General features: G+C 54.0%; 1 protein-coding gene across 1 annotated transcript; it reads right to left on the bottom strand.

Annotated features, from left to right (window-relative positions):
- Positions 1–28,010: 28,010 nt before the first annotated feature.
- On the bottom strand, positions 28,011–86,368 carry VDR (vitamin D receptor). Its single transcript, XM_075551818.1, has 12 exons — positions 86,303–86,368; positions 80,880–81,011; positions 66,124–66,199; positions 65,082–65,149; positions 62,463–62,616; positions 51,750–51,880; positions 45,303–45,487; positions 44,933–45,047; positions 41,337–41,508; positions 32,206–32,357; positions 32,009–32,125; positions 28,011–30,570 (listed from the first exon to the last, which is right to left on the bottom strand). Exons 5-12 carry the CDS (start codon positions 62,606–62,608, stop codon positions 30,311–30,313), a joined length of 1,278 nt encoding a protein of 425 aa, XP_075407933.1. The 5' UTR covers positions 62,609–62,616; positions 65,082–65,149; positions 66,124–66,199; positions 80,880–81,011; positions 86,303–86,368; the 3' UTR covers positions 28,011–30,310.
- Positions 86,369–106,506: the final 20,138 nt, after the last annotated feature.

The raw sequence follows: 106,506 nt of genomic DNA, 5'->3' as shown, positions 1-106,506 counted from the left end.
ATTTCTGCCAACTGCAAGGCTGGCTGCCTGACTCACCCTGTCCTCAGAGTGCCCCATTCCCTTGCCTTGCCTCGTGAGATTCCCACCAGAGCGAATGTGCGCCCCTGGACTTCCTTCCACCTGTTGAAATATTTCCATTTCTCATGATTCACAGCCTACCCTCCCCCGCCCCCACCTTCTCTGGGAAGCTTTCCCTGGCTCCCATGGCTTAAGAGCCCCCTCCCTTAAACGACACTCACCCCACCCCAGCTCCCTGCTGTCCTTTCCCAGTGCACTTCCCTTCTATCTAGCCTGTCTTTCCAGTCTCTTCTTTCTTCCCCACGAGGGTTCAGGGCCCGAGCCCGAGTGGAGTGGGGGTGTAGTGGTTACCCTTTGAGCTGCAAACTGCAAGGTCAGCAGTTTGAAACCACCAGCCACTCCTTGGGAGAAAGATGCGGCTTTCTACTCCCATCAAGAGTTCTAGTCTCAGAAACCCGCAGAGAGATTCTGACCCTACCTTATAGGGTTTCTGTGAGTCAGAATGGAGTCAATGGCAGTGAGTGGGATTTTTTGTTCAAGAATGGACATCCACCAAGCCTTGGTCAGTGATGCATTCCTCTGGTGTCTTCCGAGATGCCTTGCATGGGATTCAAGTTCCGAGGGAGTATTTGTTGAATTAGAACAAGTGCTCATGGCTCTCAAGGATCGCTCCCCGGCTGCCCCTGCCCCCTACACAAGTGCTCTGCGCCCTGCACCTCACAGAGATTCCTCCCAGTCCCCGCTGCCAAACTCATCTCCCGCCCACCTGCCCATCCTTCATTCCCCTGTATGCCCACCTTCCTGAGTCTGTTCCCCTCCTCTAGCCTCATAGCAAGGAGCCCTGGTGGCGGAATGGTGAAGTGCCTCACTACCAACAGAAAGAAAGGGAGGCGTGGCTCAAACCCACGGGCCACGGTGTAGGAGACAGACCTGAGGCTCTGCTCCCCCACGAATGACCCAGAAAGTCCTGTGGGGCAGTTGTACTCTATTGACAATGCCATCTACCCGCAGACGCTTCACGTGCTTCCTGCACTGAAGCCAGGCGTTTGCTCATTGCTGCGATGGGCATCACTAATATCTTTCTTTCTCCTTTTGATCCGATCACTGGACTGAGGGCGTCTCCTCCTATCTCTGTCCCTACCACATGGCTTGCTACAAATGCCAGGACTCACAGCCTCCAGAGTGTAGACAGAAAGGCAGCATGCGGGACCCGCATCTCCGAAACTGGACCGTGTCCTTCTCCCCTTGCCAGCTTACGTACTATCCCCCTAGTCAGTGTCTCTCCCTGCCAACCTCTACTGAGTCCTAAGCCAACGTCTAAGTCCTATGCCCCTGCTGGAAATGTTTGGGAGGCCCCTGGATGCCCTGCCAGGTGAAACAGAAAGCACCAGGTTAGCCCGCTCTCCTCTGCCCAGGTGGCCCTGGGAAGCTTCCGTTAGAAGACTTTTGAACCCAGGCCACCACCGGCAGCATGCTCAGCTCACACCCAGCAGGGCAGATCGGCCCCATGGACCTGCCTTGGCATTGTTGGGTCTTCCCTGGAGTCTCTGCCAGTCTGGACTCTGAGGACACTCCCTCCACTTTGGGACTAGCTTTGCTTGACCTTCTCTGTCTCCTTCACCACCTCCTTCTTGCCCTAGTTTTCTTTTCCTGCCTGTTGACCATGTCGAAATCCCAGGCTTTCCCCTTCACAAACATTCGGCTGTGTGTTCTCAGCAATCACCCTTGATTCCTCAGTGTACAGATGAGGACAATGGAGGCACATACAGGCGAAGAAACCTCACCAATTAAATAGGGAATGATGGCTCCATCCATCCAGCAAACCTCCCTGGGTTCCCCACCTTGCTCCAGCACCATAATCCAACGCACCACACCCATTTTTCTTGGGTCTTCCTTAGGCACCGTCCAACGTCCACTTGGATAGGAGGAGGCTGAAAATACCATGACTTGGTTCAGGCGCACCTCAGTCCTCCAAGTAACGTCCTTGCTTTTCGACACTAATCAACACAGTGGTCTCCACAATGGGCTCCAATATACGAACTATTGTGAAGATGGCTCAGGACTGGGGGGGGGGGTTCATTCCATGACATACGGGTCCCTGTCAGTCGGAACTGATTCAGTGGCACCTGACACAAGGACAGCACTTTGCACCAGGACTCCCAGCTCCAGAAAGTCACCTGGTCTAAATGACCCATGTGGTGGCCACAGCCACAGTGCCTTGGCCCTGCCCACACCTGCTCACATACACTTCCCCAGAACTGTCTGGTGGCAGCTAAGCCCATTCTTCAAGGCCTCCGTGAGCAGGGCCGAGAGTCACTGGGTTGGGATTGGCGTTTCACCCCACTTTCTGGACCTGAGATCAAGTGGCAATTGTGAGGAGTTTGAACTTGCAGATGTAGAGGTGAGGCAGGTCCCCAAACTTCTAAACAAAGCGTTTTTATGGGACCAAATAGAAGAAACGGAAGGCAGGCAGGCAGGGAGGATCTGTAGGTTTGAGTGAGCATCTCCTATGTAGCCTCTGCTCTTGACGGCCTTTCCCTTATATCTCATGATCCCCACTGTCTCCGTGACTACAGCGAAACTCAGAAAGACAGCATGATTTGCCCAAGGCCACCGGGCCAGTAAATGACGTAACCCTGAGATTCGGAATCAGAACCGGTACAGCCCAAACAGTGGAGAAGCCCTTGGTGCTGGGCTACTTGAGGTCCTGACTAATTTGTGCTCGACAGCTGAGATAGTTAAAGTTTATTGTGCCAACCTGGCCGATAAACACGTGGGGTTAATTGAAGGGCAGAGGGATAAATGGCTCAGTAAGCCTCGCCTTTTGAGTTCTTGGGCGTCTTGCTTTCTGATGGTCAGATCAGGGTGCAGCTGCTTGAGCCAGTTCCCTTTTTCAGCTGGCAAGGATCACTTCCTGCAAGACATCCCTGAGGAGAAGCCACATGGACCTACCCCGATGCAGCCCTGGGTGCTGGAGCAGCCGTGTGGAGACCCCTGACAGTGCTGAGATGCTTACATGTACACTGATTCAGCTTTCCTCCTGCAGTTGGCATGATCACGTGTGTTTTGTGAGATGGAGGAGGAGTTGTTGATTGGTGTCGGACATATGGGTTAATGTTGGACTTGTGGGCTTGGGCAGCACTGGGTTGGGATGTTTTCTTGAGGTGCACTTACCCTTTATATAAAACTCTCTTATGCATGAGTTTCTGTGGATTTGTTTCTCTGAAATACCCAGACTTAACAGCACAGGTACCAAGCTTGCTCCCCACAGAGACAGCCTCTGTTGCATCACCTAGGTGGGCTCGCAGGGGCTGTGTGAATACTCAGGCTAGGGGTATGATTTGGGCTGTAAGCAGCCGACCCCATACTTAGGGCCTGGGACAGGAGAGGCCACATCTTTCTGGGCCAGAATTGGATGGAAAAATCAAAAGAGGATGGGGCATTGCTCCAAGTCCAGATAGACTGAGGCGGGTGGGGGCTGGGGAACTAAGCAAGCCCCTTCCCCCACCCCTTTGCATCCCTTCAGTGTCAGCCAAGGTGATGCGGTTTCCCCTGTGGTCTGTTGCCCTAGACACCTGCAGCCCTGAGTACATGGCTGTGTGCTTGTGAGCCAGCAGTGTGGTGGGGGGCACACACAGTGCACAAGTGGGACAGGATAGGGAGGGACAGGAAGCCACCGACGAGGTCTTCTCAACCCCAAGGCCAAGAAGGTCCCATGGAGGTAGGGGATGGCAATAGACACCTCTTGGTTCCCAGCAGAGAGTGGAGTGTGAGGGAGAGCTGGAAGCGAGGCATTATGGGTATCAGAGCCCTGGACTGGAATGTGCAGTGAGCTTGGGTGATAGGCCCAGTCCTGTCATTAGTCTCCTGGCTCCCGTCTCTCGAAGTCTCAGTTTCCCGCTCGGTTCAATGGCAGTGCCTTGGTTACCTACCTTACAGGCCTAGCCTAAGATCACAGAAATAATGTCGGCAGAAGTTGGGGTCACTGTGAGATTTAGAATTATTGTCTAGATATCATAGAAAAGGTTGCAGTTATTTCCTCTAGCCCCTGAAAACACACACACACACACACACACACACACACCATGAACATTAAAGGCAAAATCAAACACATAACCTCTGTCTTCATGAGAAGGAGCCCCAGTGGCAGAGTGGGTTTGGTGTTGGGTTGCTAACCACAAGGCCAGCAGTTTGAAACCACCCCCCACTCTGAGAGAGGAAGGTGAGCATTTCTGCTCCCACAAATAGTTCTCACTACCACAGAGCCGATGCCAACTCTTCATGACTGCATAGGACAGGGTAGAACTGTTCAGGTAGGTTTCTGAGATTGTAATTTTTATAGGAGTAGAAAGCCTCATCTTTCACTGGGCAGCTGGTGACTCCGACCTGCTGACCTTGCAGGGAGTAGCCCCACGAACAGCCCACTACGCCACCAGGGCTTCTGCCCACGACGTGCAGCCTGGGAGACCCTCTCTGGGTGGCTGTAAGTGAGAATCGCCTCAACAGCAGCAGGTTTGGGTTCCAGTCCTCATATTGTTTGCCATGTGAGGAGGAAACAAAACAAACGCATAAAATATTTGGAAATCTCCTAAAGCCAATGATTAAAGCAATCTCGCTCAGGATCTCTGTGACCGCAGCCAAGTTCCCAACCTCTCTGGGCCTCAGCTTTCTTATTTATCAAATGAGGGGGCTGATTCGATCCTATCTCCTTTTTTTCAAAAGTCTAAAAGAGTCCCCTGATTCTGTTATTCCCCAGGTCAAGGGAGGCATGGCAGAGATCCAGAGCCTGAGCAGATCAGGGCAGAAAAGTTGGCCTGGAGGACAGTTAGGAACTGGGTTTTGAAGGAGCCCAGAAATGTGAATTGGTGTGTGTGTGGGGGGGGGGGGGGGCACATTCCAGGTGGAGAGAATGGCATGTGCAAGGGCGAGGCAAGGAAGCACGGGTGGCAAACAGCTCAATGCGGCTCAGGAAGGAGGTCGGCAAGGATTGGAAGGGCACCGGAGAAGGAGAGGTGAAAGGGGGCAGTCCCGAGGCCGAGGCAGCTAATACGGGAAAGTGGGGGAGGAATACGGGTGGGGAGAGACTCTCTCAGCCCCAGAGGTCCACGCCAAAGCCATCCAGCCAAACTCCACCCTGGAGAGAGGGAGAGGGAGCTGAGGACACCGCCAAGAGGCCACACCCACCAGAGAGAGCCTTTCTTTCCTTCCTCCCTCCTGGCCCCACTGCAGCCAGAACTTCCTTCTATCGGAACCTGGTGAAAGACAGAAGCGAGCAGAGAGGGCATCTCCATATCCCTCAGTAACCACCATCTCTCTCTCTCTCTCTCTCTCTCTCTCTCTCTCTCTCTCTCTCTCTCTCTCTCTCTCTCTCTCACACACACACACACACACACACACACACACACAGTTGCCCTTTGGTGGATTCCAGCTCACAGTGGGTGACCCCTGTGTGTCAGGAGCGAGCTATTCTCCCTACCGTTTCGCTGGGTCCTGGTGGCGCGCTGGGTTACACGTTGAGCTATCCCGCCAGCCTCTCAGAAGAACGATGAGGCTTTCTCTCCCGCACTGAGTTTATGGTCTTGGTTTATGCCCACAGGGGCAGCACTTCTCTGGCCTATTGGGTCACCATGAGTCAGAACCAACTTGGGGGCAGTGAATTTGGTTTGGGTTTGGTGTGAGCTTTCCAAAGTAGACTGCCTGGTCTTTCTTGCTGGGCACTTCTGAATTGAGTAACCATGTGTGCTCCCCAGTGACTCCTAGTAACAAAAGCAGCGATACAATCATAGTACTAGTAATGAAGATAAACAAGCTACTCCCTGTTGCTCACGGATACAACCCCACAGACCAAAGCCTCTTGATGTGGGCAGCTCCATTCACTAGACTCTCTGCTTCCTGACAGGCCAATGGTTTGTAATGGCTGGCTAGTTCACGTTGTGGTGGTGAGCTGCTAGCCACAGGGTCAGTGGTTCAAACCCACCAGCCACTCCTCCGGAAAAGGATGAGGCCACTTACTGCTGGAGACGATGTAAAGTCTCAGCAACCCAAGGGCGCTGCTCTTCTCCGTCCTCAAGGGTCACTGTGAACGGGAATCGACGGGACCCAGCGAGTGTGTGTTGTAGTAGAATCTGTTCTGACTCATCGCAACTCAATGTACAACAGAATAACATACTCCCCGACCTCCCGCCGCACCGTCCGCGCTACCGTGGTCATTGATTGAGCCACTGTGGCAGCCAACTGTGTCACCCACCTCATTGAGGGTCTTCGCCTCTCTTTCTCCCTGCAGACCCTCTGCTTTAGCAAGCCTGATGTCCTTCTCCAGGGACTGGTCCCTCCTGATAGCATGCCCAAAGTCTGTGTGTGAGATGACGTCTTGGCATCTTTGCTTCGGGGGAGACTGGTTGTATGCCTTTCCAGCCACTTTGGTTGTTCTCCCAGCACCGCGTGGTAGACTGAAGGTTTTTAGCAACACCACAATGCAGGGCCATCAGCTGTTCTTTGCCCAGGGGATAGGTTATTCCCAAGAAGCAGCATCACCACACCTACTTAGGTGTGGGGTGCCCCGATCGAATCTCAACCTCTGGAAACAGGAACGGAGTCTCAACTTCTGGAAACTGAGGAATGGAGGGGAACTACCTTGCTGGAGGTGACATGGTTAAGTGGTGACAGGACAGGCTCAGGACCCCGGCTTCCCTGCTTCTGGGTCAGCACTCCTTCCACACCCACGCTGCCCAGCCCGGGTGCCTGTGCCAGCAGAGATTACTGTCAGGGAGGCAGCCGGTGGGCCGAATGCTAATTCACAGTGAGGAGAAATTCATCTGAGTTGCAGAATGCCTTTCTGCAGCCATTTCCTGATTCCTCGCTCCAGTGGGCCCCTGCAGGGACACGGACGTCTACCCGCTAGGGGCTCCAGCCTGGCCACATGCTCCCACCAGGATTCTCTGAGGGCTCAGTGGCTGGCTGTATTGCCTGACAGCAAGGAAAACAAAACAAAACTGAAACCCACTGCTATTGAGTTGATCCTGACTCAGTGACCCTATTATAGGGTCCCAGATGCCATAAATCTTTATAGGAGCAGACAACCTCCTCTTTCTCCCGAGGAGCTGTCGGTGAGTCTGAACCATTGACTTTGTGGCCAGCAATCCAATGTTGACCTGACAGGGTCACTTAGGGCTTCATGCCCAGAGGGCCAAACTTCAAACCAAACTCGCTGTCATGGAGTCGATGCCAACACACAGAGACCCTGTAGGACAGGGCAGAACTGCCCCTGTGGGTTTCAGAGACTGTGACTCTTTATGGGAGTAGGAAGCCTCATATTTCTCCTGCAGAGCTGGTGGTGTAACCCACAATGCCACCAGGGCTCCACGCCTGATGCGCTCTCAAAAAACTCACAGCCAACGAGTCAGTTCTGACTCTTGGTGACCCTACAGGACCTGGTAGAACTGCCCCTGTGATTTTCTGAATCGGAATCCTTTAAGAGAGTAGGAAGCCCATCTTTCTCCCAAGGAGCAACTGGTGGTTTTGAACTGCTGGCCTCGCGGTTAGTAGTCCAACTCATAACCACTACACAACCAGGACTCCAAACCAGAAGTGCAGAATCCCATAAATCCTAATCCCCCTTCACAGGCCTGGGCCTTTGTTCCGGGATTTCTAAGAGCGAGCGAGAGAGAATTGGGGGTGTTCTGATGTACCCCTCCTTTTGAAATGTATTGAGACAGTCAGGTAGGATTTCCCTCCTGGGTGTCAGAGACGAGGAGGCAGAAAGGAGAGGGATGAGCTGAAGTGAGTCTATAGTGGGGGCGGGGCGGGGGATCCATGTCACGACCTGGGAATACCCAGCCTGAGGGGACCTCTACCCTGGGCCCTTTCATCAGCACATACTTAGGGAGCATTGGCTTGTGGCCGGCACTGTCCTGGTTCTCGGGCACAGAGGAGGCACTATACGGCACACTGGGGAGTCCGTCATCGCCTGGAGGACAAGGTGCAGGCTGAGCAAAGAGCTGTCCAACGGGGAGCTCCAACATGTGCCCCAAAGAGGATGTGGACTCACTGAGTCACTGAAGTCTTGAACGGGAAGGAAGGCCCTGACAGATCTTTGAGTCACTGTGGACTGGGGTGGGGGCTCTTGCCCTGACCTGCCTCCCTCAGTGCCCAGGTACCCGCAGGGTGTCCGCTCTTCCCCACCAGATCTGTCACTGCAGCTTAGCCTGTGGGGCAGGAAAAGTCACAAGACTGCTGTTCAGAGAATGCATCTTTCCTCTCCGTCAGCCCTGAATGTCTAAGTCCCGGTGTTCCCTAGTCTGAGATCGCAAGGGATCAGCTAAGAGCCAGCGGAGGGATGGATGGAGGAGATGAGGTTGCTCCTGCGTGGGGTCCTGTTGCTTGGTCCGTGAAGTCATCTCAGGCACATTGCTGGGCCTCTCTGAGGCTACATCTCCCCACCTGCGAGGCAGAGTATGAAGTAAGTGCCTGCCGCATTAGGGTCATTGTGAGCAGAAACGAGTTTGGGAGCCCTCGGCCTGCCACACTCGGGGGGGCTCTGTGGCTCCTGGAGCCCAAAGCTCTTACTAATGTCTGAGAAGAAAATGGTGTTTGCTCTCTTCCTGAGCCTCAGTTTCCCCTTGCAGATTCAGTCTCAGGATGAGCAGTAGCCTAGTTGTGTGCAAGTGAATCTGAGTCCGTCTATGGTCCGTGCTGATCTCCTGGGGTGGAAAGGCAGCTGGGCCAGGCCTTGGGAATTAAGGAGACAGGAACCCAGGAGACTCTCAGGTGTTGTCTCAGACAGAGCCCAGCGAAGCCTGGCGGAGCCTGTCCCGAGGAATGGCACGCTGGCTGGTGAAGGAAGGGGCCTGTCTCTGATGCTGGGCCCGCACAGCTGGAGAAGCTGCACATCTGGAGGCATCTCTGGGGCGATGACCACAGCTGCTGACATGTGAAGGAGGAGGGATCGGCTCCTCCGCCAGGGCCTGGGAGGGTATATAAATAACTAGGACCAAGGGGATGAGGCTGACCTTTGGGGGCGGGGAGGGGGGGCACAGGCGGGAGAGGCTGGTAAACTCCCCTCCCCTTGGCTCCTGAGCCAGAGTTTTAGCAAAACAGGAAGAGGCCACAGAGCAGCAGCTGGGAAAGTAGGAGTGGCTTCCCATCCTCCACTTGCCTGGGGCCTTCGGATCCCAGCCAGGACCTGGGAGAGGTGGAGTCATCTGGGCAGAGAGAAGGAGGGGCAGACCCACGCAGAGTGTTGTTCCAGAGCCGGTGCACTGTGATGGGGCACAGGAGAAGGGCGAGTGAGGCAGAAGGAGGGCAGCCTGAGGAAGGTGCCTGCCACCCCAGGATCTTGCCAGCTCGCTCTCTGCTCCTCCATCAGTGGACAACAGGCAGGACAGGCGTTCAGAATCGAGTGGGTCAAGCCTACAGCCTTCCCTCACTGCCCCAGGCCCCACTGGGCTCAGCCCGAGCCCCCTAGACCAGAGGAAGCAGGCCTGCAGTGCCTGGAGAGGGGTCCAGATCCTGACCCAGAGTGGTGATGGAAAACCTGTTCAGGAAGGACTGAGTGGAAGCTATGCAAACTTAGGGATGGCTTTGGGGGACTGTCTGCCCAGGATGAGTCCATCCTTGGGGGCAGCTTCAGGAGAGCCAAGCCCCAGAGCAGAGGGCCTCCTGGAGCCAAAGACTGGGGGAGGTATCCAGGATGCACTGCTTACCTGAGTGGCTGTCTGGAGACAGCAGGTGGAGCTTTGGGCCCACACCCCTGTCCTGGCTGCCTGTGCCCTGTCCTGGCTGCCTGTGTGCCTCTGGCCCTGGAGCTCTGAGTTTCCCCTATGGGGAGGGATCCGGACCAGCCCCCTCCAGTAGAAACAGAAGGCCAGCCATGTCTGGGGACTCGACGGCTTCTAGCAAGTCCTGTCAGAACAAGGACAGGTGGATGCCAGTGAATGTGTTTCTTAGCCCGGTAGATGGAAAGGAGTCTTGGGGAGCTATTTTACCTTCCTCTGCCTTTTCATGTCAAGTCTTTAGACTGTGGATTTGATACTTAGAGCACAGTTCCATCGGGAAGAGTCCACTTGCCAGCACCCCACAGTCCCGTGGCTGGTGAGGACCGTGCTGGGCAGTCCAGGTCAGGGACCCCTGTGGCCTCCCACGTATGGCTTCAGTCACCAGATGTAGAAGAAAGGGAGGGGCAGGAAGGGGGAAGGGAGGAAACGGGAAAGGGGAAGAGAGGGACAGGGGCGGGAAGCCAAGGGAACCGCGAAGAGAAGACGGCTAAATATAAAAACCTCAGCAGAGGGGCAGCCACCCCCAGAGAGGGAGGCCGACAGGGAACAGGCAGGGATTTAAACAGATCACGGGCCAGGGCCAGGGTCGAATCCACAGTGAGAGGGACTGGCCAAGACCCCCCCCCCCAGCAAGACCGGGAGCAGTTCAAAGGCAGAAACCGCCTCTGCGGAGAAAGGGGAAGCCCAGGCAGTAGGCCAGGTCCCGGGGTGTCCGGGCTAGCGTCGTCAGAGGGCGCCGTGCCGGGGAAGATGTTCACGTCCAGAATGCAGACCCGGCGCGAGGGGGGCGGGGCGAGGCCCCAGCGATGATGCTCCTCACCGCAGCGCTCGCCGCTGGTCGCACGGAAACTCCGACGCAGCGCTGCGAACACCTACCGCTGGAAAATTGTGCCAGAGCACGGTATTTCCACTCGGTGGGAAACGATGGTGTTAAAAACATGTTTGTGAACGCGAGGAGGCCCCCACAGGAGCATCGCGATGTGTGCGCCTGGGCTCCGACCCGACGCAAAAGAAGAAAAAAGACACGCCCGGAGGGAAAGCCCGAGAGGAAACGCCTGCCAGACGGCGGTGAGGGAAGGACAAGGGTGCAGGTCTTTTAATCGCTGTCAGAACTGCGCAGAGCCCTGGAGAGTCGGGGTGAGCAGGAGCAGGGGCACAAGCCAAAACCAGCCCATTGCCACCAAGGCATTGCCAATGCCGAGCCACCTGGTAGGACAGGGCAGAGCTGCCCCCGTGCCTTTCCGAGTCACACACTCTGGATGGGAGTAGAAAGCCTCATCTTCCTCAAGAGCATCGACCAGTGGTTTCAAGCTGCTGACCTGGCCGTTAGCAAGCCCGAGCGTCACCACTAGGCCACCCAGGCTCCCGAGGTTTGCACAGCCAGGTCATGGACTGGATTATAGGGAGGTCCCTAATCCCTGCTGAAACCCTGCCTGGCTTCCGCCAAACATGCTCCAGGGGCCTCCTCAGAGGCTGTGGGAACATCAGACTCTCTTTCCATTCAGCTGGTCTTTCTGGTGCTCCATGAGTTGGGCTGGGAGGCACAAGTTCAGCAGTTCGAAACCACCATTTGCTCCACGGGCTAAAGGCAGGGCTTTGTACTCCCGGAAAGAGTCACCATCTCGGAAATTCACGGTGGCCATTCCACCCTGTCCTGTGGGGTTGCTGAGCCCAAATCAGCTCGATGGCAGTGGACCGGGCCCACACGCCGAAAGATCCCTGGAGGTGTAGTGGTCACACGTTGGTCTGCTGAGCTCTCGGTCAGCAGCTGGAAACTACTGGCTGCGCTGAGGCAGAAAGGCTAAGCATTCTGCTCCCAGGAGTGACAGTCTGGAAACCCACAGGGGCAGTTCTCCTCTGTCCTCTCGGGTCACTGGAGTCGGCACCCACTCAAGTGTGGTTAGGGAGTTTGAGTCTTTTTGTCCACATGCTAAAGTCCTTGGGTGGCTTAATGGTTAAGATGCTTAGCTGCTGCCAGGAAGGATGGGGGTTCAAATCTACCCAGAGGCACCTTGAAAGAAAGTCCCTGCAGTCTGAAAAATCAGCCGCTGCAGACCACCGGGCCACAGCTCCCCACTTACCCACAAGGTTACCACGATTGGGAACAGACTGCCCGGTAATTGGCATTGGCTTCTCTTGTTTGCACGCTCGGTGCTGTCTGTCTCTGTGGGTACCAGCTCCGGGGAGGGAAGAGCCCTGTGAAGGGCTCTGGCCAGCTGCCACCCCCAGTTCCCTGTCTGGCCCCCAGAACCGCTGAGGCCCAGGTCTTGGCTGAGCCTGGAGCGGCAGCTTCATTGAAGGCACGACTGTGGGCGTCAGTCAGTAGCAGGCTGAAGGCAAGTGGGGAACCGTGGGATCTGGGGAATCGCCGAGGAGGCTGGGGGTTGCGGCTGCTGTGCAGGGGGTGGCAGACCATGGTGGGTCCAGCTGCTGCTTCCCATCACGGGGAAGGTGGCAGTGATAAGGGTGGGGTGGGCCATCACCCCACCACCTCCTACAGGAACCCTACCTGGCCCCACCCACGGGCAGCATCCCGCCAGGCAGCCTCCTGACACACCGACGCCTTGAAAGAACGTGTTATTTTTTTTAAGCCATCATTTCCACATAATTTGCCTATGATTCATTTGTTGTCAAAAGACATTAAAACTTCCAACCCCTGCTCCCAGGCACACGCTCACCCTGCCCACTTCCTCCCATGCCCACCCCACCCCCCAACCCCCCATCCACCATGTCTGCTCCAGCTCTGCCAGCATCCCGGTGGCCCTGACCCCTTGTCTCAGCAGTCATTCCTCCACTCCTACCCCAACTCACCCCTCCCGATTGACTCTTTTTTGGGGGGCAGGGGCTGTGAACTGGGCTTGGGAATGGCCCTGATTGCCTTCTTCCACTTCCCTGGGCCCTGGAGTGTGGGAGGCCCTGCTCATAGAAGCAGGAAGACTGGGAAGAGGCAAGAAACTTCTCTGCCTAGAAGCCAGAAACGGAACGCCCCCAGCCCCAGCCCCAGCCCCAGAGGCAGCTCTTTCTCCTACCCCCACCCCCTGACTTCCCCAGGCTGGACTTTCTTCAGGCTTGAGGTCTGGTCCCTGGGTCCGTCCTCTCAATCTGGAACCTACAGGGTACAGGGGTATAGGGTTTCCACTGACTGTGTGTGTGTGTGTGTGTGTGTGTGTATGTGTGTGTGTGTGTGTGTGTGTGTGTGTGTGAGCTGTCTACTCACACCTTCATTACCCAAGAAGGCCTTGGGGCCCCCCTACCCACCCTCCCCTGAGGAATCTAGGTGAGTCAGGAGCTACAAGGCGGGGGAGGCAGGGGAGGAAGAGGACTCGGGTGAGGAGGAGGGGACTGTCTGAGCTGCGTGGGGGTGAGGGGAACCGCTGTGGTTGGGTTATCTGATGTGAGGAACCAGGTGTGCAGCTCCGGGGCTCTGGCGGTGGGAAGGGAGCCTGAGAGGCAGAAACGGCAGAAGCAGCCCAAAGACATGAAAGACAGACCGAGGTGGGAGACAGTCTGAGGTACAAAAGGGAGGGGATAGTGAGGTCGCTCCCAGGCAGAGATCCGCTTTCAGTCACAAGCTACAGAGAGGACCCTGGGGAGAAGAGAAGACCCTGGGCAGCAGTGTCCAACTCCTGGTGACCCCAGGAGTCAAATCTAGCTAGGTCCCTGGCCCCTAGCCCCTGAGACACCCACCTCTCTAGCCCCCCAGCTCTGGAAGACTGGCAGGCATGCTAGAGGGGGTTGGCCTAGGAGGTGTGTGGCAGTGGGGTGGGGGGAGGCTCAGTGTTATCCCTGAATCGGAACAGTTAGAGACAGTTAAGGGTCTGTAATCTCTCTTGGAGTGGGTGGGTGGAGGAGGCTTTGCAGGAGGAGATAATGAGGCGGAGGAGCTCCCACCGCCGGCTACAGCAGGGTGCCTGGGGAAGATGCTTCTCAGCCATCTCTCCGGGGTCACCTCCCGCCTCTGACCTGTTGTGGCACAGGACAGTGGTACCCCTGGCCCAGAGCTCAAGAGTGAGCAGGGCTGTGGGTCCCTGGCCTGGACGAGGCACTGCTCAGCACCCGCAGAGCCCACTGGGGCACGCTCCGTCCTTCACCAGAGGGGTCCGACGATAAGTCCCTATCTCCACCTTCTCCGACCCCAGTTGGGGATGCACGTGTTTAGGGGGGCTACTCTTGTTCCCTTTGGTTGTAATGAAGGGATGCTTGATTAGACGTGAGTGTCCCCAGAAGATGGTGAAAATGATAATGGTAATAGAGGCTGACATTCATCCTGCTCTCCCAGCGTTTCCGGCATAGTTCTGACCACCCTACTCCTCACGCCGCCAGTGAGCTAGTGGGAAAGTCAACCCCAACTCAAGGCAGAGCTGAACTCCAGAGCATTTTTCCAGGACTGGTTTCTTCCAGAAGTAGATCACAGGTCTTTTTCCTGCGGCCCCTCCTCTCGATGGACTTCAACCTTCCACCTTCCCATGAGTGGCCAAACTCTCAATAATGTGAGCCACCCAGGGGCACCCCCTCCCCCAGCTGCCTGGCCAATGCTCTTACTCTGTTTCTCCTTCTTCTTCTTCATTTCATTTATTTTGTGATTCCCGTTGAGAATATATATATAGCAGTCTGTTAGCTGATCTACCCGTTTCTTCAGGTGCGATTCAGTGACACTGATGACAGTCTTCTAGTTGGTGACCGTCCTCACCCTCTTTGCTGAGTTGTTCCTCCATCTTTAACATAACTGCCTGCCTGCCGAGGTCCTTGCCGAATCGCCCATGTTGCTGCTGTCCCTGCGATCCCAACGCTCGCCACTGAAAGAGGCTAGTGCTCCCGCAGACATGAGGTACTCAGGAAGCTATGCGATTGCTTGGTTTTGAGAACAATTCAGGGTGATATTTTCTAGCTTAAGGTTTCAAGATGATCTCAGGACAATAGTTTTGGGGGTTTAAACAGCTTCTGTAGCTCCAGAAATTCTGGAATCCATGAGATTTTGAAATTCTGTGCTACACCCCACCCCCCTTTTGATCCAAAATTCTTCTATGGATTCCCTAGTCAAGATGTCCAGGGATAGTTGCTGAGCATCATCCAGTTCCTCCGGTCTCACATCCTAGCAGACCATCAGTCACGCATTCCTTCTACTTCCCCTGCCGCCCGCTCTCATCCTTCTTTTGCTGCTTCAGGTGACTTGTGTGGCTGCATACAGCTTGCAAGACCCTGCCCCCTCTCCAGGGAACTAGTAGGTGGAAGAGAAGCTATAAGCATGTTAGTAGGCTGATGAACTGAGATACCCCATGACATTGTGATCCTGACCCTCCAAACCTAGCAAGGTAACCCTACGAGGTATTTGGTTATACACAAGCAAACACAGCAGATATATATATATATATATATATATATATATATATATATATATATATATATATATATAGAGAGAGAGAGAGAGAGAGAGAGAGAGAGAGATTGCTGGGAACATAAAGGGTACAAAAAAAGGGAAAAATTCCACTGGAGTTTTCATACTACGTATTTTTCCTTGATAGCTAGGCCAGCACTGAGCAACTAACTCTGAGTTAGTAAACCCAGTGGCATCTCCTGGGAAGGTTCTCTCTGGTCACAGTGAGTTTTTTCATAAAAGCAGTTTCACTCGATTTACATTTTCTGTGATGGTCGATTTCAGAGAACAGCTTGTGGCTATGAAATTTTGTTTCCTGCTCTGGAAAAATGCCTCAGAAACTGTTGTGATGTTGAACACAGCTTACAAGGACAGCTATGGAAAAAAACTCAAGTGTACGAGTGGTTTTTTCATTTCAAAAAAAAGTTGCATTGTCAATTGATGACAAACCTCATTCTGGACGTCCATCAACTTCCCGAATGGAAGAAAATGTCAACAAAATTCATGTGCTTGTGCTCAAAGACCTGACAACAACAGACCATTGAAGAGATGAAGTTATCTGAACTATCTTGAAGGTCAATTCAGCAAATTTTAATGGAAGATTTGGGAATGAGAAAGGTCGCTGGGAAATGTATGCTTCGGGTTCTGACTGACCAGGAAAAAGAGTATTGAGTGGAAACATGCCGGGCTTTGAAAGAACAGCTCCAAGGTGACCCAGATTTTTATCCAAGGTCATTACTAGTGATGAGACATGGTGCTATTCTTACGACCCCAAAACAAATATCAGTTAAGTCCGTGGAAGACACCATTGTCCCCTCACCCCCCAAATATCTCGTCAGGTGAAATCAAAGATCAAGATGATGCTTTTTGTTGTTTGATGTGAGGGAGACAGTGCATTTGGAATTCATTCCACCAGGTCAGACTGTTAATCAAGCCTTCTATTTAGAGGTTCTGAGAAGATTGAATAGCAGTGTGGGACAAAAAGGCCTGATTTATGGCAGATGGGCACTGGTTTTGCCACCATGCCAATGCACCTGCTCACACAGCCATCTCAGTGTGCCAGGTTTTGGCAAAAAGAAACAGCATGCCTCCCTTGCCTTACACACCTGACCTCTTTCTCTGTGACTTCTTTTTGTTTCCAAGAATGCAGAGGGACATGAAAGGACAACAATTTGAAGACACAGAAAAAGTAAAGAGAAAAATGAGGGCGGTCCTGGCAGCCATCCAAACAGATGAGTTTGAAAAAAAATGTTTCCAAGAATGGAATGGCAGATTTGACAAATGTTTTAAGTGTCATGGAGAGCACTTTGAAGGTGATAAGATTGTTTTGTTAAAAAAAATTGATATACATAGGTTTGAAAAAATATTGTATACGAGTCGCACACTCGTAAGCATCACACAACTTTTACCAACTCAGCATGTGATGGTGTACACCTTGTCGACAGCAAGGACAGCAGTCAGCTCTGCACCCCTGCCCTCCCTGTTCCTTTGGAAGGGGTCCCGGGGTGGTGCCAATACGAACGCACAAAGGTCAGGGGCTCCAGGTCCCCACGTTCCTTAATGCTTCACACCACCCGGCAGCTGCACGATTCAGAACAGTGAGCATGAGCTCCTCCGGAACCATGGGGCTCTCCCCCTCTCCCCCAGCAAGTCTGTTCAGATGCATAGCGACCCTGTAGGGCAGAGTGGAGTAGGCCCTATGCGTTTCCAAGACTGTAACTCTTCCCAGGAGTAGGGAGACTCAGCTTTCTCCCTCAGACCGGCTGGTGGTTTTGAACTGCTGACGTTGAAGTTGCAGCCCGACTTGCAGCCACTGTGCCACCAGGGCTCCTTATAAACCCCCAAACCAAACTCACTGCCCCTGAGTCATTGCCGACTCACAGCGACCGAGACTACAGTCCTTTACGGGAGTAGCAAACCCCGCCTTTCTCAGGAGGAGCAGCTGGTTGTTTCGAACTGCTGACCCTGAAGGTCGCAGTCCAATGTGTAACCACTATGCCACAGGGGTTCCTTATAGCAGCTATGCAGCGTACCACGGTGGCTTTTCCTGTACAGGAGAAGGCCACAGAGGGGTCCTGTGAGTTCTCAGAGGCCTCACAGCTAGCAGTGGGAGAGCTAGGGTTGAAATCTTGCTCTCTACCCTGCTCCCTTCCCTGGTCCCCTAGACAAGGTGCCTCCCAACCAGCCTGACCTCCCGCTGTCTTCACCAGGCTCCTGAAGAAATTGAGCCTCGGAGCGCCCAAGTCACTTCTCAAGGCTACACTGCTAAGCAAGAGACAGAGCCGAAAAACCAAACGCACTGCCATCCGGTCAGTACTGACTCATAGCCACCCCTGTGCATTCCCAAGACTCGTCGTGTTTGCGGGACTAGAAAGCCCTGTCTTTCTCCCGCAGTCAGAGACAGTGAATTCCAGGCCGACCCATTCGCTCTCAAACTCCATGTTCTGGCTCTGGCCCCAGGCAGCTTCACTCAAGGCCGACAATGAAGCAGGGAGCTTCCTCTGCACCGTGACCTCCCAGCCTGGCACTGCCCTGGGCCAGCAGGAGGAGTAGCCGTGATAAGTCGTTGCGGAATGAGTGAACAATCTAACGCACGGACAGCAAACTGTCACCCTCCAAGGAGGAGGGCTGCAGAAACCGCTGATAGCCGCCCACCCCCACTCTCCCACCTCCTGTCCTTCCTGTAACCAGAGCAGAGGGCAGCAGCCCCTTGGGGTGGGGTCCCTATCTGGGAGGAAGTGGAGCGGGCTTCTCCCCCAGGCCCTCCTTTATCACTCAGCCACAGGGGCGCCCCGGGCGTTGGCCCCTCCCTGCCTGCTCCCCTGGGCTCCTGGGTGCCAAAGGAAGGCGTGTAAATCCGAGGAGCTGGGCCAGAAGTAGAAAGGGCACCAGACCTTTCCCTGGCGCTTTTAGCTCGGTGCTCACAGTCCTTGCCAGGAGCAGTGACCCTGGTGGCCAGGCCCCTTCTGTGGACTTCTTGACTGGCCAGTCCCGGGTCCCATTGCCGTTGGGGTCCCTGCCTTACCCTAGCCCCAGCCTCACACAGACTGCCACAGATGTTCACAGATGTCTGTGGGGTTTGTGATTCAGCGGGATGGAGTCAGGGTGGATGCTGCGTGTAAGTGAAACCAACAATGGGGAGGCTCGGTGGAGCTAAATGAAGGAGCCTCTGTAGCTTAGTACACTGGTTAGACGTTGGACTACTAACTGCAAGGTCAGCAGTTCGAATCCAGATGAGGTTCTCTGTCCTACAGGGTTGCTGTGAGTTGCGATAGACTGAATGGCAGTGCGTTTTTGGTTGGGTGGAACTAAATGAAGGCTCTCGGGTGGGTCTGCATGTGACTTTGCAAACCCCCGCACCCCCCAAGAAATGGATGTCTAAAGAGTGCTCCGCTCACCACCTCCAGAGCTGGCAGGACTATCTCACTGCCTCCCCCGTCCCCTGTCCTCCTAGCTCACGGTGCCTTTCTCCCCCGAGTGTGGCTCCGGCTGATTTTGCAGAACAAGCCAGCTTGGCTTTTGATACAAGATTCACCCTTCCCTTCACCCCCTGGATCAGATGTCTCTGATCCCCATCCCTGGCTTAGAAATGGCCTAATTCAGCGTGATGCTCTACCGACTTGGGGTGGGACTGCTAGGTCCGAGGAGAGAGGGATTCTGAAAGCATTGACCGTTTCCCCCTATTCCTGTGGACGGTCAGGCCTCTCCAACTCCATCCTTCCCCTGAGACACAGTCTCTTATGGCTCGCCTCCGTATTCTCTTCTAAGGACCTCGGTGTCTCTAGAGGATATGGTTGGCAGTTCAAACCCACCAACTGCTCCACAGGGAAAAGATGAGGCTATCTGTCCCATAAAGATGGAGTCTCAGAAACGCTGTATAGAGGGGCTATGAGTTGGAGCTACCACGGGATGGTAGTGTGTTTTACTCTCTCTCACCAGTTAGGTCTTGAGCAACCAAATCTAAACGATTCTGCTTAACTCACTGCGTCAGCCTGTCTGAGGGACACCTTTGGACTCTCTCCCTCAACATTCGCCAGTGAATTGATGAGCTCATATGTAGGTGATCTAGGGACCTGAGCTTTGGAAGATACAAGCCCAGAATCTTAAGAATCTTAAGTGACAAAATTAGGTAATATAAATTGAATCGTGTGCCTTTCCTCCCCCCCCCCAAATATGTGATGGAATCTTAACCCTCACACCTGTGGTTGTCACTCAATCTGACGTCCTGCAATCACTTCCCATAGTGCAACCTAAGGTAATCAACTGGCTGGGGTCATTCCAGGGGGGGCAGGGGGGCTTATCACTTCTGAGTTATATAAAAAACAACACCGTAGGCACAGAGATACTCGCTCTGACCCAGGGAGCAGGCACAAGCTGACACTCTCTGATGATAAGCCCAGAACGCCAAGGACTGCCAGCAACTGGGCATGAAATAGGTCTAGAAGGTCCGCTGCCCCCTCGAGCCACACCTTGAACTCAGACTTCCAGCGAGTTGAACTGTGAGAAAATAAGCGTCTGTTCTTGAGAGTCATCCCCCTGTGGTGTTTCTGCAACAGTAACCCTAGAAACAAAGGCTCAGCAGTCTAAATGTTTGAGCAGGCGAGGAGGGGGTAGGCAGGAGACCAAACACATCTGAATCGTGGTCAAAGCAAAGGTCTGTTTGCCTTTGGGCCCAAAGATGAACTGTCCAGAGGGAGAGGTAGGTGTGGTGTCGGGAGCGGTGGCAGAGGCAGGGCTGCAGTGAGCAGGTCAGAGGCTTGCAGGATGGTTAGCATGTGACATCCGGAGCCACAGGGATGTAGCATCTCAGTTTCCATAGTCCAAGGAAAGATGTCTAGATTTTCATAATGTCATCATTTTCTAGCAGGGACCCAAATGATGTTTTTGGTTTGTTTTGTAATTGAAGTTCATTGTGAAAAGCAGGTCTTGTTTATCTAACAGAAATGGACAGAACTGTTGCTCCCATGAAATAGAGGGAAGGCCTAGGAAGCAAAGACATTTATAGAGGTCTAAACATAGATATGTACATATGTAAATAGATTAATATCTAACAATAGGGATATAGGTCTATGTACACATATTTATAGGTTGAGTATTAAAGTAGCAGATGGACATTGGGCCTCTACTCAAGTCCTCCATCAACGCAAGAACAACACTGTTCTAGTAACCTGGCATTCTGTGCTGCTCACCTCCCCGACATGATCGCTGAAGGCAAAATGGGTGCACAAGCAAATGTGGTGAAGAAAGCTGATGTTGTCGGGCTATTACAAGAGATAGCGTCTAGGGTCTTGAAGGCTTGGAAATAAACAAGTGGCCATCTAGCCTGGAAACAACAGCGCCCACAGGGAGGAAGCACACCAACCTGCGTGATCACAAGGTGTTGACAGGATCAGGTATCAGGCACTGGAAGACCTCAAATAAACAATCATATCAATGTGAATGAGGGGGACCATAGTGGAGACCCAAAGCCCCTCTGTAGACAATAGGACATCCCCTCACAAAAGCGTCATAAGGAAGAAATGAGCCAGTCAGGGTGCAGGATAGCACCAATGAACACACACTATTCCTCTAGTTCTTTAATGCTTTCTCCCCGCCCCCCACTCCCAGCCAACTATCACGACCCCAGTCCTATCTTACAAATCTGGCTAGATCGGAGCACGCACATTGGTACAGATAAGAGCTCTTGCTTGACACACGGAACCCAGGACAGATAATCCCCTCAGGAACAGTAATAGAAGTAGCTATACCATGAGGGTAGAGGGGGGAGAAGGGTAGAAACGGGGAACCAATAGCAATGATAGACATATAACTGCCCCCCAGGGGGCGGGGACCAAAAACAGAAACATGGATGAAGGGAGATAGTGGATGGTGTAAGATATGAAAATAACAATTATAATGTATCAAGGGTTCATGAGGGCAGGAGGATGGGGAAGGGAGGGAGGGGAAAAAAGGAGCTGATATCAAGGGCTGAAGTAGAAAGAAAATGTTTTGGAAATGATGATGGCAACATATGTACAAATGTGCTTGATACAATTGATGTACAGATTGTTTTAAGAGCGGTAAGAGCCCCCAATAAAATGATTTATTTAAAAAACAAACCAAGAACTGTTGCTCCATCCATTCATCCATCCATCCATCCATCCATCCATCCATCCATCCATCCATCCATCCTCATTTGTAGAATGCCTGCTTTGCTCCAGGTTGTTCAGAAGACCCCAAAGCCACACAATGTCAATCTTGTTCTATACTCTCTCTCCCCGCAGAGCAGGCTCCAGGACAAAAAAGGCCAGAGAAGAATTTGTGGAAGGCGTGGACCCTGAGCTGGAGGCTGAAGGGGGAGGAGGGGGGCCTGGGAGCATGGTGGTGTGTGGGGGGGGGGGCAAGTGAAGGGACGGGGGAGAACATTGCAGACCAGGGAAGCACCATGTGCAGAAATGTGGGGTGGCGGACTCCCTCGTGGGTCTCTGGGAGCCTTTCAGGGAACCTGCAAGTCAAAACGGTGTTCCCAACGGAACTGAGCCACGATTCGCCATCTTTATTCCCCTTCTCTCCCACGGGTGCAGTGGAGTCTTCCAGAAGCTACATGACCTATGACATCATAGCAGATTAAATCCAGAAGCAGATACGAGAAGCTAGCTGCCTGACAGTAAACCCTCCTCTCTCAGAGTTTGTTTTGTTTGGGAGAGGAAGTTTCTTCTTCGTGGAAACGACGTTCTTTGTGGTCACTTGCAGTGGATTCATCAGTGCCCATATGAGAGATTTGATAAAGGTATTTTTAAGTGTTTATCATTTTCCATTTAGAATGGGAACCATCGATGGCGAGGGCCCACAGAAACCAAAACAGTCTGCGGGGGTTGGGGTGGGTGGGGTTCTTTCTAAGTCTCAAGGAGGCCTCAGACCCCAATGCTTGAGAACAGGCCGGCTACAGGCCCGCCCAGAGAGCTGCGTGCCGTTGGACACGGCAGTGGCTGGAGTCTCAGCCCCTGGGTCAGCAGGAGCACACAATTCCAGGGGTCAGAGGTGGGCAGCATACCTCAAGCTACGGAGCCTAATGAAGCACAGGGGCAGGGGGGGTGGGGGGTGAGGTGAACAAAAGATGCCGCGTGAGCAAATGCGTAGACTGAGCCGGGTCCTTGGAGCGTGTATTGATTTTCCTTCCTTGGGCTGTGAACCCTTCACCCTAACTTCAGAACTCGGGACGCCAGCACTACGTCTGTATGGTAGTTATATGAGCTGGTGTCAGTCTGGGACTTGAGAAGATTAAGAGTGTAGGAGTGGAGTCTAGTCTGTCAATCGGGTCATAGCCAATGAGGCCTCTGTGTGGACATGGCTTTCTCCTGAGGATTCTGAGTTTTCCTCCTTGGAGGTGGGAGACACACTCTCTCTGTTCACTCCCTGCGAGACATCCCTGAGGAAAAGTCACATGGACCTACCCTGATGCAGCCAGAGCCCTGGAGCTGGAGAAGCCACATGGAGACCCTTGCCAGTGCCGAGATGCTTACAACCGCACTGGATCTACCAGCCTTCCCACCCACTGGCCTGCGATCTTCCTGCATTTGACATCATTACACGTGTTTCATGAGTCTGAAGAGGGCTATGTAGACTGGTATCAGACCTATGGGCTAATATCTGACTTATGGACTTGATCTGGACTGGGATGGGCTGTTTTCTCAATATCCGGTTGCTCTTGTATATAAACCTCTTTCTCATACACATATGAGTGTCTGTGAATTTGTTTCTCTAGACCACCCAGACTGACACAGGCTGTGAGGCAGACTTAGTGAAGTCTGGGGCAGCAGTGACCGTGGGCCAAGGGAGACGGTGAGGGCAGTCATCGCTAGCCTTCTGTGTGTGTCAGACCGCTGTTCCCACCTTTCTTCCCCCTGTCTTTCCCACACTCCGGTTCTTTAGACAAACCCATTGCTAGGGAGTCCATTCTGACTCGTGGTGTCTATGGGACAGAGCTGTCCATCGGGTGTTCAAGGCTGTACATCTAGATGGAGGCAGAGTGCCACGACTTTATATTACAGAGCAGAGATGTTAATCCATCTCCCTGTGGTCTTCCTTTCGTTCGCTGCCCCTCTGTTTTACCAAACAGGACTTCTTTCTCCAGGGACTGGTCTCTCCCGACAACATGCTCAAATCTGTAAGATGATGTCTGGTCATCCCGGCCTCTAAGGAGCACTCTGGCCTTACTTCTTCCAGGACAGATCTGTTTGTTCTCTTGGAGGTTCACGGTATTTTCAATATTTTTTTTCCAGCTCTGCAATTCAAATGCATCAATTCTTCTTATTCGATGCCCAACTTTCACACACATACGAGGCAATTGAAAATACCATGGCTCAGGTCAGACACACCTAAGGCCTCAAAGTAACATCCTCACTTTTCAGTACGCTAAAGAAATCTTGTGCAGCAGATTTACCTAATGGAGCTTCTCTTTTGATCTCTTGACTGCTGCTTCCATGAGCACCGATTGTGGATCCAAGCAAGACAAAATCCTTGTCAACTTCAACATTTTCTCCCTCTATCATGATGTCATCCGTGGGTCCATTTGTGGGGAGTTTGGCCTTCGTGACATCGAGTTGTCATCCATATGAAGGCTGCGGTCCTTGATCTTCATCAGCAAGTGCTTCGAGTCCCCCTTACTTTCAGCCAGCATGGTTGTGTCATCTGCGTATTGCAGGTTGTTAACAACTCTTCCTCCAAACCTGACGTCATATTCTTCACGTAACCCAGCTTCTCAGATGATTTGCTCAGCATACAGAGTGAACAAATATGGCGAGAGGACACAACCCTACCAAACACCTTAAAACCATGCGAAAGATTCCCTTGTTCCATTTGTCAACTGCCTCATATCCACGTGCACGTTCTGTAAAAGCCCAATGCGATGTTCTGGAATTCCCATTCCCGTTCCCCAAGGTCGCCCACAGTTTATTACATGCCGCACAGCCAGATGCCTTGGTACGTCAGTCAAACACACGTAAACATCTCTCTGGCTTTAAAACAGCGAACCACACTCAAAAGGTTAAACCCACCAGAAGCGCTTTGGAAGAAAGATCTGATGGCCTGCTTCCGAAAGCCCTGGGCAGCCCAGTCCTCCTTGGACTTGACTCCAGAGTAATGGGCTTGTTTCTCACGACGTGCTGGATGCTCCAGCGATGCTTGTCTCTGATGCTGGCGCGGGGCATTCACACGCCCTGTGATGTAGGCACTGCTATTGTTGAAGACATGGCGCCTCTGAAGTGTTCGACAGCTTGCCCAAACCTACACAGATAGCAAGTGGCCCGAGCAGGATCGGAACCCCGATTTTTTTTTTCCGTTACCCATCTGAGTCTGTCTGCTCTACTTGTCTGCAACCATCTGTCTGTAGTCTGTCTTCTCCCCTTTGGCGGTGAGGCTTTGGGGTGGGGGTAGTGACTCGTTCATTGTCCTACCCCCACCCAGCACGGAGCTCGATTGCTCCGCAGGGGAAGGTTGAGGCTGTCTACAGCTCCTGTCAAGTTTAATGTCACTCCATCCGAATCCCGCGGGGCAGACCGATTGGTTTCAGGTTTATCCTTGTGGGGAAGTAGCACCACCTAGTGGTGGAGCCCAAGCTGATTAAAAAACAAAAACAACAAACGAACCAAACGTCCTGCCATCCTGTTCTGGAGAGGGTCCGACTGTACCTCTTTGCCGGTTTCAAGTTGCTGACCTGGCGGATCGCAGCCCCTCGCATCACTGCAGGCCTCCATTGCCCCTCCTGGTGGCTCCGTGTGTCCCAGAAAGAATTATGCTCCCGAGATTTTCAAGGGCTCATATTTGGTGGGCAGACCTTCCTTCCCAGAAGCCTCTTGGTGGGCTCGAGTCTCTCTCGGTGGACAACCAACCCTGGGACTGCACTTCACACACAGACGGTAGATCATCCAGAGCTGGGGAGGCTGGGGACACCTTCCCAGGGAGGCGGCTCTGTGACTACAGTACCTCTCCCTGCAGCCCAAGGGACAGCCTTCCAACCCACCCTCCCAGGGCAGAGCAGCCCACTCCCACCGGGTGGGCCTGGCCTCGCAATGCAAAGGGCCCCTAGCCCGGCCAGCTCTTGACTGAAGAGGCCCGCCTCGCTTCCTGGGGACAGCTCGGTCTTGGACTGAGTGGGACCTGTCAGCGCAGACATACGCAAACCCAATTCCTTGTTCGCAGCTGGGGAGGGGCGAGCTTTATTGAGACCTGCGCAGAGCCCAGCTGCCTCCCTCCACCCAAGCCCTTCATAGCGCCCTCTGCTCTGAGCTACATTCCAGAGGAGACACGGCTGTAACCTCACCCCGAACAGATCCCTGTACCTCACATAGGGTATGCCCCCCGGGTCCCCACGTCCCTCCTGGCCTGCTGTACTGCTGGCCCTCCCGGAGCCCAGCCACCTCCGGTACCTCACAGGTTTGTCCACACTGAGCGGCAGCTGCCCAAAGGATGCTGGTGTGGTCGTGGCCATGCTGGGGGTGCCAGGTGTCGCTCCCCGCTTGTCACCCTGCAGCACCAGCAGCCTCTAAGGATCCCCAGGAGAAGCTGCAGGAAATGGCCCCAAGGGCTGCAGCCGCTCCAGACAGGCCCCGGTTGCCCACAGGACGGAGCGAATCACTGTTTCCTGAAGTCGTGGTAGCTCGTTTATAGCACAGCAAGCTCTGCGCCTCTCCATCCCTGGGCCTGGGAGCTGATGTTCTTTTACGTCTCTTTTGAGAGGCAGATCTGTTCCCAGTAGCTCAGGGGCGGGCAGCATAACTTGGTGTTAGGGGGAGATGGTCCCAACATATCTTCATGTGGTGTCAAGCCTGTGTGCACTGGCTAGTCTGCCCAACAGATGCATCTTGTGTCAGAATCCTCAGGTGCCCTCTGCACGGACCACGCTGTCCAGTTGAACTTCCTGTGATGATGGACATGGTCTGTATCTGCCCTGTCCAGCACAGTGGCTGTGGGGTGATGGCACCTTTGAAATGCCATTAGTAGGACCAGGGAGCTAAGTGGTTACTTTCACTTCATTTTCATTCCTTTAAGTTTAAATAAGCAAGCACGGCTCCCCGGGTCCAGTCCAATCTGGCCAGGCTTGTGGCAGCTGCCTGGGTTTCTGAGCAGCTGTGTGCCGGAGGTCTTGAATGACCGTGGCCTTTCAGAAGGGCCCCCGGGTAATGTTTGCACTTTATTATTAGCAAGGGCAGCGGCTCGAATCCACCAGCGGCTCTGAGGGAGAAAGATGAGGCTGTCCACTCTCATAAGGACTGAGGCACCCCAGGGAGCTGTCCTACTCTGCTCTGTCATTGCAGTGGATTCTTTTTTATTTTTGTTCTTTCGATGAACCTAAAGAGGTGGAGGAAAGGTCTGGCGATGTCCATCTGTTAAAAGGACAGCCAAGGACGCACTGGGGAGCAGTTCTACTCTCGGATCCGGGAAGTTGCCTTCCTGGGTGATACACAGAGTCATCACAGGGCAGAGCTGAATGGCAGCAGGTTATTGGTGGTTGGTTTCTTAAAGCCTTTGAGAAGTTAATCACCAGGTCTGTCTTCTGAGGGGCAGCTAGGTGGATTTAAACCACCAACCTTTTGGTTATTAGCCGAGGATTTAACTGTCCGGGACACCCAGGGCCTCCACACATGTGCCTGGTGTCTACCGGATGGAGAAACACACCCGGAAATGTGATGGTTTGAAATCATCCCTTGCCAGCTGGAAGACCGTCTCAAGGTTCATTCCTCCCGGGAACAGTTGATCAGGAGACACGGGCCTGGAGACTCTGCGTTGCTCTAGAATGATCGATGTACGCGAGAGACTTCTGGCTGCTCTCGGCGCGCAAGCTTGGCAAGCTTGGCACATCCCCAGCAGAGCTGGCCCGGCCCATTTATCCAGGTGCTGCCTTCCTTTCTCTCAGTCCGTAAAAGTTTCAGAGTCAAACAGCACCCCGAGCCCCATCTCCAATCTCCACTCCCATGCCCTCCCAGCGCGATGAGCTTGCGCTTGTGGTTTGAGATCTTTTCTAATTACACTATGTTACACCGACAGGTTCTTGGCTCAACTTATTCTAAATAAATACCAAGGGCTTCAAAAAGCTCACGGGGGGTGGGGGGGCTCCATGATCTTTTCACCCAGTTTCCCATGAGCGTCTTGAAGGTCCCCTGTACACTGGTTGGGCCTGACTCGCCCTTTCAAAAGTGCTGAGGCATGTCCTTCGGTGGAGGAGTTTGGGTTGGGGTCAGCTGCCAAGGGTTCGAATCCCATCTCTGTGACTTACCACTAGTGCAGCTTTGGGCAAGTCATCCCCACTGCTGAATGGACAGCCCAGTACAGTGAAGGAGAAAGCGCGTTGGCTTGCACAAAGTATTTATTTACAGCTTGCCACAAAGCAAGTGGTCACGTAAGCAGGACCAAATCTTTCTTCACTGCTTGACAAACTTCGAGCCAAGGTGTTTTCAAATTTTGATTTGTCCCCTCCCCTCTGGAAATTGCCCAGGAGGCACTCTTGAGTCCCCTTGCCTTGCTTTCCCCAGGCTTCACTTGGAGGCCCCTACTCGCTTCTCGTCCGCTCGCAGGACGACTTCCACCGTGCCCGCTCTCCCAGGGCCTCGTGTCTTTGGCATTTGGGGGCGTGGATACATGCCCACCTCCCCACTCTCTCATTCTGAGAGAAGGGGTCATCGCTCCTCCCGATTCCGGCCCCAGGACACTGCACTGTCTCCGTTCTTCTTGCCCTCCCAGTCCCTCGACTTCCCTTGGGCAGTGGCCTGGGCTGCTGTGGACTCCCCGGCTGGGGAACCGACATTCCCAGTCTCCAGCTGATTCCCCGAGGACCCAGAGCCTGAGGGAGAGCTGGGAAGGTGGAGACATTACAAGCACAATGCATTTTATTGGTAAGGCAACAGCATGATACAGGGCAGAGGCAGAGGCCCCACCGGGCCAGGTCAACACCAACACTGGAGGTGGGGGCAGGGGGCGGGAATCTGATTCACATTGAGACGAAGGCTGAGGTGCCCCCCACCTCCTTTCTGATGGGCCAGCAGGGAAGGACAGAAGGGACCTAGGAACCTAGGATCCAGCCTCGACCTGTCTAGAACTAGGGCTGCCCCCCAGGGCCTGGCTCCGCCCCTCCACCCCAGTCACTGCCATTGAGTCCATTCGAATCAGTGCCGCCCTATGAGTGGGTGCCTAGGCTGGAGTCAGCCACTAGGGGGTGGGCAGAGGTGCTGAGCTCAGCGTGCTATGTGAAGAGAGCTCTGGGCGAATGCACAGGCAGTCCTGGAGCTACCTCCCTCTCACGGTTACACGAGCCACTCACTCTTCGTGAAGAAGAGCCAGCTACCCCGAACGAGGGGCTGAAGGACGTCAGCAATTTCCCAGCTTTCTCTCCTACTGAAAAGCAAGCTGGGCCAATGTGTCCTGCAGCTAGACGCACACAAGAAGGGGCTCTCCCTGCTTTGTACCAACACCAACAGTTAACGTATAGATTTGCCCCCACGTCAACATCCCTCGATCCGTGGGGTACTTGGGACCATGGATCTGATTCTGAAAACCCTCGCCCGGCCAGCCCGCAGGAAGGGTGTTCTGTAATACGCACTGTGCCGTCTGCTTTCCAAAGCGGGGTCGGATTCCTCCCAGGAGCCTCAGGGCTCCTCTAAGGGCTTGGGTGCCACGCTCCCACTGTGCCCCAGTGCTGACAGAGCAGGTGCAGCTGGGGGCCCCGAACCCCATGACTCCTGGTGGACGAGCCTCCTGCCACACAGGCCCCTCCCACCTACAGCTCACGCTCACCACGCTCTGGAGAAAGTGGCCGTGAGTTCCCACTTCCTGGACTGGCCTGGGAGTCACAAGGAAGGCACCTTTTCCTGTCCTGCCTCATGGGCCCCCTGAAGCTTTTGGGAGGTGGAGTGAGGGGAAGAAGGGGACCCGCGCTACATCACTGCACCCCTAAATGCTCTCTCTGACCTCACGTGGATGAGCATCACTCTTGCAATCTTAGGACTGCTGGGGTCGGGGAGCATGCCTTGGGGCGCTGGGGCCTGCTTGTCTTCATCATCCATCCTGCAAGGGGGAAAAGATGTCCCGTCCCCCCCACCCCCCGGGACCCAGCTGCTAAGCAGAGAGGGCCCTATGTCTCCAGGCTCCAGGCTGGTCAGGAGATGGGGTGGTGGTGGGGGGGGCAATTTCATGTCAGGGTGAGGCCCCACCACTGCAGGTGGTGGTGTCTGGGCCAGGGAGGCAGCTTCTCCGCTGGGGCAGGGGTGGGGTGGGAGTGGGGGTAAGGCACTGGTGGGGGGAAGGGTAAGGGTGGTGCTGGGTGCTTTCCTGCGTGGGGACAACTCAGGCCAGCCACAGGGATCGCTGGTGGCGGAGGTAGGGCTACTGTCACACCAGCCCCTCAGGCTCCAGGTAGAGGAGTCGTGACCTGGTGGCAGGGACAACCTGTGGCCACCATCCACTACTTTTCTGTGAGGCCAGGTGTGGCCACTCTCTGCTGTCCAAGCATGGCTTTCTTCCTTCCTAGGGCCCCAGGCTGAGTGGGGTCCTGGGCCGGTGGCCCCAAGAATGGGGGGAAAGAAGTCCATCTGGAAGAAGGTGAGGCTACCACAGGGTCACTGATGGGAAGACAGTGGCGCTGAAGAACCGCACAGGTGCCTTGGCCGGTGGAGGTAGGGGAGGGACAGGTGTGACCTCAGTCACCTTGTTTCGGTCATCCTTGACGGTGAGCATCCTTGGCTGGCAGGATGCTCTGGGACCCCACAGCAGGAGGGGGTGGGAGAGGGGTGGGTAGGAGGAGCAAAGAGCTCCCCAGGGCTCTGGGCAGTGGGAGGAGGAGGTACGGGTCTCTTGGTCCCTGAGGAATGGGCGCTTTCCTCCTGCCTGCCTGCTCCCTTGACATCAGCCGCTTCAGGTGTGTGTGGGCATCCCCGGGCGGAGTCCTGCCCTCTACCCTGCTTGAGTTTCTGGGCCAAAGAGCAACTCCGCTGGACTGAGGTCTGCGGTGATGGGGCGACCTGGGGCCTGCAGGAGAGGGCGGGCGGCCTTGGGCTGAGGAAGGGCCAGAAGAAGCAGGGCCTGGACAGGGAGGAGGGGGCGGACTCCAGGGGGTATGGGCAGGGCTGCTGGGCAGCCCGAGGCTCCCTGGGGGAGGGCCCAGCGGCCGCCCAGGTCAGGAGATCTCGTTTCCGAACACCTCGAGCAGCAGGGGCGTGAGCTGCATGCTGTTCTCCGGCTGGAGGGACAGGCAGCGGTACTGCTTGGAGTGCTGCTCGTTGAGGCTGCGCAGGTCGGCCAGCTTCTGGATCATCTTGGCGTAGAGCAGGTGGCTGCCCGGGGGCGGGTGGCGGCAGCGGATGTAGGTCTGCAGCGTGTTGGACAGGCGGTCCTGGATGGCTTCGATGAGCGCCGCGTCCTGTACCCCAGGCCGGTCTGCGGGCCCGTGGCGGAAGGGGCACAGGAGCTCAGAACTGGGGGTGGCACCTCTCACACTCCCCCCACACCCCTGCCCACAGACCCCTAGCCCCCAGCCCTGCACCCTCCTAGGGCACCCCACCCACTCCCCCCGTACAGCTGCCTACCTGTGACACCCCTGCCCTGCCCAAAGCTCCTCATCGACTTCCCTCTGTACCCAGTGCCTCCCTCCCACCTCGCCTGCCCCCTCACCCCTTGCGCCCAGCTCTCCCGTCAGCGCCCCACTGCCCCGTCCTCGCTAGCCACCAAGCTTCCCCCTGCCTAGCCTGGCCTGGGGTGAGGAGTCGGCTCTGACTCACATGGATCCCACGTGACGGCACAGAACTGCCCCCAGAATGGGGTCACCTTTACAGGGGTGGACGGTCGTCAGAGCTGCTGGCTTAGGTTTGCACCTCCAACTTGAGGTTAGCAACCATTGACTGCTAGAGCTTCCCCAGGGAGCAGCTTAAAGACCCTCTTGACCTGGCCATCTCCCCAAGCCTACTCTGCATTCCATCGATCGATCCTCTATCGCCTGGCCAGCCACGTGACCGGGCACTTCCGCACTGTTAGGAGCCTCAGCCTATCAGGAATGAGCTCTGAGCTAGCCGCCGTTTGTGGCTTTCTCATTTTTCTCACTGCTGTCCAGACGATGCTGATGCAGAGAGGCCCTTTGGGACAGGGCAGGGCTGTCCCTGCGGGCTTCTGAGACTGTGAATCTGGACGTGGATAGAAAGCCTCCTCTGTCTCCCACAGAGTGGCTTGTGGATTTGAACAGCTGACCTTGCGGTGAGCAACCAATGCATCACCACAATACTATCAGGGCTCCTGTTACAAGCTCCTCCTTAGCTTCCCGGGCGAGAGGCTGGGTCTTGCCTCTGCCCGGCACAGTGCCCAGCCCTTGGGAGGTTGCAGCTGGGAGCATGGGTAAGGTAGGGCCTGTGTGAGCGCTGGCTGGCTGCGGGCTCCTTCTCCGGGCAGACACCATGCTCTGGACACAGTGCAGACTGGGGCAAGCCCGCTGGCCCTGGGCCTCACCATCAACAGACCACCCTAGGGACCTCTGCCTTCTCTCCTGCTTCCTGCCCAAACAGGCATACGGGGTCAAGGATCCCAGGACCCTGGCTCCAAAGCCAGTCAGCAACACCTATCCAATACCAACAGGGCTTTGCACTCTGCCCCCTGAAGGGAATGTTCTATCCGGTTCACACGAGAGCAAAGGCTGCTGGGGACCAGAGGCATGGAGGGCGGCCTGTGGCCTGGTGGGGGAGTCTGTAACTCTGCAGCGAGGAGACCCTGCAACGGGGCTGTGCCAACCCAACCAGGCAGAGAGACCCTTCCCGGGCTGCCCCTCCTTCCTCTCCTGTCTCCCTGCAAATGCCCCCCCCCCCAAGATCCTCGCTGTGAGGTGCCCTACCTGGGGAGACGATGCAGATGGCCATGAGCAGGACATGCTCCTCCTCGTGCAGGTTCAGCTTCTTCAGCCCCACCTGGAACTTGATGAGGGGCTCGATCAGCTCCAGGCTGTGTCCGGCTGTGCGAGAGAGAGGCCCGGCGTTGTGGGCAGAGCCGAGTCCCCGGCCCCACCCGTCTGGGAGCTGGGCAGGGGCGCACCTTTGGTTACGTCGTTGACTCGGTAGGTGTAGTCCTCGCTGCCGCAGGCCCAGGACATGCTGTCCATGGTGAAGGACTGGTTGGAGCGTAGCATGATGACCTCGATGGCGCTGGACTTGAGCAGCACGATCTGGTCCTCCGAGGTGAGGTCCCTGTTGGAGGGGCAAGCAAGAAAGGGGACCTTCAAGTCACGCACCTCAGCCGGGCGTTTCGGCAGGTGCGGACACGCCAGGTGACCGGCCGGTGGGGCCTCCACTGAGCACCTGGCAGCCTGGCCAGACAGCACAAGACTGTCCTTTGAGGGAGAACAAGTGAAGGCTGGGATCGCGACAGGCCGACAACTATGGCGAGCCGCTTTCTGTGGCCTTGGAGCGGGCTCCGACCGAGCAGCCAGTTAGAGAAAGAGACAGACGCGAAGGAAGCCTTGGTATTCGGCCATGAATCTAACGTCCGCAAATAGCGAGGCTAGATTTGTTCATGATTTGTTCATGATTTCCTCTCCCTCGTCCCGTTCTGGACCCTCCAGCGTGGCTGACTCCAGCACATCTTCCAGGCCCTGGGCCTCCCTCTCTGCCTCACCAGCACTGTCCTGGGGCAGAGTGCCAACCTCTCTTAGGAGGGGCCTCCTGGCTGGCATCTGGGCCTCCGTGCCCTCCGGTCCCCCAGCACTCTCTGGGTGGTGCTAGGGGGCAACACGGTGCCTGTGGTCAGGACTCCTCACTGGTTCTCTTGTCTTCCCAGGATCGAGCCTGTACACCCTCCCTCGACTACACGCTGTCTTTCCACCCTCCTCTCCCACGGAAACTCCAGTCCAGCACCCACTGGGCTACTTCACCTTCAGATAGCAACGTGACTCAGAGTGTGCGGCAGCTCCGGTCCCTGACAACCAGCTCCCAGTGCTCTATCTCTCCCTGCGTGGTTGCCATGGAGGGCCCTCCCCTCGCCCTCCTGAGCAGAATGCTGGCCGATCCCTTAGAACTCACTGTCTACTGCCTACATGCTGCCCCTGGCCCTTCAGCTTTGTGAGGGCTTTGTTTCTGCCGTTGGCTGCCACACAGTCACCCTCTGACTCACAGAGTTTCCCAGGTGCATGCACATCCAGCTGATGAGAGGGTCTGCGCCATCGGGGCTGGTGGCAGAGAGAACCTCTGTCACCATGGGGTCTTTGGCGGCTGCCTTTCAGAAGTAGGTGGCCAGACACCTTTCTTCCTGAGTCTTCTTGGTCAGGAGGCTCGGCGTCATCGCCCTACACAAGCCTTCACCGACAGATGGGTGGAGGCTGTGTGCTCACGAAGTGCCCTGGCCAGGAATTGAACCCATACCATCCACCGCATGGAAGGTGAGGTCTCAGCCCCTGAGTCACCACGGGCCTCATTGATGCTCACTTCTTGATGGCCTTGGCCCAGTCACTGGGCTCTGGGCACAGGGAGTCGATCAAGTCAGAGGTGTAAGATTGAGTCACGGGGCCCAGGGCTTGCCCCCCTCTTGCGAATCATGAGCTGGGCTTGTCTGAACGAGGGCTAGGACAAAGCAGAGCCCAGCCACGCTGCCACCGAATCTCCTGCCTTTCTCCTTCTGACCCGACGTTTCTTCCTGGATCCCCTTAGGCAGACGGCCCTCCTCTCTGGCTGGACCTCGCACACACTGCCCGTGAGCCCATGTGGACGCACAGAGAGCCCATAGGGCAGAGAGGGCATGGAGAACTGTCCCCGCGGGTTTCTGAGACCGTAACTCTTTACAGGACTGGAGAGCCCCATCTTTCTCCCAGAGAGAGCACTGGGGGTGTTGAACTGCTGACCTTGCGGTTAGCAGCCCAACGCATAACCACGACGCCACGCCACCAGGGTTCCTCGCGGCTGCCCGAGGACGTGTTAAAAAATACTATTAATAAAAGATGGGATGGGAGCAGCATGCCCTGATGAGCATTCTGCACCAACCGGAGGTCGGTGATGGGCAAGGGGAAGACGTGTGTGATCAGAACCCACGAGGTGCAGCACGGGAGAGAGACAAGGCGTCCTGTGAAGTTACAGCCTCGGAAACCCACAGGGCAGCTCTACCCTGTCCTGTAAGGTTGCTGGGAGTCAGCACGGACTTGATGGCAGTGAGTTTGGTTTGGGTTTCACGACACAGCAGGCTGGATCCCTGGGGGCGCAGAGGTTACAGCGCTCAGCTGCTAACCCAGAGGCTGACAGTTTGAACCCTCCAGGCATCTGCGAGAGAAGAATGAGGCAGTTTGCTTCCATAATGATTGAGAGCCTTGGAACCCCTAGGAGGGAGTTCTGCTCTGCCCGGAGGGCTGCCGTGAGTGGAGACAGACTCAGGATGGGCGATGAGATTGTTTTCAGTGCTGGTACTGCAGCTGCTAATGACAGGGTGTCTGAGACACTGAACTTTTCCCCAGGAGCTCCATCCACATTGAAGAACACAAGGAACAGGGATCACTCCCGTGTGGTTTTAGCTCATTAAACATGTGCAGTGCGGCACATTTACTGTCAGGGTTTTTGTTGCTTTAAAAAAAAAAGACCAAAAATTTCACCAAGGGTAAATACAAATTATTCATCAGCACAGTTAGCATCGTGAAATGCGTTTCCTTCCTTTGTCCTCCTCTTCCTTTTTTTCCCCTCCAAAGGTGCCTCAGCCCAGTTCTCAGGGAGCTACATGGTTTCACATCCCATCCAAATACTCCACAAGAGTTCATGACTCCCACAGGCCTTTTGTGAGGGGGGGGGGGCATGACGGATGTTTCCAGCTTCGGCTGCACTAAATAAGTCCATGAGGACCATTGTACACAATGCCCCTTGCTCAAGGTCCCCCTCAACACAGGACCAGAAAACAGACACATGTCCCCTGGGTGTTTGAGCCAGAGGAGAGCTTAATGGGGTCTCTGCTTATTATTCCTATGAAAGCAAACAGGGCAGGAAACCTCCCCTGCCCGGGGGTGCAGGGGCTTCCTCCGCGCAGCTCCAGCGGGGCCTGGGGTGGGGAGGTGGATTTCAAGGGACATGGATGAGTCCGCTGTTGGTCCTGCTTTGGCGGCCCAGGCTTGGCCTCTGCGCCTGCTCCCTGGACCTGGGTCCAGCTATCACCTGAAGGGTCTTCACACTGAGGCTACTTCTGAGCACCCACAGTGTGCTCTGACATGGGCTGCTGTTTCCTCTTTCCTGCCCCCACCCCCACCCTCTCAAGGCTGCCGTCAGCCCCCCACCACCTGTGTTCCCAGGCTCCCACTCCTCCAGCAGGTGTCGAGTGGAGCGCCTCTCTCTTCCCAGAGATCGTTTGTTTATGTGTCTATCTCTGCTATCGCAGCAGACACTGAATCCCTGGAGGCCTTGTATGCTCACCAGTTTATACAAGGACGCTGTCTGCTGGAGAGATGAACAGATGGGCGAATGTGGAGGGCTGGGCCCCCATGAGCCTTTGGCTCAGGGAAGGGAAGTGGCAGGGATGCTGAAGGCATTTAGCTGGAAAGGCTGGGCTGCAGCCCATTGGGCCTGGTTCCTCACCCACCACCCTTGGCAATGAAGCCTCGGGCTTCTTGGTTCTTGTACCCAAGGCTGCTCCCAGGCATGAAGCTGCCACTCCTGATACCACCTTCTCCATGCATCTTTCTGCAGGTGGACCAGGCTCGAGTTCGAGGCCGCGGGAAGAGCGCTCAAGGGAGGAGCCGGCCAAGGGCACACCACACTGCTGGGTGGGTGGTTCACACCCGGGCCAGGTGGTCCCACCCCACTTTGGTTCCAAGCCTGCATTTGAGGCTCCTCCTGCTCTCTACCTCCCCCAGCTCACTCACCCACACAAAAGTCTCATCTTGCCCTCCCCACACCCTCCACCGCCCCCGCCTACGGGCAGCAAGATCAAAGCTGCCAGAACGCAGCACCTACTGTTCTTTCACTTCTTGGGAAAACAGAACCCCCGAGCACACGGAAACCGGTAGAACCAGGGAGCTCTTGGCCTGGCCCTGCCTGGACCCACTGGAGCCTGGGCTTGGGCTACTGGCCAGGCTCAACACCACCCCCGTCTAGTCACAGAAGAGTGTCCGTAGCCCCATCTCACTAGAAAGCTCTTGCCAAGACCTGCCCCATTTTTATGGGAGAACATTCCACTCAGACATATCAAATCATGCTCAAGAGAGAAGCGCCAACCCAAGCCTGCTCAGGATCAATTGAATGGATTTTACAACAAGAGCTAGGCATCTCTAGCTCCCGTGCAAGTCTCTTGGGCCACAGTGCAGGGCTGGACTAGAGAACTCGGGGAAAGGAGAGGGACGTAGCCCAGCTGCGCTTCGGGCCCACCTAGGTCTGGCCATCTAATTCCCCCTAAAGGCAGCTCTTGAAAACGTTATGGAGCATAATCCTACTCTAACACATGCAGGCTCCCTGTGAGTTGAAGTTGACTTGTTGGTAACTGGTTTAAGAGCTGGAGACCAAGGTCATGGAAGAAAAGTGGGGTCTCGAGTTACTCCGGGTAGATGGGCAGCACTGGGGCGGGGGTGGCGTGAGGGTGCGGTCCAGTCAGTCCTGGTGCACAGTGACCCTCTTATAATGGAAGGAAACACCACCATGTGTGGTGTGCACTCAACACCTGCCATGCCTGAAGCCACGTGGCGGTCAATGGGCTGTCCATTTCCTCGAGGGGCGTCCTCTTTTTGGATGACCCCAGCCTCGCGTCTTTTTACAAGGACTGGTCTCTCCTGACAACGTGCCCAAAGTAGATGGGACAAAGTCTAACCCTCTTCTCTTCTAAGGGACCGTGGTTCCATCTGCTCAATCCCAGCTACTTAGAATCACCAAACTTGAGCATCTGGAAGGGCCGAGGGTCCATCTCCTTCACCTCCCACTGGAGCGGGGAAGAAGGGAACCTGGCTGGGCTGAGGACTGCCTTCACGTGAAGATCGGAAGTTGGTTGCTAGAGTGAACACACAGCCCGTGCAATCTCACTGTTTTACCCCAAACAAGCTTTTGGAATAAATGGCCTTTGCAAACAGTAGCCCAGAGCAGGGTGGGGCGGGGTGGGGGCGGGGAGAAATCCATGTGGGTTCCAAGGAAACCTCTGGAGGGTAAATCCCAGGCAGAGAGTGAGCCAGGCTGGGCCCCGGTTCTTGTTCCGGTTCCTGTCTCGCTGCCAGAGCGGCCCTCCCTCCTTCCTCTGCCAGCGCAATGTGCAACTCAGGAACTCAAATTGGGCAACCGCTGCAGGGTTCTCTGTGCCGCACAGCTGCCGCTGTCATTTCCGCAGGAGGAATCCCTGGCAGTTGGGCTGGTGTGGGTTACGTTACGACGCACTACGAACCTCACGGACGCATTTAGGACCATCCGTTTTTTGGGAGGGGGTACATCTTATTATTGGTAATAGGCACCACACATGCTCTTGCAGGAACGATGCTCTCCTTCTCAGGCGGCTTAGTGGTTCGGTGCCACGCCGTTAACGGCAAGGTGAGCAGTTCGAAACCATCAGCAGTGAATTCCTCAGGAGACAGAGGAGACTTTCTACTCTCAAAAAGAGTTCCAGTCTCAGAAACCCACAAGGGCAGTTCACCTGTCCTGCAGGGTCACTCTGAGTCAGAACTGACTCGATGGCAGTGAATTGGAGTTTTCATCATTCTCAGATCCCCGCTTGCAGATGTTCAATGCTAGGATCTACTCTTTAAAGCCTGGTCTACAATGAAGTTGGTGTTAAAGGGAAATTGGACAGGTGTCACTCTAACAACCTCTGACGACTGGAGAGATACCCAGCGGCCCCGACTCCAGCTTCACCCTTAAGCCTATTGAGGCTGACGTCATTGTAGACACGTCTACTCTTAGTCTCAAAAGCCATTGCCATCAAGCCGATGCCGACTCCTAGCGACCCTATAGGACAGGGAAAACTGCCCCTGTGGGTTTCCGACACTGTAACTCTTTCTGGGAGTAGAAAGCCTCGTCTTTCTTCCCATGAGCAGCCGGTGGGTTTGAACTGCCGACCTTGCATTTCAATGTATCACTGCTTTGCTACCAGTGCTCCACAGGAAGGCCTACCGTGTGGGATGTCATGCAGCGTTTTGTACCTTAAGAAGCATCAGTTGTTAACAAGTAATGTCAGAACAGACTTACAGCAGAGTTTTGGGAACAGAGCCCCCAGCATCAGCCAGCCGGGGACTACGTGTAACAGAGGGCCAGCTGTCTCAAGGTTAGGAAGTACCGGCTTTAGTTCTGTGAATCACCATGTTCCAGAAGGAAGTTAAGGTCTTCGGTGGCACAAGGGAGCCCTGGGGGCATCGTGGGCTGCACATTGGACTGTTAACCAAGAAATCGGCAGTTCAAAGCCACCAGCTTTGCCACAGGAGAAAGATGAGGCTGCCTACTCTAGTAAATGTTCCCCACTTGGAAACCCACAGGGAAGTTCTACTCTGCCCAGCAGGGTTGCCAGGAGTCAGAATCGACTCGATGACATTGAGTCTGGTTTGCTGTCATTTGGGTAGTACAAGTGGCTAGCGATTAACTATGAACCTAGTCGTTTGCTGGTTTGAACCCATTCAGCGGTCCTATGAAAGACAGGCCTGGAGAACTGGCCCCGTTAAAGCTTCTCACTCACTCACTCACTCACTCACTCACTCACTCACTCACTCACTCACTCACTCTCGACTTGAGTCGGACTCACAGGGACCCTATAGGACAGGGCAGAACTGCCCCTATGGGTTTCTGAGACTGTCACGCTTTTCCTGGGAGTAGACTTGCCTTTCTCCCTCGGAGGGGCTGGTGGTTTCAAACAGCTGACCTTGCTAATCCACTATGTCCCAAGAAAAATCTCAGCGGGGTCAGCTCTTCTCTGTAACACAGAGATCACCATGAGAATGAATGGACTCAGTATCAGAGGGGTGTGTGTGTGTGTGTGTGTGTGTGAAATGTAGAAGTTTGGACAGCAACGCCCAGGTTCCCTGCACATCCGAGAGGCCTGTAAACAATAAACAGCATCTCATATTAGTCCCCACCCAAGCCTCCTCTCATTCCCGGGGTGCCACCGCCGAGCCTGAGCATCGGGAGCTAGTAGGCGGGGCCTGGGAGGTGTAGTTCTGTGCCTATACCAGCAGCTATGGCCACCACACGAGATGACGATAACATTGCTCATTTACTTCTATTTCCCAATCCTATTGTCTATGTATTTGTTGGCACCGGTGCAAACTAACTTCTGAAAGTAAAGAGAATGTAAACGTGCGAGACAAATAGCGAGACAACGATGGCTACTAAAAACATCAACCGGGTATGTCTCTGAGACCATTTAATAACCAGGAGGACTATGCCCGCCACGGAGATCTAAACAACCAAGTGTCTGTTGTAAGCCGCACCTCAGGCCGGGCCCGTGGACGGATCCCTCACAGGGGATGTTCACTTTCCACACAACTTCTGATGCCTCTCGACTCGGTCCAACAACAACAGTCACCGCACGGTCAGGAAATTGGCTTGTTGTGTGATTTTGGAAGAAGGACGCCCCAGCCATGCCGTGATGTCAGCAAACCTTTCCTCTGTGGGACTCAGATATGACCCACCTATGGACGTACTCACGTCACACCTTCTTCCTTTTCGTCTGAGCGGTGGCTGGTCATTGTCACATGTCGTCAAGTGGGTCCTGACTCGGGGCAGCAGAAGGGAACACTGCTCGGTCCTGTGGCTGCCCCATCAGCCTTCCTGTGTTTGGGCCCCTGGTCGCAGCCTCAATGTCCATCCCTGTCACTGAGGATCCCTGTCTGTTTCCCTGACACTCTGCTTTACCAAGCCTGACGTCCTTCCCTAGCGACCGACCCCTGTCATAACACGCCTGAAGTACATGAGGCAGCATCTCACCACCTTGCTTCTGGCTCTACTTTCTTCCAAGACAGATTTGTGCATGATATAGTCAATATTCTCCCCCCCCCACCAAGGATTTCATTTTATTTGGACCCTCAGTCAATGCTCATCAAAGCAGTATTCTAAACCACAAATGATGTATCACACGGGACAAATCTGTCACACATCACTTAAGGAATTAAAAAGCAAAGATGTCACTTTGAGAACTAGAGAGTACCTGCCCTGTTGAGAGCACCTGCCCTGCTGTGGTTAGGTGCCACCCGGTCAATGCCATCCCATAATGAACTGAGGCACAGCAGAGCCCCACACTGTGTGGTCCTATGCCATTCTGACAACTGTTCCTATGCTTGAGCCCATTGGTGCAGTAATCTCCTTTTTAAATTTTCATTTAAAAAATCATATGATATAGTCAATATTCTTCACCAACACCATAATTCAAGGGCATCAACTGTCCCTCACTTTCCCTTATCCACTCAGTCGTCCGAGCCACCTTCTTCAGGGTCCAACTTTGGCACACCTCGAGAGAGAGGTGCTGAACAGCCTCCGGCTTGGGCCAGGAGCAGCTTAGTTCTCAAAGTGACATATTCGATTTTTAATACTTTGAAGAGGTTCTTTGGCGACAGAACTGCCCGATGCCGTAAATTTCAGTGCTGAGTGCTGTGGGGAGGGGTTCATGCAGGTCTAATGCAAAGGGAGGTGGTACAAGCATTAGACTCCAGCCAGCCAGGGTGGACACGATCTGAACTCGAAGCTCTAGACCTGCTTCTGCTACCTTGGCTTCAACACCAGAAAACAACCCTGGCCTAGTCACTGAAGTCCCTGGACTTTTGTTCTGTCCACCAGAAGATGCTCAGGGTGGACGAGTATTCCCAACACTGGCTGAGCTGGGGAGCACCAAATGCACGCCCAGAAATAGAGATCCCGGGGCCTAACTCCCTAATGGAACACTGGTGGCACAATGGCTAGACGTTCAACTTCAACCAAAAGGTCAGAAAGGTTAACCAAAAGGTTCACCTTTGACCAGGAGGTTAGAGGTCACCAGCCACTCGGTGGGAGAATGATGGGGCTGTCTGCAACTTTGGAAGGCTTACAGCCTTGGGAATCTATGGGGCAGCTCTGCCACTCCCCTGAAAGGCCAACATGAATCAGAATCTACCTCACGGCTGGCAGCAGGCTTGCTTTTGGTTGGGGGCTGACCCCAGAGATTTGATGCAGGTGGTCTGGGAGAGCCATGGACAGGGGCGGCCTGCAAGGCTTCTGCTAGCTCGGCCCAGCATCCTGACTCTGTTTCTCCGATGTCACAGAGCGTCTTACCTGAACCCTGGTATCATCTTGGCAAAGCCGATGACCTTTTGGATGCTGTAACTGACCAGGTCAGCCAGGTGGGGCAGCATGGAGAGCTGGGACAGGCCTAGAGTCATCGAAGGGTCGTCAGGATCGTCTCTGCTCAGGTCCAAGCTGGAGAAGCTGGGCGGCCCCATCAGGTCTGAGAAGAGTGAGGGAAGACACGGAACCATGCACAGATATTCAAGGACTTAAGGATACACAGGTCTCCTGTCCGGCCCCATGAGGACCTCCTGGACTGTTTCTCTCCAGAGGGTCACTGCTCGGGCCCTGGCTTCCTCTGAGAGGCCTCTGTGCTCTTCTGTCAGCAGCACTGGGGCAATAAGCTCCCTTAGCCAGAGACCGTCAGAGAAAGAATAGTTCTGAAGGCCTCAACTGAAACTTGGCTGTCCCTGATGACTGCAAATCAGAAACAAATTTGGGACTCATGAGCTTGTGCGGGGGGAATGCTCCACCTTGCTAATGAGCAAGGACATGCCCACTAGTTCACCCACATGCTTCTCCTCCAAAACGAGACATAAGTTCCTACTCAAAGCAGGTCTAGAGGCCAGAGTGGACTGGAAAGACAGAGTGGACTGGAAAGGGCTTCCTTGTTGTGGTAGTGATACAATCATTTGTCAATATGAGGATTAAGAGTGAAGGAGTGGAGTCTAGCCTGTCAATCAAGATATAACCAATGAGGCCTCTGTGTGGGCATGGCCTTCTCCTGAGAATTCTGGGAACTCCTGTACTTCCTCCTTGGAGGCAGCAGACACCTCTCTCTCTCTCTCCTCACTCCCTGAGATGGCACTCTACTGACAAGACACATAGTGTTATGCCCTGCGAGATGGAGAAGCCACATGGACCTACCCTGATGCAACCAGACCTCTGGAGCTGGAGAAGCCACGTAGAGACCCCTGCCAGCACTGAGAGGTTTACAGCACCACTGGATCCACAAGACTTCCAACCCACTAGCCTGTGAACCTCCTGCAATCATGGTGTCATTGCATGTGATTTGTGAGTCTGAAGAGGACTTTATAGATTGGTATCAGACATATGGGCTAATATCAGACTTGATCTGAACTGGGTCAGGATGCTTTCTCAATGTGTAATTACCCTTTCTATAAAGCTCTTTCTTATAGACATATGAGTTTCTATGGATTTGTTTCTCTAGTCCAGCCTGACTGACACACTTATGGAAGCAGACTGCCACATCTTCCTGTTAGCAGGCAAGTGCTTAACCAGCGCATTAATAGGGGTCCTGGAACCGGAAACACATATGCTTAAACGGCGATGCCACTCAAGATGTGGGCAGGAGGCACCCTCTGTGGGCTGGCGTGCCGACAGAGATGCAAGCTGGGCCAGCCCTCTAGAAAACTATCTGACAACAGGACTCAAAAGCCCACAACAGGCTATTCTCTCTGACTGTTCTATAAAACTCGGCAGATGGGAAAAAACCAGCATGTATGCAAACAGTTAGCCACATGCACACCAGGACACTCTCAAAACAGCCTAGAGATATGGCGATGGAAAACGGAGATGGGTCCTTGAACATGCATGTCCTTGCACACTAGGCAGTCGCTAAGCATGTTATGCCAGGGGGACACTGAATGCCATGGGACTCTGCTACCATCACGCGAGGAAAGCAAGTTGACAGATGGCATTACACACCACTCCAGTTCTGAGTATGCACACAGCATGTGCTGAAGGGGAAGAGATGCACCAGGTGCCACCAAGGGTGAGCTTTCAGACTCAGCGGCCACAGGGGACTCAAGATTACGGAGCCAGAGACACATAGAAAGATCTCTGTGGGTGCGTGTATGTGTACACATGTATGCATCGATGTGTACATATGTGTGTACACAGACATGCACAATAGATACATGGATACATATATGTGAGTATGCACACTGAGAGGTCTATGTATAAATGTATATGATAGATACATATAGATTGGTAGATACCTAGGAACATAGGTATATACAAATTTCAGAAAGTTTGTGGGAAAGTCTTTTATCTTTGAAGTTCCATTTTCTGTGAACTTTTTGAAGCCTGCTTGTTGTGCTGTATTATATATTTATTTGGTTTTTGTTTTTTAAACGTCCAGCGTGAGCATGCAAGGCTCTAGTCTAAATATTTCAAAATGAAAGCAGACACTTGTTTGAATCCTCAGCTAAATCTCGTAGAACCCGTGCGAGCCAGGGTTTAACTGGGGAAGGGGGAGCCCGTCGAGGAAGGAAAGCCCCGGCAGTGCTTGCCACTCGGGGGCTGTGATAAAGCTGCCCTCGGCCAAAGGAGGAATGTCGGGACCCTGGCGAAACCAGGCCATCCCGGTGAGTTAGTTCTAGCTCTTGCCGGCTTTCTTCCCTGTGCCTGCTGAGCACAGCACTGGTGGGTGGGGACCTTCAAAGGAATTCACTTCTGTTGCTAGGAGCCCTGGTGGTGTAGTGGTTACGCGTTGGGCTGCTAACCACAAGGTTGGCAGTTCAAAACCACTCTGTGAGAGAAAGAGGAGGCTTTCTACTCCCCTAAAGAGCGACCATCTCGGAGACCCACTGGGCAGTTCTACCCTGTCCTGCAGGGTCACCGGGAGCCGGCGTGGACTGGATGGCAGAGAGGTCCTTTGGAGTGTTCACGTTGTTGCAGGCCATTGAATGGTTCCAACTCCGGCTGGACGATCCTTAAGCTAAACTCTATGCAAGCAGATCACCGAGTCTCCTCCCGGAAAGCAGCGGGTGGGTTTGACCCTCCGACACTCCAGTGAGCAGCCAAGCACTTAACCATGGCTGCCACGACTCCTCCTGGGACGGGCCGGAGGGTGCCAAGCCACAGAGCCACGCAGCAGTCATATAGACTGACTCTCACCTGCCCCAGGGAGAGTCACCTACAAAGGGAAGTGCATGCATGGAGGGCCGGTCCACCCAGGCAAGGGCCACTGCGAATTAGGCCCTCTCTCCGGAGACCTAAGGGCAGGGGGTCGGGGTGGGGGTGCAGACCCCACACTTGGCTCCCCCTGCTGTCCCTGTCCATCAGCTGTCCTGGATTTGCTGGCTGAGTCTGGAGGGACTGAATCCCAGGATGCTGGTCACCCGAGACAGTGGGCCATCCCATCCTTGCCCTCTTGCCGAGCCCCAGCAGGGGGCAGCAGGGGTGGGACAAGGCCTGGGCAGAGAAGACAAGGAAAGGCAGAGAAGCCGCAGGGAGGACCAAGAGGAAGGCAGGAAGGGGCCCTAAGAAGACAAGCACAACCAACAGCAGCTGGACTCAGTGAGTCAGAAGTGCCAGCCCCTCATTGCCACCTGCATACAGGAGCCCCTCTCCTGCCCTGGGGAGGGGTCTGCCTGAGAGAACAGGCCTCTGTTTCTTCTCAGCACAGGAGCTTGGGCACGTTGCCTTTCCAACTGTCACCGCCCCCACCCCCACCACCCCGCCGCTGCAGACACACGTAGAATTTGTGAAAGAGGAGCTCTGCTGAGAGACACTGGCCCCTGTGAGCCACTCATGTTAGCCCTTCCCGGCAGCTCAGGGCCAGGACGCCCAGGGAGCCAAAGGCTTCTCGCCCCCCTGGGTGGTAGGGTCCTCTTTACCTGGCGAGGCGGAGTAGTGGTCTGAGGAGGAGGAGTCCCCCGAGAAGCTGGGGGTCTCTGGTGAGGAGGAGCTGGAGGGGCGGCTCTCTTCATGCTCTTCCCGGTGAACAGGGGGCTAGAAGGAAGGCAGACAGGTGTCAGGCGTGACACTCGCATTTCAGGGTCCCCTTCCTGCCTGGTCCCTGATCTCTGGGCGGGATGGCTTGGGTGAGGGTGGGGGTGGGTGGCAGTGGGTGACAAGAGGAAACTCTCCAGAGTCAGGCCACCCCTCCCCTTGGTTCTGCACCAGGAGGCCCCCCGCCCACCCTGGGTGCCCCCTGTGCTTTGTGGCTCAGGGTCAAGCGGGGGTGGGTGGGTACAGGGTGCGCACCCGGAACTGGCTGAAGTCGGCGTAGGTGGGGTCGTAGGTCTTGTGGTGGGCGTCCAGCAGGATGGCGATGATGCCCCGCTGCTCCTCCGACAGCCGGGGCCGCAGGCTGTCTTTCAGCGCCTCCTCCTCCTTCCGCTTCAGCACCATCTCCCGCTTCCGCTGCACCTCCTCGTCGGTCAGGATGACTGTGGGCCGGACGGGGAGGTGGAAGGTGAGCCCACAGAAGGCCCAAGCTGCCGGGGGTGGGGTGACCCCTCACACTAAAGGACCTAGGCCAAGCCCGCTGCCTGAGTCCTGTAGCCCCATGGGTGGGAGCCAAGGGAAGCTGTCCAACAGCTGGGGTCTCTGGGTTCTCAAGACCAAGTTGGACCAGCTGTTGGCACCCTCCGGACCTTTGTCCTTATAAAACGAGAGGCTGGTGCCCTTGTTCCTTCCTCTGTAAATTGGGGGGGGGGGTGAGGTGCTTGGCTGCCACAGAGTTGGAATCTCCTGGATGGCAGAAGGGGCGGTTTTCTGTGTAGGTGGGCAGTCATGTCAACCTCACACAGGTGACTCTTGTGAGAAGGGAACACAGGCCCGGCACAGAGCGGATGCTCAAAGACCATTAGTTCTCCTCTCCTCATCCCCCCACTTCCCAGCCCCCTCCCCCTCCCCCCCGATTCCCTGACCTTGGTGGAGACATCAGGCGAGAGTGGCCAAGAAAGTGTGTGGACGTTCCCAGCACTGGGTGCCCAGAAATGCTATGGGGCATCTCCAGACACGGAATTCAGGCATCTGATCTGCTGACCAAGGCAGAGAGACGTGGCCTCTTGGGACCCCTGGGAAACCACCCCTCGACATCTCTGTCATCACAGCCACTTGACGTCCCCCATTCTGATGATGCTTGAGACCTTCTCCAGATGCTAGTCTGGGTATCCAGCCCTGGGTGACCCCATGTCACCTCGGGCTCACCGTGCAGGGGCTTCTGGGATTTTGCTGCCTCACTTGGGTGGACGGCTGCCCGGGAGGGCGGAGGCCGGGAGCGGGGATGCCTGGCACAGCAGCCGGGCAAACAGACCTCATGGCTGGGGCTTGCAGAGCGCTGGCGGCAGGAGTGGGCACTGGAGCCCTGGCCTGTAGCTACTTGCTCTGTGCTGGCGCTGCCAGGGCATCTGCCCACAGCATGGGGGAATTTCACAAGAGCGGGGAAAGGAACCAGAGCCCTGGAGCGGGTGGGTTCCGGGCTTTCAGAAAGGCACATTTGGGTGTCCTCAGGTCTGGTGAGGACCCGAGGTCAGTGAGGGGAGGGAGAGCCAGCCGATGGGAGATGGAAGTGGGTAACCAGAGCCACGGGCACATGGGAAAAGGGGAGCCCGGGGCAGAAGATGCACTGTCTGTTCCCTGAACAGTGGATGTAAACCAGACCAAGAGGAGGGCTGGGAGGAGGCCACACCCAGCTATTGACTCACCTGCCCCAGGAGCTGCCAACCCTCCTCCCACTGAGGGTGTCTGCTCAGAGCCTAAAAGGTCAAGCAAGGTGGGAGAGGAAGGAGCAGGGAGCACCCAGGAAGGCCGTGTGCAAGGCCCCCGCCTGGGGAGCCCAAGAGCCGGTGTCTGGTCTTTCCTGCTTGTCTGAGTCAGTAGTGGGCGGGGTGAGGAGCTGACACAGCCTTCCAAGACTTGGAGTCACCACCCCCCACTCACGCCCCGTGACTCTGTGGCATCGCTCTCACCCAGAACCTTTCCCAGCTGCCTACCACGTAGCAGGTCCCAATCAACGCTGAGGTTTGCCATGGTACGACTTCGATTCTGCCAAACCTCCCCGCCTCAACACCCCCCCCCCCCGCCCCCGTGTCCCAAGGCCTCTGGACACGGCTTCTGTTTGACTTGAGTTGGTGTTGCTGAGCACTGAACACGACGAGCCGCTTACTCTTTGCTCGCCGGGCTGCTCCTTGTGCTGGACGTCTCTCCCTCTGGTCCTCTCTCTCCCACGGGCATCTGTTATCCCCACCCCCCACGTGCCCCCGGCTGCTTTTACCGGGAAGCCTTTCCGATTCTGCCGGAGCTACACGGGTCTCTCATTTCTGGTTCCGGTTGCACATCTGGGTCCTTGCCATACATGTTGCCACCCATGTTTGTTAGCCTCCGTAAGATTTAATGCTGTTTCTAATAAATGTCTCTAGCCAGAGCTTCACAAGTTCAAGGTCCGCTAGACTGTTGGCTATTGGAGGGCAGGGCCTGATTTCTTCCACAGAGGCCAGTCCGACGGGGGCTTCCTGGCCGTGGTTGGTGCTTGCTCACAAGTCTGCTGGATGAATTGTACTGTTAGCAAGGGATTCTCGTGGGAAAGGATACTGGGCGCTCATATGCCCCACGTGGTTGGGAACGGCGCACCCTGCCCGCTCATGGGCTACAGAACAGAGCAAGGCTGTAGTGTTGGTGCTAGCTGCAACTAGTTGGCGCCCAACTCACAGCTGCCCCTCGTGTTACAGTGTAGACTGGCCCCCTCCAGTTTTCTTGGCCATAATCTTTAGGGAGGCAAATCTGGGCCTTTCTTCTGCAGAGAGGTTGGGTGGGTTTCAGCCACGCACCTTTAGATCAGCAGCTTGCTCTGCCCGGTCCCCTGACCGCTTCGGTTTTAAGAACTTGGATGGAAATATTTTCAAGATAGAGTCTCTCGTCAGCGATCACTTGTCATCTCTTGCGGCCTCCGCTCGGCGGCTCACAGGTATGGCGGGCTCTGCCCTGCAGCTGTGGTGCAGCCGGCCATGTTTTGGAGTTCTTGTGCTGTGAGATCTCCCCCTCTCTGTAAAAGTGCGTTGTCTCTTTGACCGGTTGGTGCCCCCCTCTCCAAGTCTCTCTCTCTCTCCCTGTTACAAATTGAATTATGTGTCGTGAATGCTAACCTCACCTCCCGGCCTCTGGTGACAATCCCATCTGAGAATGGGTTGTCCTTGTTAAAGTAATGGGGCGGGATTAGTGGAGGGTGTATCTTCAATCCATCTCTTTTGAGATATAGAAGAGATTAAAACAAGCAAGCAAGAAGAAAAGCAGATGTCAAGACACAGGGCAGGAGCTTAAAGACCCGGGAAACGGAATGGGAAGCACTCCCCGAATTTGGGGTCGGACACTAAGCCAACCAGAAGGCAGCCGAGGAGCTTTCGTGGCTCCCTCCTTGCTGAGTGCAAGCCATTCCCACATAAGACACGCTCTCTGCCCCGGGAAGCCTGCTGGGATGGAAATGGGGAGTCCAGATCTGACAAGATGAGAGAACGTCACCGTTCCGTAACTTCGGCCGTGGGTGAAGGACAACAACAGGGAAGAGGGCAGAGGACTTGCCCAGAGGCGAGATCAGGTTTGAGGAGTCTGGCTGATGAAGTGGCCAGTGGAGGACGAAGAAGACACCCAGAGGATCCCGCAGGGAACCAAGAGTCATTCATACAACACAGGGAGGGGACACCTACTGGGTTTCAGGTGCTGTGCTACCACTGGGGAGAAAGGCCTCCCTCTGCAGAGACACTCAACAAGCTAGCTTCAGAGACGTCTCTAAGTCGCACAAGCACAGAACTGGCAAGAAGTGCAAACTCAGCCATAAAATGCCTTGACCTTCAAGCGCCTTGAAGAGAGCGAAAAGGTCTCTTCAACGGGCACAAAACTCTCTTCCCTGTCTCCCACGGGCCCAGGAGGTGCCTGGGAATGAACCATGGGGTGGCTCTGCCAAGTGGTGGTGCCTCAGGCGCTTCCCCAGGATGGAGCCCACAGCTTGACCTTTGGGAGCACCCAGTAGGGCCGTTGGGAGAGGATGCGGATGGCCATCATCGTGTTGCTGTTGTTAGCTGATGTCCACTTGGCGGCCCGGACTCAGGAGGACTGGACCATCATGCTCCTAGGGTTTCCATCAGCTGCTTCTTGGAAGGGCTTGTCCTGGTCCACCTTAGTCAGGAAGCCTCTCTGACATCAATCTGCACCCTAGCTACGTTCACATCTCCAGGGACAGCCAGGTGGTGGCTAAGCAGAAGTTGCGTCGACCAGAAACCAAACTCCAGTGAATTCTACCACCGACCAGCCCCTGCCTCTTCTGATGAGTGGAGGTGTGGTATTCTCATCCCTCCGAGCATGCCTTTGCTCTTCTACTGAAAATGGACGTGCTTAGGGTTTGTTGTAGAAACTGAACAAGAAAATCCCTATGCTCGGCCCAGGACCTAGGGGCCCTGGAGGAGCGGCGGTTCAAGTGCTCAACTGCTGATTAAGTGGTCAGCGGTTCGACCCTACCAGCTGCTGCATGAGAGAAAGACGAGGCTGTCTGTTTCCATCAGGACTCACAGCCTCAGGAATTCTAGGGGGTGGTCCCACCCTGCCCCACGGGTCGCTATGAGTTGGACTCCTCTGGGCGGCAGTGGTCAGCCAAGTATCTGGTACACGGACAGTCGGACCTATGAGCCCTGCCTGGTGGCACTGTTGGGTAAGTGTTACACTGCTAGAACACCTTCCTCCATCTGTCTTTTTAAACTTGGCATAGACTAGGGCACGGGAGGACCATTGGTGACTGTGGCCCTGACCGGAACAGCCATGGCGGAGCCTGGCTCTCACCCAAACACGGGAATCCATGATCTCCCTGGCTCCCTGCCGAGTAGTGGCCCTGAGCTCCTGGGGGCAGGGCTGTGCAGGCCCACATCTGGTTCATGTAGACCCCACTGAGTGAGTGTGTGAGACATCCCAAAGGCTCCCAGGCCTCAGCCTTCACTTCCCGCAGGATAAACACAGTCGGGTGGAGCTGGGCCTGGGCTACAGGATCAGCATGCCCAGGCCTGCTTGCTCCTGTGGGGCCAGGAAGGAACATCGCCTGGGCACATCTTCCCATGTTGGCGGGGGAGTCAGGCTCAAGAGTGAGGGGTTGGGACCCACAAGAGGAGCTTTGGTCCAGGCCAAGGGACAGCTCTGAGCATTGAAGTTCAGCTCTGTGGTAAGGACCAGATCTCTTGTCTCTCTTTCCTAACACCAGAGATCTTTCCCTTCAGGGAAGAAGTCTCCTATCTCCATCCCTACCCTCCTTGCACCTCCTAAAAAGGCAGTCATACAACCAGGAAGACCTCCAAGGTGCCTCTATGTGAGCACTCCATCCTGGGACCTCCTGGAGCCTGCAGCTTGGCAGGGCATCAGCTCTGCCTCTGTCTCGGGCCGGGGGAAAAGACCAGGGTGTGGGCAGTGGACAAACAGGAGCTCAGAAAGCAGGAGCTGCAGATGTAGAAGGTGTCGTAGCTCAGGCTGCCCAGCACCCTACCCTGAGCCCAGGAAGGGCTTGGCCAGCCCCTCCCAGCATCTGCTGAACTCAGTGGCCACTCCAGTTACCAAGTAACTGGCACTAGAGCTGGGGCAGATGCAAAGTCCAGGGATTATTTTTAACTGCGGGTCAGAACACTGCTGTACCTCTGGCCAGTCGGTATTCTCCTCCAAGCCCCGAGCTGGATAGGAAGTGAGTCCCACGGGTCACTTCTTTCTCCCCGTGTCCATCCAGAGGGTCACCCTAGCCCTCAGTGCTTCCCCCCTCCCAACCTTCTCACACGGTCCCCCAGGCATCCGTCTGCAGATCTGCCCAGGGGCCGGCAAGGCTGTCAGGCTGATGTGGGGGTGGGGTGGGTTGGGGGGTAGGGGGGGCGGTCAGAGTAGTGGAAAGCAGTTAACCTTAATATTTATTCTCCATGGTTGCCCTGCCCACCTCACCCAGAGCAGTGCTCTCCCCAGAGCCGCGGCCCTGAGATCTCAGGGGTGCAGGAGCCACATCCCAGCCTGCAGGGAGGTACCACAGAAGCCATGATGCTCTGGAAGGACTCTCTACCTGGGAGGGATGGTTGAAGGTGGCCTCCTCCTTGTCCTACCTGCAGAAAGGGCTTTGGAGGGGCCCTCCAACCTCTGAGGCAGATCAATAGATCCTCAAGAGTATAAGTCCACCCAGGGGTGCCCTAGAAGCAAACATCGCCACTGAAAACCCCCAAGGAGCTGTTGGGACGGTGTGCAATCAGCTGCTAATCTCAAGGCTGCTGGTTCAAGGCCACCCAACATCTCTGAGGAAGAAGGAGGGCAGGGCCAGCTGCATCCAGGGATACGAGCGCCAGGGGAGCCTGGTCGTGCGCAGGGTTCCCCCCTGCAAGCGTATGGGTGTCAGGAGTCCGGGCCGAACACCAGCAACAGCCACTGGGGCACTTCTGCTCAGACCCAGGACGGGCAGGCCCCTGGGAGTCAAAATAGACTCCGGGGCAGCTCACCTGGTGTTCCAGAGGGTCCAGGGCTCTGGCTCCCTGCTCCAGGCCGCCCATCCCATCACATACCGGCCCCTTGCCACCATCTTGGACCTGCACTCTGGTAGCTCCAGAGGAAGAGCATGCTGCCCTCCCTAGCCATGCCAGAAGGAGTCACACCAGAGCCTCTCCCCCATATCCACCCCCCTAGGCCCACCGTCCCCACACTCACATTCCTTCATCATGCCGATGTCCACACAGCGCTTGAGGCGGCAGGCCTGGCAGTGGCGTCGGTTGTCCTTGGTGATGCGGCAGTCCCCGTTGAAGGGGCAGGTGAACAGGGCCTTCCGCTTCATGCTTCGCCTGCCCAGAGAGAGAGAACACGTGTCCCTTTTGCCCTGGACGCTGGCCTCCTTGGTCCTCAGCCCTGGGAGCAGGAGGACTGGCCAGAAAGACCCGCCCGGGAGCAGGTGCCAGGGAGCCTGCAGAAGAGCCCTCAAACATCCCTGTCTGCTAGAAAGGGCGGGGGGCAGTGCCAGCACGGGACACTTGGAGGGACAGCCCCTCTCTGGAGGCCCACGCGGTAGGCCATGCACCCGACGGCCATGCTCCCTGCTGGCTTTGCCTGCGCGGCGACCCTGGCTGTGTTCGGTAGAAGCTGTCCTTCTCTTGTTTGCTGCTTCAGCACTCTTCCTGTGGACACTCCAAGGACATTAATTCCGCCTGTCGTGCCCTTTGTCAGCATCTTCACTTGACCCCACCCTTTCCCGTCACCTTTAGCAGAAGCTCCGTGCCACCCCCCTCCCCTCCTCCTCCCCCCTCCCCGCCCCGCTGGTTTTATTTGCTGGTACACTACTCTGCTCCCCTGTTCTGAAGCACACCAGAAACAGACACGTCAAGTGTTCCCAGTAAAGACATCATGCCATCCGCAGAGTAGCCTTCCCTGCTTGTCAGCAGCCATTCGCCAGTCTCAGTATTGAAGGTGGAGCCCGGGGACAGACTACATGGAGGCAGAGGTAGGGCCCAGACTGCAGATCCCCATACCCGTCCTGACTGCAGGTCCAGAAAGAGAAGTGGCCAGATCTGAGGTGGGAGCCCAGAGGCCTGACCTGGGTCTCATGAGCAGAGGACACAGCAGGGCCAAGAGTGGAGAGACACCAAAGGGGTCTCAGCAAGGCAGCCCGCACCCCTCGGACGCCCGAGTCTGCTTGTGTGCATGCGAATGAAGATGGGTGTGTGTGTGAGATGGGTGTGTGTGCTTCTGGAAGTCCGTGGAGACGTGGAATCAGAAGACGCTAGCATTTCCCCCGTGAGCATCTAGGAGCCCTCTCTCGTGTGTGTGTGTGTGTGTGTGTGGTGTAATAGTCATATGTCCAGCGTGCACGTGCTAGCCCAAGAGCTCCATTTGCTGGGAGAAGGTTTTCAACAGGGTCCGAGGCTTCCAGCAGACTCAGAGCCTCTGCTCCCTCCGCTAGCATTACCCCTGGCCTCCTCTCGGCTGCTCACGCCCTTCTCCCAGAGCTCCGTGCTCGGTCCCAGCGCAGGACGTCTTCCTGCCGCCAGAGCCTTGTCACGTGGAGCCTTGGGAGGTTGTGGTCTGCCCAAGGAAGGTTTCCTCCAAAGGCTCCACATCATCCGTGTCCCAGAAGTCACTTGTCACTCCTCCTAGGCCAGCCGGGGGGAGCCAACTGCCAGGGCTAGCGAACAGCTCAGGGCGGCCCTATGCACACTGTGCTCCGGGGGATTTCCAAGGCCCATGCTACAGAAGTCCCTCTCCAGGATTTTCTTCTGGGGGGCCTCTGGTTGGGCTCAGAAAAAAAATCCATCCAATCTCACTGTCCTTGAGTTGAGATCAGGGACAACATACTGTCCTTCTGGGGCTCCTCTGGCAGGGACTTAGGGGGCAAGAAGAAAGTGGCAGAATCACTGAGCCTGGGCTCAGAAGCCAAGACTTCGCCCGCCCCTTCCCCTCTCCTGACGATAAGCCAGTGATATCACTTCCAGATGTCAGGGCTTGGTTCTGATTCTTGGTAAGAGAATGACTCACTGCTCACAATTACAGGAACACGCGCAGTGTGAGACCTGCACACTCATCAGTTCGCATACTTGTTCCAGCTAAAGGACAGATGGGGGTCAAAGGACCCGAGTCAGGGGAAGAGAAAGGAGCAGAGCAGAGAACGACTGCTGCCACCAGGCAGCCACGGGGCAGCCAAGAGGCCACGAGTGTAACCCCTCTCATTTAATAGACACAACCTCTGAGACTGAGAAACCTATCAGCAAGGAGATTCAGCAAGACGTTAAGTCTTCCAGGCCAGAGCTTTGGAGGTCAGCTTCTCCCTTCCTGGACTGAACTCACTGCGACCTCATCTCAGGAGAGACCTGGTGCCCCAGGAAGCTGAGCCCACAGACCAAAGGCCCCGGGCGGCTACTCCTACTCCCGGGGCACAGCTCAGGGGAAGCCTGACCCCCGTGACCCAGGAAGTAGCTACTGTTGGTTTTGGCCTTTGGCCTTTGGCCCCTGGAGCCCATCTGCCATGGCCTTCACTTCCCCAGGAGTCCCCAGAAGGCCCAGGGTCACAAGGGGAGATGCAGGCTGTTACAGGCAGTACTGCTCCCTGTCTGACCTGCCGAAGGCCCAGCCCTGCCTCTGCAGTAACAACCCCATGGGAGAAGGCATGCCCACGTTTTTTGCCCACCCTGATCGAAACAAGAGCCTGTACACCCCTGCAGCGACTATCTAGAGGGGCGGGGGTTGGGTGGGGCTATGAATATACCTCAGGAATGTGAGGGCTATCCAGAAATGAGACGGGTTCCCAGCCACGGGCAGATCGCCTTCTCCCAGGACCGGAGTGCATCTTCCAAACTCTCGTGTCCACTTTGTGGCTCTCAAGTGCTCCCTGGTGACCACAGATGCTTGGGCCCCAGAAAGCCATGCCTTGAACCTAATTCTAAGCTTCTAATTCCGAGTAAACTCGCATTCTTTCCTTCTTCTTCTCCTCCTCCTCCTCCTCCTCCTCCTCCTCCTCCTCCTCCTCCTCCTCCTCCTCTTCCTGCTCCTCTTCCTGCTCCTTCTCTTTTTCCTCAAACAATCTGGCATTTTGCCCAGAGGCTGAGGGGCTGTGCTGTCCTCCTACCCTGGGGCTTGTCTGGTCACATCTTGTCCCCAGGACATGGCTGGTCTGTTTGAAGCACCCACCTTTGTGTTAGCAGCCAAGGGCTTAGCCATGCTGCCACCAGGACTCTGCTGAGCTTTAAACGCTATTACTATTAACAATCAAGTGGTCAGCTCACCCTGGACTCCTCTGAGCAGAGAGTGAGGCGGACCCAAAACACGGGATCGAGTCGCTTCTGACTCGACAACTCCCTACAGGACAGGGGAGAAGGGCACCTCTGGGTTTCACAGACAGTGAATGAAAATTACAGGAGCAGACAGCCCGGTGGGTTTGAATGGAAGCCCCATGCTTTTCCCACCGAGCCACCAGGGCCCCTGCAGTACAGCTGGGAAGATAGAGGTCGAACATTCAGAAGAACACTAGGGTATGGAGTCAGGCACAGGGAGTGAAAGGCTTTCTGGACGATTCCAATAGCCAGACCAGGTCTTCCAGGAACCTGTGCTCTGAGCTGGCCTTTCAGGTGTGTCTGGCCCAGCCACAGGCCTGATGGGCCTACAGGCCCTGTTCTTCTGCCCTCTGAGATGACCGCCCTCCTGTGGCTGTCATCTAGCTGCTGCCCACAAGGAGTCAGGGCAGCCACCCTGCCCATCCCTGGCTCTAGGCTTTGTCCCAGACATCCTCTGCCCGCTCTGCCATCCTCCCAGCGCTAATTGCCTGGGAGCTGGTTGGGTTTGGAGAAACAGGAGCCCCGGGTTTCCATGGGAGCCCATTGCCTCAGCTGCTCCTTGTCAGCCTAGACCCTATAATCCACTGCATGGTTAGAAATTATACTCCGGCTCAGGAAAGGGGGTCGGGGCGGTGCAACCAGGCTAAATATAGACGCAGTTTCTAGAAAGCCAGGGGTGAGAGAGGACATTGACCATTCTCTTGCCAGAGACCAATCCACCCAAAGAGGAAAGAGACAGAGAAACTCACACACAAAGCCTCAGGCCCTTCTGGATCCCCGCCAGCAGAAACGGACCTTATATAACCAACCCAGGGGGTGGGGATGGGGGCACACACCCCCTTCCTGGGCTTTGTCTCCACCATAGCTCTGAGCATCACAGAGAAGCCAGGGCCTGGTGTGGATACAGGAGCATGGGGGAACTGCCCACAGGACAGAACAAAGACATCCGAGAGGTGGGGCCTCCATGGCCAGTGTACACGTGGCTGCACCAAGAGGGTCTTGGCACGTGGGTTTCTGAGACATTACCTTTAAAGGTCAGTGATCACTAGTCAAGAGCACAGGACACTTTTCTTCTGTTCGTTTTTTCAGGGCAGCTTGGCACTCTCTACTAACCCACTGGAAGTCTAAAAGGAGCCCTGGTGGCATAATGGATTACAAAATGGGTTGCTAGCTGCAAAGTCAGCAGTTCGAATCCACCAGCCTCTCCAGGGGAGAAAGATGAGGTTGTCTGCTCCCATAAAGATTCACAGCCTCGAAACCCTAGGGCACAGTTGTCCGGCTCCTGCCTGCCAGAATGGACCCGCTGGCCGTGGCCTAAGTTTTGGTGGGAGTCCCAGCGGTTAACATGCCTGAGAGAGGCTGAAGGTTCCAAGATTCACCTGGCAATCTGCTTCTCCAAAGTCAGCCTTTGAAACCCCTGCTCTGACCCACATGGTGCCTGGACTAGTCAGAAGCCATGTGAAGGCGGCTGCTTTCCATCAGCACAGCACAGTGCAGTATGGCGGACTGCACTGGATGTGAATCCAAGCCCAGGGGCGGAGGCACCACAGGACCCAGCAGCACTGGTCTCAAGGCTGCCACAGAGCAGGCCGGTGATGCAAGGAGCTCTCCACAGGCTCACCAGGAGATGGAACCCACTCGAGGTCAACTAACCCCCTACAGCATCGTGAGTGTTCGGACCTCTGATGCAGTCCCCTCACTTCTAGGAAAGCATCCTGTGGTTAGAGCAGGTCTGGGCCCACCACTCACGGGGTGACTACTGCAGTCTTCTCTGGAGAAGCAAAAAACGTCCATCAACAGAGGGACCATCTGGGTCTTATGATCCATCATTTTGTCCCGGGACCTACGTGCCGTGCAATGAATCCTACTGGGGAAATGAGTGGAAACAAGCGGGAAGAAATAGGATGTAGTAGGTAAAGGCAGGATGAAGGATGGCAATGATATCATACTCCCTTCTATAGACATGGACACACACACACACACACACACACAACCTGGAAGCAAGGACAACTGTTAACAGTAAAAGTCTATGAGGGTGGGAGCCGAGAGCGAGGAATTGAATTGAACAAGTCAGTGTTTTGAGATCCTAACCCCCCCGCCCCCTGGAATTGGTTGGTTTCCCCTTAACCATTCACAGGCATCACTTTACGAAATGGAAACACCACACACAGTAACTATTCAAAACTTCAGAAGGAAACGCAGTGGCTGCTGGAGGGATCAGTCTGGGTTTGGGGCCTAAAGTGCAGGCCTCATTAGTAAAAGCTACGTAACCTCCCATGCCTCTGCTTCCACATGTGTGAATGGAAGTAACCCTTCTGAAGATGTGGTCGTAAGGATTCGGTCAAGGAAACAGGGCCTGGCACAAAGCCAGTACAGGACCAGGTGGGGGAGAAGCTGGCTGGGAGAGACATTGGGAGGGAGTGGTGAGGGGGCACTGTCAGTGGGAGTGTGTAATCATCCACTGAGAACACGAGACCCCGAGAGCAGGCACCCACCCCGTGCTTTACTCACCCACTGCGTGCCCCCTGTCTTCAGGCTGCTTTACATGGAGTGGGTCCTGACGTCTAGACCCACAGCCTTTTCGCTAGTTCCAGCGACCGCTGCTCAGTCCCTTCCTCCACACTAGTCGGTGCCCAAGAAGCCTCTGACTGACAAGAAGGCCCCCGCTTGTCCATACCTAGTATTTCGCTCCTCCTAGTCAAGGTCCTCTCTTTAGATACCCTGAAGACCCCGTATAGTCACACTCGCCACTAGTTCACGATCGAGGGGGCGAGGGAGAGATGGCCACTCAGGACTGAAAACCCTAGAAAGTAGGAAAACACCACAAGCCAGCAGAGAAACCCGCAACGACCAAGTCCATCCAAGCAGAGTGCCCATGTAGCCCAGGTGGAACTTGCCCCTAAGGCTTCGGGCTGTCAATCGTTCTGGGAGCAGACTGCCTCCCCTTTGTCCCAAGGAGTGGCAGGGGGCTTCGAACGGGTGGCCCTGTGGTTGGCAGCCAAACACATCACCCCTCAGGGGGAAAGGGAACATAGGTGCTCTTTACGTCAGGACTTCAGTCTGGGGTGCTTTTCTCAGCCCTTCACCGTAGGGATAGTACCTGCTTCACAGGCAATTTTCAGAAAATTAGCTCAGGGAAGCTGGATCCACTTGCCCAAGATGTTTAACGAACAAGCGGGAAAGCGGGATTCAGTAAAACGGGTCTGTTGGCTTCTGAAGCCTCGTGCGTTCTACGTAGGATGGTCGCCATCATGAATTTACCGGATCTCAATCTGAACGAGAGCCGCGAGGATGAAAAACATGCCGTGAAAAGGCTAGGCAGGGACTGTTTGGCGGACTCTTCTAGGACTAAGCAGTCCTTGGGATATTGGGAAGATGCATGTCTGGGAAGTTGTGGACCTAACACCCGGCTGTCCTTTCTCCTGGCCCGGGCGGTCCATTCCTACGAGAGCCTTGATCCGAGTGTGGGCACCTAAAGGCATCACACGGCACTCCGACCAGCCAAGGGCAGGAGCATTCTTCTCCGGCCTCTTCCACACAAGCGTCAACACATCCCTCTTGGGCCACCCTCAGATAACCCCACTTAGCACAAGGTTCTCTCCAGCAACGCCAACTTCTTGGCGACTTGTTGATTTGTGCCCAGGGGATGCCCTGTGTGGTCACTCCTCCCCCCTCCTCTCTGTTGACTCCACTGCCTTTAAGCACTTGGAGTTTTCAGTTGCTGACGTCTGCCCTTTTCTCTGTTTCCCTTCATATCAAGCCTCTTGGAAAGGCTACACATATCAGCTGGGTGGATTTCCTGGAAGCCAGCACATTCCTCACGTGCCTCACTTGCCTTTGGCCCCCTGCGCTCCGCAAACCCTATAATTCACTCGGTCCCTGAGGACCCCGGGCTGGCACACAGGAAGACATTTCTTCACATGGCCTTTGTTAGCTTGCAGCCTCCAGTCCATGGCTTCGTGGCATCTTGCAAAGGGGATGTATTTGTAACACACACACACACACACACACACACACACATTGCAGAGAGGAGGAATACCAAGGCAAGGCAAACAACCATCGGGCTCTCAACATTGCCTCCCAGACCTGGCTCTGAACCTTCAACGCCCACCGCCATTCCCTTCAGCAAAGGGCTCGGCCTGCCTTCACTCTGCCCTTTAGACTTTTCACTTTATAGCACACCCTGGACAACGGATTAACCCACATCCAAAGATCATATACTTCACGCAACTCATTTGTGTTAGACCGACATGCCCCCCGCCCTTCTGTTCACTGCCATCGGGTTGATTCTGTCTCCTAGGGACCCTATGGGACAGGGCAGAACTGCCCTGAGACTGGCTGGTGGTTTCCAACAGGTGACCTCGAGTTAGCAGCCCAAAGTATCATCCCTACCCCCACCGGGGCACCTTCCTGCCCCTCCAGCCCTTACTCAGACTCTGATTGTTAACATGGCCCAGCCAACCAAACCCATGACACCCCCGTGTCTATCAGGGCAGAACGAAGCTCCATAAGGCGCGCGGTAACCTGTGTTGTGATGTAGGTGATCAGGCCTTTCTTGATAAGGACTCTGGAAGGACTCAGAGCTCCAACCTTTCGGCTAACAGCCAAGCACATCAATAATCTGTCCCACCCAGAGACTCCAAACACCTGACCAAGTGATGCCTATTCATCTCCAAGTCACTGTTGCTCCTTTTTCCTCGCACTGGAGAGACCGCCCTTCTCCCAGGATGCCCATGTGCCCCAGAGGATCAGACAGCAACAGCAATAGAAAACAGTTAGTTGGAGGTGCTGGCTGGCCGGGTTTCTGAATCCTGACCCCCGATCAATAGACCTATGGTCACAGTCCAACTGTCCAACTCTCACACTTACTCCCTGGTGGGATTATGATCCTGGGACCTGGTGGGATGACCACAGCTCATTCTGACAGCAGTGTAGTTTGGTTTTTCTAACAAGCCAAAGCAAATATGCAATGGCCAGACTTATGGGCCCCAGGACTTGGCAAACAGCCAGGGACCCAATGCAAAAGCACTGCTCTTCCCTTGAGGACTCCTGGGTGAGGGGTGAAGGAGTCCCTTGAGGACAAGGACGTGGCCGTCCTCATTTTCCTGTTCCAAAGGTTACAGCGCCCGATGTAGAGAGTGTGCCCACCAAAGTCGGAGTCTTCCCTGCCTTGCTGGGAATTACACGAGTACACAGACACACACGTGTTTGCATGAGACTGAAATGGAAAGATGTCCAGCTGACTAGGGATGCAATGAAGAGAGAAGTGAGTGTAGGTGGGTTTTTTTTTTGTATGTGTGTGTGGTGGGGGGGAGGTGGAGATAAAGAGGATAGGAGAAATTCTATACATTTAGTCATCACTTTGGCAAATGAAATTCAACCCAAACAACAGCAGAGATGATGGCCCTTGAGACTATGCAGCTGGCCCAGATCCAGTAAAGCCCTCAGGCTCACCAAGGTCAGGCACACATGATAAAAACAGCCTGCTGCCCGTCAGGCCAGAACTTGCAGACCGTGGTGGTGTAGCCACCGGCCAGCCAGAGACTCTATGGGTCCTCAAAATCCAGAGGGTAAGCATCCCGGGTGGGCTGGGATAACATCGTGTGCCCACAGGTCACAAGCACACAGTCACGCAGTCATGCACGTGTGCCACCCCGTCCGTTGTCATCTTCCCCACTTGGCCACGGGCATGACAGAGCCTGTCCTCTTCCCACTCGGATGCCAAATATGCCCCTGTCCAAAGAGTCAATCCCTAGAAGTGTGTCTGAAGGAAGCAGCCCCAAGTGCAAAGAAGTGGGGACTACCCTAATTAAGAACTGGCCTCCAAAGTGCCGCTCCCCACCCAGCAACCAACTGAGGGTCCATCTCATTCCCCAGAGCTGAGCCCCAGGGGGCAGGGGCTGAGGAGGCATGAGGGAAGTCCATGGTGGGGATCTAGAATTAACCAAACAACCTTGAAAGCTATTGGGGACCTTTTGGTTACAGATCGGTGAGATGACCTTTAGCAATATTTATTTGCCAACAGCTAGCACGGCGCTGGATGGATTGCTGATGTTTGTTAAAATCTGGCAAGCGAGGGAGCAAGGGGGAGAAGCCTGGAGGGATGGAAAGACTTTTCATTTGCCTTCCGAGAGCAGGGTTCCACTAAGAGCAATGTCCCTGGTCCACGAGGCTCAAAGAGTACACTTGTATCAGACAACATGTTTTTCTCAGCTTTTTTTTTCTCCGAGAGGGGAGGAGTATAAGCCTCAGATGAACTCCATTAATAGAAGAGTCAGATATTTACCTATTCATGTGTTCAGGTGAAGAAACTGAAACACGGGGAAGTCAAGGGCATTGAGCAAGGACATAAAATAGGACATTCATTGCGGCACAGCCAGGACCACAGCCCACTCATCTGGCTGGCCTGAGTGTGGGAAGCAGGCCGTGGGGGCTGCCCCAGACTCCGTCTCCATTCTCACTCAGAAGGCGGGTAAGGGACCTCGTGGCACATGGGACATGTGGTCCATGTTCCAGAGGGCCCACCCTGAAGGAAGCTCGGGCTGCCGGCCAGAGGACAGGCAGGGCAGCCACGGCAGCAGGACAGAGTGCCAGCGATGCTGCTGAGCTGGTTCCCCGGGTTGAGGAGCAGCCGGTTGGGAAGCCAAGCAGGCCACCGAGCCAGGCCAAACGCAATTAGCACCCACAGAAAGCCCTCTGCCCAGGGATTAGTCAAGGCAATGAAACTTGGGGCCTGCTGGTTCCTGGAGCGCAGGGCCAGGGCATCGAGAGCCCGCCTTCCTGGGGAAATCCTGGAGTGCCCAGGCTGGAGGGGAGTCTCGCTCTGGTCCCCAAGGTCTCTGACTCACTCTGCCTGCAATGCCAGGTGCGCAATCAGTTCAGGCAGGAAGCAGGCAGGGCCAGAGTCCTTCCTCGGGACTCGGTCCGCTCTCTTTCTCTCTGGAGGGCTCTCCCCACCTCCAGTCCGGACTGGACAGGAAGAGCATCTTTTTGTCAATGCTGAGTTTAAGTGTTGGGTTGCCTTCTTCCAGATCTCAATCTCTCTCCGAAATGCTGTCTTTTTCTGGTCCCCTGCCCCGTAGACCCTTGAGTTCTTGTCCGTGGAGGGAAGCCTCTCTGCCCTTCCCCACACCTGTCCTACATGACTGGCATTTATCAGCCTGGGCTCACAGGGATGAGGAGAGGCTGTGGGAATGCTGGCACACTCCTGAGCCTGTCCACCCTGAGGAGGACCTTCAGACCTGGAGATGCACATACATCTGGTTTGGGGGCCCCACAAAGTTCCCCTGGTTCTGGCAACCTTTTGAACTGGATGGGTATCCTCAGGCTCCCCATGGAGAGCACTCAGCTGGGAGGCTGTGATCATCAGCAGGGGAGGGACTCTATCCACAGGGATCCACACAGGGCTGAGGGCAGGGGTTGGGGGACAGAGCTACGAGGGGACAACAGAGAGACACCCTCCCTCCCCCAGGAAGCCATCTTTACAGTCTGAAGACATCACTGGAGCTGCAGGGAGCTGAGGGCAGACGAGGAGCCCCTCCGCAAGACTCCATTGTCCCCTGGGACCCTGAGGGCCCCCCAAGAAGCATGTGGGAGCAGGACTCACCTGAAGAAGCCTTTGCAGCCTTCACAGGTCATGGCGTTGAAGTGAAAGCCGGTGGCCCGGTCTCCGCACACCCCACAGATCCGGGGCACATTCTGGTCAAAGTCGCCAGGGTCAGGCAAGGAAGTGCTGGCTGCCATCGCCTCCATCCCTGCGTCTGGAACATCAGGGCCAGCGTCAGGCCAGCTGGCATCTTCGCAGCCCCTGCACTCCCCGCCCCTGCCACCACCATCTGTCAGGGTGCTGAGCGAACGGGGTTAACTCCCAGGCGTGAGGCCTTTGGGGACTCCCTCGGCCCCTCTTTCCCCAGAGCACTTTCTGACACGGACACCCTTGATCATAAGCAGGACTTTGCAGAGAGGCAGCCGGAGGGAAGCCTCCTGGTGGTAGCTCAGTAGCTATGTGCATGGCCCTGGAGTCCAACTGCCTGGGTTCGAATGCTGCCTCTGCCACTTCCTGGCCGGCCCGCAGTAGTTGACTTGTTCCAACACCCTGTGCCCATGGTCCTTGCCGGAGAGATGGCACTTTACCTCACAGGGGGTGAGTGAGGAGGTGACAAATGACTGTGAATGCTGTAGCCCTGCACCTGTGACAGCTCAGTAAGCAGGGCAGGACTCTCTCCCGTGACAACCCTACCCCCCGCCAGCCCTCCAGCAGCCTCCCACCTCACATGTAGGAATAGATCCATAGCCTCTGAGATAGGGGACTGACAAGGTCATGCCAGAGCCCCTGTGGTGCACCCCTCGCTCCCCCAGCTCCCCACATCCCCACCACCCAGCTCGGGCTGTTCCTTATGTTCCTGGGGGCAAGGTATAAAAATCTCTCTCTCTCTCCTTTCCACTGTACTTCCCTCTCCCTCCTTCTTCTCCTTCTCTCTGCAATATGCATCTAACAAATTCTTTTAAAAGCCCTCTGAGTAATATACATCGCACATGATGAACTAATTTTGTTTTCAGGGACTCTGGGTGGCTTTTAGAAATAGGCACTATCATCTAGAGACGGAGTCCCATTTTAGAAAAAGGGGGAAACGGTGGCACTGAGCACAACTGCTCTGGGAAGACCTTCCCGGAAGTCCCCAGCTTGCCTCCTCTAGGCCTCCATTAGGAAAATTGGGTCCTTGGCTTCACCTCAAGCTTCTGATCTTGACTGTCCTCACCTGCAGAGCTGCTTCTGAGACACCTCAAGCCTCGTAAATTGGGGAGAGGGTTTGGCTCCTGCGGGGGCTGGGTTAGGCCTTGGGCCTAACTGCCAGGTCATCGGTTCAAACCCACCACCCACTGGGAGGGAGAAAGTTGAGGCGGTCTGCTCTGCAAAGATGTAGCGTCTTGGGAACCTCAGGGAGCAGTTTCACCCTGCCCCGTGAGGTCTCGCCAAGGCAGAATTGGCCGGATGGCAGTGGGATTGGATGTAGGCCCTCTATCCTCATCACAACAGTCATTACAGGTGGAAGTGACCCCGCGGGACGAGGGTCCCTCAGGTCGGAAGAAGAAGAAGGGAGTAAAACTTAGGAAGAAGAGACAAATGTCCTCCCCCCACCCAGGATGCCATCCCTGCCCTGTCAGTGAAAAGCACGGACCCAGGGCCTGGGGGTGGGGGGCTCTGAGTTACTGCTCTACGCCCCGGCCGGTCATCTCTAAGCCAAGGCTGAACATCTCTAAGTCATCGCTTCATCTCACCTTCTCACCGCCCCGGCAGGTCTGTCACTCCTTACGCCCCTTTAGAAACGAGGCCCGAGGGGTTCAAATTTGAAAAAAAAAAATCTCTAGCAATGACAAAGGATAGGACACAATAGACTGAACGACTGTCTGTGTGTTTTAATGCCACAAAGAGCTTCAAGCAAAGGGCAGGGCCTGAGGCAGATAAATAAGGACACGACATGGCCAGTCCCTCCCGGGAGAGGAGCCAGCAAACAGACCTAAGAGAGTTCGTGTGGGAGTGACCATAGGAGAAGCCCCAGTGATGCTGTGGGGCATTTCAAGCCCCCTGCCCTGCCCCGGCCCGGGAGAAAGAGGAGGCTGTGTGCTTCTGTGCAGACTGACAGGCGCAGAAGTCCCGCTGGGGTCACTGCGAGCTGTAACGGACTCCTCTGCCGCAGCGGGTTTGGTTGGGTTCCATGGCACTACTGCCGACATGTGCACAGCGCCATCTCTGCTTGCTTGCTGAGCGATGGGGCCTGGCACTCTGAAACCACCAGCCAGCGTCATGGGAGAAAGACGAGGCTCTCTACCCCCAGAAGGAGCTGCAGTCTGGGAAACCCACAGGGGCAGTGCCACCCTGTCCTCTAGGATAGCTGTGAGTCAGAATGCACTCAATGGCAGTGAGTTTGGTTTTGGGTTTATTTTTGCTTTTAAAAATTATTATTATTTTTGGTTACTAAAATGTAAAGTTATGGAGCCTTTATTCCCATGGAAATAAAGACTCCTGTAAGAGACATTCCCCACTAAAATTACCTAAATATATGTATAGGACCTAAATCTATGTATCTATCTATCTATCTATCTATCTATCTATCTATCTATCTATCTATCTATCTATCTACACATATATATGAGACATTCAGAAAGTTTGTAGAAAATTCCCATTATATTTCCATTCAACTTTTCCACAAAATTACTGAAGCACCTTTGTAGAGAACCAAGGAAGGATCCACACGGTCTCTGAGCAATGGACTCTTTTTCTGAGTGGTAGACCTGTGGAAGGTACTAGTATTAGTAAAAGGCCATCTTTATGTTTTATATGCGCTCAGTAAATAGATGAGATACACTGTATTTTTTAAAGCACCCTTTAAAAGTGCCTGTACGTCTGTCAACATTGCCCCCAGAGCCCATCCTAAGTGGAGACTGGGTCCATGGACTTCCAGAACAGTGGACAGATCCAAGACGTGGGCGGGGAGCCAGAGGCCCAAACAGCAGGAGGCTCCTAGGAGAGCTTGTCTGCATCTCCTGCTGAAGCCCCGCTGGTGAAGATTGCAGTTCCCAGACACCACCATGTTGCTGCCCTGTATGGGTCATCTGAGCCCCAAACCTTCTGTGATTTGGTGGGGGAAAAGATCAATCAAGTGTGGGTGAGAGGAAAACCAGACAAATCAGTCCCGTGAGTTTCTCAGCATCACACGGTCTCAACTGGAGATGCCGTGATGCCAAGAGAGTGGACCAGCAGCCACCAGGGCGCAGCAACAGAGCAGCTGGGCTGTAGGTGAGGCAGGGAGTTCTGCATAAGGGCTCTGCGTCCTGGGTGAGTTTGAGGGTCGGGGCTTCGAGATGGGTGGGCGTGGAGATGGGCTGGGAGTATCCATTAGCCAGTGGCCCATCCTGGACAGGGTCATCTCAGCAGCTACAAGAAGACCCCAACCTTGCTTGGGATGCTCAGCTGCTACCAAGGAGCTGGAGCCGAGACTGGAGTCTGGAGGCGGGAGAAGCAGCCCAGGCATTTTTTGGCGGGAGAGCTGGAAGTCCCAGGAATGACAGGGCAGCCTGTGGAGGGGACTGAGTGCAAAGCTTCACACAGCAGCTCCCAGAGGACACAGCTGCTGGACAGCTCCCAGGGGTCTGTCCCAGGAGCCAGCACCCCCCACCCCTGACCACTGTCTTCCTGTGACCCCCTTCACCCCTGGACAAAGAGGACCCTAGGGAGGCAGAGTTGTGGAGGAGGAAGAAACACGCACCTGCAGGCGTAGGGGGCTGGGACGTCAAGCCCAGAGGGCCCTTCCAGGAGGCCTCCCTGCTCCAACGGGAAGGATTCTGGAATGAAGGAGGAAATGGGTTATTTAAAGAAAGCGCAGTCCTCACCGCTAGTCCGGTGCGCTCTTTCCAGGAACCGGATCAGGAGCTGAAAACGTGTCAGGGGCCATGGAGGGGGCGGGAATGCCGTGTCACCTCCCTCCCAGTGAGAGACCCGGAGCCTGGCGGTAGCTGGGAGCAGGCCTCCCTGGCCGCAGACTCAGCAAGCGGGCAGTGGGAGCAGTGAGCAGCACCTGGAGAGGGGCAGCTGCCTCGTGGAAGGTCACCCGCTCTTAGGGGAGGAAGAAGGGTGTCTTTCTAAGGCAGTTCTGGCGAGCCACTAGCGCCCCCCCACCTCCTGCTGCCCCCCACCCCTGGTCAGGAGAAGCAGGGCCTGGCAGGCTGCTGAGAGTAGGAGGTGCCTGTGTCTTCCGAGCCAGGAGGCTGGGATGGCAGCCCAGGGCTTTAGGGATCCTGGGACGGCATCGATCAAAGACAAGTGTCTGGGATCTCCTGTCTGTGGAGACGGGGTGTAGGCGGGCAGGTGCTGCAGGGGTTAAATACGGCAACAGTGCGCGTTCAAACAGGATGTTTTCTGCCACATTTAGCCCTTCCTCAGACACTGTCAACACCCCAGGCGGCCTCCATGAGGGCTGGAGGAGGGCTGTCGCGGGGCACGGCCTCTGGATCTTGGCATGATGGGTCACCAAGGTGAAGCTGGCAGAATTTCATCTCCCCTCTTCTGCACACACCCAGGTCTGCGCCCTCTCTCTGTCTCTCTCTCTCTCTTCCCCACCCCACTCACTGACACCAACAATGAGATGACTGAGGAGATAAACAGACATGCAGGCACCTGACCCTGAACCTTTCAAGCACATCCCAGACGGGGCAAGTCCAGGCCCTCAGCTCTGTGCCTCCTGGGGGCCTGGCGGGGCAGCGAAGGCCTCAGGCTGGGACGGCCATCCCACAGAGCCTTGAGGTAGAGCCAGCCCCTCCAAGACCCCTCACAGGGGCCCGAGTAGAACACGGGTGGATGCGGAGCACAGACCACCTGAGCTGGGCTGGCCCACCAGGCCCAGGGACGCTGAGCCCTGAGGAAGGCGTGTCTGCTGCTGAACCTCAAGCCAGGCTTCCCCTTGCCTTTTCTTCCTGCAGTGCTCAAGCCCCTCACAGACCACTCTCTCTCTGGGTTCGACCCCACAAGCCTTTTTGGTTCCCCAACTCCCAGCCTGGTCCTCGGGGAGGCTGAAGGGAGGGCAAAGTGGGCACAGAACGGAGCATGGCTTTGCTGTGCTCAACCCGGAAGATGGCTCAGCGTTCAGAGGGGAGATTCAGGTAGAACTTTAACAGAATGTTTAGAACATGAGCTATCAATGTGCCAAGCTCAATACGCCTTCTTTCAGGTAACCTTCACGAGAGCTTCCTGAAGGCAGCCGTCTCATTTGACAGATACCCAAACTCAAGTCCAACGCAGTTTGAGCGACTGGTCCAGGGATCCACGGCAGGCGAGTGGTGGTGGCCGGAGGCCAAGAAGACTGGTGGATTGTAATGCCCAAGTTCTTCCTGTGTCTCCTGGTCCTCCTCCCATTTCCACCATGAGTCACCAGAGCAGACACTGGTTGCTCTGTATCGGGCCCTACTCCAAGGACACACTTTCAATCCCACCCCCACCCCAACAACTTTGTGGAGTGGGTCCCGTTACTATACTTATTTTAGGGATGGAGACACTGAGGCACAGTGAAGTTGATTGTCTTTGGAGACAACCCAAGACAAGCAGAGGCAGATCAGCTGAGTGGACAACGCTGCTTTTCCTAAGGAAGTAGCCTCAGTCATGTCTTCAATCGTAAGCCCTTAATGGAAGGAGCCCCAATCGAGTAATGGTGGAGTAATGGTGATATGCTCAGCGGCCAGCAGTTCGAATCCACCAGCTGCTCCTAGAGATCTGCTCCCATAAAGATTATAGCCAGGAAAGCAGATGCGGCCGTTCTAGCCTGTCATAGCAAGTCTGTCCTGTGAGTCAAATTGGCTCAAAGGCAATGACCACGTGCCCTTGACACCCTCCACCATCACCATCAGGAAGGAAAGAAGAGAGCGCTCCTGGGGTCACAAGAGAAGAACTTCACAATACCCTTCCTTCCAAGGGACCCGGGTTAGGGGAGGGCAGGCCTCAGCCAGCCCCTCTCATCCAGGAAAGCCCCCCGCCGTTCAACAGATGGCCCTCTCTGGGTCCACACAACTTCTCACTACTGGGTGGTCTAGAGGGTCTCCTAAACTTAGCCTCGGGGTCCAAGTGCACGTTCAGCATGGAAAGTGGAGCAAACCAGAGGGCAAGGGAAAAACACTGGCCCCCCACACACACCACCCCCTCCAAGGCCTGTTCTGAGTATGCAGAACATCCCACCGCTTTCCTTGGGGCTGTCCCCACAGCAACCCTCTGCTGACCCTGCTTTAGGAAGACCTCATCTACTAGCACTGAGCAGAGGCGAAACCGGGGAGGAGCCTAAGTCTGCAGGAAAGTCCCTGGCTGCCATCCTGCCAGGGTCTGTACCCTACATCAAAAGCCCTGCCTGACGCTGACCCCAGTCCTGACCTTGCCTTAGCAGAAACGGAGAGATAACACGCTTCCTTCCAGTCACCAAAGACACCACAGGTAACCACTATCTCTCCTACACCCGTACCTGCCAGCTCTCTCAACAGGCACCCTGCCTTCCAGCATTTTCCGCTAAGTGAACAGCCCCCAGTGGAGAGTCTGACCTAGGGGCAAACTGTCTGGGGGAGGCGGCCGAGGCTGTGGGGTCACCTGGGCAGAGGACTAAGAGGTCAGACCCCCGTGGCTCAGTGGGACCCATCACGTTTCCTGGGCCGTCCCCAGAGTCCTGATGCCCATCAGATGGACTCTGAGGAAGTGGGCACTGCCCTCTAAGGTGTTGTCCAGTTCTGAAAGCGTAACAGCTCTGAGATGGGCACTCCTGTCACAGGGCAGCCTTTACATCATTCTAGAAGTGAGATCCATTCCCTGGACTTACTCTCTGAGAGCCTCCAACCTACACGGCCAGCATGAGGGCGACCCACTGGCCTATCGGACAGAGAGCTGGAGTCCGGGAGGAGGAGTCAGAACTGGGCTCCCTCGTTGTGGATATTGGCTGACAGCTCCCACCCCTTCGGGAAAGAAAGTGCTCCCTGACGTGGGGACACGCCGAGTCGGCCGCGTGCTGGGCTCTCCCACAGCCCCTTGCCTGCCGTTTTCCACTTGACCATGCTTTCGGTTCTGTCCGTAAAGCGTCGCACACTCTGACCGTCCTCGCTTTCTGTGCTCTCTCATCCTAGCATAACGGAGGCACAGGCAATGCCAGGGCCAGCTCAAGCGACACCCTTTCATCCTTCCCCACCCCGCAGCGCCAGCCACTGAGCCTGACCCCGAGGCAGCGGAGGGGCCGTGAGAAAGGAGGAGGACAAGGAGAAAGGAGGGTGCACTGCGTAAGTCAATCTTGTCTAAGCTCTTTCTGCCCTCCGCTGTCTCCCCTGCTCCCCCGGGCACACATGTCAAACTCGGGCTGAGAACGGCGGAGAATGACGTCCTCTGGGCTATAATGTCCCAAATAAAATCCACTGGACCCGGTCAGTCACCTCATGAAATCTGCAGAGGGGAAGGAAAAATCCCCTTGTCCAACTACCTAAAATCCCGTTCATAAGAGCCCACCTGGCTGTCTAGCCTGGGTGGGAATATTCTTTGCGGATAGAGAATTCTTTCTCCAGGAAAACCCCCTCTCTTGGAACTGCGGCAGGCTTAGAAAGTTTCCCCTAGGTATGAAAGAAATAGGCTTTTCCTAGCTTCCAACCGCTGGTCCCAGATCCGCTCCTCCAGGGTTTCTGGAAGAAGGGTTTGGCGGCGCCAACACAAGGTCACGTGGGGCCCCTGTTCAGGTTCAAGACGCCTGGAGCGGTGGTGTCACACACGAAAACCCACGGTGCCCACAATGTGTGATGGCGAGGGAGCACTGGAGGAAGCCAGCCTGGGAAGCATTTCATGTCGCCTGAGATCCCGTGAGCTTCCTGGCGGGGATCTCAACTCTTGCCAGGTTTGTCAGTAAAGAGGTCAGCGCAGACGGTGGCCGCCTCTGCCTCCTTTCTCAGGAAAGCACCCTTCCCCACCCACGGAAAGATGCAGGGAAGGAAGGAGTGCGTCCTTGACTGTGTCCCCACAGCTTCTCTAGCCTCTTTGTGGCTTGGCTGCTCCCAGGAGAGGCCGGTCCCCAGCGCTGTTGTGTTAAGAGCCTATTTAATGATGGGAAATTAAGAGGCTGGCGATCTAGTGTTGGAAGCTGTTTACCCTGTGGTTCTTAATGAACCCTTTTACCTTCGAGAACCTGATAGTGTCTGCCAGTTCATTTCACGCCAGAGGTCAGCGGGTCACTGCATACGCACCCGGCTGTGAACTCCCAGCCTTGTGGCCACCCCTCCATCAAGACTCTCTCTCAGCTGACGGTCCTTGAAGCTGAACAGAAGCCACGGGGTGGGAACCCACAGACTCCAGGTCACAGGGCCAGAGATACATGACTTCCTGCCATCTATTTCCACTTCTTATCTGCAATGATTGTTCCTGCAAGCTCTCTTGTTTCGTTTTATTATTCCCACCAGTGGAAACTCTGCCCTTAGCTCTGGCAACAAGATTCCTGGACGGATTCCTGCGCTCCAGGTAACAGGCGGGCTCTGCCCGGCTCACTGTCCGAGGGGGGAGCAGCAGCAGTGAGCAGTGAAACACAGAGGCTGGATCCATCTAAGCGAGAGCTCTGTCTCCCTGCTGTGACAGCCGGAGGAAGAGAGGCCATTGGAAGGGAAGGGAGCCGTCCAGGATCACACCATGAGGGATCGGATCGTGCTTTTCCACGCAAACCCAAGAACCCTCGTCACTAGCCTGGTCGGCCTCCAGAGGGAGAGTAGGGTGGGGGTGAGTCCTTAGAGGAGCAGCATTCTGCTGAGACCCAGAGGCCGATGCACTGGGGCCTCCCAAGCCTGACTCCATCCTCACAATCAGCACCGGGTAACCCAAAGAGGTTGGAGGGTCACTCACTCAGTCCCAGCCTCTAAGGCGCATCTGTCTTTTGCCAGGTCAGGTATCTTTATCAATGCTGGGACCCTCAGCCTGAACCCACATATGCCAAAGTCTACGTTGGCTTTGAAAGATGGCTTTAGGACGCCCCCTCCCCACAATAATCCCCGGTCAACATTTTCCTTACTTCCTCTCTGGGACCAACATGATCTCTGAATCGCTTTCTTTCTGGACAGGATGACAGCCCCAAGTTCTGCTAACCCCAAGGTACCCAGGATTCTTAGCACCAAATCCCTCGCTTGGAAAGATGCAGGGAAAGTGCGTCCTTGACTGTGTCCCCGCGGCTTCTCTAAGCTCCACAACCACCTTGGCCAACCTGATGCCACAGAGCCCCCGACCACCGCCCAGCTTCTCCCAGTCCTGTTTCTTCATGCACAAGCAGGACGGGGGTGGTACCTGACTCACAGGCGGTCGAGAGGATCTGGTGAGCTGATGTCTACACTCACTCAGACCAGCGCCTGGCACACTGCAGGTCCTGCTGCTTGACAGTCCCTGGAGGACAGGGGGCTGGCAGCAAGGAGAGCTGCAGGCTCCCCAGAGGAGCCGGCGGAGGACAGGGAGCCAGCTCTCGGTCTCAAACACTCCACTCCAAACAGCCAGTGCCCGGAAAGCCACGTTTCTGCTGAGTTGGCGGGAGGGGGAACTGACCAGCCCACCCACCTGAGGTTTCCAGACATCTTGGGATGGAGAGAAACGGATCATTCTACTCTCGCCTCACAGAACAGCGTCTACTATGGGCTGCCAGAAGCACCAACAAACCCACCGTAGAAGAGCTGGAAGCAGCATGGCCCCTGGCAGGGAGGATGATGAGGCCTTGGTCGACTTATTTGGACACCTTACCAGAAAGACCCATTGCTAAAGAAGGGTTATCAAGACTGAGAACATGGAAGGCCTGGCAGGTACCTCCATCTGTTGGAGACGCTGAGCTACAAGTCTGAACTTTTCTTTCACGAGAAAGATAAGGCCCCTGGTGTGTAGGTTGCCACGGATTGCCAATCTCTTCCACCCATGGCCTCTTCCTTTACCCCCTCTCACCCAGTGCCATCCCCCTTCCCATCCCACACCCACCCCCTCCCCTGCCACCAGCCACAGCTTGTCCTGAGTCACGTATCTGTTCGCACCCTGACCTGACTGCACCTGAAGCTTGGCAGCCCCGAGATGCTGCCTCGGCCCTGTTATCAGGGCAGTGGCAGCTCCACACCCCTCTCCCGCCCACTACCAAACACACTGCAGGAGGGAGAGCGCTGGGAAACACGGAGGGAGGTGCCAATGGGGGCGGTGGTGGGAGGGGAGCCAGGCGGTGGCAGTATGGGCTGCAGGGGTGGCTCCAGCAGCAGGGGGTTGGACTGGACTCCTGGTTGCCCTCCCTGCCACTCCCCATCCTCAGCTCTTGGACGTCTGGGGAGGTCACGCACTTCTCATGGGATAGGCCCCGAAGCCTGCGCCCCAGCTGTAAAGGATCTACGGGGTGCTCTGAGATGATTAGGACTGGGGGGGCTCCCTAACACGCAGCTCCCTGGGTATCGGTGAGGCTTCTCATGGGTGTGTGCTCAGGCAGAGGGGAGCGGGGTGCCTCCCCTGACCCCTAGGAGCTAATCCTGAGCTTCTGGTCAGCGCTCCAGCCAGCCTCCTGAGCAGATTCCCCTGTGCAGGCCAGGGGCACTTTTGAGTACTGGGAGTTTTTTCACGATCACATGATAATCTGAAGTCAGGTTTCATTCTGATTCCTACTCTAACCTCAATCGACCTTGGGGGTTCTGAGAGCATAGAAAATGAGGCTTCTCATATCAAAGACCCAAAACCAAAACCAAAAAAAAAATCATATCATTGTGAATGAGAAGGGGTGTGGAGTGGAGCCCCAAAGCCCATTTTTAGGTAACTGGACATCCCCTTACAGAAGGGCCATGGGGAGGAGACGAGCCAGTCAGGGTGCAGTATAGCACTGATGAAACATACAACTTTCCTCTAGTTCTTTAATACTTCCTCCCCCTCACTATCATGACCCAAATTCTACCTTACAAATCTGGCTAGACCAGCGCATGTACATGGGTACAGATAAGAGCTGGAAACACAGGGAATCCAGGACAGATAAACCTCTCAGGTCCATAATGAGAGTAGCCATACCAGGAGGGGAAGGGGAAGGTGGGGTAGACAGAGGGAACCAATTACAAGGATCTACATACAACCCCCTCCCTAGGGTACAGACAACAGAAAAGTGGGTAAAGGGAGACATTGGTCAGTGTAAGACATGAAAAAATAATAATTTATAAAGGGTTCATGATGGAGGGAGGGAGGGGGACGAAGGGGGGAAAATGAGAAGTTGATACCAAGGGCTCAGGTAGAAAGAAAATGCTTTGGGGATGATGATGGTAACAAATGCACAAATGTGTTTGACACAATGGATTGTGATGCGTTGTATGAGCCCCCAATAAAATAATTTTAAAATATGTTTTTTTTAATGAAAAAAAGAAAATGGGCCTCTCTCCCGCTGGCTCTTTGGGAAAGGGCCCCAGAGGTCAGAAAGCAGCTGGTCTCTTCTGTGGCCCAGTTGACTTCCCTACGGCTATTGGTGCCCACCCAGACCCACGCCTGGACCCCTGGGGGTTACAGGACGCTCTAGGATTGAGCTGGAAAGGAGAGGTGGAGGAGAGAGTTCTGGAAAATTCAGTGGAGCTGAAGCAGAGCGAATAGGGTGAATGCTGAGAAAAACCACCTGGGTGGCCAGATGTGGGAACTGGACTACTACACACCCTGAAGACCTCAAACTTGCTTGCATACGTCCCCTCTGTCCACTCCTCTTCGCTGGCCAACAGACCACTCTCTGGGAGTCAGGAGTCACCTGGGACACAAGTACATGGTGCTGGCTCACTGAAAGCTCCCACCAGGGACGTTTGTGGAAGGCCCCTCACACGAGCAATCACTTGCCACCCACAGGCTGAGTCAGGAAGTTCAGGAGCACTGCCGGCTGAGGAACACAAGCCTAGCTGAACCTTCCGTGTCATGGTTGCCTCGGGAGGGGGGTGGCCTAGGGCAGTGGGAATCCTATCAGCCCACAGAGTGTTAGGAAATAGCTACTTGTACCCTCGTCCGTGAACCTCCTCAAATGACAACTGTACCCAAGTCCCTCACTTGGGCCATTTTTCTCTTCCTTGTTTTCCTTTGGAACGGACTGAGTCCACAGAGCAGGGAGCAGCATGCACTGCTGCCCCGGGATAGAGGAAGAACCAAACCAAGTTCAAGAGCAGCCACCTGCCTTCCCGGGAAGACTCCTGTCTGCAGGGGGTCTCCGCCCCCACCTGGGTCAGAGACCTGCTTCCTTGCTGGGCCTCCACCCTAGGCAAGAGACTGCCTTCAGACAGCGCTCTTGGCCGTGGAGCAGACACCCCTGGAGACCTGGCTGAGCTGGGCTCCGCTGGACTTGCTGCCGGTCAGATCACTACTGGGACTTGTTCTCTAGGGAAGGAAACTTCAGGTTCACAAAGACCACCTGGCGAAGTTAATGGGTGACCGAGAGCTGCGTGTGACCCATCACTGTGACCTGAGCTTGCTCTTTCTCTCCACTCCTTGCTTTTCCAGAACAAGCCTCCCCCCCCTCCCGCCTACCTCCTTGATCTGGACAGCAACTCTGAAGCCAGTCTCCTCGGGAGCCCCCACTGAGCCGCTTTCCCTCCTGACTTCCGGAAGAGTGGCTCAGGGCAACAGGCACCGGAGGAGGCTGGCCCAGGTCACCCAGCAGGTTAGGGCCTTTCTCAAGGCCGCTCTGCACAACCTCCTCCAGCCCGGATGTTCAGAGTGGTGGAGACCACAGTCGTGCACCGCCTGCTACCCCCTGTGGACTCAAGGTGAGGCGTGTGGGTGCTGAGTAGTCCCTGCACACGGGGCTTCCACCCCCTACGGGTTAAAAGGGCTTGTCAGAATTGGCACGCACTGTGGAAATGTTCCCCCACCGCCTGCCGTTGACTGTACTTCGGTGGCTTGTGTGCAGCAGTCCTGGATCCACATGGTCAGCAGGGGAGACAGACTGGGCTTTCTGCTCAGAAAGCCCACAGAGGTTCGCTATGAGTCAGTGCCGATTTCAGGGCAGTGAGTGAGTGCGTGCTGGAAGCTAATGCCGCCAATTCTTTCAAACAGCAGCCGAGCACCCTTGCTAAATAAGCCCACTCCAGGGGAACCAGGAACAGAATGGCAGGGGAACGAATTCATCGGACGGGGTAAGATAGAGCCAAAAAACAAAAACGGAATACCAATAATCATATTTAATATCATAACAAAGGCTCCGGGGGGTGGGCGGGATCACAGGGGAGCTGATATCAAAGAGGGCACGAAGAAAGAAAATGTTTTGAAAAGTATGCCGGCAGCAATTGTGCAATCGTGCTTGATCTAACTGAACGATGGATCATTAAAATATCGGTGAGACGCTCCCGATAAAATGAGGGAGGGCCATAAAGTGAAACAGATTAGGCAAAAAGGCCTGCCAACCTATTTCTGAAAAGCACCGAGGGGAAGCCCCATGGATCGAAACAGAATCGTGAGCGGTGGAGTGCTGGGAGCAGAGGTTCTCAACCACGGCGGCACAGCGCCCGGCGGGCACCATGTCCGGGGGTTGCGCACCACTCAGCCAGGAGTCGGAGCTGACTCAGTGGGAACTAACAACTCCAACTACAACACAGGCACGTCAGGCATGGCTTTACCAGCAGGCTTCCCCCAGGAGGAAGAGGAGGACCATCAGGTGTAACACAGAAAGCTGGGCAAAGAAACCATTTCCGAGGCTACTGCCAATGCTAGGAAAAATATTTAAAGTGGCAAGTGACCCTCTCTCCGCCATCAGCAGGGCCCTATAGGGCAGGATAGAACTGTTCTGGAGAGTTCCTGGGACTTAAAGCTCTATGGGAGCAGACAGTCTCATTTTTCTCCTGGGCAGTGGCTGGTGGAGTCCAACACGTATGTAACCCACTGCACCATCAGGGCTCCTTATTCCTTTAACAAGGGCTTTGTCTGATCTGGGTCTACGAGCCAGTCACCTGTGGAGAGAAGCTGTCAGAAGACCAACACTGCAGCCTAAAGCTGGGCTGGGCCTGTGTTCTATTTGCACCCCACCCCCTCTCAGCTCTTACCCACTCTCCACGCTGTTTCCTTGTCTGAAAAACGAGGAAAAAAACCAACACCCGCCTCTCAGACCTCCATGATCTGAGAGGATTTTTGGAGAGGTGAAGCAGGCAGGAGTTTGGTTCTGAAAAATCTGTGACCTGTCTCAAAACTGATGCCCAAGGAAAAGAAATATGCTTCCCAGGCCCCCTGACAAAGATGTCCCTCAGCCGAGAGCACACATCATGTGCTCAGTAAAGGTTAACCAGAGAAACAACTGTGTGGTCACAGAGCGATCCTGCCTCGGGGCAGCCCTGTGCAGGGTGTCCAAGACGACAAATCTTTATGGGAGCAGGCAGTTTCATCGTTCTCCAACAACTGTGAGTTCTTCCTTTGCACAACAGGTATCATAACTGGGCGCCTTGGGGGGGGGGGGGTCCTGCATCTGAGGTGCTGAGCCGCATGTCAGGATGTTCTAAACACACTAAGCAATTGTCCTTCAACTCTCCTTTTGGGCTCAGGGGACCTGGTCTCACAAATCAACATGTTCCCATCCAATAAGAAGTTTCTAAGAGGACCCTGGGGGCATAGCAGTTACATGTTGGGCTGCTAACTGCAAGGTCAGCAGTTTGAAACCTCCAGCCACTCTGGTGGGGGAAAGACAGGGCTTTCTACTCCCATAGAGCGTGACTGTCTGGGAAACTCACAGGGGCAGTACTGCTCTGTCCTAGAGGGTCGAGCTATGAGCAGACATCAACTCCGTGGCATGGAGCAAATAAAGGGCACCTGGGCCGTGGTAGATACTATGTGCAGTGGAGGCCCCTCAGAGATGGGACTCAGATCCTGCTCTCAGAGGGATCACGGGAGCGTGGGGGAAATGGACAATCAACAGTCCTGCCAGGTACGTGCTCAGCTGGAGGTAAACACAAAACCCTCTAGAACCAGCCCTGCCCGGAGCCATCCAGAAGTTTGATGTTCATAGAGGAACAAGAGGTGGGTCTGACTCTTTTCCCCTCCCTTCAGTGCCTTTCAGAGGGGTTGCTAAGTAAGAGACGCCCAACCGTGAGTGAGCTCCGCTCCATCTCCCAAGTGTCCCAGGCTGCCCATAGGTTTCTCCCGCTGCACACAGGGTAACCAACAGAGCCGTCCAGATCTCAAATGGAGTTCATTAGGATGGAATTTTACCTGAGGCAGCCCAACCCCCAGTTCTTAACATCATGGCACCCAGGATGTGCGGGTGCTTGCCAAATAGGCTGGGCAGAAGTAACTACCCACCCACAGCCCCCCCCCCCACCAAACTCCCCAACCCCCGCCCCCTCTGGCAGAAGTCCGGAAATTCAGAGCCCTTTGGAACAAACAACTCTGCCCTGAAGGTGTTTTCCAGCATCTTCCTGGCCAGCCTGGAACTCTCCCCTTCACCCCGAACACCACCACCCACCTGCCGACTCCTACCCACAGGAAGGAGATGACTGAGCCCAGTGACCAGGATGCTGCAGGGGGACGCAGCTGGGGGCAGTGAGCAGGGGCATCTCTTCTGGACTTGGAAAGACCTGCCTTCAAGTGCTGGTGCTATCTCAACGTTGGGTTCTGGCTCAGTCAGTTGGAGGCAAAGCCCCTTCACACGCCTCGAAACTCCCTTCCTGCTCTGTGCGGTGCAGACAATAACATTCCTCACGTTGTGGGCTGATAGCAAGGCCTAATTGGGAAATGTATGGAAAACCTTTCACACATTGCCCGGAACACAGTCATTTATGACAGCCGTTGGTTCCTATGTCTGTCAGCATAGCATGTTGGATGATATGTTAGTTGATGATGCAGTAGGTGGGTTGCGTGTTGGGCTGCTAACCTGAGGTTAGCCGTTCTAATCCCCCAGCTGCTCTGCAGGGGGAAGGGTGTTCTGCAGGCATTCTGCTCTGTTCTCTCCATCGCCCCTCCTCTGGCTGTGCTGCCCTAGCCTGCCTTCTCAGGTTGGACAGTAACGGCAGACTCCAAACAATTGGTCCGTAGAGACTATTATTCAACTTCAAGTCAGCTCACCGACAGACCTGGCCAGACCTGTGCGAAATCACCACGTTGTCTGCTATGCTTTGTGGAGCCAGCACCTACGTGGCTCTGCTGTCCCGGTGTCCTCTTCTCAACACCAGTGCCCCAGCAAAGCAAGTGTCCCACCCCAGCCCCTGGACCAACCCAGCTCAGCAGTACTAGCTGCCCACCTAGTGTGTGCTTGGCACGGTGGACGCTAGGCAGATGTCACGTGATGCTCAGTGTTGGCAAGGATGTGGAAGCATGGGACTCCCTCTCTCATCGCTGGAAGGAGACTGGAGAGAAAGGGCCCCACTGCACCCAAACCCAGGCTGGGCACTTGGGAGACAGATGGCGGGAGGGAGGGTGGTGCAGCAGGCAGGCACACAACGTAAGCCCGAAATCAGAACCCCAGGTCTAGGGCATTCAGCCTAAGCCTTCCAGCAGATGGAAGGGGGCGGTAGACCCTCCTGGGTTGAAGTCGACAGGAACTCGGTATCAAGTGTTGGAAACGATGGGAAGCAATAGGAGGCTTTACCTGTTGCAGTTGAAAGGAGGGCTTCTGGTACACCCACTGTGAAAAATCCCTGGGGATGATAGGGACATGGAGCAGGGGATTCCCTGTGACCCCAGATGTGCCCTAAAGAAACACCCACAAATATGCAGGAGTTCAAAGTATTCTTAGGAGCATTGTTCAGAGTCACCCCAAACTGGAGAACAAAGCCCCTAAGACCCATCTACCACAGAGACCCTGGCTGCACAGAGCGGGCCATTCTTCCAGACAGTGCAGAAGAATGAGCAGCAGCTGTGTGCATCGCCGGGGAGGAGGCTCAGAGACACGATGCGCAGAGACAGCGTGCAGCACACAGAGCATCCGTGCGTGTCCATTTCAAAGGCATGCAAAGCCAGACCGTGTCTTGTATGAAAAACCTTCAGGGTGGGCGACTTATCAGGAAAAGACAAACATGAAAACTTAAAGAGGGGTCCAATTGGGGGACATGGGCAAAGGGGCCTTTCCAGGTACTGAGAATGTCACATTCCCAACTGGCGTGGTGGGCAAAATAATGGTCTATTACAGCGGTTCTCAGCCTGTGGGTCGCAACTCCTTTAGGGGTCTCCTGATTCCTAACAGTAGCAAAACTGCAGTTATGAAAGAACAACGAAAATAATTTGATGGTTGGGGTCACCACCACATGAGGAACTGTGTGAAAGGGTTGCGGCATGAGGAAGGTGGAGACCCGCTGCTCTATTAAATGGCTCCTGAGTCTCTGCATGTTATTGTTGAGAGGCATCCTCGAGTCTGCCCTGACTCACAGCAACCCGGGGACAATGGAGGGAGGGAAACCTGCCCGTCCATCAGTGGTTAGGTTTGAGCCCATTGTTGCAGCCACGGTGCCGATCCATCCTGCTGAAGGTCTTTCTCTTCCTCACTGCCCCTCTACCAAGTACGATCTCCTTTCACAGGGACGGGGCTCTCCTGCAACACGTCTGTACTTATGTATATGGGAAGCGTTCATGGGCACAATATGTTTCAGGGTTGAAAAATTCAAAGCAGTAAGCTGAAAGAATCGAACCTGCGACCCAGAGAAGTGAAGTCACTCTCTCTCGGTCATTAGCCAACAAATCACTGTACTGGATCTGAGGTTAGTCCTCGGGGCTGGGGTAACCATTCCTGGGTTCTAAGGGGGCTTCTCATGATGAGTTTACTGGGCTCGTAAGTTTGAGAACAATTGCGAGAACCCGTCTCTTTTTCATGGCGCAGATAGCTAAGCACTCTACTAACCCAAAGGTTGGCTGTTTGAACACCCCCCCTCCCCCCGCGAGAGGTGACTTGGGAGCCAGGCCTGGCAGTCTGCTCCCCAAGGGGCAGAGACCTGGGAGCTCTATGAGGCCTAGTTCTACCCTTCACACAGGGTGGCCGTGAGTCAGAATGGCCTGCAGAGTACCTGGCTTGGGTCCCGTCTGGTCCCTTTTTCCCACTCTCTCCCTGTTAAATCCCCAGGGCCCTGAACAGTGCCCCCCCCCCCACAGTAGCCCCAGGATGTCCATCTGCTGCATGACGGTCCCAATAGTCAGCTTACGTAGTTTCTAGTCCTCGCATAACCCTACAAGGGAGCTCTTATTATCCCCAATTTAAAGATAAGGAAACCGAGATTCAGGGAGATTAAGAAACGTGCCCAAGGTCACAAACTAGAACGTGACAGAGCAGAGATTGGGGCCCAACTGTGCCTGACATGAACCCTGAGCTGTTCCCAACCCGGGCTTTGAACACAGCACTGCCTAAAATTCCAGTTGTCCTAAGGAGCCCTGGAACCCCAGCTGAGGGCTCGGCTGGGTGGTTCCACCTCCTCACCAGCCGCTGTCTCTAAGATGCCTGCCAGCGTGCAGCCGGGCTCACAGGTAACTGCAGCCCTGGGCCGTTGACGCCACCTCTTTACACCTCAGCTCCCACCCTGGGATGGTGGAGAGGAGGACAGGACTTACCCCACAGGGAGGCTGTGAGGATCCAGGGGAAGTCAAGCGCTTGACAGAGTGTCCACGTCAGGCTACCAGATGAGGCTACAATCCATTTCTTCTTCCAGGTTGGTTAAGGTCAAGGTCTTCCTTAAGGGATAGCTGGGGACAAGGAAAGGTAAGCCAGGTGAGAGAGGCTCCCGGCTGGCCAAGGAAGCAATGATCTGCTCGGACCTCGCTGCATTTGGCAGAGAATGGGTTATCCGTAAAGCCATTCCGCTGAATTAAAAGAACATCTCTTAGCTGCCTTCCAACTCATTCAAGCCTTAATGGATTCCACGCAGTCTCTCTGCCCAGGGCTGCCTTTCTTGGGGTCTTGTTTGCAGGATTTCACCAGGGTCAAGCACCCACAACTGCCAAAGAGGCACCCAGGCCTGGGGCTGCTGCCCGAGTGACGCTTCTTCGGGAGAACACTGCACGCAGAGTCCCTTCTGCAGAATCAAGCTTGCTCTGAGGTCCACGTGTTCAAACTAGTTGGTCATTCGAACCTGCCACTCACCAACATTCATCACTGCCCCAGTTGTGGGAGAGAGGGCAGTAAAAAACAAAACCAAAAAGAAGGGTAGTGCTTGCTCAGGGTACTGGGTCGGGCCCCAGGCAGAGCTGAGCGTGAGATCTGACTCAGGCTCTCCACTCCCCAGCTCTGTCCCCTTGGCTTGGTGCTTAACTCCCCAGAGCTCCCATCTCCCCACTTGTCAAATGAACGGATCCGAGCTTCTGATCTCACAAGACCGGGGCAGAGTCGGAGGAGGCTGGGCGTGGATGAATTTGGCACGGCATGTGATCCAGTGAGAGCACTGCCTAACTAGACATTCCTGGAGCTCCCACCCCACGGCCAGCAGGTGGCACGCAACAGATGTGTCACCAGCCAGGCCTCCTGGGTGCCCCACGGTGACTGGAATGCCACCGCACGCTTGCGTAATACCTCGAGGCTTCCACTAGTCATCAGAAGGCCAGCGAGAGGCAGTAGCTTCCCAGGAACTGACCGCTGGGTCTTGTCCAGTTCTTTTCCAGCTGCTGCAGCTGCCCACACCCAGCTCAGGACCAGGACTCTCCCCTATTCAGAATGAGGACTTTGTGTGGCAGCTGATTCTGGGAACACTGCTTCATCTATTCCTTGGTCCAGGACCTGCAGGGCAGGTTTGCAAAAGCATGACACACACTCACATTCCCGGAGCACAGATGGCTTCTGCCTCTGGCTCCTGTCCTTGACCGAGCAGCCAACCACCTCCTGCCTTCCCCAATCCGATACTTCCACCTACTCACAAGTTGCCTCAAGGAGTGGGACTTCCCAAGAGGGCTTCATTGCCCTCTTCACCCTCCTGAGCTGAGAACAACTTCCCTGCTGCCCAGGGGACAAGCGTCACCGCACAGTCGTCAAGGAGGCGCCGTTCCCCCAGCCCGATGTCCCACGCACTGGCCACTGGGACTCTCCAGGAAGCCTTTCCTGAGCATCCGGACCACGGAGCCCACGGACCAGAATGGGAAGCCGTTTCTTTCACTAGCCACCACAGCAGGATGCAGTCGCCACCACCAACACTTGTAGCTCGGGTTGAGCAAGAGCAAGCTTTCGCCATCTGGATCATTTCCTTAATCATCAGAGCAAAGCAAACCGGAGAGGACAACTCTAGAATCCAAGGGAAAAGATTCCATCTTTGGCTCAGCAACTTTCTCCGGTCCTAAACTCCACTTTGCTGATCACATCCTGGGTCCTGGTTACACTTGACCTGTACACACACACACACACACACACACACACACACACACCTTCCCTTCCAGGTTATTTAGTCCTGGGCTTTCCTGTGGGCGAGCATGGGCCCCAAAGGTCTGGACACTGGATGGATAAAATGAAGAGGCTTCCGATTTGAGGGGAGAGAGAAGCAGCTCGAGGCCGAGGCCGGGTTCCAGCATAAATCCCAGTTACCCCTGGGGCAACTGAAGGGGAGTGGGTGGGCCTTCCAGTGGCAGTCCGAGGCGTGGGGCAGGAAAACCAAAGTGGAGGCCCATCACAAGTCCCACAAGTGGTGAGCTAGTTCCTGGAGCGTGGGACTGAGGGCAGTGTTTCCCTCTGGGAAAATGTTGGGCCCTCAGAATTAAGTCTCCCATCTCGTCCTCCCCACAAAACCCCACTTCCCATCTTGCCCTATCACTCTTGCTGCTGCTAGGTGCCATTGGGTCAATTCCAACCCATCGCAACCCCATAGGGCAGGGAACACCTGCTCCCTGTGAGGTTCTAAGACTGTGTCACTCTTTACAGGAGTAGAAAGCCCCATCTTTCGCCCACGGAGCTGCTGACCTTGAGGTTAGTAGTGCACCGTGAAACCACTATGCCACCAGGGCTCTTGGGAGGAGTTTTCTACAGGCATAGATAGTCAGGTCTTTCTCCCATGGAGCCACTGGGTGGGTTTGAACTGTCAACCTTTCCGCCGGCAGCTGAATGCTTAATTATGGTGCCAGCAGATCTCCTTCCCTCTATCCCTAGAATGACGGAAGGTTCCGGGAAGCTTCTGCAGACAGTTTCGGTTGATGTCTCTTGTCCTGGCGTAAGTATCAATAGCACACCTTTCACACTCACACGTGTGCCACTTTGGATGCCGAACTACACAGTGACTCTGTCTGTTGCATCCCAGAGGAAAATGACCTGAGACATCATGAGAAGGGAGGTCCTTCTGGAGCAGAATGTCACTTCAGTCCAGAAGGGGATAGACGTGAGAGGAGAGTCCGACAGGTACTACCCCTCCTGGGACTCAGATTATCTTAGTCTGGTGGGTTCAGCTCTCCCACCATCTCCGAAATAGCCTAGCACCATGTGGGACATGCAGGAGGCCCTTAATAAAGTCTTGTCATTTCCTCTACCTGTTTCCAAAAGAGACTTGCCGTAGCGAGCAAAGGAAAGTTGAAATCCTGTAACTCTCCCTGTTCAGCAGAGAAGAGAGAAACACACCCTGAAATAGAATCCTAGCTCAGACGCCCAGCTCCTCCTAGCTCTGGCTCTCTGGCCACGAGCGCCTAATTGCTGAACAGCCCACAAGAGGCTTCTAGAACAGCGATATCAGTCAGGCTGGTCGCTGACCCCTTAGGATAAACAGGATGTGATACAAAGATGTGGACAGCTGGACCGCTCGCTCCTGGCTTCGATACACACCTGGCTCTGGCCCGCTGGTCCTAGGTCATCTTCTAAACGTGGAGCAATAGGTCCGGACTTTAAAGAACTCACTGCCAACAAGTCAATTCCCATTCATGGCGACCCTATGGGACAGAGCTGAATGGCTCCTCTAGGTTTCCAAGACTGTCTGTCTTTATGGGAAAGGAAAGCTTCATCATTCTCCCACAGAGTGACTGGTTTTAAACTACTGATCTTGTGGGACACTAGCAATTTGTCGCAGGGCGTGAGGGAAGCCACAGGTCCTCCTGGAATGTCCACTGAGCCTTAGTCCCCAAAGATGACCAATGCCGAGGCAGGCGAGGGGAAGAAGTCTGAGAAACCATACACACAAATAGCCGGGCATTCCCAACAACACCCAGGCGCTCCCTAACACTGAGACCAAGAAGTATTGGTTGGGCCGACAAAGGAGCGAGGGACCAGGAGAGCTTCTTAACACTCTCCGTCCATCTTTTCTTATCCCACTCCCCAGTCCCTCCTTCAGCTGGCTCAAAGTACCGCTGCTGGCTGACCAAATCTAAGCCGAGAACCCTGACAGACGCAATGCTCCGGCCTTTCACGGCTTGCATCAGTCACACAGTCTCGTTGGTCTCCAAGGATTCTCCTTAAATGGTTCCAGAGAGCCCACCAGGTGGGAGCAACAGACTCTGCTTGGGGAGCTCTCGAACCCCAGACAAAAGCCAGAGAGAAATGTGCAGTCTGGTCACTTTCTCCTGTGACTGTATGCCAGCCTTCACTCTAGTCCAGAAAGACCCCAAAAGCATGGGAAGGAGATTGCACATGGCGGAATAAGCACGGCCCCCCAACCTACACCACTCTCAGTTGAAGAGCTGAGGCACCAAGGTCCGGTAACCCCATCTCCACCTCACCCAACCCAACCACTCCCTAGCCTGCGCTGATATGGGGTTGTTGGCAAACCCCATGCTGTCCCTGGTCGCAGAAACTTTCTGATTTCTTCTGCATATCCGCTTCACCAGCAGGGATGGCTAGAATGGCCCACTAACAAGGTCCCTAGACAGAAAATGGGATGAATGTGGAGAAGCCAGCCACGCTGGGATGCGCTGCCTGATTCTCTGAGAATGAAGAGAGGTGGATTTACCTCCAAGCCCCACTCTCTTCAGAGCCCACAGCCCATTGCTACGGCTCTGTTGGGTGTCTGAACCTCTGAAGGAGGGCTACCAGCAGCCATGAGGACAACAGGCCTCCAGCAGGGGCTGGAGCAGAGCTGAACTCTGCCCGGGAGAGCTTCTGCAGTGCTCAGAAAATGCCTGCCCAACTGCCTGTCTGGGCTCCGGCCTCTCTGGCTGTAGCTGAGCCCAGACAGGAGGCTGACTCACTCACCACACGGAGGAGGAGGAAGAGGAGGAGGAGGAGGAGAACGAGGAGGTATGGGAAGGACCTGGCATCAGAGATCCAACACTTGCCCAGTTGGGGGCATCTGGGTTTCAGGCTCAGTGGTCCAGGGTGGGAGAAAGAGTGGGGGCAGAGAGGGGAGCTGATCATTGTACTCTGGAAGCCCCAGGCTGCTCACTGAATGCTACTTCCCCTGGATCCTCCCCCCACCCCCACCCAGACAAGGGACCCCTCACCTCCTCCAAGTTCAAAGGACTCCCTGAGCCCCATCCTGGATTAATGCTCATCCCCATATCTTGCACTCATCTGGGGACAGCCTGTCCTGAAAACATCAGTCCAGTGCACAAGCGTTGATTAGGTCTGAAATCATTAGTGGTTTAAAAAAAAATCAAAAGTTAGGAAACGAAAGGGGAGAGAAAAACGCCCTACTTCAAAGCTCCAACTCTACAACCACAGGTGACGGTACCTGGGCCCTACAAGCTAATGGTAGGAGACACACTCTATCATACCCAGATGTGCTGAGCACCGCCGACAGCCAATCGCTCCCTTTATGATTCGTCCACGCCACACCAAGGCGCCCGGGCAGAAAAGGGAAACAAATGCTTCTTGTTGCCCCAGACCTCGGACCGGCCACCGCATCGAGGAGGTCCCGCTGCCCTCGCCGGCCCAGCGTCCGCTCTTCCTCTGCCCTCCGTGCCCCTCGGTGCCTCTGCCTCATGGCACCGCAGCCCGCTCTCGGTCTCCAAGTTTGCCCCGCTTAGACTCGAGGGCTTGCCCCCGGGCACCCAGGCTCCTGTGGCCCCGATCCCCCCACCCAGGACCTGATCCCTATCCTGGGACACCCGTCTCCCCGTGCCCGTGGTTCCCGGGTCCGCACCTGGTCCGGCCGGTGGACACGCTGCGCAGCGATCCCCGCGCCTCGGGCTCTGCCGCTGCCTTTTGACAAGCAGCGACAGCCCAGCACCTGGCCCCGCCCCTCGCGGCCCCGCCTCCGGGCCAGCCCTGCCCTCGGCCCCGCCCGCCCTCGCCAAGTGTGGCCTCTGCGTTGGAACCATCTTGACGGGCTCTACCCCTGCGCGGGCGCCTGGAGCGTTGCGCCGCCAGGGAGGCCTCCGCGATGCCGTCGCAGGACAGGGCAGGCCGCCCGCCCCGTGCGCGGGCAGTGATCGTGGAGGTGGTGGGCGCGCAGGGCCACTCTCAGGCTTCGGGGTCGCATCCCCGAGCCCTCCCGCCCCGTCCCCGCCCCTGGCGCGGTGGTCCTGCCCCGGCTGCCGCGACGCCTCCCCCAGGGGCGTTTCCCCACCCACCTGGGCGCCCTGCTGCCCGCTCCCCGCTCCTGGGGGCCCGGGCATCCCTCGCCGCAGCGCTGCTTCTGCTTCCGGAGCTGAGCTGGATCGGACCGGCGCTCGGGAGAAAAGAGGACTTGGGGCCCAAGTGGAGCCTGCATTTGCATCGCCGCCCCATGGCAGGTCCCCTCGACGCAACCGGGGCTGACCAGGTTCCTGGCCAGTTTCGGAACCGTGGGGGTGGGGCTTAATCTTAGCTTCCTGGGTCACCGGTCCCAGGTACTGGTGTGAAGGAATGGAGGGGACAGAACTCACCCCCAGAGCTCAACTTTCGTTCAAGCAATAGGCCATCCATAACACCTGGGAGGTGCGCTCCATCCCTCAAGCAAAAGGGCAGTAGAGGAGGCACAGAGGAGGAGGGTAGGAGGAATAAAAATGGCAACAACAACTCAAAAAACCCAACCCAGGAGGCATGGGACAGGCTGTGGGCATGGGGCAGCTTGCAACCCAAGTCGAAAACCCGTTTGCTCTGCAAGCGTTCACCCAAACCATGACAAAAAGTGCGGCCTCGTTGCTGCTTGTTTTCTTTTTTTTTTAAATTTAATATGCCCCCCCCTCCAATCATAGCCTGCTGCTTGTTTTCTAAGTGCATCCTCAGACCTGGAATCGTGACCGGCTACAAGAACACATGCGCAGAAGATTTGGGCTTAGTTTTTATCGACGCATCAGGTCATTTGGGGCCGTACCATTACCCACTCTGATTCTGGAGCATATGCTAGGCATGCTGTTGGTGCCGAGAAGAGAACCAGGGGAAAGATGTGGCTCCTTTGTCTTAGCGCTCACTGCCAGGGAGAAGGCAGGGCAACGGGTGAAATGTGTAAGCCAGTCGGAATTACAACATAAGGGCGCCCTGGTGGTGCAGATGTTAAACACTCAGCTTCTAGTCTTCCGGCTGGCCCCTCAGACCCACCCTTCTCTCATGGGGGAAGGCGTGCCAGTCTGCTGCCGGAAAGATGTGCAGCCTTGATTTGGAATCTTCTTGACAGCAATGAGTTTGGTTTCAGAGGCCTGTGATCACCATCCCTCCCCACCTCTCAGGAATGGGGTCAAGAGGATGGACGGGAGCTGAACAGGAGGAAGAACCGGCACACGGGGAAGTTCGCCACCCACTGAGCAGTCCAACCATGTGTGTGCTGGGGGTAGGGTGGGGAATGTCTTGAAACTTTCTCCCTGGAAAAGTTCAAAGAACAAAAAACCAGCGATCTCTCTTTTACTGAACTGGGGCCTATACCGTGCAGGCTGAGGAACAGGAGAAAGGAAGTACTCTGCCAGGCTGATGGATCTAGACTCTGCTTGTAATGAAAGTAAAAGCAAGATGCCCATACCAGTGGTGCTCATGGGGCAGAAAAGCATGTGGGAGAAACTCCACCGTCTCAAGAAGTCCCAGGATTCTCTGGAAGAGCCACTTTTGTGGGGCTTAATTTGCCAGAGAGGTGAACGTAGCACCTTGACAATCCATCTATTGCTATTGAGATAATTCCAATGCATAGCAACCCTATAGGACAGGGTGGAACCGCTCCTTGGGGTTTGCAAGGCTGTAAACTTTACAGACTGTCACATCTTCCCCCACAGAATGGCTGGTAGATTGGAACCACCAATCTTTCAGTTAGCTGCTGGGCACTTAACCACTGCGCTACCAGGGCTCTGTATCTTGAGAGTAAACCTTATGAAAATGTGGTAGAGCTCTGAGCCCAGTCAACTCACTGCCATTGAGTCGATGCCCTCTCATAGTGACCCTATAGATAGTACTGCCCCTGTCTGTTTCTGAGACTGTATGTAGTAATGGGAGAAAGCCCCGTCTGGCTCCGACAGACCAGCTGGTGGTTTCAAACAGCTTAACTTCTGGATCGCAGCCCAGGGCATAACCACTGTGCGCTACCACAACTTGACTATCAGCCTCTTTTCACCGTTGTTGGGTATAATAGTGCCTAACATGTAACATATGTGATAGCGTCCAAGGAATTCTTTGGAATACCTCATGATCTTTGTCACAGCCTTTTGAATCTAAAGAGTAGAAGATATTCTTCCCGCTGTACAGCAGACACACAGTGCAGTCCAAGCTCGGACAGCTGGTAGAATCGGGGCCACTGGCACCCGGGACTTGTCCCTGCACAAGCCACAGTTTCATGCTGCCTCGCAAAATGACAACAACACTACTCCCTGGGCTTTTTACCTGTTGGACCCCAGTCTAAATGGGCCAGCCCTGGAGAACCAGTGGATTAGACAGACCTTCAGGATTATCGAAATCACAGGCGCTCCCAGCACCACCATCTTCATCCCGAACTACTAATCTTAATTTCCTCTCTCGCTCTCTGACCCTTTCTCGTTCATTCCCTCTCCAGACTGTGTCCTCTTTCAGTCCTGTCTAGCTCACTAAGCCACGTCTAGACCCCCAAAGTGACCTGGTCTTGTCCTTCCTGGTCATTGCCCCCTGTCACCTAACGGACCCATCTTGTCTTCCTCTTGAACAAAGCCCGGCGCCTTCACCTTCGCCTGATTTAGGAAGGAGCCTTAGCGGAGCAATGGGCTAAGTGGGGAGGTCAGTGGATCAGATCCCCAGCCCTTCCTCAGGCCCCTCCCCTGCAGCCTGCGCCGGCCCGCAGAGACCCTGTGGACTGGCCTTACTCCCCGCCACCTCTGTGAGTCAGCGTGGACCCCAGGGCTATGGGTGCGGTTTTCTGAGTTACCCTGAGGAGGAATTTAGCAAAGTGGGAAGGCAAGGCCCTGTGATCACTTCTCTGAAGTCACTAGCCGGCTTCTGACCCTGCTTCTCTTTAGCCAGGGGCAAGGGGTAGGCCTGGCTGTCTCTGGTGGCAGGCAACATTCCAGTACTACTGGATCAATATTTTAAATTCCTCTAGCTTGACCGCTCTACGAGCCAATCATCGGACCTCTGCAAACGGCACTTTTTTTCTCCCCCTGCCCCCCTCAAGTTAGAATGTCTTGTAGTACACTTGTCCCTCGCCGGGACAGGGGGAAGAATGTTGAGATGGTAGGGATTTGCCAGCAGTTATTTCTGGTCAATTCTATCAGGAGGAAAGCTACTACATGTTTGCCATTGTAGTGCTATAAACTTAACATTCTCTGGTGGCACAGTGGATTAGGCGCTGGGCAGCTAATGGCAAGGTCAGTGGGTCAAACCCACTTACTGCTCCAAGGGAGAAAGATGAGGCTGTCTGTTCCCAAAAGCATTCAGTCTTGGAAACTCCATCTAGGGCGCTATGAGTCAGGAACGACTCAATGGCAGTGTGTTTGCCTTTGGCATATACAAGGTAGCCAGACAAGAACCTAGAAACAAAGATGCCCTCCTCGTGAGTCCTCCCTGGGAAGAACGTCCAGAAAGGCCAGGCTGAAGCTGCCCCTACGTCTTTCATTTCTGAGTCCAGGGAAAGGAAGAGCCTGACCGCCCCCCTCTCCACCAGTCTTGGAGCCTGGGTAAGCCTGTCGTCGCTCCACAGGGCTGCATCTGCCCATTTCTACAGCCTGTCAATCTCTGGACCTTGTGCTATGAGGCCACAGCTGGGGTAGCTCACCTTGTCCCTGCAGAGGCTCCAGAGGTCTTCTCTCACAAGCCGTCCACACGCTGCCCTTCAGGAGCACTCCCCACCTGCCTGCTTTGTTTCTAGAGCCTTTCTTCTCCTCGACTGGTTTATGGTCAGGAACCTGGTGGGCATGGAGGGGCGCTTCTCACTTTGGAAACTCCCAAAGAACGTCTGAGAAGCACAGAGGCCGAGAAGCAGATGGGACCAGGCTGTCTTCCGATCCCTCCTTTCCTTAATAATAATAATAAAAAAGAATAAGGTCCAGAAAGGTTCCTCGTTTACCTTTTCAAACTCGTGTGGAAGGGCTGGTGGCACAGTGGGTTAAGCATTGTGCTAGTAACCACAAGGTCAGCGGTTCAAGCTCACCAGCCCCTCCGACTGAGAAAGCGAAGCTGTCTGCTGGTTCTCTGAAAGTGAGGGAGCCGTTGGCCACTGTGCTACAGGGTCACGATGTGCTATAGGGTCATGATGAGTCAGGATCAACTGGATGGCCTTGGGTTTGGGGGTTTAAACCATGGTAGGACACGGAGGGTCTTAGAAGGTTCTCTCTCACTCTATTTCAGACACCAAAAATGAAATGAAGAGGTGGAAGAAGCGGCTAGCAGTGAAAGTAAATCAAACAAAAGGGTCTTCCCAGTGTTTTCCACATGTTTAACTACACCGCATAGCCAGAAACAAGGTTTCGGTTTTGTTTTATTAGAGGCTCTTTCAGTTCTCACAGCAATCCATCCATCCATTGTGCCAAGCACATTTGTACGTGTGTTGCCATCATCCTTTTCAAAACATTTTCTTTCTACTTGAGCCCTTGGTATCAGCGCCTCATTTTTCCCCTCCCTCTCCCACCCTCATGAACCCTGATAGATTATAAATTACTATTATTTTCATATCTGACACCATCCGCTGTCTCCCTTCACCCACGTTTCTGTTTGTCACCCTGGGTGGGTGGGCATTGTTACCTGTCAATCATTGTGATCGGTTCCCCCTTTCTCCACACCCCCTTTCACCTACCCACGTTGTATCTCTACTCCCATTATTGTTCCTGAGGGGTGTATCTGTCCTGGATCCCATGTGTACATGCTCTGGTCTGGCTGGATTTCAGAAACAAGTTTGTATCATAACCTAGAATACTCAGCTGTTGAATCAATTATACCTCATGGCAGCATCACCTGTGCATGCACATAGATGAAAGTTTATGACACACAAGCTACTCTGCAATATTTTCTGTTATGAATCATTTCTCTCCTCCCTCCACCCCACTGCCCACCCCCCATATCTTTTAATATTTAGGATCCACAAAATTTGTAACCTGAAATCCAAAAGCCCTACCCTAGGTCATAGGCTAGGCCTGACTTGTGTGAGAGCCCAATGGACAGAAGGAAGGCTCGGTGAAGGCCTTTCAGTGAACCTGACCTTCCTGGGTGTCAGAAGCAAGTTCCTCTAAGCACAGGATCCTCCCTTTAGAACCTGGAAAAGCAGATTCACAGAGAGGCCCAGGGCAGACCAGCTGGGTGTGCCCAGGACACCCTCAGGGCTTCAACGTGGCTGCAGGACTCTGAAGATCCTACCCCCAGGCCACATGGCCACAGGGAGGTCACTCCTTCCCCAGAATAGGGCAACTCTGGGGGAGTGGGTGCTCTGCTGGCCCAGCCTGCCCTGGAAAGTAGAGAACACCGCAGGTTACTCAATCCAAATCCGCCTGGCTCCGGGGCTCCATTCCCAGTAGCCCAGCTCATGTCTTTCTCCTCAGGGCTTTTGGCATTCATCCTTCCCACCTGCTCCCACATCCTCGAACCGCAGGCTGCCAGCCGGCTGGCCGCACACAGCGCCTGCTGGCACGGTAAAGCAGAGCCTCGGGGCCGGACAAGGAAGGGGCAGACACCCACCTGCATCTCCAAGCAGCGGCTGTGCTACAGCTCTCCCAGGCTCCCAGGTATTTGCTGGGCTTCCACCCAAACCCCAGTAGACAATGATGATTTTCTTCACACCTCAACCCGGAACCTCAAGACCAATGAAGGGAATAGGAGCTTGGTGGTCCTTTCCCATCAACGCTGAATAGGGAGCTTGGGGTCCTTTCCCATCAGCGCGGGGTGTTTCGCAATGGCCTTGGTCGCTCCTGTAGGGGGTAAAATGGACTCTCTCCCCATCACCTTTGTGGGGAGCTCATTTAGTTCCCCTCCAGAATGGCGTCACATGGGCGAGTCAAGGGATGGCTAGGGAGAGGCGCTGAGATGCTCTGTGATCAGAGGGAGCTGTCTCGGGTGAGGGCCCAGCATCCTCAGAGCTTCACAGTGGCTTCATCATGGCCATGGGGCTTTGGGGGGAATTCCACCTTCCAGGCCACCTGGTCAGAGCGAGGTCACTGGGGCCAGAAGAGGACGGCTCTGGGGAGCGGCGCGCACCGCCATGTCAGCTAGTCTCACAGGACTGCTGAAGAGGCCTAGAGGGATAAGCAGCCTGTTTTCAAGAGAAGCTCCTTCCTCTGAGCAAAATCTCTTGGGAAGATGAGTGGACAGTGGCCTCTTGGTCTTCATACCAGGGAGCAGAAGCCCCAGAAGCTTCATCCTGGGCACACCTACTGGTTTCTCCAGAAGAGCAGGAAGGGCATTCCGTAAGCAACCCAGGAATGCATTGGCCAATGCGCTCTGCCCTGCGGCCCCATCTCCAGAAAGACGCAGTGGAGGCTGCTGACAGCTCTTCTTTGCCTTGGACCACCGGTCTAGGCCAGATGTATAAAAGGGCTTCAGAAAGTGTGTGCTGGGGAAATTCCATGAGCTCTTCCATTTCCCCTCTGACTTTTAGAAGCCCCCCTCCCCCTCTCTGCCCTTCATACTTACCAAGCCTGGCTGCACTTGCCTGTTGCTTCTAGTGTCCACCTTCCAGCAGGGTTTGCTCTGGACTGAATGGCAGTGGTGTTGAGTGGCTTTGTGTCATCCACACGTTCCTTTCTTGTCCTACTGCCTTGCTTTAGCCCTTGATCAGGACTCCCCAGGTGATGCAAGTGGATGAAGCACTTGGCTGCTCTGTTAGTCTGGGTAGATTAGAAAACCAAATTCATAAAGATGGAGAGTAGATGTTTGATCGACCTCTGCCTCGTGATAGTTTTTATTCTTTGGCTAGCCAGAGGTCAGATATGTCCATGCAGTTTACTGGATTGTTTTCTGGAAAGAATATGGGAAGTTAAAGTTTTGATTATTTTGTTTGCTTGTTGTCTTTGGTTATTCCTGTGAGAAATGGCAAAAATGAATGTGATTAATGTATATTTTGGGCTCAGGGGACAAAATTGCCCCTTGAATTTCTCAGAATGACTTAGTGGAGCAAACACATGAAGAGAGGCTGATGGAGCCCGAGGCGCCCCGGGCACGTGATCTTCCTGCATTCATGTGTTTTGTGAGTCTGAAGAGGACTATATAGATTGGTATTGGACCTACAGGTGAATATCTGACTTATGGACTTGATCTAGACAGGGTTGGAATGTTTTCTCAATATTCAATTGTTCTTGCATATTAACCTCTTTCTCATACACATATGAGTGTCTATAAATTTTGTTTCTCTGTCTACTCAGACTAACACAGGTGCTAAGATGAGAGGTCAGGGGTCCATCTAGAGCAGCGGCGGTTCTCAACATGTGGGTCGTAACCCCTTTGGAGGTCGAATGACCCTTTCACAGGGGTCATCCAACTCATAACTGTAGGAAAATGACAGTGATGAAGTCGCAACGGAAATAATGTTATGGTTGGGGGTCACCACCACAGGAGGAACTCTATTGAAGGGTCGCGGCACGAGGGCGGTTGAGAACCACTGCTCTAGAGGTACCTCAGAAGAAAGACCTGGCCATTTGCTTTTGAAAGTCAGCTGTGGGAAACGCCACAGAGCACAGTTCCACTCGGGCACACAGGGGGTCGCCGTCAGTCAGGACCGACTTAACAACTAGTCTTGACTTTCAACCCTCTTCATGCGTGGTCTCGGGTTTTCTTTTTTTCTTTTTCTTAAATTAGAAAACCTTCTATGCTTGAAAGAAACTGGAGCTTGAGTCCTTCGTGTTTGAGTCTTATTTTAAAATCTTCACTGGCGGAACGAGTCCTAGTGGCACAAATGGTTAACTGCTCCCCTGCTAACTGAAGGTTGCAGTTGTGGCCCGCCTGGTGGTCCCTTAGAAGAAAGCCCTTAAGATCTGCTTCCATCAAGATCACAGCCAAGGAGGAGCCTAGAAAGAGGGGCAGCAAATAGCCTCAGGGCGTCAGGGGGCGGGACGGGAGGGAGGGAGGGAGGGAAGAAGGAAAACAATGGTGGGGATGGGTGGTAAAAGAGAGAGGTGTCCAGGAGTCCAGGAAGAAAAAGAATGCTTGGAAGCGGACTGTGGTAGCAACCGTGCAATCCTGATTGAACTCTGCAATGAGATGATATATGAATAATTTCCCAATTATTTTAAACAATATATTAAAAAGATTACAGCCAAGAAAACCCCACAGAGCAGATCTAGTCTGCCCTCACGGTCCCTGTGTGTCAGAATCAATGGGAAGGCGCAAAAGCATCATTAGCAAAGACCTCAGGTCACATGACATGGGGCAAGGGTCATCATCCACATGAATGAATGCAAAGGTGCCACCTAAATTGCACTCCTGATGCGTTGGAAGCTTTTCCCTGCCGTCCCTGGCGCTGTCTCTCAGAGACCTCACCCAGCGACCTCACCCAGCGACAAGTGATCCCATGATGACAGATCCAACGGAGGGTGCTGTTGTCCATCTGTGTCTTGGGTTAAATCTTGTTGTTTCTTTTATATAAAAAACAATTTAAAAAATTGTCCTCGCGTCTTCCTGTGCCTCGTGGAAGCCCTCAGAGGCCGCTGCTCTAGAGAACAGAGAGGGAAGGCTCAGCGCCTTTAGGTGACTCCCCCCTTTCCCGCCCCCAGATTTATGCAGTTGGTGAACTGGGAAGCAGGACAAGAGGCCCAGTCTGCTGCCTTGAGAGCCAGGTCTCACGCTTTCCACCACCTCTTCTTCCCTTGGCTTCTGGAAGACATGGGCGTCCACACGTCAGTGATGGGGGCTAGACAGACAGCTCAGGGAGAACACATTCCGTTCTCTTCCTCTTTCAAAGTTCTCCTTGGTACTTGGGACACCTCACTTAGGATGTCCTGGAAGGGGGTGTTGCTTTCACTCACTTGAGTCCACACAGTCACTCAAGGCTCCTAAGAAAATGGTCATGATCCCGGAGATCAGTCACAACAGGTGATCACCCTTTTACCTGGACCTTTCATAAGGAAGGAAGGGAGCTTGGAAGGGAAGGTGAGATAGAAAAAGGAAAGAGATGCGGGGAGGGGCATGGAAATCACAGAGGTGGGGGAAAGAGTAGGGACAGCTGAGCCTCACTGTGACCTTAAAGACGGCGTCTAGGTCAAACAGTGAGGCTGCCATCTATTATGCAAACACCAGTACCAAGAGACAGCCAGCTGGCGCGAATGGCCAAGTGGATAGCAACGGCGTGCCTGGTTAGGGCTGCAAGCATTTCCCAGCCGCTGAGGGAGGATTTGCAGAGCTGCCGCGGCACACGAGCAGCCGTCCATCTCACAGTCTGACTGGTGCCCAGGCTGCCCTATCAGGCACGTGTGGGGTGTGAGGCAAGAGTGAAGCATTCAAGAGAACAATGGTTTGTGTCTTGTTCAAACCATGGCCTGTGTCTGGGATTTCAGCTGCTAAGCGTCTGCTACCACAACCACATCAAACCAAGAGCTACCATGCCAGGCTTCCCCGGCAGTGGCAGCGGCAGGAGGTGTGGTGGTCACCTGTGAGTGTGGGGGGCAGGAGAGCAGCTAGCTCGACCACCAAGAGAGGCCTTCTTTCAGCCGGCAGTGTTCTCAATGACAGCCCCTGCTAAGCCGGGCTGCCTGGAACTGAGAAGGAGTGTCTCGCTTGGTGGAGTAGCAGCTGCCGGGCCCAGAAAAAACATGGTGAAGGACCTTAAGCCTCTTCTGCTTCCTAGGCTTCGCCCCAATTGAACACTTCTCCCTTTCAATCCTTCTCCTCATTCTCTTCTCTGTCCAGACAGGCCAAGAACTCCTCCTTAGGATTGTGTTCTGCCCGGTTCATCGTGCATGCCTCTGCGCTCTCCTCATCCCTCTCTCAGCAGCATCTGTCAGGCGGTGCGGAACCGAAGGGCCCCCAGCTAATGGTCAATGGCAAGAGAACGAGAGCCGAGCTGCCTCTCACATGCTCCCTGCCCTTCAACAGGGCCAAAGATGAGTTGAGAGACAACATTTAAGCCGGAAGTTCAGGGCCCGGTCATTAAAACACGAAGCCCTCTCTCCTCACAGGGCTGGGTGGATGGAGGTTCTGAACCAAGTGCTCCACCCAGACCAGTGAATTGCAGCCACTGGATCCCTTTTGTCTCTGTCTCTGTCCTGGAAATCATCTCAGTCTCCCAGTTCCCTGCACTGTTTTTCTCTTTCTAGGGGCCTGATGGATCCCGGCGGCATGGTGGTTATGCATTCGGCTGTGATCCACAAGGTCAGCAGTTCAAACCCCTCAGCCAGCCCTTGGATGGAAGACATGGCTTTCTTCTCCCGTCATGAGTGACAATCTGGGAAGAAATGAGGAGCTGACACCCAGGGCTTAAGTAGAAAGCAGATGTTTTGAGAATGATGAGGGCAACTAGTGTACAAAAGTGCTTGACACAATGGTTACATGTATGGATTATGATAAGCGTTGTATGAGCCCCCAGTAAAAAATGATTTTTAAAAAGTGACAATCTGGGAAACCCACAGGGCGGTTCTGCTGTGCCCTGCAGAGTTGTCATGACTCAGCGTAAATCGGGTTTGACTTGGGGGATGGGGGTTTTGGTTTTGTTTTGTGTTGTGTTGTTTGAGGCGCCTTATGCTTGACTTTGACAGGAATTCTTCATGAGAGCTGGAGGTACAAGGCAGATCCCTACTGGGGTCCCTGGGGATGGTTGAGAAGCCATGTGGACAAGAGCTAGGGAAACGTGCCTGCCCATCTCCCCTGCTCCTTCTCCAGGAGGCTTAAACTTTGAACCGATACGGTCTACCTGCTGGTGGTGACCACGTAATCTGGTCTGATAGAAAGGCTGACTTGGGGCCAATGGGCAGTGCGCTTCCTTATCAAAGCCCTGACTGTGAGGAAACACAATCCCTGCTTTGTGGTTTAATAATAGTCTGCCCTCTAATCACTTGTTATCTCCCCGCATTACACGATCCGTTTAACTTTGATCTACAGTGATTACGGATTTATTGCCAGGTTTCTTTCTCCCAAACAGCATACTCCCTTGAAGTCGGGAGTATCTGGGGACAAGTGGTGTGGAACGAGAACAAGTGACAGAGACTCAAATGCAGCGAGGTTGTAGGACCTGCAGCATCGCCAGCAGTACGGGGCTCGGACACCCCGAAGGACCCTCCCACTCAAAATGGCAATTCCTTTTTATGTCTTAAATGTATCGCCGGGCTGGCACAAAGGAGCGGCATCTGCGGCACTCGGAAATGAGGTAAAAGCAGGGAATCGGGTAGCTGAACAAACCCCAAAGCTGCCCTCCCCGCACATTGGAACTTGAACTTTCTCTCTGATAGCTTCAGAGGGTGTGGGGTGGGAGATAGAGCCTGGGGAATCGACCTTGCGTATTGACCTGGGCCCTCAATGGGTACGTGCCAGGGAGAGAGGAGACCACCTGGCCGATGGAGGCTTCTAGAAAAGCAGCCTAAAGCATTCCGGACATCAGAGGGAAATGCCCCCCAAGAATTCACATCCAGGGGCCAATGCTCATGTGGGTTGACAAATCACATTTACATTCCTTACGATCAAAAAAAAAATTCGAGAAAGAAATGAAAGAAGTCCCAGGGTGGTACTGCTCAGGTCATTGGTAGGGTCAAACGTCAGTCCTCTCTGAAGAAATCCAACCTCATCCCAGTTTGCAGCGTTTTAAGGAAAATTACCGAAAAAGAAAATGACTGGGTGCCAAGTTCCAGAAGAAACACGGAGAGAAAGCCCCTTGACTGAGAATCAGCAGACACAGGCCCACACGACACAGACAATACAATAGCCAGTTTCACAAGCCATAGATGTCAACCCTCCGACGGAGCCCACTGTGGATTCAAACCACCAGCCTTCCCATTCACAGCGGACACCTGAATCGGGGCATCACCAAATCTAAGAACTTCAAGTCAACGAACCAGAAGGTCAAAAGTGAGAATGTAACCAGAAATTATAAATACAAAGGAAGAGTTAGAAAAGAGAAGTGTTAGAAATGGGAAATTATATGCGTGGAGTTTTAAAACTTGGGAGCAGACTATAGCTGAAGAGAAAAATCAGTCAGTAAGCAGCTAGATTGGAACTAATTCTCTAGGGTGTCGCTCAGAGAGATAAAGAAGTGGGGCGTAAGAGCGGCTAAAAGGCATGAGCAGAGTGAGAACATTTCACTGGGTGCAGCTAGAAGGAACTAAGAGAGTGACAAAGAGCTAGGATGCAAAGAGGCAAGACCTGAGATGACTCCAGAATTGTGGAAAACATGAACCTTCCGTTTCGGGAAACTCAATAAATCTCTAATAAGTGCTTTAATTTACATCGACCATCTCACCATTTGTTCTGTTTTGACTAATTTTTAACTTGTTCTGGTCTTTACTTCTGCTTTCATTTGCAGTGAGGTCTTTCTGTGCTTTATTTCATTGTTATACCTGTGGGTTTTTTTTTCTTCTTTTCATATGGTTTTCTTCTACGAAACCCAGGCTAGGCAGCAAAAACAAATTAATACGTATGAGCCTAGAAAACCAAACGCCAAACAAAAGGGGAAGACAGCGGAAGCTACAGAAGAGAAAGATCAACTACAAATGAGTGGTGATCAGACCTAAAGACAGACTTCTCAACAGGAGTAACCAGCCCAGAAGACGGAGAGGTGCAGCAACGTCTTCAAGGTGCTGGGCAACTGTGAATCTAAAATTCTCCATCTAGTTCAACTGTCTTTCAGTAAGGAGCAGCAAAAAGACATTTCCCAGTGGAATTGAGAGCATTTCTCAGTGTCTCTAATAGTCTCAGCAAAGGCGAGTGTCGAGAACTTAAGATGAAAGAAACCCATGTTGGATAGGTCGCGTACCATACAAGAAACTCACTGCTAGCCAAGTCTGCTCATAGCAACCCTACAGGACAGGGCAGGACTGTCCCTGGGCTTCTGAGACTGTCACAATGTAAAGAAGCAGAAGGCCTTTCCTTTCTCCCTTGGAGCAGCTGGGGGTTCCAAACTGCTGACCTTCTGGCTGACGGCCCAACATGTAACCCACTATGCCACACGGGCTCCTGGTAAATAAGGAGTCTGTTAAATGTATCAGTAAGACCTAACAAATCATAACTCTGTTAAATAAGCGACTATAGCATCTGATTTATGTGTGATGGGGAGGCTGGATCAGAAAGAACAAAGAACAGAGCATCTCGGTTGGGCAGGGATGGTTAGGGTGAGAATAGGTAAGCTTCAGGAAGATGCAGATATTACTTCCTTTGAGGCTTTGCTAAGGTATGAGTCACTGTAAAAATAACTCTGACTAGAAGAGCCATCTAAAATAGGCAAGGAGTGCATAACTTTAACCCAAGTAAATAGGAACTAAGGAAAGCAAGGAAGTTCTATGAGTTGAAAGAAATGGACACAAAAATCAGGGAAAATAGAAAGTTCATAGTATTAGCAATAAATCAAAATATGTCAACAGCCATCATACATTTAAATTAGTGTTTCAGTAACTATAGATGATAGCCAGATTGAACTTTTTAAATCACAAATGTATGCCGCTAACAGCAATTCACTTCAGAAAGTTTGTGGGGCAGTGGAATGAGAGGATAATGGGGGCCTTCCCATCCGCGTACAGACAGCTGCAGCTTGATAAAGGGCCAGAAGGCATGAAATGGGGAAGAGAGCATCTCTTTCGCAAATGGTGCTGGAAAGCTGGACCTCCGTGTCAGGAAACCCAAACTAGATGAGCATCTCACATAGATAAAAATGAAATCGAGCCGGGTCACAGACTTAAATGTAAAACCTAACACTGTAAAAACTACCAAGGAGGAAACATGTTGCTAGGTCCCACTGAGTGGGCGCCAGTTCGTAGTGAGCCCCAGCGCAGCGGGGCAAACACCGCCCGGTGCTGTACCAGCTTCCCAACGGCGACCTTTGCCCTCGCCGTTGCAGTCACTGGCCAGTCCATCTCACGGAGGGCGTCCTCTCTTGGCTGGCACTCCACTCTACCACGCATGATGCCCTGTCCCAATGACTGCTTTCTCCCGACAACGCGTCCAAAGGATGTGGGACAAAGCTTCGCCAAACGTGTGTCCAAGGAACGTCCTGGTTGTACTTCCTCCAGGATAAATTGTTTGCTCTCCTGGCAGTCCACAGCACTTTCAGTAGTCTCCACCAACACCAGCATTCCAACGCACCGGGTTTTCTTCCCTCTTCCTGATTCGGTGGCCATCTTTCGCATGCATATGGGGCGATGGAAAACACCATGGCCGGGGTCAGGTGCACCTGAGTACCCAAGGTGACATCTTTGCAATGCTTTAAAGAGGTCTTGTCAATAGATTTGCCCCAGTACACTATGTCGTTTGATGTCTTGGCTGCTGCTTCCGTGAGTATCGGTTGTGGATCCAAGGAAAACGCAATCCTTGATCTTCTTTAATCTTCTCTCCACTGAACACACTGACCGACAAGCTGAGGGTTGGAGAACACGGCCTAGGGAACACTCTCCAGCACAAAGATCACCAAAGACAAACTAGATGACTTGGACTCCTCGGAATTAGACACTGACGTGCATCAGCAGATTTCACAAACAGGGAAAAGAGAACCCACAGACCCAGAAAATACTTTTGGCAATGACATATTAGACAAAGGACTGATCACTAACATTTGTAGAAAGTTTCAACATCTCAACAAGAAATATAATTAATCTAATTAAAAGATGGGCAGAGGGCATAAATAAACATTTCACCAAAGAAGACATTCAGGTAGCCAGCAAACACATGAAGAAATGTTCACAAGAATTAGTCATTAGAGAGATGCCAATCAAAATAACAATGAGATCTCACCTCACCCCAGCAATGATAGCTAAGTCCAAAACAAAACCATAAAACAGCATATGCTGGTGATGGTGTGGAGAGACTGGAATCTTCATCCCTCCGTTGCTGATGGGGCTCTGAAGCGGTGCCATCACTATGGAAACTAGTACGACCCTTCTTTTAAAAGATGGAAAGAGAAATTTCACATCACCCAGCGGTCCTTCTACTTGTTATATATCTGAGAGAAATAGGAACTGTGACCCCAAAAGAAAGACACACACCCCTGCTCATCACAGAACTTTTCGCAATACTGAAAAGATGGGAACAACCTAAAATGTCCATCAGCGGAAGAGTGGATGAACTAACTTTGGTGATCCACACAGTGGAGTATGAGGCAATGCTGACGCCTAACAGCGAATCTTCAGAACACCTCATGATGTGGATGGACCCAGAGGGGATTCCGCTAAGTACAATCACTCAATGACAGACAAATGTGGTAGGAGACTGCTGTGGTCAAAAGCCAGAGAGAGATTCTTTGACGCTTCCCAGGGGAGGGGGGGAGGCGAGGGAGGGGGACTGCTGATTAGAGGATAGACGTGTGTGAACTTGGGTGGAGGGGAAGGTAATCTGCTTAAGAGGGAGGCGCTCGGAAGATGATGGAGGCAAGGGAAGACACGGGGGGGGGGGGGAGAGCAAAAGTCGAAAGCAACAGAGGTAAGTACTGTTATATACATAATTATGATGTAACAATGACCTACCAGTAGGTACACGGAGAATCACGCAGTCCGAGTAGGTGTGGGAGGAAGAGTGGGAGCATGCCTAGGAACACACGTGTGTTGACAGAGGATATTTGTACATGGGTATTTACTTTTACTGCAAAAATACCCGTGAATATGGGTATTGAACATAAAGGGTCAAGGTTATGAAAACTTTTTAGACATAACAAAACACCTTGAAGGAATGAATTGCTGGGCCTTAGGTCTCAGGACCAATTGACCAAGGTCAGTTGGAATAGTACACAAAGACAACGTTAGATATCCTACTTCAGTGAGATCAAGTGGGGGCATTAAAATCTCCTGAGTGACTATCTAGACTCTCCCTGTCTGGAAGGAAAAAGAGTGATGAAAATTGAAAGCATATGAAAAAAAATTAATCCAGTAGAGTAATAAACCATGCAAACAGCAGTCTCAACAAACCTGAGACCAGAGGAACTAGATGGTGCCCCGCTACCACTACCAACTACTTTGAAAGGGATCACAATAGAAGGTCTTGGATAAAGTGGGACAAAACTCAAAAACATGCAAACTGTCCGTGGTACTGGTTAGATGGAGACTGGTGGAACTACTGGGACTATGGGCCCTAGTTCTGACACACCTTTGGGTCTAGAAATGAACTCAGCATCCATGGCTCAATTTTCAGCCTTGAAAAATTGTTCATGATTTTTATAGAAAAAAATATTCATGGCTATGATAGGGGGAACAATAACATTGGGGAGATGCACACACTTAGAATAATGAACTGTTTTCATTTCAGAAGGGAAGCATTTGCCCAAGGACAAAGTTCAGATGGGTTCAGAAAGAAGGAGGGACAGAAACAGAAAACACAGGGAAGGAAGGGTGATAAGAGATATTTCATTGTGGGGGTTGCAGTCAGTGAGATGAAACAAATGGTGCTTCAGGTATTGAATGGAAAATCGATCTGCTCTGTAAACCTCCACTGAATTCACAATCAAAGGAAAATGGGAAAAATACTAATACCTATCTATCATTTACTATGTGTCAGGCATTGTTCTAAAGTGCTCAACACATTTTATCTCAGTGAATTCTCATAGCAACCCTCTGATCGTGGTAAACGAGGCAAGTGAAGCAGAGAATGATTAAGTAGCTAGCCTGAAGACATACAGGCAGCAAATAGCACCGTCAGAAATTGGGCTCGGGTAGTTTCCAGCATCTCAGATGCTGACATTAGAAAGTCATTAAAGCTTAAAATCCATGTGCTAGACATCTTACTTGAGAGGCTAGATGAAGAAAAGGTAAATAGGTCCCCACAAAGGATAAGAAAAAAATAGAATCAAAATTAAATTGGGGGAAAATGTGTCAGAAAAAAATCATCAAAGTCAGAAGTCGGTTCTTTGAAAAGACTAATAAGACAGACAAACTCAAGGCAAGATTAATCAAGAGCAAAAGAGAAAGGGCGCACGTGATCAATAGTAGCGACTCACTCATCCACTGACTCGTGGCGACTATAGACAGAGCCGGGTAGAGCTGGCTCTGGGTTCTGAGGCTGCAAAGCTTTATGGGAACTGATAGTGTCATCTTTCACTGACAGTGTGGCTGCTGGGTTTGAACTACTGACCTGGTGGTTAGCCAGTCAATGGTAGCCCAGGGCTCTTAACTAGAGCAGCTATGGAGACTAAATAAAGGAGAAAGCATTAGAACCTTATGACAATAAATTTAATGCTGCAGGAGTGCAAAAATTCCTGTTGTTTTGTTATTAGGAGCAACAGTTGGCTCTGACCCATAGCGAGCCCAGTCACAACAGAATGAAACCCTGCCAGTCCTGCGCCATGCTCAGAATTGTCCTTATGCCTGAGCCTATTGATGCCACCACTGTCAATCCAGCTCAGTGAGTGCCTTCCTCTTTTTCCTCCACCCTTCCACTTTACCAAAAATGATCATCTTCTCCAGGGACCGGTCTCTCCTGACACTAAGTCCAAAGTATGTAAGACGAAGGCTGGCCATCTTACTTGTAAGGAGCACTCTGGCCGGACTTCTTCCGACACAGACGGGTTTGTCTTTTAGCAGTCCATGGTACTTTCCGTGTGCTTCACCAGCACCACAATTCTTCCGCGGTCTTCCTTATTCAAAGGATAGATTCTGAGAAAAATAAAATTGCCTACAGAAGACATACTGGGGGATAGGCTGGGTGGGGGTGGAGTCTTTGCCTTTTTTGCATGTGTCTTCTCTCCAACACCTTCCCTGCCCTCTGGCCTTTCTGAATTTCTTCTAGTATTTGTATGGTACAAGCAATAAAGACCAGGGCCCAGCCCATGTCTGCGCTGGCCTGAAAAACAAAAACAAAAACAAAAACCCAAGAAGACATATAGTTTCCAATTGCTCAATTAAGTCCAACTTGGGACAAGCTCGTCTGTGTCTGACAGAAACAGATTTCAGTGGCTATGGTTGGCGTCGACATCACCAGTGTTACTTCCAAGAGTCCTCTGGGTAGACTTGGACTCAACACTCTCCAGTTAGTAACTGAATACATTATCTGTTGGCCACACTCAGAGCTCCCTAAGGATGGAACGGGAGCCTGAATAATTGAATAAACATTAGGGGGATTGGATTGTCAAATTAAAACATTCTCTCAAAGAGAACACCAGACCAAAAGGCTTTATTAGGTAAGTGTCTATGCTCCCCTAGAAATGCAACCTGAGTCAAGGGGTTTGGGTGTCGATCATCCATTTGGGGAGTGAAATGAAGTGTGATGAGCAAGAAGCAAGGCAGAAGTCAGCGTGAACTGGGGCTTATCCTGCTGGGCAGAGAGCAGGCACCTCAGGATTGTCTGCCAGCGGAGTGGAAGGTGGAAGAACTTCTTCCCTGTGGGTCTTGACTCGCCTGAACTTCCAGACTTTGCCTCCTCTCGGGTGCCAAGGGTCTCTCCAGGCTCCCCTCACAGACACACAGAAAGGGAGCCAAGAGGACCAGCTGGGACAGGCTGTCATCAGATTGCAGCAGTAGCTGGAGTCAAAGGAAAGGCAACCGGTGAAGAGGTGACGTCTATAGTCAGTCCTAACCAGTAGTGCAAGTTGTTAAAGTGGTTGGCTGCTAACTGGAAAGTTGGATTTTGTTTTGTTTTATTGGCAAATAGTTACAAATCATTCGATCCGACGGTGCCGTCATATTCAGAAGCGTTGTGCCATCATCGCCGCAAACCATTTTAGAACACGCTCTTCATTTTTGTACTCCTTAGCTGCCCACGCCCACCCCACCCCGACTTCCCCTGCCACACTCCCAAGGGACCGTGAGTCCAGCCACTGCCTCTGCACATCTTGACAGGTTGAAGGTTTCACTCTGCCTGGAGGCACCCGCAGGAGCCTGTTGGCACAGCGGTGGGCTGTCCACCACGGGCACAGCAAGGCCAAGCCACCAGCCACACGGCAGGGGAGAGTGGGGGCTTCCTACTCCTGTAGACAGTGACAGTCCCTGAAGCCCACAGGGGCCGTTCTACCCTGTCCTGGAGGGTCGCCGTGGGTCAGCTCAACCCCATGGCAGGGAGTTTGAGTTTGAGAGGCACCGGGAGGAAGGCCTGGTCCCGTGCTTGTGAAAAAGCAGCCTTTCCAAATCCTGAGGAGTGAGAACCGACTCCGGAGCAACTGGCTTTGTTTTGTGCTATTTTGTTCATCGAACATTCAAGGACTCCATCATCTCCATGTTAAACCCTCGCAGCCATCGACAAAGCGAAAACTCATTGTATGAGTACCTAGATCGGAAACTAGAGAGGAAAGGCATGAGAAAGTTACAAGATAATCTCACTCATTAAACAGGGAGAGAAAACCCTTAAACGAAATATTAGCAAAAGAAATCCAGCAATGTCCATTAGCAAATTACAAAGGGGAGAACCATATGACTATTAAAATAATCAAAAGTTTCCATTCTTAAATTTAAATTATCTTTGCAAACTTGGTGTAGCTAGAAATGCCTTAACCTAATTAGACACACAGAACACATCATGTTTTGAAATGATGAGTTGAAACATTTCTAACAAGAGCTAAAGCAATGTAAGGATGTCCATTTATTACTGGTTCTATTCAATGTCAACCGGAAATCCTCTTTAGTTGATGTAAATCAAAAAATAGGAGCAGACATGATGTGGATTAGAAAGGAAGGAAAAACTGTCACTGTTTGTTGGTAATGTGAACAAGTAATCTAGAAGAAATATCTGGAAGAAAACTCAAAATACTTTACAATGATTAGAATTAATAATAGGCTAGCAAGGTTGCTGGATATGAAATCAATTGTATTCTATGTACCATTAGCCATCTGATAGAGAGAACATTAAAGTGGAAAGAGGCAATTTGCAGGGATAGCCCAGACATAGTTACTAAAAATAAAAAGATATAGTTACTACCAAAAGTGTTCGAGCTCTTCATAGAGAATATTA

This window comes from Tenrec ecaudatus, chromosome 6 (genome assembly GCF_050624435.1).
Source record: "Tenrec ecaudatus isolate mTenEca1 chromosome 6, mTenEca1.hap1, whole genome shotgun sequence".
NCBI classification, from domain to species: Eukaryota; Metazoa; Chordata; class Mammalia; order Afrosoricida; family Tenrecidae; genus Tenrec; species Tenrec ecaudatus.
The sequence above is the reverse complement of the archived record's forward strand: the minus strand, read 5'-3'. Positions and strand labels throughout refer to the sequence as shown.

What these genes read in the sequence shown, in the direction of transcription:
- VDR (XM_075551818.1), bottom strand. Translation starts at nt 62,608, where the DNA reads ATGGAGGCGATGGCAGCCAGCACTTCCTTGCCTGACCCTGGCGACTTT. An exon ending in GGCTGCAAAGGCTTCTTCAG is followed by an intron (nt 51,881 to 62,462) that starts GTGAGTCCTGCT and finishes CTCTCTGGGCAG; the next exon opens with GCGAAGCATGAAGCGGAAGG. An exon ending in CATCGGCATGATGAAGGAAT is followed by an intron (nt 45,488 to 51,749) that starts GTGAGTGTGGGG and finishes TCCGGCCCACAG; the next exon opens with TCATCCTGACCGACGAGGAG.